We start from the raw sequence: 121896 nt of genomic DNA, 5'->3' as shown, positions 1-121896 counted from the left end.
CATCATCTCTGTGATGCCTCCCCTCAAGAAGCCTGCGGTCTAGCGGAGGAAAGTGATCTACTCAACTAGTCTAGAGGAGAAGCAACCTTAACAAAGGTCTGTATCCTGTGCTCTAAGATCACATGAGAAGAGGAAGTTTCTGCCACCTGAGGGCCTTGGGAAGGTTTTCCAATCTGGTGCTTGAAGAATGCCTTTACCAGGAGATGGAAGGAGGGGAAGGGACCCTCCGGCAGAGGGAACAGCATAAGTAAGTGCTAGGAGGCATGGAGAGGACAGATAGGCCAGAGTACACCATGGACTGATTAGCAGGCCACTCAGCAACCTCCAGGCTTCAGATGAGCAGGGCTGCATCCACCTGGGAGCTTCCAGCCAGGCTGGACACCGACAACGAGGCTAGAAAGCAAATCTCCCCAAGTCCCAGAATTGTGTCCTGGGCAACTACTTTTGAGGAGCAAAGCTATTTTCTCACTCCACTGGGCACAGAACAGAGAGGGCATGACTGCAGCCCATCCAAATGCCCAACTGCAGATGGATTAGTTGGGTGCCCCCACTCCACCCACCCACCCACCCCAGGTGAGGCTGGACGCTGGGTCAGGCCTGGGGCTCTGCTCTTCCCAGAAGCCAAAGAAGCGAGTCCATTTCCTGGCGCGCTCTCTCCCAATAGCCCTCCCTGGGGCTCCCAGACCCTTCTCTGGCGGCTTAAGCCAAAGGGAAGTTGGGCGGAGGGTGAGTGACTCCAGGGTCCTCAGGGTACCGAGAGTAAGTCCGGGAGCGTGTGGGTAGGCTGGGCGCCCCGCAGCACTTCGGGGCGAGGACAGTCTCCCGAGGTAGGGACCCGGTGGGCTGGAGCGCCACACCCGCGAGCAAGACTGGCATTCCCACATAAAGGGACACCTCCACGTCTGTCACCCTGAGGCCTGGCATGGCTTTGGTGACCCCGGTCTCCGGAAAAGTTAGGCGGGGAGAAGTCGACGCGCAGAGAAACCGGGCGGAGGGAGCTTTAGAACGAGCTGGGGCGCCGGGCTCTCTGCCCCGTGCCTCGGGCGCTGGCCAGGGCGGCCGCGGCCGGTCCTCCCCGAAGGCTCCCGGGCGGGTGGGGAGAGGGGCCCCCGGCCGCCGAGGCGCCCCCTCCCGCGCGCCCGGAGGGAGCGGCCGTGCGCGCCGCCCGCTCTCCTCGGCCGCGTCCCTCCCGCCCTGCCTCCCTGCCTCCCTCCCTCCGCTGCCCCCGCCCTCGCTCCCTATTTGGAGCGGAGACACCCCTGACGTCGGAGCCGCTCGCCCGGCCGCTCCCCCGCACCGCGCGCCCGCCCGGGGCCGCAGACGGCGCGCCGCGCAGCCCAGCCGAGCCTCGCGGGGCCGCCGCCCGCCCTGACGGCCGCCTCCCGCGCCTCCCGGGGCCGCCGGGCCTGCCCCCCGCGGGCTCAGACGAGTGCGCGGCGCCCCTCGCCGCCGCCGCCGCGCGCGGTAAGTCCTGTCCGGCCGGCACGCGGGCGCCCGGTTTCCAGACGCGTCGGCTGCGGGCTTCGTACCCGGCCCGGCCGGCGGTCGGGGGCACGGGGACGAGGTGCGCCGCCGAGCCCCTCCGGACGCCGGGGCTGGGGACGTGGGCGCGGCACAGGGTGGCCGGGGGGACCCCGCTGCGCCCCGAGGCCGTCCCCAGACTCTGCCTGGGCTTTCCATTTCTAGGTAGGAGTTTCCGCGGCCGGGAGAGAACGGGAGGGAGGTGCGGGAGGGAGATGCGGGAGGGAGATGCGTGGCGGAGCGAAAAGCGCGGCGGGTCGAGGGCGGGTCGGCCGCGCGCGCTCGGGGCAGCGCCGGGAGCTCGGCCGGGCTCCGCGCTCCGCGTCCCCACGGCTGCGCCCGGGCCTCCCCGCTCCGGCACGTCTCTGCCTCCTTTTTGTCTCCCGCTGTCTCTTCTTGCAGTCTGTCTGTCTGTCTCCCGCTCTGGTTCGCTCCCTTTCTTTCTGTTTCTCCGTTCAGTCTCCCTGGTTTTGTCTCCCCGCCCGGGTGTCTCTCCGTCTCCGCGTCCCGCCCCTCAGTGGGGGTCCCCCTCGTGGGTCTGTGCGTCTCCCTGACCCATCACCCTCAGATTCAGACGATCCCCCAGCCTCGGAGCAGTCGGAATAGTTTCCTAGACCCTGTAAAAGAGACGAAACCCTCCCCCTACCTTCCGCCTGCCCCCGGGGCCCGGCCGGGGTCATCCCCCTGGAATTGAGTCTGGGGCAGGGGGAGCCAGCCTTTCCGGGGGCTCAGAGTTCCACCCCCGCGAGGCGGCCGGGGCCACGGGGCCCCGCTGCCGGCCACCTGCCCGCCTGCTCCCTGGGCGGGGCGATTCTGGTCTTTTACAAGCAGCAGTAAAGGGGCAGCTGGCTGCCTTGGCGAGGCCAGGGGGTTGGCGGGCACCAGGGGGAAGTGCACAGTTTTCAGGCTTTCTGAGGTCCTTGCTGGGCTGGAGGACTTGTAACTGAGGGACCCCCCCCTCCCCCCGGGAAAAACAGAGGTCAGGGCCTGAGGCCCAAGTCTGGGCCCTGGCAGGGGATGGAGGTGAGGAAGCAATTTGTCAAAGGCCCCCCTCATCCTTTGTGCCGTCAAACCACCAGCCTCCTGAAACTCCCCCAGGTGCTGGGGATGTTTGGGTGCGGTTTGCCTTTCCTTGGGGCCAAAGCAAAGGTGGAGCTGGAGCATTTCCTTGGTGACCCCCCACTCCTCTCCCCCCACCCCTGCAAGCTTTCTCCTGGGCCTAGGCGCTCCGCATTGGCCAGGGATATATCATCCTTTTAAAGTGAAGTCTCAGACTGAGTTTAGCCCCTTCCCCCACCCCCAACCCCAAGGGTCGCAGGCTGGGGAGCCCGCAGGGATGCTGGTGAGGTCTGCAGGGGGACTTCTGCTGCGCAGATGTGTAGGCCGGCCCTGCAGCAGCTCATTAGCATAGGTTTTGTTTTGGAGACAGTTTCGGGTCTTCCTGCTGGAGGGTCTGCAGGCAGGAGGGCCACGGCCTAGGTTGGGGGTTTGTAGCCAGGAAGGTGGAGCTGCCTGGCCGAGGCGGGCAGCCTCTTGGGCCTGGGCTTGGCCCTGCGTGCCCATCCCCTGGACAGTTGCTTCGTACTCCGCCAGCGCGCTGACGGAGGGGGAAGGAAGCCACCCTGCGGCGAGACTGGGGTCATGGAATCACAGGGGCTTGAACAAAGCGCAGGAGCCAGATTCCCTGTGAGGAAGTCTGCCAAAGTGGACATTCCCAGGCTGCACCCCCCTATTTTACAGACGCGAGGTTTAGGGAGGCGAAACAAGTGGCCTGTGGCCCAGGCTATAACCATTAGATTACCTGCCCCCAGGCCCACAGTGAGCCAGTGGATGAGTTTGGACTGGAATTAGCCCTCGACCTCAGAGCGGGCCTGGGAAAGCCTGCTGAGTGAGCCGACCAGGGCTGGTGTCTGACGTTGCCCGGCCCCCTCCCAGAGTGACCTTTTCAGTTGCACCACTCAAGGAAGTCCCTGCACTCAGTCCAAGACCTGCAGTGATTGCCGCACCCTTGCTGATCCCTGAGCCCAGGGCCACAAACGCCACACCCTCTGCACCCAGCAGCAAGCACCGCCTGGCAGCCAGGCCCAGCCTGTTTTCTGGAAGTTGGGTTCTAGAGGGGGCTGGTTTCTCTTGCACCCTGGCCTTTAGTCTGTGGCCCAAGAATTCGATTCTGAGTGGGATCTTCCTCTCGGCTCCCACCCTGGCAAGCGAGTGTGTGAGTGGGGCAGGACTGGACAGTTTATAAAACCCTTTTCCAGCCATCCTGTCATTTGCTTGAGTTGCCCCTCAAGGTTTCCCCTGGAGGTTTCCTCTCAATCCAGTTTCACTGTGGCAGGTGCAACCCCGGATTTACGTATTTTCAGGACCACCCAGGATCTGGCGGGAGGGAGTGGGAAGGAGAGGCAGAGGGGCGGGCCTGGGCAGAGTTCAGGGAGAGTGCGTGGGCCAGGGTGATTCCAAGCTAGCACTATTGGTGACATTTACTGAAGACTGATCCCATGACGGCCCTCTCCAGAGGTTTCCATGCACAACTGCCCTGTGGAGTGAGCATTATCACTGCCCCCCCCTTTGCAAAAGAGGAAATTGAAACAAAGAAAGGTTAAAGCAGCTGAGCTCTGATGGGAACTCGGGTCTGTCACAGTTGTGAATGGACCCTGCCCTGTGTGTGTGTGAAGGGGAGGGGCTTAGGGTGAGTGGTTACTTTGTACCCAGAAAATCCTGGTGTGCTTGGCCCTCAGTGACCCTGCATATTCAGATTTACCCCACAAAGGAAGTGGGGAGCGACTGTTCACTTGTTATACAAAATCGACTCTTCGCTCTACAAAGGCCTTCACAGTGGGGGGTGGTGGTGGGCCCAAGGTCTCTCTTGAAACCTGGGCCCCTCCCATGAATTTAAGACTTGACTCCAGGCTCTAGGAGCCAGGCCTTGGGGTGGGGGCCCCTTCCTTGGGGAGCTGGGCTCTGGCTCGCGACCTGGCTAGGCCTCAGGATCGCATGGGAGCCCATACAGATGCTCAGACCTTTGGGGGCAGAATGTCCAGGGCTGGGACAAGCATCTCAGCGAAGAGGGTGGCTCTGGTTGGTGTGGAAACGTAAAGGACCCCAGAGTCCTGACCTGAAGCCTGCATTCTTGCTGCTCCCTGCCCCCAGCCCTTCCCAAGGAAGCTGGGAAGGCTGGTCTCCTGCTGATTCACTGCCCCCTTCCCGGTGTGGGACAGACGGCGGCCCACATTCTTGGTCTGTGCCTCAGTTTCCACAGTGCTGGAATGGGTCAGCCAGGGTCCCCCTGGGGAACTTCCTTTCTGTGTTGTTGGCAGCCTCAGAATGTGTGGAGTGTTTGCGCGAGGCCTCGGAGGATCCGCGGGCTTGGATTTGGGAATGGACCGTGAGGTGGTAAGAAGGCCCCACCCTGGGCTGTGGGGGCCCTCGCTGAAGCTCCCCTCAACTTCGAGGAAGGGCAGTGTCGTACCTTTCCGAGGCTCCGAGGAGCAGGGGTCAGCCGTAGCCATGAGCTCATCTGCAGGGGAGCCAGGAGTGGGCATTGAACCCCGTTTTGAGGGGCTCCCAAGCTTCCCAGCCAGGCGGTGGCTGAGCACCCGAGTGAGACACAGTGGCTGGGCCAGGGGCAGGGACAGGGAGCCCCAGGCCTGATGCCCACTCCAGACCGGCCGCCTTCTCCTTCCTCTCCTGTGCCCTTTTCATCTGCAGAGTAGCTGGTGGTTAGTTACCCTGCTGCTGCCCAGGTTCAAGCCTCAGTTCCCTTTACTACCCACGGGCTCTAACTGCGGGTGAGGCCGAGTTCTAAGCACTTGCACATAGACTCATTTATTCGGTCCTCAGGACTGAGGCACAGAGGGAGCTGTAAATAGTAGATCCCTGTTCACTATTTACTTTTTAGTAAACCTCAAGCAAATCTCAACCTCTCTGTGACCAGTCTTCATCTATAAAACAGGGGAAATAAGAGTCTCTACCGCATAGAGTTGTTGTGAGGACTGAATAAAAGAATTTATGTAAAAGCGCCTAGAGTGGTGCCCAACCCATAGTTAGCTGTGTGGGCTGACATGGATAAATCCCCCCTCCTGGCCTTTGCCCAGGCAGTGCCCTCAGCCAGGAGCCCCCTTTCTGTCCCCACCATTGGTAACTAACAGCGATCCTGGATTAAATCCAGAATTAAGCATCTTTACTTTGCCCCCCACAACACTTTCTCACTGCCCCTACTCTAAACAGCTTCCTCTTAACCCACTTCCCTCCCCCTCTAGGCTTTGAGCTCCTGAGTGGGTAGAGTCTGGGACCCTGGCTCCCCTGCCCATACCCCCGCCATCCTAGAAGTTGCTCAGTAAATGAGTGTGGACTGCAGGGAACCACATGACTCAGGAGAAAGACATTGCTTGGCTTGACTTGCTGGGGGGGCCTTGGGACAAGCGGGGATCCCCCTTCCCACCTGGTATACTGAGGGTCCCGTGACTTGCTGTGTGACTTTCCGGGTGGGGAGGAAGGAATGAGAATCTGTGGGTGAGGCTCTCAAGTCTCAGGAGGGAAGGTCCAGCTGCTGAATAAAAAAAAAGTAGCTGAGTTGTTGCTTAAAAAAAGAAAAATAGGATAAATCAACATTAAACCTAGCGAAGAGCCCACCCCAGTCAGTGTGAGGTGTGTGTGTGTGTGTGTGTTGGGGAGCAGGGGTTCTTGGTTGCTGGGTGTGAGGGCAGGAGGAGGGTGGATGTGTCCTGGGTGTGTCTGTGGGAGAGAGTGGCCTGGCTTCCTCCCTGCCTCCTTCCTGCCCCAGTGCCCAGCTTTGGCTCTGATGCCCGCCCAGGCCTTTCCCATGATCCCCCAGGAGAAGAGAACTGGCCTGAATTGGTGCCTGCTGGATACTGGGTGCTCTCACTGCATCTTCCCAGTTCTCCAAGGATAGTGCTCTGCTCCCCATTCCAGGGTTGACGTAGGTGGGTGCAGAGAGGTGAACTTCATTTCTGAAAGTCACACAGCTCCTAGGTGGGAGGGCCCAGGCTCCTCCCCTGAGGTCCTGGCCAGGGCTTGGGGAGAAGCTGGGTTACTGTGTCCCTTCTGTGGACACAGCTGGCCCTTAGGGTTAACTCTTAGCTGTATACCAGAAAAGGAGGAAGACCAAGGAGGTGGCCTTCTGCCTCAGTTTATCTCATTTTTCTTCAGCTTCTGCACAGCGTGACCCTAATAATCAGTCCCTGTCCTCTGGCCAGCGACTCCCCTAAAACACTCACTGTTATCTCTCAGTAAACCATGTTATTAACCTCAACCCCAATCTCTACTCGTCTTTAGCATCATCCTGGTCCATAGCCTCAGTGTTAACCTCTCTTCATTCCAACTCCAGCTCAGACCCCAGTGCTCATCTCCAGGATTTCATTAAAAATCCCAATCTCAATTCCAAATCCTAAGGAAACCTGAAGTCACTCCCTGTCCGTCGCCACCCTGACCTTCCTGAGGAATTGTGATAGGGTCAGGTATAGGACAGAAGTCCCTGGATTTCTCTGAGGTTTCTAGGGGGCCAGTCCAGCCTGGGGAGGCCCAGGGGCTCTGGCCTTAGGTGGTCTCTGGGCCTCTTCTGATCAGCCATGGTCAGACCCTGACTCAGGCTAATTCCCTGGGGACGGACGAGCACCGTTAGGAAGGAGTGAGGAAGCCTCCTGGACACTAAGCCTGTTGAAAAATTAGCTAGGTTGCCAGTTAGGAACAAGTCCATTCTATTTTGTTAGGATGTGGTTATACTAAAAACAGGGACTTCGCTGTCGATCTTGTGAGCGAGACCGGAAACGTGTGGGTGAGAGCCTGGCCATGACACAGACTCATCTGGGATGGGGGCAGGCTGTCGGGGCTCACCTCCTGCTCTCCCGCCTCCCCTCTGGAGCTGAGGGAACTTGCTGGATGGAGAGAGCCCAGTGCTGTGGAGGAGGTCCCAGCCCTGCAGGCTGGCGGGCCCTGTCTGCAAGCCCAGCTGGTCCCCTTAAGTTTTCACTGCAGGAGCAGGCAAGACCCGCAGCAGGTCCCCCTCCCCAGACACTGTATAAAACACCTGCCACTTTAGGCAGAATGTGGGCTGAGGGATGTTCTGAACCCGATGTCCAGCTCCGAGCCAGCCCAACATTAATGTGGGGGTCTGTGGGACCCATAGACAGTACCTGACCCCTGCTCCTGTTTCAGCCCCACCCAGGCCCCTCTGGGGACTGTCCCAAGACACAGGATCCTAGACTGAGCTGTACTGGTTCCCATGCCTGGCTGCATATCACAACCATCCTGGAGGTTGTTAGAACTGCAGACTCCCACCCATCCTAGAACTTCCACTCCTCAAGTCCCCAGGGAATTCTGAGGATCCACCAGGCTTAGAAACCGGTGGTCTAGGGCACCTCCCTCATCTTTCATGCGGGGACGCTGAGGCCTGAGTGGCCAGGGTCACCCAGCATATGTGGACTCCTGACTGTCCAGCGCCCTTTCTCCTTGTGGGCATTGCCCTCTTTTCTGAATCTCCCCAAAGCCTTCCTCTACATTTTTTGAGGTGAGGCAGTGGGCGAAACCTACAGAAGATGAAGTTGGGGAACAGTGGGAGAGTCCCCTCTGCTTGAAGCCGTGGGACACACTGCCCTGCAGCGCCACCTGCTGGCCAATCCCAGTATTGTTCTAGTGTCTTGAGCATCAATGGCTTGGTTTGGACTGTCGCCTCCTTGTCCCAGGTTAGGATGGAGCTGAGGATAATGCTGGGTGTGTAGACCTAGGGCTCGAGGCTTTGGTGGGACATCCAGAAAAAAGAAATACAGTCTAGTTGGGGGTTAGTGTCTCTACCGGAGGTCCAGCAAGCTAAAGTGGCCCAAGAGCTCACAGGGCCATGAAGTTGGAGGTTAGCTCTCCTGACATCAGAATACTGACAGCTGTAGCAGCGTGTCCAGAGACGTGCTGGATGGCCAGCCCTCCAGGGCGTGCACTGTGTGGGCAGTTTTTTGGGTTTTCCCAGAGGTGCCACAACATCAGAGTTCAACATGTGCTTGGAACTTAGTGTCCTGTTGAGTACTAGCAACAATCCTTCGCTGTACACAGCATTACCATCCCCGTTTTCAGACGAAGAAACAGGCACAGAGGTAAAAGTAATTTGTTCAAAGCTACCTAGTAAGTTATAAAAATAACTAACCCATAGAGTGTGCGTTATCTGCTGAGGGCTTTTCCTGTAGTGCCTCATTTAATCTTTAAAAATTTATTTTAGTTTATTGATTTTTAGAGAGAGAAGAAGGGAGAGAGAGAGAAACATCAGTGTGAGAGCGCAACATCCATCGGCTGCCTCCTGTATGCCCCCTACCTGGGTTGAGCCGGCAACCTCCTGGCACACGGGATGACGCCCAACCGAGCCACACCAGCCAGGGCTGCCTCATTTAATCTTCATGACACCCATCGGATGCACATACTATTACCAGCCCCAGTTTTGAGGTTCATAAGGGAGAAATACCTTGTCCAAGGTTGTGCTTGGCTAGTAAGTGGTAGAGTTAGGATTTGCACCCCGGCAGTGAGATGTCAGAGCTCATGCTTATAACACCACCGTCCACCTCTTTCCAGCCTCCTGAGCCTGGCTGGCCTCACCCGCAGTCTGTGCTCAGTTCTAGGGCTCTGAAGGCCACGGGCATGATGCTTCGGGTTCTGGTGGGGGCTGTCCTCCCCGCCATGCTGCTGGCTGCTCCACCGCCCATCAACAAGCTGGCACTGTTTCCGGACAAGAGTGCCTGGTGCGAGGCCAAGAACATCACCCAGATCGTGGGCCACAGCGGCTGTGAGGCCAAGTCTATCCAGAACAGGTGAGGGCCAGGGGGATGGGTGGAGGGGAGAACAGGGGCCCAGGAGGGAGGAGGGCCGGGCTGCCCATCCCTGTCTCTGCCACAATGACAAGGGCCTGGTGACCTCTCCTCCCACAGAGCGTGCCTAGGACAGTGCTTCAGCTACAGTGTTCCCAACACCTTCCCACAGTCTACAGAGTCCCTGGTGCACTGCGACTCCTGCATGCCAGCCCAGTCCATGTGGGAGATTGTGAGTACCACTGCCCCCCCTGCCCAGCCTGCCCTGCCCCATGAAGCCCGCATGGTCTGGCTCAGCAGTCTTTCTGGCTTCACCTTGCCTCTCTCACCTGCTTCACTTGCTTGACACTTGACACCAGCGCATCTCCTTTCAGTCTCACACCTGCTTTGCTGGTTACCACCACAGGGCCTTTGCACATGTTCTGTACTCAGGTTGGAACATCTTTCTCCTCCTTCTCACCTAGTTAACTTCTATTCATCCTTCTGCTCTTAGCTCAAGCATCATTTTCTCAGGGCCCCTGTCCTGACCCCCTGAGCACTGTGTGCCTCTGCTTTGAGCATCTGTCACATCTCCAGTTTTCCAGCTGCATTTTTGGGTGATTTTGACAAGTCTGTTTCCTACACTAGACTGAGTTCCTTGAGGGACTGTCTTGTGTCCCCATAACTGGCATGGAGTAGGTGCTATGTGGAAGGAAGGAGGGAGAGGGAGGGAGGGAGGGAGGGGAAAAGGAAGGCAACTGCAGAGCAAGACGCTAAAGGGATTCATCCAGGGCAAAGCTCAGCTGGGCTGGTGGTTGCGGGGGGTGGGGAGCTCTTTGAGGAAGTGATGTCAGCTCAGACCCATAGGTTTAGTAGAAGGTAACTGGGCAGTGTTTGGGGCAGGCGGTAGGGGATGGGTGAGGACCTTCCACGCAGAGGGAACAGCATGGGCAAAGTCTCACACACCTCATTCAGCACAGTTGGTGGGCGTGGTGCAAAGGTGGGTGGAGATGTTCACCAGGGGCAGCCTGAAGAGTCCGAGTGTCCTTAGTAAGAAGCCAGGATTTTTCTCCATGTGCTGTGTGGAGCATGGAGGGGAATTTTAGGCAGGGGTAGGCCATCCTGGATTTTGTCTGTCAGGAGGCCCAGGCTTTTGGAAACATCTCTGCTGCCCTCCCCAGGTGACGCTGGAGTGCCCCGGCCACGAGGAGGTGCCCAGGGTGGACAAGCTGGTGGAGAAGATCGTGCACTGCAGCTGCCAGGCGTGCGGCAAGGAGCCGAGTCACGAGGGGCTGAGTGTCTACGTGCAGGGCGAGGATGGCCCGGGCTCCCAGCCGGGTACCCATCCCCACCCCCATCCTCACCCCCACCCTGGCGGGCAGACCCCTGAGCCCGAGGAACCCCCTGGGGCCCCCCACACCGAGGAAGAGGGGGCTGAGGACTGAGGCCCTCGACTCTTCCTCCCCTCTCGTCCCCCGTGGAATGCTGGGGGAAGCGTGTGGGGAGAGGCTGGAGCCCCCCTTTGGCACTGGATGGACTTGGATTCAGACTTGGACTTGGAATGCTTCCCGGTTGCCATGGAGATCTGAAGGGAGGGGTTGGAGCCAAGCTGCACAATTAATATATTCAAAAGTCGGGGGAGGAAGCCGAGGTCTTCAGGGTTCTTTTTTGGAGGGGGGGTTCTATTCCTTTCTGCCTCCTAGAGATGTGCCCTTTGGAGGGGAAGGAAGTTGGCTAAGCTGCTGAGGTAAGGGTGAGGCCATCCAAGATGGCAGGAGCCAGGCCAAGGCCCATGCAGCCTCTGGTGGGGCAGGGCCCCTGGTACAGCGGTAGAGCTGGGCCCTGAGCTGAGGGTGGGCACCTTGCCAGAAGTGGCCCTGAGGGAGGGCTGGGTCCGGGCTAGGAAGACCACTGGCCGAGGCAGGGAGCTCCAGCCCCACAGGCCTCTCCAAAGACTTCCCACCCCATGCCCATGCCCATGCCCATGCCCAGGGCAGCTTCTCCCGGTGGCACTGAAGAGGCCCTCCCTCCATGCTTGGGAGTCAGGCCTGGGCAGGACCCTGCTGACTCATGGCCCTGGAGCCAGGGGCCAGGCTCTTTGGGCCTCTGGCTTTTTGGCTTTCCAGGGAGGGAGGCAAGGAGGAGTCTTCCTAGGCCAGGGGGTGGGAATGAACCCCCCCCACCCCGGACCATCACCTAGAAGAGCCTCCCTCCCTCTTCTCAAATCTTAGTGCCTCCCACTGCCCCCGAAGTTCTAGGCCCCTCAGAAAGCATATGGAGCCAGCCTCACCCTGCTTTGGGAACTCTCTAAATATCTGATGGTGGGGAGGAGTCTCCCTTACTCAGATTCCAAGGAGGGACCTGGGTGGGATGGATTCCACCTGAGCCTCAAGAAAGGAAGAGGTAGTGAAGGCTCCTGTGGGTGGGGTGTTCACTGTGGCTCTCTAGCTGCCCAATCCCACCGGCCTGCCCCCTCCCACTGCACTTTAACCCTAGAGGGGGTGCGGGACCCGGACTGGGGCCCTGGGGCCGGGCAGGTGGGCAGGAAGAACTGCCTGTGTCCACTAGTCTGTGCCCATGGCTTCCAGCACCGCCGGCCCCCTGCCTGGGGGTGCCCCGCCCCTCACGGCTGTTCTGACAAGAGCTTCTGGAGCTTGTAACCAGTAGATTGTCTCCCTGCCGGACCCTGAGTGTTCTCATGAATAAATTCGTTGAAAGCCTGTGTTCTCTTTCTCGCTGGCTGGCTCAGCTGACCCAGGAGCAGCAAGGCCTAGGGGAGGGGTCAGGCTGCACAGTGCACCCTGAGCAGACCCTCCTGCATCATGGTGACCCCTTCACTTTCCTGCCATGTGCACCCCTGGGCCCTGTCTCCCCAGCTCCCACCTCTCCTTGGGTGCCCGTTTCTTGCCTTGCTTGTATCTTCTGTGGGCTTCCCAACTGGGCTTTTCTGGTTTTGCTCCTGGGTCCCTTGGGCCTGCCTCATGCCTTCCCTTTTCACCCTCACAGTGACCCAGCCTCGGTCCTTCCCTGTACCCCAGCCTAGCCTGGCCCAGTAGAAGGGGAAACATAACTGGTACTGTGGTAAAGACTTGACATAAATAACTCTCCTGACCCTCCCCATCCCTGTGATACAAGCATTGCCCTCATTTTGCAGGTGGGGCATCTGAAGTGCAGAGGGATTAAGTCATGTTCCAGGGGCATCCAGTTAAGAAATGTCACCGATAGGACTCAAACGCTGGCAGCCCGGCCTAATCACTCAGCTCTTGGTATGACCTTAGTAGTTGCTAGTTCTCAGTTACCTGCTGTGTGCTGGGCCGGTCCTGACACCTCACAGGGAACCTATATTACCCCCATGCAATTGAGTTTGGGCCCCTCCCAAGTTCTCTGTTGAGACAGGACAGCGTGAGGGCTATGACCTTCCTTCCTCACACACATTGCTGTAACCACCACATACCAGCCAATTTACATATATTATTTCTTGGAAAATGCTCATCTCGTTAATGAGAAAAATGCAGGCCTTCATGCCCTGGGAGTGATTTGCCCATGCTGAGGAGTAGTGGTTCCCCAATTTCTAACCGGGCGCCCTCTAATGAGGACGGCTGTGTACCATAGGTGATTTCCTTAGTGTTCCCAAGCCTTTCCTTCATGGCTGCCCTCTGCACTTCCGTGCATGTTACCTGCATCCCTACTTGAGAATGGCACTTCTTGCAGTTGTGCAGGACACAACTTGCATGGCCATCCATGGTGGCCCTGCATCCCTTGATGCTGAATTGGGTTGGAGAGAAGTATATCTCCTGCGTGTAGACTTCAGTGACTCCCTCAGTCTTGGAGGGACAAGCCCTGGCCATATTAATCTTTCTAGATGGCTGGAGGTGAGCACTCACTGGAGGGTGCAGAGAAAGTCCCGCAGGGCTTCAGAAGACTCCGAGACCAGGTCCAAATGAAAGACTGGGCTGCGGTTTTGGTGCTGGGCCTCTGAGACCTGAGCACTAGAGTCTTGGCAGGATGTATCTTGGTCAGGAGCTGCCTCCATCCTGTGTATGGGACCAGGCAGGGTATAAATTCATAGAAACATAAATTAATAGGCTGCCTGGAAAGAAAGCAGGGGGTGGGTTGGCGGGACTGGTGGCAGGCCTGGAATGCTAGAGTTCAGGCTTCATTCTCTGCAGTGAGAGCCCTGGAAGTGTCTGCGCGCTGAGTCTGAGACTCAGAGAGGCTCGTGGGAGGAGGGGGGGAGGGGGAGACCCGCTGGGAACTGCAGGAGCGCAGGCGGCGGCTGGCAGCCAGAGGTGGGCGGGAGCAGCGCCTGGGGGCGGGGCCCCGCGAGGGAGCCGCTGCTGATTGGATCTGGGAGCAGCGGGTGGGAGGAGCCAGGTTTGAGGGTCTGGAGACGCGCGGCTGGTTGCGGTAGTTTGCCGTCGGGAGTGAAAGGTAAAGCGGGGACTGCGGGTTTTTTCTCTTCGCCAACCTCAAAATGAACCACGACGGCCTAGGGAAAAAAAGTGCAGCTCCCCCCGCGCCACCCCGCCACCTCATCCGCAAGGGATTAAACATCTTTACGGGGGATTGACGCTGGCACGCAGCACGGTCAGCGCAGCCCCCTCCCGATGGGCCGGTAAGTGGCCCCCCTTCCCCGCCTTGTTAGTTTGTATGAAGCCAACAAGCCCCATCTAGTTTTTTGTTTTTTGTTTTTTTCCTTCCAGCTCCAAGCCTCAGGGAAAACCCAGCCTGCCCGGGTTCAAATCCTGCAGGGGCCACTTCTTAGCTGTGCAATCTTGAGCAAGTCACTTAAAATCTCTGAGGCTCAGTTTCCCCATCGGTAAAATGGGGACTAAGGATCACACACCTTCTCTTCGCTCTCAGGGTCGTGGTGAGCTCTACATAAATCACCGTATAGAGCTTGAGACAGTGACTGGCCTATAGTAAGACCTGGGTAAACGTCAGCCACTATTAAAATGACAGAGAATGAATGATTGGCCCATAACTGCTTGTGGTTGGGCTGATAGTCTTGTTCACTCATTCGCTGCACGTATATTTACCGACAGCCTAACATGAGCAGAGGATACAGCAGTGAGCAAAACCAACAGACCCCTCCATCACGGAGTTTACCCAGCTGGTCAATGTCTTCTGTGAGGGCGGCTTTGAGCAGGGCCTCAGTCTCTCCATCTCTGCGATGAGGAGCTCTCTTTGGTCCTCGATGTACTGACGAAAACGGAGGCCTAGGGTAGAGGACTTCCTAAGTCTCAGTTGTCCCTTCTCCTCTAGGGAGAGAGCACCCCGTGGCTAGAAGTAACCAACCAAAGGCTAAGCACCCTGAAAGGTCCCTTTCTACCCTAAAATGTTAAGGAAGTCTGGGACATTATTAATCAATTACAGAAATCATAAATTTAGGAGCATACACACTTAAGAACTTCTGAAAAGTTCTTAAATTCAAGATAATAACAGTGTGGCCACAAGGTGGCACCACCACCCAGGCCCAAGCTTGAAAACATTTTTTTAAATTATAGCAAAGTACAGATCATAATATAACAACCATCTGTGAATCTATCACCCAGTATGAAGAAATGTTAACATTTTTGTTATGTTTTCTTTAGGTCTTTTTTTAAAAAAAATTAAGGCTATCAAACATTACAGCAAAAGTTAAAGCAGAGGGACTAATATTCTACCCCACTATATACCACTAGTTTTTCAAAGCTAAAATTTATCAGGCAGCTCCTCTGTGTGAAATGGTTTAAATACTCATTCTGTTCACATCTTCACCACTCCAGTTTCATAGCAGCATAGAACTTGGCTTTGCCAAGTTCACAGAACACGTAGCAGAATCAGAATTATGAACCCAGGCCACTGGGCTCCAAAGTCTGCTGTACACAGCACCTCTCAGGTTTGCTGTTGGCTGACCAGGAATCCCTGGGCTGAAGGATTTACTGCAGGGCTGAATGCATTCCCATTGTTCAGATGGGAATGCTGAGGCCAACAGCTAGCACTGACACAGCACCATAAAGTTTACAGATTACACCAGGGGCATTTCATCCCCTTGACAACCCTGTGAGGTGGATGCTGTATTACTCTGCTCACTATTGCAGACAAGAACATAGTGACCCAAGGAGATGGAGCCACTGGCCCTAAGTCCACAGAGCTGGAAAGCAGCAGCAATGGGATCCCAAATCTGGTCTTTATGGCATTCACCCCATGCTTGGTATACTATACCCTGTCAGGGTGGTACAGGTGGTATTGAGAGGGACAATAGGCCTCCTCCCCCTGCTGCATAGACCTGTCTGTGGGTAAGAAGTGGGCTCTGAGCTCCAAAGAGTGGCTCATGGGTGGGTGAAGGGTGGTGTAGGGTCTTAAGGTTTCTCTGCTTTGGGTGTTGAGCAGACCCAGGTTTCAGTTCCACTTGTTCACTTGCTGCTGGTGACGTTGCCTCACCCAGCCCCAGTTTAACATCTCTCTCTCGGCATTATTATAGATGTCAGAATAATATAATAAAGCCTTTGGAACATAGCAGGACTCTCATATGTGGGAGCTGTAGGGGTTCAGAACAAGTCATTGAAAGATGTGCCTCCTTGGTTCAAAGATTCTTTTCAGCTGAAGGCAATGGGGACCCTGTGGGCTCAAGAGAAACTTGGACCTCTCTTAAAGAATTTAAATTTGGGCCCTTGCCCATGGTAAGAGTTATCTCCAGAAATAACCTTTTTTGACTTCTCTGTGGCAGGGTGAACATCGAATTACTGAACACCTGCTGTTCTCCATCTGTGAATGGCCCTCCCTTCTGCAGCCGAAGGCCCTGCCCTCATCCTAGCTCAGGATGTCATGTAGGTCGCGTTCTCTGCATTTCTCTCTCTGAACTTCTCCTGTATGTGGGGCTCCCATATGTACATATGCAATGAAATTTGGTTATTTTCTCTTGTTAATCTGTCTCATGTCAATTTGACCATTAGACCAACTGGAAGAACCTAGAAAGGTAGAGTACAGTTTCTTCTGCCGCACTGGAGGTATTACTTTTCTGTTTCTATGGAGGGAAAAGCCCCCCCCCAATTTACTTTATATTTTCCCCCATTTCCTTTTTTTCTGTGGCAATTGTCACTTTATGACTAAGCATCTATTATGTTTATTGTTTATTGCCTGTCTCCTTCCACTAGAATGTAAATTCCACAAAGCTGGGATCTCTGTTTTGGTTACTGTAGTGCCCCAATTGGTTAGAACAGTGCCTGACACCTACTAGGTGCTCAATAAACGCCTGTTGAGTGAATGAATGGAATTCATAGTATTAATCTGAGTCATAATATTAACCTGTGAAGTCAGATAAAGACTCTTCTTAGCCAGGGGAAGAGATACATAATGGGGCCACACCCTACCCCTCTACCTGCAGCGACTCTACCCTCCACCTGGCCTGGAGTTTCCCAGATCTGTTCCCACTCTGTTAAACTGGCAGTGCCCACAGGGCAGGGGCTTCCTCCTTAGCGCCTGGTGCTGTTGGGGAGAGGGATGGTTTCCGCTGGGAAGACCCGGAGGAAGAGGTAACCTGCTGTTTAAAGCTTTGAAGGAAGTATTATAGAGGTTATTATATATTATCTACGTTATGTATAATACTATATATGTACATATGTGTATACACGTGTGTGTGTGTGTACACATATGGGTGTCAAGCGATCCGCCCAGTATCTCCCAGTGGGCTCCGGCTGCCAGTGCGGTGGCCGGGCTGCGGGCGGGCAGACCCGCATGGGGGGCAGACCCGCACTGGGGGGCAGTCCTTGGTAAAGGCGGGCCACAGCCGCCTCCTCTGAGTTCCTCCTGCGCCGCCACCACGTGTGGGTTGGGGAGGGGTATGCGGGGCTGTGAGGCTGCCACAGCTGGGGAGGCGACCTGCTGCAGCTGGGGCACTCGGATCGTCTCTCCAAAGGCCTGGGGTACCAGGGGCCCCGCGCGCCTGCGAGGTGGGGGCTCGGCTCTCCCCGCCCACCGCCAGGAGGGGCGCAGCCTCCCGGGCGCGGGGACCACGCGCGCCCGGTAGCACCGCGGGTTCCTCCGCGCTCGCCGGCCGCTCGCCGCGCCTCCGGGCTCCCTGGGCGCCTGCCCGGCGGGCGGCCGCTTCCTCCCCTCGCGGCCCCCGGCGCCTGCCGCAGTCGCCGGCGGCGGATCAGCGCTGAGCGCCCCAGGTACCGAGCGCGGGCAGCGGCGGGGCCCGTGACCCCGCTGCCGGCTGGGGAGGGGGCGGAGGCGCGGCCAGCCGGCCCAGCACACCAACACCCCTCCTTCCCCACGGGGGGCTTTGCTCTGGCCCGTGGGCCCCCACCCTGCGACCCCAAGCGCTACGGCTCCGGACCGAAAGCCCCCAAACGCCCGCCTGCCTCGGGGGAGCTGGCCCCGGCCTGGGAGCGCCCATCTGCCCTCTGCCCCCACCTCCCCGGCTCCTTGCCCCGGGCAGGCGCCCTTGCCCTGATCTCACCGCCCCTTCTAGGGGGCGCTGCTCCCACCCATTTAACCTCCAAGGGCCCTCTGGCGCCCCCGCCGTCCTGACTTGCCGCCCGCCCCCGTTAAGGCGCTCTGCTCCGCACCCGGGCGCCCTCCCCGAACTTCCTACCCGTTTGATCCCCCCACCCGAGGACGCCCCCGTAACCCCTCCCCTTCCTCGTCGGGTCCTGCCGGTTGGCCCGTCGCCCCCTCCCTCTCTTCCCACCTCGTCCCCTCCCCCCGGGGGCGTCTGTGCTCGGCGACGGCGCCCCTCCAGCCTCCCTGCGCCAGGTCCCTCGCCACCCCCAGGACTCCCCCCGGGCCTCACGCCTCGCCGCCCCTCCCCGGCCCCCATGGTCCCGGAGCCCGGCCCCGCGCACAACAGCACTCCGGACGCGGGGTCGGGGCTGGCGTCGGACCCCGGGGGCAGCGGCTGGGTGGCGGCCGCGCTGTGCGTGGTCATCGCGTTGACCGCGTCGGCCAACTCGCTGCTCATCGCGCTCATCTGCACGCAGCCCGCGCTGCGCAACACGTCCAACTTCTTCCTGGTGTCGCTCTTCACGTCCGACCTGATGGTGGGGCTGGTGGTGATGCCGCCGGCCATGCTGAACGCGCTGTACGGGCGCTGGGTGCTGGCGCGCGGCCTCTGCCCGCTCTGGGCCGCCTTCGACGTGATGTGCTGCAGCGCCTCCATCCTCAACCTCTGCCTCATCAGCCTGGACCGCTACCTGCTCATCCTGTCGCCGCTGCGCTACAAGCTGCGCATGACGCCCGCGCGCGCCCTGGCGCTCGTCCTGGGCGCCTGGACCCTCGCCGCGCTCGCCTCCTTCCTGCCGCTGCTGCTGGGCTGGCACGAGCGGGGCGCCGCGCGGGCCCCCGCCCCGGACCAGTGCCGCCTGCTGGCCAGCCTGCCCTTCGTCCTCGTGGCGTCGGGCCTCACCTTCTTCCTGCCCTCGGGCGCCATCTGCTTCACCTACTGCAGGATCCTGCTGGCCGCGCGCAAGCAGGCCCTGCAGGTGGCCTCCCTCTCCGGCGGCGCGGCGGCGGCGGCGGCGGGCCCGGCCTCGGAGACGCTGCAGGTACCCGGGGTGCGCAGGGAGACCCGGGCTGGCGGGCTGACAGCCGCGAGCAGCCGTTGGGCGCCTACAGGGCACCCACCGCTCGCTTAACACAGACGCTTGCTGGCAACTTCCAAGCGGCCGTTCCCAGCCCCCACCCACCATTCTTCTGAACTCCAGACTCAGTGCCGGACTGTCCAAAGGTAGCTTCATCAGGACGCGAGGCAGGCTTCTGGAAGGTGACAGGTGCGGAGTGGGGTGTCCCAGCTCTCCCACCTGCGCCTCCCGGGGTCTTCCCTTTGATGGCACATGGCACCGTCCTGGCGTCACAGGCAGAAACGGAGGGATAACTTGTTTCCCTCCGCTCGTGGGACTCATTCGCGGGACCTGTGGGTGCTGTCTTTTAAACATGTGCCATCTCCAGTGCCACCTTCCTAATCCAAGCCATCGTCGCTTCTTAGCTGGGAGCCCTTGACAGTCTTCTGCTGGCTCCCCCTGCTTCCACTCCAGACCTACTCCCACCCGTTTTCTGCAGAGGAGTCAGAGTAATTAAGAAAAATGTTCAGGTCATCTCCTTGCCTCAGACCCTTCAGTGGCTCCCCATTGCTGTTAAGATAAAGAGAAGACCCATGTCAGGGCTTGGCCTCGGAATCCCACCCAGCCCACCTCTCCCACTTCACCCGTCCCGTCCCCTGTCCCCCTCACCAGCCACGTGGCTCTTCTGGTGGTTCCTTGAAGGCACCAGCCTGCCTTCCCTGCCAGGGTCTTTGCACTTGCTGTTCTCTCTGGCTGGCATGTTTCCCCTAGATCTTCCCCTGCCTGACTTTTTCAGCTCACTGAGCACTTCTCCCCGAGGCCCTGCGGACCCGTGCAGGCCTACCTGGCTCCCCCACCCGGCTGCTCTCTGGCTGGTCCCCTGGTTTATTTGCTGACTTTGTTCCTTCTCTGTTTCCTCACTGGGATGTAAGCTCATGAGGACCAGGTGTGTCTGGGTTGGTTTGGATCTCCGCTGCACACAGTAGGTGCTTCCTAATTACTTGCGAATGGGGTAGGTGCTCTTAGCTTGAGGCCCTGCTGTGTCTAGAAGTGGAGTACCTGCTTTTGTCACCCAGGCCACACGATGCCCAAGTCCTGTTGTCCACCCGAGGGATGGGGGTTTAGACTGACCAGGCCTGAGCCCCAAAGAATTAGGTCCCAGGCCCCGAGGGAGGCCCTGACTGTGCTCTCCAGGCTCATCTTGGTGTAGCCTCAGGTGGAAAAGGCTCTTGCAGGATGAGGGGGCGGTACCTGGTGGGTCACGGGGTGAATAGGGAATTGGCTGAGGCTGGAAGGCTATCCCCCTGTCAGCAGTCACCTGGAGCAGCTTGTCGGTCCCATCCCAGCAATGAGGCCCAGCTGGCCATCACCAGGAGGGCGGGCAGAAGGACTTGGCTGCAGGCTTGCTCTCTCTCCCCTATCTGTGCTCATTGGAGAACATTCTGGAGTCTCAGGTAGCTCTGGCCCTGGCTTGGTTCTTTAGCTGTAGGAAGACCTGCCATGGGCCAGCCCTACTCTCTGGGTTCTTGTAAAGGAACGTGTCCCAAACTTCAGGCCAAAGGAATCACCTTGGGATCTGTCTTAGTCTCCTCCCCTCCCCCACACTCTTTAAGCACTTCATGTGTACTTAGCATTGTCTTTAAATCACCTCATTTATCTCTTTACTTCCATGAATTTGTTTAGGAAGAAAACTTGTCTCCTCTAGAAATGGAAAATCAATATCTTTGCCATAAATACGAGGTGATCAAACACTGCTTCCACGAGGATGCAGAACCAGCAGCGTCACTGAGTCCAGCTCGGCTGGTCGGAGTGGCTGAGCCGAGGCCGCTTCCCCTTTAAGTGTTAGACGGATGTTAAGTCAAAGTAGCCTCCACACGAGACTGTCTCATGAGTAACCAGAGAGCTAGACGGGGACTGGAAAGGGTTAGTGTTCCCACTTTGTGATTCGGTTATTTTACAGGGTGTCCGCTTACCACGTAAAGTCCCAGCCCACCCCACACTGTGGGAGGCTCTGCGCTAGTGACCAAGGACGGAAGAAGTGGGCTGGTCGTGGTGAGGTTGGGGCGGGAGAGGTCTGGATTCTTGGCTCCAGCAGGGGCCAGATTTTCTTTCCATGAAGCTAACTGGCTGGTACCAGGATTGCACCTGAGCCTGTGGCCTCAGAACCTGGGCAGGAGTCCCTAGGTGCTGATAGCTGCAGCCCCACAGTTCTTGAGCGCTCACTATGTGCCAGGCATGGAGCTGAGTGAATCCCCGCACCGCCGATGGGGAAGGTGCTATCACCACCCCTGTTTGACAGATAGGAAACTGAGGTTCAGGGAGCGGGGAGGGGACTTGCTCAAGGTCACACAGCTGGTTAGGGAGGTTCAAGGTCTCAGTGTGAACGCTGGGCTGCCTCTGGGCGATGACGCTCTCATAAAACACTGCTCAGGGACACTACCTCGTGTCCCCCTGCTTTACTGCTGTGCCTTCCAGTCTCCTCTGTTGGATTCGCAGCCACCAGCCACGACATCTCTGGGCCTCCAGCCTCGCTCGTTTTCCACATTCACTCCCTGGTGAGCTCATCTTGCCTGCGTTTGGGCATTTGCTTCTGGGATGCTGTCTCTTTTCGGGCCTCCTGGCTCATGACCCCTTTCCTCCCACTCACTGGCCTGTGCAAGAGACCAGCAGCATCCAGCCTGGGGGTGGAGGCTCTCTCGATGCCCAGACCTAAAAGAACTGATGAGAATGAACAGAACTTGGGGCACATCGGGCCCCTTTCCTCCTGTTTTCAGCCCCATTTAGCCCTTGGCCCTCTTCCCCAGTCCAGCCTCTAGCTTCCCACAGAAGGAAGGGGGTTGGGCACAGGCCCCCGAAGTCCCAGCACCTCTGGGTTGAGCGCTTCCTCTCTCCCCACCCTCCACTTCAGCCTCTTTACGTGAATGGGCTGTTTAAAAGCCACCGGTGGCTCACTGGTTTCAGCCAGGTCTTCCCGGCCCCAGGGGCTGTGAGAAAGGGGGTCATGCTTAGGGCTGAGGCAGGGACTGTGGGTGTGGGAGGTAGTGGTGTCAGTGAGATGCTGCCGGGGGCACGGGGGAGGGAGGAGGGGGGAGAGAGGGGGCGGGAGAGGGAGAGACAGAAGATGTTCCCCTGGGGGAATGGGGCTCATCCTTGGGAGGTTCCAGAGGGACCGGTGAGGGAGCTCAGCCTGGTGGGGAGCAAGCAGCAGGCCCTGCTGGCAGCCTCTGCTGTCTCGGCCCCTCTGTGTCTGCCAGGTTCCTGTGTCTGGCCCATGGCCCTTTCCCCATCGCCTCCCTCTGTACCTCGTCTTTCTCCCTCACTTCTCCCCTGGTCCCATTTCACCCCATTCTCTCCCTCTGCATCCCTCTGTCTTCCTCTATCCATTTCTCTCCCACCAATTTCTTCTCCTTTCCCCCCTGCCCGGCTTTCCCACCCTCCCTCAGCCAACTATGCATCATTCTGTCTCAGCAATCCATTTTCCCTTCCATCTCTGCTCCCTCCTCCTCAGAGGGGGAGGCTGCGATCACAGAAATATCTCAGAGGGGAAGGAGGGGGCCCAACTGGGGAGAGACTGACGGAGGAGCAGTGTCGAGCATGGCAGGCTCGGCTGCTGCTGGGCCCGAGGCGACCTGGTGGAGCCAGGGCTGGGTGCCGGAGCCTGTGTGGCTGGCTGGTCATGGGTTCCAATCCTGCCCCCTTCCCATCACATCCAGATGACTTTGGACAAGACCTTCACCTCCCTCCACCCCAGGGGAAATGCTATTCATCACTTGAGGTTGTTTGAAGAGCCAATGAGATAATATATGTAAACTTGGCATGTAGTAGGTGCTCAACAAATGTTCTCCTTCCCTCTTGTGGTAGAAAGTGGTTCTGGGGAGCTCACCCCTTTTTGAGCCGTCCTAGGGAAAAACAGGATCCCTGTCACCAGCATCATCATTGCTATTATCAAAGAGTTAAACTGGAAACTAATAACAACAGCAATATAGCTAACACGTGGTACATACTGTGTGCCAGGCTCTGTTCGAATAACTTGCTGTATATTACCTTAGTTAATCCTTACTGCAATCGTATGAGGTACATGCTATTATGATTGCCATTTTGCAGATGAGAAAACTGAGGCCCAGAGAGGTGAAGTGCCTCGCTGAAGGTCGCTCAGCTAGTTAATAACAGAGCCACGATTTGAAACCAGGAGGTCTGGTTCCAGAGTCTGCCTTGTAACCTCATACTGTGATTAGATGGCCGTAAAAGTTTGAAATCACACAAGGGAGCGCACAATTCCATTTTAAAATAAAAATTCAAATATAGAGATAAAGTATAAGACCCCCGAGACTTCCATTCAATCACCTTCTACTCCCAGGGACACTGGTTCACTTAGAGTGTTTTTCCAGTCCTTTTTCTGTGTGCTCACGTATTTCTTTATGTGCCTAAAGAAGCTTAGGGTCTTGTGCATTTTTCTTTTAAACAAGTGAAATCATGTTGTATTGTTTTGTAACTTAGTATGAGGTAAGTTAACATAGATAATCTCCGATTATCTATAACACCATCTCTGGAGCTTTCTCCCTTGATGATTGCCCCCAGGGTATCTCCCTCAATTCCCCATTCCCAAGCTCCAACAAGATCAAGGTTCTCTCTTGCCTGTCTCCTGCCCCAGGTCACCAGGTCTCCGAAGAGGTGACCATGTGAGTGGGGCCTCCTGGAGACAGTGGCTCCTCCTCCCCTATTGTCTGTCCCCTTTGATGGCAGCAATTCAAAGGCAGGGCAGATCTTAGGAGATTCTTTGGGGAAGCGGGAGCCTCTCCTCCAGGCTGACCACGGTGGGTCCACAAAGGCCATATGGAGACACTCTGCAGGAGAGAACATGAGAAGAGGAAAGAGAAAAGCAGATCCCCCTCCCCCAGCGTGGTGAGTCAGAGCATTTGTCCTGACGCCTGGGCTGCTTTGGGGAGCCATAGCTGCTGGCAGAAGGACCAGACTCCCGAGGGGGCTGACATTTCTCCAACCTCACACACAAACCACTGAGCCCACATCAGGGCTGCCACGCGTGTGCATTTACTACCCACAGCCTCACGGTGACTCCGTAAGCTGAGCATTGTTTCTCCCACTTTACAGATGTGGAAACGGAGACTCTCAAGGTCACGGAGTGAGTGGGTGGTAGAGGCACAATGTGCAGCCCCATCACTTGTCTTCAAAGCCCGGCTCTTGCCTCTGCCCGGTGCTGCCCGACCGAGGGCCTCTCCTTGGCTGCTCTTTGTGAATTTGCCCTTGATACTCGTATAACCAGACGTCGCCTGGACAAACACGTTGAGGGGTGGGAGTTCCTGGGAGCTTCATCTCTCCCCTCCTGTCCGCTGCCCTTTCCGAATTAGACCCCTGATTCTACGGGGAGAGACTGCGGAGCAGGCGTTTCAGCACCATGGACAAGAACAGCCTGGCTGCTCGGAGGAGGCGGGAGGGGAAGGGAGGCTGCGAGAGGCCAGTCCCTGGGAGCTGGGGCCTGGGCCCGGGGCTTGACTTTCGTGCTAATGCTACGTACGGGGCTGACACATCTTGGCTTTATCTCTTCCGCCCCCTTTCCATCTGGGAAGGTTGCCTGGGAACCTGGTTCCCTCCCTGCCTCCTTTTGACTCTACTCTTCTCTGTACCCAAACTATTACTGCCTCATGGACTAAGCTGGGCTCTCATGCAATTTAGGAAATGTTGGGGGGAATTCCTGGCTTTCAAAGCCCAGGAAGCACACACACCCTTTGCATAGCTCAATGAAGTGTGCCCACCCCTTGAACACTGATATTTACTTAAATTGTGGATATACGTGGGTTCTCACTTTGTGTAAGTCTTACGTGTGAAAATCCAAATAGTTTACAACATGTGGTTTAGAGGAAGACTTTGTGGATCCGTAGGGGTTCATAGGTGGACTTTAAGATGGTCACAGGACCCCCTGGAGTGTGGGAATGCTTTTTGTGTGTGTGTAAAAACGGATAAGCTTTCAGTTTTCTGGGGTGTCGTGTAGATTTTATTAGATTCTCAGTGGGCTCATGAGGTTGAAACAGTTATGGGAACTGCTGGGCTAAAAGATCGTCCGGTTCAGGCAGACATTTCATGCTTTGGGACTGTGAGTCCCCGGTTTGCAAAGTCAAATTCTAACCTCCTCGTGCCGGGTTCCCCGTCGATGGCTGCTGTGGAGCAGCTCCTTTCCCTGCTCCCTCCCCACACTCCCGCTCTTGGTCTATTCTGGGGAACGGAGACACCACCAGTCCACACATCATTTGAGTTGTAAAATGCCAGGGTCGCATGTACCCTTAGTAGTTTATAATCGATTTCATTGTAAACAGTTGCTCTGTGCATATGTGTTCAAAACAGCACTTTATTCTGTGGAGCATGAGAGTAACAGTGCAAGAAAGCATTACTCCAAACCCATGTACAAAGAGATTGCCAAGCCCTGGACAGCAGCAGGCCTCTTGTCAAATACTGTTCAGTTGGGCGGTGCTGGGGCTCACGGTCGTGTGTTGGCCCGAGTTGTGCTTTGCGTGGAGGGTGGGCCTTCTGAACAGATTTGTGTTTGGGGCAGAGTTGCTCTGTCTCACTGCATTTCCCAGGGTTCCTTGTGAAGTGCCGGGCCGGGATCAGGGCTCACTCTATGGTAGGCTTCAGGGATCAGTCTGGGGCCGTGCTCAGGGATGGTTTATTGCTCATGTCCTGGCTTTGTCTGGGCTCAGGATAAGGCTGCAGTTTAGCTCTACAGTTGGGGCTGAGTCAAGGATTAGGACTCAGTTTATTGCTGGTATAGGATTGAGGCTCAGTCCGTGGATGGGGTCAGGGTCTGACGGGGGCTGTTTCTCGGCTAACTCACGTGGCCTTCCTTCCCACAGGTGCCCAGGACCCCGCGCCCAGGGGTGGAGTCAGCTGACAGCAGGCGTCTGGCCACCAAGCACAGCAGGAAGGCGTTGAAGGCCAGTCTGACCCTGGGCATCTTGCTGGGCATGTTCTTTGTGACCTGGCTGCCCTTCTTTGTGACCAACATAGCCCAGGTAATACCACTGCAAGGGGCAGGTGAGTCCAGGCCTTTCTGGGGGGTCCCCAGGCCCCACCCCAGCCCAGGCATGGAGAGGGAGGAAGCGGGCTACCTCTCACGGTGTGTGTGTGTCTGTCCCGGCCTGCTGTGTGGGGTGGTTTGTGTTCCTGCCCTGGGACCAGGCGTGACGCACCCGCTCCCTCTAGGCCGTGTGCGACTGCGTGTCCCCAGGCCTCTTTGATGTCCTCACGTGGCTGGGTTACTGCAACAGCACCATGAACCCCATCATCTACCCGCTCTTCATGCGGGACTTCAAGCGGGCCCTGGGCAGGCTGCTGCCGTGTCCCCACTACCCCCGGGAGCACCGGGCCAGCGTGGCCTCACCCTCCATGCGAACCTCCCACAGTGGTGCCCGGCCGGGCCTGAGCCTGCAGCACGTGCAGCCCCTGCCCCTGCCCCCGGACTCGGACTCGGACCCTGACTCAGGCTCAGGAGGCTGCTCAGGCCTCCAGCTCACGGCCCAGCTGCTGCTGCCGGGAGAGGCTACCCAGGACCCCCTGCCGCCCGCCAGGACTTCTGCCACCGTCAACTTCTTCAACATCGATCCTTTGGAGCCCAAGCTGCGGCTGCATCCGCTCGGTGCCCCCACGAACTGATCTGGGCTTGTAGTTGGTCGGCAGGGACCTGGACTGGAAGGAACCAAGTCCCCGAGGCCTTGGGCCAGCTCTTAGCTGAGGCCAGGAGGCTGCTGGTCTCTTGGGAACCCTCTGAACTCCAGTGGGATGCACTGAATCAGCCCCCACTCTCCACTCCAGGTCCTCCACCTGGGGGTAATAGCTGGCTTCATAATTTTCCCCAGGTGCTGCATCGCTGGGTGTAGCTTGTGGCTGTGTGTAGAGAATGGTTGGAGGGCTCTGGGAAGGGGAAAGGGCCTCTTGGTTCAGATTAGGATGGAGACAAGCCCTTTGACATTGTCAGATCGCAGGGATGGGTTGGTGCAGGGCCGAGTCCCTTGCTCCTCTAAGTGGTTCATGCGCCCTCAGATCCTCATGACCTCCTGGGAGTTGTTTGAAAACGAACACCTCTGCCCCCACCCCTGGCCTGCTGGGTGTGACTGCGTGCGAGCAGGGCCTCCAGTGACTCGTGCGCATGGTTTGAGGTGTTCTGTGCTGGCTTAGTTCATCTCCAGCCCTGAGGATGGCTTGCTGGACAGTTTTTGGACCAGTCAGCCCCTCAGATGTATGTGGCCTCAGAAAAGCCCTGAGCCTGGGAGGCAGGCAGGCCTACATTTGAACCTCTGCTCACTGCTTCCTAGCTCTGGCACAGGCCACTTAACCTCCCTGCGCCTGTCACTCCACGTGCAACATGGGGCAATGCTGCCGGCCTCGTCGGGTGTGGTGAGAACCAGGACCGCGTGCACCCGGCAGGTGGCCAGTCGGTGGTGTCCACTGTTACTACTCCCGGCTGTTCAGCCCCTGGCCTCTGCTGGGGGCCAGGAAGGGCCACTGGTTCCCACTGGGTTTCCCATCCTCCTCTTCGGCCCCATCCCAGCTCCCAGGCCACCGCGCTGTTCTCCTGTGGCGAAGGCGTGGCTGGTGGTTTCTCGCTCACCATCTGGGATGGGTGTTCCTCTGCCCTGGGCTTCCTTGGACCTAGAAGGGAACCAGCTGATGGGGACAGAGCCATCCCCTTGCCCTACCTCCTTCTGGCCTTTCTTGGGCCAGTGAGGGAAGCGGGAGTGGTGGCTATTGAGGTCAGTAGAGTTGAAGAGGGGCTGTCCCTGGTGTGGGTGGGGGCCTCGGGCAGGCAGGTGAACCCTGGGTCAGGGGCCTGTGTGTGTGTTTTTGAGGGAGGACTCAGTTCCTACACTTTACCTGCTGTAGGTTCCTTTTCTTCTCCCCACACCTGCACCAAATTCCATCAACCCAAACTCCCAGGGGTGCTCCGCTGGTGGCCTGGGCTCTCCCTGGTGCTGATTAGGCTCAGCTCTGGCCCTGGCTGCTGGCTGCTGGCTGGAGAGGGACCATGGTGCTTGTTGGGGCTTCCCCTCTGCCCCAGGCCTGCTGAGTGGACTCTCAGTAAATACTAGCTGACAGCAGTGACTGGATTCTTTTGGCGAGGTGGGAGGGTCACTCCGGCTGGAGAAGCTGCTGGTGATGTGGGAAGAGACCCTGGGCACAGGTGTCCTGGGTTCTGGCCCAGACTCTGCCCCTAATTTGCTTCGGGACCTCAGCAAAGTCATTTACCTTCTCGGGGCCTCAGTTTCCCATGGATGACATGAGCTGTTTGGATGAATAGCAGCAAGAGTTCTGTAAATATTTGTTACATGAATGAACAAATACACACGCCTCTAAGGACCAGTTCAGCTCCATCACTCTAATTCCTCCTGTTCCTCCTCCCCCTGCCTGCTCCAGAGCCTGTCAGTACTTTATCTGCTTGGCTCTTTATTTCTGCATCTGCACAAGGGTAGGGGGATTGTCTCTGGCCCTGTCATTCATGGACAGTGGGAGGAACAGAGGGGAAGGTTCTCGGAGGTGCAGGTACAGTGGCTAAGAGCTGGGCTCCGGAGGCCTACTGATGAGTTTGAGACTGACCAGCTGTGTGACCTTGAGCAGGTTACCTGACCTCTCTGGGCATCAGTATCTGCAGGTGTAAAATGAAGATAACAGTAGATACCTCATGGGGTTGTTGTGGGGTCAATTGAGACAACATAAGCCCTCTGCACGTGGTAAGTACTCACGGGGTGCTAGCCATCCTTTATTTTTACAATCATCATCACCTCTGCTCCCGCTCCAGGAAATCCTTGCCCTGTAGAATCCACTCCTGCTCCCAGGCCCAGCTCCCACCCGTACCGCCTGAGGATTCAGCATTTCCTCGCTGTGCTGTTCCAATGACTCCCAGGGCCACCATGCAGCACAATTTTGAGGGGCGCCCTCCACATCACGTCCATGTGATTGATGCCCCTGTCGCCGTGCAGTGCACAGCCCACGAGGCCGTATATGGCAGGTCTGATCAGAGCTCCCACAAGCAGAGTGAGCGGCCTGCTCCCTGCCGGCGCCTGCTCTCTAGGTGCATCAGAGGTGCCTGTGGGCTGGTGCGCAGCCCTGGAGTGGATGGGAGAGCCGGCAGACACCGGGCTGGACTGAGGCGGGGGAGAGTGGTGGGTGGGAGCCTCAGGCCCCAGAGAGCCCCCCAGACCTCCTGATGGAGAGCCAGACCCCATGGCTGTGCCCTAAAGTACCGGAGGCCCACGGCTGGCAGTCCCAGGGCTCTCGGCTGTGCTTGGTTGGCTCTGCAGGGTTCTGGCCTTGCTTTCCCAGGGGGTCGTCTCCCTACAACCCCCTACCTTTCAATTCCTTGCTTTTCGACCCCAAAGCCTTCAATCTGGGAAAGGCACTGGTGGGAACTGTTCAGAGCTCCTGCGGGGAGCCTGCTGGAGGGCGTAAAAGAGCCCCGCATGTGGAGATCTGGGAAGATGACTTGAGTCCTGTTGGGGTCAGTGCAGCCCTGGGCAGGGCCCCTGGGTCTCGCTGGCACAGCTGGGGCAGCCCAGTGGGTTGGGGCCCAGGCCATGGCTGCAGATCTGGCGGTTCTCGGCAGGGCTGGCAGCAGCAGGAAGGGAGGCCCCTTCGGACTGGTCCAGCCCCATTGGCACCTGGGCTCGGCTGGGGTCAGCAGGTGTGGACGCTTTGGAGGTGTCTCTGGGGGCGGGACCCTGGGTTTGCCCATCCTGGTCGGTGGTCTTGTCTGATGAGGCGGCAGCTGCTGTCTGGCGAGGCTCCTCCTGAGGCAGGCTGCCTGGGGCCAGCAAAAGCCCCTTTTCGTCCCAGCCCGGCTTGGTGTGGATGCCCACGGCCTTCAGGATGACGTCCATCTGCTTGGCATAGTCCAAGTGGCCGCTAACCTGCAGGAGGACAGTGAGTGAGGACCATGGTGGGTGGGCTAAGCTCCTGGGCCTCACCCTCTCCCTCAATCGCCAATGCCCTGTCTCCAGCTCTCCATGGCTCTGAAATCCAGAGTGGGGTGGGAAGCCGCCAGGCTCAAGGCTGCTCTAGAACTCATTAAGTAAAGATGAAGGAAGTTTCTCTACAAAATCTGGGGCCTCAGGGGCAGGAAGGAATCTCCTGATAGTCCAAGTGGAGGTTCTCAACTCCTCTGCAGCTTTAGGTTCCAGCAGGAGGGCTCTGCTGCTCACCGCTCTGGGGCCTTGGGCAAGCCCCTTTATCCTCTGACCGCCACTTGCCTCAGCTGTAAAATGGGCACAATAAGCGTAGCTATATCAGAGGGTTGCTGTGAGGTTTCTGTAAAGCCCTCAACCTGAAAATAGAGCAATGGCACAGACTGCAAGGTACCGTCTACAACTCACTCTCCCCTTGTCCCTTAGTCCTAAGAACTTCAACTTATAGCTGGCACCTTCCTCTCTTGAGGCTGAGTGCAGCACTGCGACAAGCTCTGGCTAATGAGATGAAGTGGTGGTGTTATGTGGTGCTCCCTGGAGGTCTCTTTAAAAGGAGGAGTGCTCTTTCCCCCCATTTCCTCTTTCCTGCTGGCTGGAATTCAGACATGAAGTCCTTAATCCAATGCAGAAAATGAACTTACTGGATTTGCAGAAAATGAACTTATTGGATTTACTCCTCGATGGGTGTTGGCTGCTAATTATAGATGAAGAAATTGAGCCACAGAGAAGTAAAGTGACTTGTCCCCAGTCATACAGCTAGAAAGTGTCAGAGCTGAACTTTGAATCAGGTCTGTTCTCTTCACAGAAAATCAGCAAGAGGAAATTTAAAAAATCATTCGCATTTTACAGATGAGTGGAACCCAGAGAGGGGCGGTGGTTTGCTTAATGACACACAGCATGTGAAGAGCAAAGCCACATGCTGTGTATGAGATGCTGCACGCAGAAGCTGCTGAGCTCAGCCCTGCTCCTGGCAGCCGAGCCTCGGGCTTTGCCAGCCAGTCCAGGGGGCCTGCGTCAGAGTCAAAGGTGAGCCCCAGACAGAGCTTCCCTTTCAGGCTGAAGAGGAAGGTTTTTGCTTACAAAGAAGACAGGAAGACACGGGGGAGGCAAGTGTGGGGAATCTTAGGAAACAACGCATCTGCATTTCCATTTGAATCACAAACCACACTGGGCTATGCAAAAGATTTTTCAAAAATGCAAAAAGGTAGTTCCCGGTACAGTGTTGTTATTTTTTCATAACCAGAACCTGCCTACATCGTTCTTTCCTTTAAAAAAAAAAAAAATCTGTATTGATTTCAGAGAGAGGAAGGGAGAGGGAGAGAGAGAGAAACATCAGTGATGGGAGAGTCATTGATCAGCTGCCTCCTGCATGCCCTTGACTGGGGATCGAGCCCGCAACCCGGGCATGTGCCCTGACCGGGAATCGAACCCCGATCTCCTGGATCCTAGGTCGATGCTCAACCGCTGAGCCACCCTGGCTGGGCTTTCCCAACGCTTTTGAATCGTGTTCAGTGACAACACACACATATAAGGGGCTTTTCAGATCCCTGGGTTCAGGGTGGAGGTCAAGGAGGGGCAGCTGCTTCCACAAACAGTAGACATGAGCAGCTGCACGGCACTAGAAAGAACCTAAGTTTGGGATCTGAGAAGGGGCTCCAGCCTTGGCTCTGTCTCTTACCAGTAACTGGCTGAGTCCTTACACTGTCCAGAACCCCAGCTTCCCCACCTGTCAAATGAGGATCACAACACCTCCCTTGAATGTCTGCTACAAGAGTTCAAGGGCCTGGAACTTTGCAGGGACTCAGTATGTTCTACCTCTTAGTATTACGTTCTAGTTACTATCATAGACCCAAAATAGTTCTATGGAGACATCACCCAATTAATGATACTCACCTCATGGTGTTGGTGGGAAGAAATAATACAAAGAAACGGCAGTGCCTAGCACACAGTAGGTGCTCCATAAATATAAGCTCCCTTACTTTAGTTTCCTTGGAAAGGGAGGGTGGAGTTTGCTAGGCTGACCCATTTGGGAACCTAAGGTGGCTGCCAAGCTCCAGCCATCATATCTGAATTCCAGCCAGCACAAACCTGGACCCGCATGACAAACAAGAACTGCCTCCCTTTTTAATGCTGGTGAAGGGTGGTGGGGGGCTGGGTGGAGGCAGGCAGGACAGGGCGGGAGGGAGGTATGGGTGGCCACTGCAGGTCTCCGTCCTGGGCACGAGGCAGCCGGTGCTTCCCCCAACAGCAGTAATAAAACTCTTTTGCCAGCAACCTCTCCTCCAGCAAGAATTTTCAAGGAAAACAGGAGGGCGGCACCAAGGCGATGCCAATTACTCTAATTACCCCAAAGAGGAAAGCGCTGCTTTCTGTGATGTTCTCCTAATGTGATAAAGAGCTATTATTAGGCAGGAGCTGGGAAGCTGCCACGAAGGCAGTCCAAGGGGGGAGATGCCTCTGAAGCTGCTGGGCCAAAGGGCAGAACTGAAGGCGGTGGCAGAGGCAAGAGGAGGGAGCTAGTATTAAATGAGGGCCTACTATGCGCCAAGCATCTCACACGCGCTGCCCTGGAAGGTAGGTGATTTGCCCCATTTCACAGATGAGGAAACAGGTACAGGGAGGTTCAGTAACTGGCCCAAGGTCACACAGCCAGTGTACCAGTGTACCAGTGGCCGAGCTGGGATTCCAGGCCAGGCCTTGGTGCCGAAGGCTGTGCTTCCTAATATATCCTATTCAGTGGCTTCGTGGGACCGAAATTGGATCTTGTGAGGGCCTGTGGCATTTAAAGGGGATTTCCATTTAAAAGGAACTTTTGGCTGCTCCTCCTGGCAGAGGGAGACTCTTGGGTGGCGAGGCACAAAATCACGTCTCCTCTTGCCCCTTCAGGGTACAGGGACCCTTAAATAGGACAGAGGCGCCCGGCCACGAGTCAGGAGGCATCGCTCTGAGTCCCGTGGTTACTGGTCTTGTCGCCCAGGCCACCTCACTCCCACAGGGCGGTGGACAGCTCAGGCTCCGGACTGGGTTTCAGGGCCCAGACCTACGACTCCTGGGCTACGTGAATTCACTCTCTCACGCATGACTTGGGAAGCCTAACACCCCTTCCCAAGCGAATGCTACGCTCTCCCTCCCCCGGGGTGGAATGGGCCAGGGCTAGTGTCTCTGGTTAATGAAGTGCCCCCACTTCAGGGCAAACGCAGAGCCCTAGGAGGGCCGGGCAGTGCTACTCACCACAGAGGACAGGTCCACGTTCTCCACCCTCCTGTCCTGCAGCTCCACAGGCTGCAGGCCGGCCACGCGGAGCTGCACCGAGGACGTGCGGTACACGAAGCTCAGCAGCCAGTCCCCCCTGTGGGCACAGAAGGGGTGAACATCAGCCTCGGGGGAGCCCCAGGACAGGGAGGGGCCCCAGCCGGCCCAGGGGAGTCTGGTGGGACTGGTGCTTCTGTGGGAGACCAGGGCCCTGATTGCACCCGTGGGGTGTGCCAGTGGGAGCAGCGGGGGACCCCTGGGAGTGCTCCCCGGGGCATGGGAGCCCCACGGAGGTGTCTGCTTTGTTCCCTGCCGGGTCCCCAGAGTGAGGACAGCGCCTGGCATGCAGTAGATGGCTATCCACTGAATGAATGAATGAATGAATGAATGAGAGAACTGGATGTTCGCCACGGGTCAGCACGTGGAGCGAGAGCTGCTCTCAGCTCAGAGGAGTTCCCAGTTTCCCGGGGAGGCTGGTCCAGGGCGCCCTGGGAAAGAGCGAAAGGCAGCAGGGTCCTCCTGGCAGGGAAGACCACTGGGGACCTGGGGGCCACCATGCTCGGCGGGGGGAGCTCTGGGTCTTGTCCCCAATTTGTCTGTCAGCAGAAGGGAGCAGCTCTGCCTGAGTCAGGCTAATGCAGCCTGCAGGTCTCCCTGCCCTCAGAGGAGGCGAGGATGGCCACCCAGGCAGGTCGCAGCCCTGGGAACACTCTTCTACTACCATGGGTGCTGTGAACCTCATTCCCTGCACCCCCCACCCCAAACACCCCCCCTACACCATCGAGAGAAAATAACCCCGACCCTCTGCTGCCTGTGTCTTCAGGCGCAGTGAGCACTGTCTGCGGAGGACATGGTCTGATGTCTACCAGACAAGCCTTCCTTCTCGAACCCTGAACTCGCCCTGGCATTAAGCTGGGCCAGCCACGAGCCGTGCACTTGGACCTCGCACTCCGCAGGCCCATGCACATGAACACTTCTGTCCTTCCTTTGCGTCCAGGACTTGCGTCCAGGACTTACGTCCAACTGAGCACAGCTGGGTGTCTTTATTGCGACCAGGGCCAACTCTGGTTTGCGTGGCAACTCGAGTTGCTTGTTTTGTGTGCTTGTTTGAAAGAAGGGGGGTCCCTCACCGCAGGGAGGGGGAGATGGCTGACAGGAGGCCGCCCTGCCTATGAGACCTGCTGTGTTCCCCTTGCCGCCCCCCCCCCTCCGCTGTCTGGCGCCCAGGGTGTGGGGGGCTCTCCAGGCTCCCTCTGCGGTCTCTGCCCACATGGGGGCCTGTGTGGTCATCACCCAGGGAGCCCCTAGAAGGATCGGCCCAGAGTTGAGGGGCACTCTGCAGGCCCTGCTGTGTCCCCAGCTCAGCTCATCAGCCAGACTCTCTCCACTATCACTGCCCTGTCCCTCAAGCAGAAACCAGCAAAGCAACATCTTAGGGACCCCTTTCCCCTGCGGCCAACTTACCAGAGTCTTGACGATTCTTACTACCCCTCCCAGCCCTTCTGCTCCAGCCCTGAAATCAGGCACCCCAACAATCCATGGACCAACGCAACGGCCTCCTCCTTGCTCCCCCTGCTCTGGCCTCCCCTCTCCTGAGCCACCACGGCCGTCCTTAAACACTCAGCTGACCATAATCCCCACGGCCTACATGCTTTCTTGTCTAGAAAATTCCTTAGCTATCTCCAGAGAGTAACGCTTGCACATCCCAGTGATAATATCGAGGCCCCAAAGCACTGTCTCTAAGAGCAGGTGGCTAAGGGGAGATGGAGAGAGGTTAATGCAAATAGTTTTACTGAACTAATCATAAGACTCATGTGCATCAAATGCTGGGTATTTGAGTGGCCCGTAGATATTTCTGATATTGACAGTTATAAATAAGCAAAGTCTGAATCATTCCTTCCAAAGTATTTGTCTTAATTATGACAACACTCTACTTAAAATGTAAATTGCACTCACACACACTTAGGGACAGAACAGAAACATGTGTAGGAATGTTCCATATCCTGTAAGCTGAGCAGACCACAGGGCCTTCACTGGCATTCAAAACGCTTCATCTGCTGGAGTGGGCCACAGGGGGCCAGGTTCAAGTCCCGCCCTGTCAGTTACTAGCTTTGTGACCTTGAACAAGCTGCTTGGCCCCCCTGAGCCTCAGCCTCCTCTCGAGTGGGCAGGAGCGTGCACGAGGTGGCAGGTGGTATGCACAGTGCCCACACGCGAGCACTCAGGAAGCACCGGGTGCACTGAACCTCCCGCCCCCGGCCTGCGTGGGCCGTGTGGCCTCTCCTGCTTGGCCTGCTCCTCTAGTGTCTGATGGGCTCCTATCCATCCTTTAAAAATTCAGCTTGGATGCCACCTTCCCGGGGAGTGCCCCTGAGCCCCTCCAGCTGACTCCTTTGCCCCTCTTGTGCCCGGTACTGCTCCTTTAGTGACGTTTGTGCCACGTCCTCCGTGCGTCGTCCTGGCTCTTTAGGACTGTGCCTTAGTCCCGCCTCCTGTACCCTGAGCTGAATTGGGAGCTCCCTGGGGTGCGGCCCAGCAAGCCTTGCCTCAGTGGCCCTCCAGGTGACGCTGATGCACGAATCTGATTGGCCGTCACGTGGCCGCTGAAGGGCGCTCCTTGGCTACTCGCAGGCCTGGAGCCACTTGTGGGCAGGAGCCCTCCCTGTCCCTCCTCTCCTGTCATCTCCCGCCACACGGTGCCTGGAGCAGAGCCCGCAGGGATCCCTCTGGGGGGCTCAGGATGAAAGCCTCCCCTCGTGGACTGAGATGGGCCCGCCTGAGTTCACGTCGGGGCTGTGCTGTGTGATCCTGGTGAGGCACTTGGCCCTCTCTGAGCTCCGGTTTCCTCAGGGTTCCGCAGGAGCAGTGCCACTTGCCCGGCTACCTTCCAGGGGGTTCGCGAAGGCCCAGGTAAGTGGGGGGCTTGCATGGAGCTTTAGTGACGTCCATTATACATTTCTAAGTGTATATAGTCTGGTAGTGTTGGCCTGAAGCTGCCCCCACCCCCTCACTCCACGTTTAAGTAGATTCATGGCAACTGACATGCCTTCGGGAGCCAAGAATATAAATTTCTGATTGGGGGTTAATTTACCAAGAAACTACAGTCACTGTTGTGGCCTGTACGCTCCTTGCCTCCTCTCTCCCTCCTCCTCTCCTCCTCTCTCTGGAGACAGGGCCCAGGATTTCACAAAATAATTGAAACGCAAGCTTATTAGCCTCGGGCTCTCAATAGGACAGATGGGTTTAATAAGATTCTGTTGATCTCATATTGCACACATGCGATTTCAATTCTTTCCCTTGCTGTTTGTGAACAGCACCAAAAAGTCGTGTGCCAAGTGAGTACACCAGCAGTTCTGACTGCTGTCGCTTCCTGGGCACCTACTAAGTGCCAGCCCTCTCTAATGCTCCTAGGACCCCACTTAATTTTCCTAGAACCCCATTTAGTGCAGGAGGGACTGTTATTCCCATGTCAAAGGTGGGTAAATGGTGGAGCCAGAATTTTAACCGGCGGTGGTCTGACATCAAACGTTGGTCTGCCCTTTTTCTTTTACTGTTTTTAAAACTATCCTTACTTTAAAAAATCAAATTAAAGTCCCTTTCATGCCCTGCTTCCGGTGCCTGTCCATGCCTTAGGGGTGGCCACCGTTATCAGTTTCTTGGGGCCCTTCTGGAACCTTCCTGTGCACTGACAGGCACGCAGGTGCATGTGCACACCTGCAGACCGTTTTCCCTCGTGGGTGGGATTGCAGTGGGATTTGTGGTGCTCAGGTCTTCTCGGTTTAACTAGTCCCTTATTTATGGCCATTTAGGTTTTCATTTTTAAATTATAAATGAAGCTGCAACTGTCCACTTTTTACAGCCCTCTCTGTGTGCACGTGTGTATCTAGTATATCAGGATCATAGAAGTCAAAATTCTGGGGGGGGGGGGTGTCAGAAAATTGGCACATTAAAAATTTTGATAGATATTGCCACTTGTCTTCCAAAAAGGATTTACTAAATTCAGCTGCCACCAATGGTGTATGAATGACAGTGCTCATTTCTCCACATCTTCATCAACACGAAATGTTACTCGTTTGCAAGTGTTTGATAACCTCATGGGTGATAAACAGTATCTTACTGATATTAATCTGGCTTTATTTCATTAATGATGAAGTTGGGCATCTTTACAAAAGTTTACTGAGTATTTGTATTTATTCTGTGAGTTTATGTGTAGATATCCTTTGGCAGTTTTCTTCTTATACGGATTTTTTCTTATTGATTTGCATGAGCTCTTTATATATTATGGCTCTTTGTCTTTTGTTTCTTTGTTCTTTTTACCATATCCTGATTCTAAAAACTCAGCTTAGAGCGTGTGTGATAGAGACAAAGTGATGGGCTGAACTCCCGAGTCCTGATTAATGCCGTCTATCAATGGCTAAAAACCATCTTTATCTTTGGCTCTGAAGTACAGAGCTAGCTAGTCCTGTCAACTAAAATAAAAATAATAAGGGCTTTCAAATCTGTTCTAGTTTTGGGTCCTACTTCAGGATGGTTGAACTTAGATAAAAATTAAAGTTAACTGGCCTTTTGACTTAACCTCTCTGAGCCTCAGTTTCCTCACTTGTAAAATGGGATTCATAATACTAATACCACGGGGTTTGGGGAGGATTAAAGGAGATAATTATAACAATGTTTGGCAGGTGATAAGAGTCTAATACTTGTTATACCTCCTCCCTCCCCATTGCTTCAAGATTTATTTTTAGGTTTTAAAAAAAGTAATTGTCTATTGCCACGTGTCCCACTAGAGTGAGCGTCTCCCGTCGCGCCCATCTATGCACGCCCGCCCCCACACAGGGTCTCGGGCACAGTGTGCTGGATGATTCTGAGTTGCCCTTGACCTCAGGCTGGCGTCTCTTGGTCCTCCCACCCTGAAATATATTCCTGCTTGGGAATCCAGCCTTTCCTCTCTCTCCCTGCTTTGCCTTTCAAATGATCTCACCTGTCCCTCTGGCTTTAGCTGACACCGATGATCCCACTGCTCCTGGCTGCGCTTCTAACTCCTCTGAGATCTAGCGCTGCGTTTCCAGCCACCTTCTGGAAACTTTCCCAACAAGTCCTACCTCCTTTTTTATTCTTTGCTATTTTTAAAGTTGTGTTAACGGAGCCAGTCACCTCTCGCCAACACTCCAGGGTCATTTTTCCTACCTGCTCCTGTTTGCCCTCTACAACCCATCCCCCAACCTTACTGCTCCCTAAAAACTTCAGACGCGCCCATTGGACCTGGGCTTGGGACGTCTGCCTCTCTCGAGATGCGGTCAGCACTCCATGCTTTCAGGCAGTGACCCCAAAATATGGGTCCCCCGTCCCAAATCTTCAGGGGCCTCTTGACTGCAGAGTTCAGGAGAATGTTTTAGATCTTAGGAAGGTAATCTGGCTTGTCGCGTGTGTATAACAGCACCCCTGCAGGGACGGGGGTGGCGCCCCCACAGCACTCAGCGCCCAGCCCAGTGGGAGAAAGAAGCAAAGCCTAGAACTTGCTCTATCAGCTCAGGATGAGGGGGGTCACGGAATGTTTGCACCATCCCTGGGGAACAGCCTCTGGTCCCGGGGCACCTGGATTTTGGTGTCCCGACAAGCTTCTTGTCTGACTGGGGCTGATTTGTCTGACAGGGGCTGCCTGCTCCTGTTTTCCCCGCCAGGCGCCAGGTTCCGTGGGGCCGGGGCTTGTTCCTGCTGTGGCCCGGCACGGTGCCCGGCACCAGGCTGGCGCTCCCTCAAAGTCTGTTCAATGAACCTCCCAGGTGGCTGGTGCTGCTGCTGCTGATCAATATTAACAGCATCTGCACGCACTTTAACACCATAACTCCATAGATTGTTTAGCCATCCTGAGGGAGACACTAGTGCCACCCCTCCCTTACTGACGGAGAAACTGAGGCCCCCATGGGGACCCAGATCTGTGTGACTAGAAACTGTGAGCTCTTACACACTGCTGCCCTGTCCCGCTTCATTTGGCGGCTGATGGGCCCCGGCATCTTCTCAGGCGCATCTCCTGAGGTCTCAGCAGTGGACGCCCTCTCTTCTTCCCCAAAGCCTGGGGCACGGTCTTGGCCGAAACCCCTCGAGTCTTCCTCGCAAACCCCAAGCCAGATACCTCCTTCCCAGCCCACAGCTATCAGCTGTGGCAGGCCCCCCGCCTCTTGCCAGAGGTCTGTCGCATGGCGTGGGTTCCAGCTCCCCCATCGCTGCCAGCTTCCTGTACTATCACCCTGCCCTGCCCCGAAGCCATGCTCTGAGACCTCAGCCTCTCCCCCGCCCCCTTCCCGCACTGCCAAATGACACACGCATGAGCTCCTAGTGGGCACTGAGGCCTAATCTTTGTTTTTCAAGCTATGTCCCACTCACCCAGCTCCCCTTTCCCCCAGATCATGGTGACAAGCCTGGTCTCGGGCCTGACACTGAGACTGTTTTCAGGATCTTCATCTTAGGGAGATGGAGGCTTCTTGGTTCGGAACACTAACAGGGCCAGGCCTCAAACATCTGTGTCCCCAGCACAGGGCCTGGGTACACTAGGTGCTAAGTACGTGTCACCTCCCCACTGGCTGGGGCTTGGACAGACCTGCAATAGCCATTGATGATCCTGCCAGACACCACTTTCCGGAAGGGCTCCCAGTGCTTGGCTTCTCCTTCCACGGGCGCACCCAACAGGACAACATCCTCGATGATCCCCTGGCAATCTGGTGAGAGAGCCGGAAAAGGCTGTTAGTGTCCCTGGCCACAGCGGGTCCTTGGAGGGACTCTCCAACAGTGGTGGAGGAGATGGATGCCACACACACATGTGTGCACACACACATGTGCACACACACTCAGGCACATACATGTGCAAACACATGCACTCACATATATATGGAAAAACATTTATGCATACACATGCATGCACACACACATGCACACACATGCACACAGTAATGGGGGTTTCCACATTCTGAGTCCCAGGCCCTGGGTCAAGCCCCTCGTGTGCCTGAGCTATTCCTGGGAAGCACCATCATTCCCATGTTAGAGTTAAGGACATTTTTAAGATCACACAGCTAGTAAGTGACAAAGCCTGAGGTGGGACCCAGGTCTGTTTCCACCATTCACGAAACTCACAACTGGCCATGAACTTGGATAGGACGCTTTCCTGTAGAAGGAACAGACAGGCCCTCCATCATCGCACATGCCAGCGGGGAGACACCACAGCCTTCCTCGGCGACAGTTCCCTGGGGCAGTGTGGCAGGAAGGTGGGAGTGAAGGAGACAGGGCAGTGGGTCTCAGGGCGGCTGGGCCCCTGGACAGGGAGTACACTCATCAGCAGCACTGACTTTTTGTTCGTGGCAAAATTACGCTCAGAGACCGAGATTGTCTTTGCCAATAATTTATTTAACACAGGTTCACTGTGGGGGATTATAATTTATAATAGTATTTCACAAGCCAATAGCATACAGGATCATGTCTTTTAATAAGCCAATAAAGAAATAACATTCTCCAAAGCAATGATAGATTGATCCCACTGTTGTTCCAGGCAAAGGGGAGACGAAAGAAAAGTCCAGATTTCATTGAGTTGCAGCTTTCTATTGGCTGGCTCTCGGAAGAGTTGGTTTAGCCGGCTGCCAGCGCTCATTCAAAGTCCCTGATGCTAGAGCACGAAGCTTGGGGCCGAGGGTGAGGGGCTGGTGGGTGAGACTGTCTCCTGCAGGGCCTGCTGGCTTCACCACTGCCGGCAAAGGGCAGCCTTGCCCCCGCTGAGCGAATGTCCTTATGTTTTCAGAGAGTATTCAGATCAGCAGAGTAGCCTCACCTGCACCGAACACTCTCGGTAAGTCCCACAGACTCTTGGTATTTCAAGTTTCAATGTCATTACGTGACAGTCGCTCTTCCGTACAGTCCTATCAGTAAACTCTCGGTAGCACAACAGTTTGCAGACAGCACCCTGACATGGCCTCCCCAGTGCAAACAAACTCATCCTTAGATCAAAACAACTTCACTTCAGTTATAAACGCGTGGATCCGAAATCATAACAAAGCAACCCACGACACTGACCTAATGGTTTAGAGGTGTTTTAGGCCAGGGCTGCTCCATGAGTATTTGCCTGTAGAAACAGGGAAGAAGCATTGCCTTTACCTTATTGCAGGCTGGAAACCGACAGCTCGCACAGATGGGTGTGCACACGCCATACTTGGAGAAGCACCACGTGGTCTTGACTAATGAGAGGTGCACACCCACCCCCCACTTCGTCACTCTCCATCCCTTGACTCCGCTGCGTTTTTCTTCTGGTCACAAATCACTTGGTTATGTCTGTCTCTGCCTCTGCCATCTAGGTCCAATGAGGGCAGGCGTTCTCGCTGCCTTACAGCTGTGTGGGCTTAGAACAGTGCTCGGTGTGAACTTGGTGCTGAATACAGGTTTGAATACATGACTGAGTGAATGAACTGCCGTCCCTCAGGAAAGCCAGTATATGTACTTTGCAATTGCAAAGCCCTGGGTTCAAATGGTCGTTCCCCACACGTGGCACTTTAAGATTCTGAGTTCCTGCAGGTCTCAGGAAGCTGCATGCTCAGTGTCACTGCTGGAGGTGGTTCCAGGAGGGGACAGATCCACCCAGCTTTGCCACTCTCCTGCTAAATGACACTGGACAGCTGGCTTCCTCTCTCTGGGCTCTAGTTTCTAACCAGAGTGCAGCTAACTGTTTTCTGCTCGGGCTTCCATGTCAGAGTTTGTCTGAGTAAAGGGTTCCAGGCTGACAGAAGTTTGAGAACCCTGTAGTACCAAGTTCTGTGAGCCTCCTCTGGCTCTGATGTTGAAAGATGCTGGGGCACAGAATGCTGAGTTCGCTCCTTTTGCTCCCAGGGAGATGATCATCTGGCGGAGGGTGTAAAACCTTAGTAAGCTGGCGGTTTGTGCTGACAGCAAGGCTGACTCAGACACCCCTTGATGTCAGGGCTATTTCAGGTGCTAAGGCTGCTGGCAAAGCTGGAGAGGACAGGGTTTTATTCCAACCCCTCCCCCTGGCAGATGAGGAGACTGAGTCTCAGAGGGGATGGGGGGCAGGCCTGAGGTCACACAAGCAGTGGGAACAAAGCTGGGACCAGAACCCCGGCTGCACAGAGAGCCACCGGCTCCCTGGAGCCATGCTGTCTGCTGTTTGCAGCAAGGACACAAAGCACAGCGACCAAATGTGGGTTATCGTTGCTCCCACAGCGCCAAATGGTTGTTGACCCAGGGCCAAAGACTGAGCTCAGTCGCTCTCTCCGGGGGCGGGCCCACTCAAGGCACCCGCTGTCCCCACAGAATCTCACTGAAGAGCTGGGACCACATTCCAACCCTGGGTGCTGACAGCTGGGGGGCTGGGACCCCTCGTGGCCAGAAGTGGTAACGCAGAGCTCCCGACTGAGTTGCCCAGAGCGGCTGCTAGGACCCTGGAAGTGGCTGTTTCAAAAAGAAAGAAAGAAAGAAAGAAAGAAAAGATGCCTGTGACCTTGAGCTGAGGCAGGGAGTTAAACCTCAGCCTCATTAGACAGCCCCAGGCACAGCCAAATCAAGTGAGGGTGGGCGGCGAGCTGGGATCCCATTTACCCGTCTCCGAAGCGGGCTGGCAACTCTCACTTTGTCCCCAGACCCTTGCCACACTCAGACGTCAGCAAGAATCACTTTAGACACCCAGGGTGGAGTTCTGTGGGGAGCTCAGAGCCATCACCGCCTGACTGTTCCCGTAGCGGGCCAGTCCAGGAGGGGAAACCCGGGCTAGGAAAAGGGAGATGCTGGCCACTGCAGCAGATGCTGGAAATGAAAAAATGTCAAAATCCACTGCTTGGTCCAAAACCTTGATCCAGAAGATTTCAGCCCTGCAGGCAAAATGCAGAAAATCCTCACTCAGGTCCCACCTTTACTACGAAGCGGGCCCCTTCCACGGGTACAGGTGATCCTTTGCATTATGTTGAGAATTTGGTGGCGATGCCCCCGCTTTTCAAGACCAACAAAAGAAACCGGAATTTAACATTTTCATAACTAACATGAGACCTCATGGCCTTTTGCTGCAGGAACAATGAATGTTTGCCGAAACGTGTTTAGATTTATGACTATTGCCACTGTCAACCTTTCTCCTTGTGAATTTTTAATGTATTGATAGTCCTAGAGCTTACTTTTACCTGTGAGGATTTAGATAAATCAGTTTCCATCTTGTCAAGTGCCCTGTGCTTTCAGCGGCTCCCACTGGAATCCTGATAGGACACTTTCACCGTGTGGCACTTCTCAGTCCGGAGATCGTCTTAGCTTTTCAACAAAAATTAAGAGCTGAGAACGGACAGAGTCTTTGCAACAGCAAATTTCCATCTACACTGTAGCCTTGGTCTTAAAAATAGTTGATCAATTGAGTTTTTATAAAACTAAACATTCTTGAAATGTACCAAGCGGGGCCCGCGCTTTCTAAGAGCCCACGGGGAGTCCTTTTGTACAGTGAAGGGGGCCTGTCTCTGGGAATAGCCGCTCCTAGCTTTCCCTTGGTCCGTCTGTCTTTCCCGTACAGCGGGCTCTCTTAAGCCAGGCAGGCCCGCCTAGAGCTTTCCCGGCATCTCCGAACAGCCTTCTCTAGGACGTACACAGAAATCTCATCAAACGGCCGGGAAGGCGACACTCCCGCATGCCCGTCACGTTGCCAGTAATGAGATTTCTCCTGGGCTGCGAAGACCAAAGGAGCTCAAGTTTGAGAAGCAAAAGAGCCGGATTTGCTCCCTCCTGGCGGGGGGTCGTGTGTGCAGCGAGCGATAAGTGGCAAACCCAGGAGGAAATTATCTCCTGGCTGCCGGTCCAGGAAACAGGCCTTGAAGAAAATGTGAATCGCATCTAACAAACAAGACCCATTCCACAGCCCCCCCCCCCCCCATGGGCATGACAAGAGCACAGACAGAAGCTGCCAGACAGGGGGGGCGGGGGGGGGGGACAGGCAGAGAGGGAGACAGAGCTAAAGGCAACGGGAAGCTTTGCCCGGCTCCCCCTCGCCTCCCCACCTCTGCCCCCGGAAAAAGGTTCACACTGGACAGAGCTGCTTAAAGAAGGCGGTTTAGATATAAGGATTTGGGGTGAATTCTTTAGGGGACGAGTAAGCCTCCATCTCCCCCTTCTGGTCCCCATCTCTTTAGCTTGGCCATGCAAGGTGCCAAGGCTGTTTCCAGCATCCCGCCCCCCGGGGAATGAATCTGCACGCCTGACCCCTCCCCGCTCCCCCCGGGGGACTAAGGCTGGGTGTGCTGAAGGACAGAGCGACGGGTGGGGGGGTCCCACGGGAGGGGACTGAAGCGCATCAGATGCGGAGTCGGCTGTCATGCAGATGAAAGAGCTGCTGACCCAGGACGGCCTGTTCGCATCTCAGCTGGCACCTAGCTACAGCTTGGCTCGGAGCAGTCTTTAGCCACGTGGCAGTTTAGGGACGCAAGGGTCAGGGTGTGGAAACGGTCTGTGTGACCTTAACGACAAACACTTTGCCTTGGTTTTATCTTGCAAACCTCACGGGCCTTAATGCCGGTGGAAATTCGAAACTCGTAGGGGCTAGGAATGACATTGGAGAGAGGTCTTGCTGCAAAGGCTTTTTTATTTAACAACAATAACAACAAAGTTCTGGAATTCTGTTTTTTTCTTTTTTAAGTTGTTGTTCTTTTGTTTTTTCAATTTCCATCTATCGATGGGGGGGCGGGGGGGGGTTTGACCTGCCGCCCCACTCGTTCTTGCACTCACTGGCTGCCTCCTGCATGTGCCCTGACCGGAGACTGAACCCACAACCTTGGTGCACGGGGACGATGCTCCAACAACTGAGCCACCCGGCCAGGGCTGGAATCCTATTTCTTAATCCTTCATCATCATCATCATCATCATCATCATTAAGCTTGCTTCAGAAGAGGCTAAGCGCTTTATACATATATTATTATTATTTTTTGATTGATTTGAGAGAGAGGGAGAGGGAAAGAGAGAGGGAGAAACACCCATCTGCCGCTCCAGTTATTTACGCATTCACATTTTCCTGTTTTTATACTGCCACGTTCTTTCCGCTCATTTTCAACGTTTTAGTTTATGTATTTAATAACTGCAAACATGCTTTTTTTGAGGGGATCCCTTCAGACTGTTCTACTGAGGACTGAGGGTCTAATCTTGACGTTCGCTGTTTCTGTGACTTTCCCGCGGGGCAGTTTTCCCCTGTGCGTGTTTTAAAGTCAGTCTAGATTACGAGCTCACCTTTCAAGCTGCTCATGTTTTCATATGTGGGAATCCAGGTAGCCTGGGTTGAGGATCTATTTTCTCCACAGGAATCTGCGGTCCGTTTTTTGACTTGGATCACGCGGGTAGTATAAACTTGAACCCTGATCCAGTGAGGAACGGCCCTGCGAGTCTGAATTCCCCAAGGAGACATTTCCCCTGCTCCAGCCAGGGTGCGCGCTTATTGCTCTGGTTCCTGTTCCCTCCTTGTTTCTCACCTCTGCTAACTGCCTCGCTTCTTGGGAGCTCAGCTAAGCACTTAAAGGGACATTTGCTAGAGCTTACCTAGCATTTCTGGAGTATTTGTAATGGAAGAATTTTTAGGCAAATTAGTCCATGCTTTTGCCACTGCAGAAGCTGCTAGTATTGCTCCAGGGTTCAGGTCCCAGGCTCAGATCTTTTGGCAGGTGACAGCACTCCATTAGATCTTAGTAGCGATGTTTTATTTTCAATGTATTCTTATAATTATTTTCATTTATGACAATACTGAATTTCCATTTGAGATGCTTCCTTGTAAAAGAAATATATGTACGTAAAGATTAGGAGTTGATATAAAAATATTAACACCCGTGGTGAATAGAGATCATGAAGCTGTGTGAGAGTGACCATGCTTGGGACACCTGGCTGTAGATCCGCGGCGGTTACTGTCATCTTGCTAATGGTCGCAGCTTCCTGGTGTCCACGGCACTGGTCAGAGTGTAGCAAGTCTGAGTCCAGTTAACGTCTGATGTTCTCCGGACTACAATGTCAGGCTTGCTTTCTGACAGTACAGCTATTTTAAAGGTGGTCATGTTTCAACTGGCAATTGACTTAACTTGACTGGATGTAGGTACAAAAATAAGATTTCCCTGTGGTTGCTTCCTCTTACCCCCTCCTAAAGCTTTACAACTGTTCATTCCATCTCTGAAACAGATGGCCCAGCGACTTCGGGTAGGAACTGTCAGGGTGGAGAGCACTGATAAAGCTGCTGGGAATAGAAAGTCTTTATGATAAATTCACCACCTCCTGGCATGAACAGCCCTGCCACACTGTGGAGCCCTGACTGTGGAGCAGCCGGGCAGCAGCCTACGTCCTTGGATGTCCCTGTGAGCATACGTGTGTGTCCATGGACCACCTTGACCGGGAAGCCAGGTCCCCAGTAGGGTAACTGGCCTCAGGACCATGAACTTGATCACTGATTTCCCTCCTCTCTGCCACTGATTTCTCCATCTGGACCTGCCACACAATAGGGGCCTCCCAGTGACTGCTGGGACGCTGTAAAATTCTCACAAATAACCTCATCTGAGTTCCCTTCCACCTTAAAAAAAAAAAAAAAAAAAGCCACATGGCCCAGTTTCTTAGTGTTTTGGTCGTTTGAAAACAAGGTGACTTGTCACTAATGGGATCCGATTTTAATTTTTTGTCTTGTCTTACAAGAAATTTTTGGACAGATCATTTCCTCCCAATTTTCATTGAGGGAAAAAAAGGTCACTAAAACAACAGCACATGTTGGGCAGCTGCTGCCTGCAGGTCCAGTCATGCTTTGATGGGCAGAGCTTTTGCCCTGATAATACATGCCCAGCACCAGCCCTCCGCTCGCTCCCTGGCCGTGGGAGCGGGCCCAGAGTGCACCTGTCCCTTTCCTTGCCCGGAAAATGGCCCGAGAACCCCTGACTTCCAGGGCTGTTGGGAAGGTTCCCTGGGATGATTCCTAGAAACACCTGTCACAGCAGGTGCCTGATAAATATTAGCTCTTCCCCCTCTTTGTATTTTTGATGCCTAATAAATCTAAACCGACAGGATAGAAGTGGATGGCACAGAAATTCCTCAGGAAGCAGGAACAGCTGCTTAGTTTTGCACAAGCCCCCAATGGAAGGCCCTCAGCAGGCTGACCCGGTCAGCACGTGTCACAAACCCACCTGGCGCTGGGCTTGGAGGAGCCCCTTCTCCTGTGAAGCATGTGCCCCCCCAGAGTCACCACAAGGTGGTGCTGTGGCGACCACAAAAGCTCCCAGGGTCTCTGGCCAGATCTGGGAGCCTCCTGGAGTGCCATTCTAGTTAGGGCAAGGGCGCCTTGCCAAGGGCGGGGCTGACCATGCCCCAGAGCGCCTGCTGCTCCCTGGGGCCTCTGAGGTGAGCCACGAAACCAGGACTCTGAATCTGGTGGCCCTGCCTTTAACTAGCTGTGCAGCCTGGGCAAGCTGGGTAACCACTTAGCTATACATTTTTTTAAAAATGTCTTTATTGATTTGAGAGAGAGGGAGGCAGAGGGAGAGAGAGAGAGAGATAGAAACATCAATGATGAGAGTCATTGATCTGCTGCCTCCTGCACGCCCCTTACTGGGGATCGAGCTGGCAACCTGGGCGTGTGCCCTGACCGGGAATCAAACTGTGATCTCCTGGATCCTAGCCTGATGCTCAATCGCTGAGCCACGCTGTCCATGCTCAGTTATAGAATTAAATGGTTCCCATGGGGCAGGGTAGTTGTTGCTTTTGTGGCTGTATTTCCTGCCAATCCTTTGAGGAAGGAGATGGGGCTTTGCATAAATAAATAAATGGAAGTGAATAAATGAATGAACAAAAGATGGAGAAAATCAAGAATAAAGAATATACTAGAAACCTAAAAGGTCAGAGTCCACATGGGGACATCCTGTCCTGCGGCAGCAGAGACAGGGGCCCCTACACTGAGGCCCTGTCATTAAAACACTGACGCCCAGGCAGGCATGCTTTTATCTTCTGTTCTGCACAAAAGGCCTGGCAATTCTCTAAGATGCCAGTTTTGACAATACTGGCTAAGCAGGCTTGATGCTCACAGACATCCTAGATACGAGGAAAAGAAACCCCCGTTTCCATTACAGACCTCCATGAACTGAGCCGGTTAGTTAATATATAAATCTACGAGACTCGGGGTGTTTTCTTCCCCTGTTTGGAACCCCTGGAATGCTCCTTCTCTGCAGGCAGTCGGATTCCTGTTATTCTTGACTAAGGCTCATGCACAGGACTTGCTTATGCAAAATTCTGAATGAGGGGGCAGACCAGGAGGGAAGGACACAGAGAATGGTCCCTGGAGACGGGTCTGTCCGTGAGACGGGGACGTGCTGTGTCCCCAGGAGCGTGGGCAGCGAGCACAGACATCTGCTCCATCTGCTGGGTGGCCATTACTGGTGGACCTAAAAGAATCAGCATTCAGTTTCCAACACAATCTCTTGTGAGTCTGCATAATGGGGATCTAATCAGCTCTGGGATAAAATGTTTCTGAAAAGCCCGGGACCAGACCTGGGGGCATGCGGGCCACCCAGGTACTGCAGCCCCCGGGGCTCCCTCAAGGTGCCGGCAGCCTCCCTAGCCAACATCAAGGGCATCTGTATCCCCAAGGGGAAGCAAGTGCCTTCAAAGGCATTTGGCATAATCCCAGGCCAAGCTTCCTGGAGACACCCCATTAATTTAGATGAAAGCAGCAAATAAGTTCTGAATTCTGTTAACTCGTTTCTCCCCGGGAGTGCCAGTTGTCTAAAGACGGTACTGTTTTTAGTGAGCTCCGACGCTGTGAGTGCTGCAGCTTTGGGTAAATCCATCTGGATAAAGTAATGGAGAGAGGAAGGAAGGAGCCCTATTTGACGAGGGTCTACCACGTGCCAAGCACTGTGCTGTCACTTCCTCTATATTGAAGGGCCGGCTGTGCAGTCCACCGCATGTACATCATGGTGCCAAGTCCCATACCAGGTGCTGGTGACATAGGGGACCCTCGAAGTCTTCGTTGGTTAAAGAGGAATATCGATACCTACATCTTAGGGCTCTTTGTACATTGAAGGAGAGAAAATACGCAAAGGGCCTAGTTTAGCATAGTGCCTGGTACACAGCTAGTGTTCAATAAATGGCAGTTATTAAGTCCCAGAACACTCCCGAAGCCTCAGCATCCCATCCTACCCACTAGCCTGAAGCTCGGAGGTGAGGTGACTGGCCCAAGGGCACCCAGACAGTAACTAGCAGAGTCTAGACTTGAACTCAGGCTTCTAGACTCTAGACCCAGCGTTTCTTCTTTCAGCTCATCATTCTCAAATGGTTGCCTCTGTCCCTCGCATCTTGAAGACACAGGGAGAAGTGATTCGATGGAGGCAGCATACAGGTGGAGAAGGGGCGGGGGAGCCAGGATTGACTTAATTAATGGGCTCCGGTGCCCAGGGTTTAGCGGCCCTGCAGGCTTTTATTTGCTGAGTGAAGACTCTGCCAGGCAAGCTGGCTCATCTCGTGATGCCTCTCCCCCTGCGCGGACAGGGCCACCGGGCAGAGACAATACGCAGCGCCCCTAATTAATTCCCTGCGCAGCCCCTGGGAACGAACGGAATGAATGCATAAGTAAGCCGGGGCCGAACCGATTCCCTGGTTCACGTGGCCATTTCCTGGCTTAGCCGGCGACCACGAGTCAGTCTGAATTAAGCTCACTTTCCAACTATTAAATTTTGAAACCTTTGTAAAGCAAATTCATAGAAAAATGAACAATCCACTGTGCTCTGGGGCCTAGAGTCTCTCAGTGAGCACCTGGATAGTGGCTCTTGTTGGCATCAGGCCCCGCCAGCCCTGCCCTCGCCACCTGCTGGGGCCAGAAATACCCTTGGTCACAGGGTCAGTCACTCCCAAAGCAAATCCATCCTGGTGGCTGGCAGGTGGACCATTGTCAGAGCGGCTCGGTCATCTCTGGGGATTCTGGCTACGTTCATTTCCTGCCCAAAGGCACACACATAGGACAGGTGTGCTTTTGTCTTGGTTTTGAGTGGGCAGGATCATTGCTGCGCGTGTGCTGACCGATCATGCCTGCTGGGCATCCTGGAAGTGGAGTGGCCCAGGTGCCCTGGGTCACTAGGAGGTGGGGCAACAGGCCAACCAGCTGGCCCACTCGTCGGGGGCTGTGAGCTCGACTTTGCTGAGGCAGTGCAGGCCTTTTACCACCCAAAGTCCTTGGCATTATCTTCTGCAGGTGGCATTCAGGACAAACATTATGGCTGTTCTCATGTCCCTCATTAATGAGTCAACTACTAACAGGTATTGGGTGTCTCCTAGGTGCCCAGGCCTGGGCCAAAGGTGAATCAAAACACAGTGCCTGTCCCGAAGCTGAGCGCCCTCTGGTAGGGGAGAGACCTGGAAACGAGTGCCCATAACTGCGGCCGAAACAGACAGCGGGGCCAAGGGTGAGGGAGGGGGCAGGAGGCGGCTGGACGGGATAGAAGGACCCAGACTCTATATCTGTCTGAAGAGAGGAGTCCTCAGCCACCCCAAGCATCCAAATACTCATCCAGAAGGCAGGGGATTCCCACTGGGAGCCAGCCCTTTCCACAGTCTGGGTGCATCTAAATACGCGGCAAGGCTGCGCCGAGAGCGGGAGCAGCAGACAGAGAGAGCTGGGCAGAGGCCGCGCACATCTCCAGGACGAGGCGCGGGGGGGTGGGCCAGCCCCGCCGCGCCTCTGCAAACCCAGGCCACCCGCCTGGAGACGGGGGGGGGGGGAGCAGAGCCAGCCTGGCGGCCTTGCCGGGCATCTGCCCACTCATCTGTAAAATGGGCGTGATAATAGTATCAGCCTCATGGAGGTGTTGGGGGGGTGACGAGATAACATACGTGAAGAGTTTGGGACTGTGACCGGCACGTGGAAACGCGGCGCGAGTTACAGAAGCGGGTGCCACTGCCATTCTACTGCTGCTATTTTTATTAATATTATTATTGGAATCTGTTGTTATTAATAACCTATTGGAATCTATTATTATTGGAGGGAAAGCTTCCAAAGTGAGAAATGAGTAGGAGTTACTTAGAAAAGATGGAAAGAAAGAACGTGGCCTGTTTGGAATCTGACCGTGGTCCGCCGGAGCCAGTGCGAGGTGGAGAGTGGTGGGCAGAGGGCTGGAGGGCAGCTCGTGAGTCATGGTGGGAAGTCTGAACTTGATCTAGAGAATAGTGGGGGTGTCGGAGGCCCCTGGGCTCGGCTGAGCTGCTGCTGTGTGTATCTGGTTGTGTGTGTGAGAGAGTGAGTGCATCTCCCTCCACGGGACCTGCCCAACTACTCATCTACGGCTTGATTCAGGGACCAGCGTGTGACCAGTCAGACTCCTTAGCCAGGCATTTGAGACCTTGTACCAGGCTCCCGTCCTGACCATTTCCCACCATTGCACCCCCCCGCCCCCCTTTCATAAGCTGCAGAAACACTGGACTTAATGCTCCCAGACACTCCGGAGAAGCCCTCCTTGGCCCTGCTGACCCGACCCTCCGAATACCCTTCCTCTGGGTCCACTGGATGACCCTGCCCACCGTTCAAGGTCCAGGTCCTCTGCAGAGTAGAGCTCGAGGTTAGAAGTGAGGGCTCTGGGGCCAGACGCCCAGGAGTCGAGTCCTGGCTCTGGCACTCAGGATACCCCCAGGGCCACAGTTTCTCACCCGTGAAGCGGGAGAATAGCCCCTAGGGTTGCTGTGAGATTGACCGAGATCCTGCATGGAGGTGCTTAGTACACAGCCTGGCATGTGGTGAATTTGAACCTGACTCCTGAGCACATCAGCACATGCTCGATGCCTTCACCAAGGTCAAGTACCTTCATCTTCCTGAGCACTCAAAATGTGCCAGGCATCGGGGAGATGGGGAGCGGGGCACAGGCAGATCCCGCCTACATAGAATTCATGGTCTAACACGGGGGCTGGAAAGTGGACACAAAATGACAAGCCCCTCTACTTACATGATACTCCCCAGAGTTCCCTGTGCATAGTAGGTCCTCAGACTAGAGTTTAGAGGAAGAAATGTTTACTGAGTGTACCCAAATCGGGGCAGGGACTTTCATACTGATCGTCTCATTTTAATCTCCCGATGAGCCTTTGAGGTAAATATTCTAAGCCCTATTTTCAGAAGAGGAAGCTGAGGCTGAGAGAGATTAAATAATATGCCCAAGGTCCAAAGTTAGTCGGTGACAAAGTCAGGACCCAAATCCAGGTCCACCCAATACCAAAGCCCCAATTCCTTTCAGTGGGCCACGAAGATCCGGGGGAGGGAGCAGCGACCAGGAAAGAGGCAGGAAGGCAGCTGCCTTGGGAACCATCCCCCAAAAGGCTGAGCTGCAGGGACACCTCAGTGTCTCACGAACCAGCCCTGCCACCCAGAGGCCACCTGCCTCCCTCCGGCCAGTTTCCAGCCTCACTTCCGATTGCCACAGCCAAATGGAAAATGGTAATTAATTCAACTTGATCGGTAGGGGAACTGAGGATTTGGCTTGCATTAACGATCTGAAGTTAACATGTAATTTATGCTAATTGCAGCCAAAGACATGCCTTTCTCCTCTAAATTGAGAATCGGTCTTATTAATAAGATCACATCGCTCTCGGTAATGAGGAGCCTGGCAGATGGTCGGCTGCATGGGTTGGGGGAACGAAGACTAGGGAGGGAGTAAAATGATGACAGCACAGAGAATGACAACTTTTCAAGAGCCTGGGGGGGGGCTTTAGAGAGCAAGGGGAGTATGCGGCCACCCCTTGGACCTGCAGGGACCTCAGCCTGCAGGTTGTTGGAGGATGTGTTGACCAGGACCCAGCACTGGACTGGCTGCCTGACCTCCATGCTCTCCGGCCTTTGCCACTGCCCAGAGGTGACGCCCAGCTCTTGTTGCAGGTGGAGGGATGGATGTCCAGGGAGGCTGCGTCCTTGCCTAACCCAGGCCACCCGGCTGAGCAGAGGCAGGACTCAGAACCAGGTCTCAGCTGAGGGCAAAGCCCGTGCTTTCCTTTCTCCCAGCAGGAGAATCAGGGTTACCGGCGGAGCCCCGATTACTGCCCGGCAGCTCTTCACTCCCCGCGCCGCCCACTGACCTAGTGCCGGGCATCGCTCGCGTTGGCAAGCGGAATGCGTGGAAGATTAAAAATCACCAAAAATTCTTTGCCCCTTCTCCCTGCCAGAGGAGGATCTACTTCTCTCTTTGCCCCGTTGAATCAGGTCAGGCCCGCGACTTGTTTTAACAACAGGACGTGGCAGAGGTGATGCATTCTGGAATCTTGGCCTTAAGAGGCCTTGCAGGTTTCACTCTTGCTATTTTTTCTCACCCGAGGGTATTTTTTCCATTGATTTTTAGAGAAAGTGGAAGAAAGAGAAAAACACTGACATGAGAGAGAACATCAATTGGCTGCCTGCCATGCACACCCTTGAGGGACACATCAATTGGTTGCCTTCCGCAGGCGCCCTCGACTGGGAATCAAACCTGCGACCCTTTGGTCGGGGGGCCGACACTCTAACCACTAAGCCAACCCGGCCAAAGCACACTCTTGCCATCTTGAAACATCTTGCCATGTCTGCCCCGAGAACACCACACAAGGAAGTCAGGAAGGTGAGAGGTCTGGGGAGGGACTGAGGCACCCTGGGCGACTGCCAGCACCAACGGCCAGACAGTGGGTGAGGTCGCCTTGGAAGTTCCAAGCATTCCAGCCCTGCTGGCACCTGCACAAGTGAGACGAGAGGAACTTCCTAGTCAGTTCGTAGAATTGCGACAAATAATCAGTTATTGCTGTTTTGAGCCACTATGTCTGGAACAGTTGTTCGCAGTAATAAATAACTGATTCAGAATGTTAGTACATACGACATAAGCAGAGGTCTTAAATGTGCATGCGTGGTTTGGCTTGGCTCTGGCACTCTAGCGATGGACCAGAAGAAGAGCTGGTCGCCGGCCCTGGTGGCTGCTGCCCCTTCAACCTCACTAGGACAAATGCATGTGGAGCAGATCCGAGAGCAGCCCAGAGCATGGGGCCAACCCTATGCAACTTACAGCCAGAAACAGAAGCTATTCTAGAGCAACCGAACCAGAGACAACCTGTAGATCCTGGGCATGAAAATATCTGGTGCTGTAACCCTCTGAGTTTGGGGGTGGTTTGTTATGTGGCATCACTGCAGCACTAGCTGACTCATACACCCACCCTGCCTCTCTATAACCACGTATTTTTATAGCAGAGACTGGGCTCTGGGTGACAGCTAGTCCCTTATTTTTCCTGAGAGAGATTCCGACGGTATCGTTATCATTTGCACAGAGTTGCAGGAACACAGAACACGGCAGTATGCAGTAGGTGCGTCAATGGTGTTGCTGTAGCTCAACAAAGCCATTTACTGGAAAGGATGAAGAGCTGGGGATGGGGAGATGTTGCTGGGTACCCAGGGGGTTCCTCCCAGCAGGCCATAAGGTCCCAGGTGGATTATCTGTGGCAGGGAGGGCAGGAAAGGCAGGTAAGGGATGCCTTTTTGACTTGCTCTGTCTCTGCTGATACCGGGGAGGGGGAAGCGTGTATATAGAAAGGGAAGGCACAGTGCTCTCCGCGTAGGAGTGGAAGCCCACCTTTACCAGAGCTCCAGGTTCAGCCCTCGCCTTCTCAGTGGTTTCTACCTGACCTCTGACCCCAGGCTGGATTTTCCTACAGAAAACAGCTCAGGGCTGGCTTCCCAGGCCCTCCTGCAAGGTGGTCCTGGGTTACCCACAGCTACTGGAAATAGGACGGAGGTGCCCCTCCATTGCTTAGTGATGTGGGCAATGCAGGTGAAAAGGAGGCTGCTGAAAGCTACAGGGGGCTTTGGGGGCCTCCAAAACGGCACAGAGGGGAGGGTGAGGCCCACCGCAGGGCTCACACAGGCTGGCCCTGCCACAGTGAATGGCCAGGATGGCACGTCCACCTTGCCTTTGTAACCAAGAAAACAGCTCTGATCCTCAGTCCATTTTAGCAAAAGATAAAGAACAGGAATGAATCATTTTCCTGAGCTCCAGGGTCTCTCCCATGCCCACTGGTGACGCCAACACTGAAAATAACACCAGCCAGCCCTGACTCATCGGGCTGCCTCAGGTCCAGCCAACGGGGGACGTCCCCACCCCTCCTGGCCTGCTGGCAACTGGTCAGCAATCAGATCGCACGCTGGGGATGACCACGGAGAGTGGCCAGGGGCCCACCTTCAGGCAGAGCCTTAGGTTTGGCAGATACTCTGAAGAGCTGATGCTGAAAACTGGGGTCCTTGAGCTGAATTTGGTCAAGGATGGGTTTTACAATTTGTAAAGTACTATACATACATGGGGCACCTGGCTTGCTCCTCAAGGCAAGTACGTGGCATGGGAATTATTAGCTCTATTTTATCAGTGGGGAAGCTCAGGCTGAGAGGTATTCAAGGACGTCCCGAGGGAGACTGCTGGGTACAGCTCCAGCCCCTCTCCCAACCACCTTCTGCTCTCAGGACAAGGACTCCTTGTCTCAGTCCCTTCTCTTGCCTTTAGGGTCCTGCTGCTAAGCCTCACCAGGAGAGAGGTTAGGCTGGGTCACACAAGCAGTGGACCACTCCCAAGTGCCCCAAGCTCTGCACCTCAGTCCCCAGCCCCCTCCTACAGCAGCCTCCACTGACAGATCTGTCCCCAACCAACATCCTGTCCTGGAGACCTCACCCACTGAGGCCAGGAGCAGTGGCACTCAAGCTTTCCATAGAAAGGATGCCGCTGGAGGGCATGACACAATCCCAGAGGTATCCGTTAGCAGGTTGAATGTGCCCCCCCCAAAAGGCATGCCCACCTGGAACCTGTGAACGAGACCTCATTTGGAAGAGGTGTCTTTGCTGATATAATTAAACAATGCAAATGTAATTAGTTAAGGATCCTGAGGCAAGATCATCCTGGACTTGGTGGGCCCTAAATCCAAGGCCACTGTCCTTAGCAGAGGAGACAGAAAGGTGAAGGCTGAGGCAGAGGTCAGAGTGATGCACCTAAAAGCCGAGGAAAGCTGGCAGCCCCCACAAGCTGGAAGAGACAAGGAAGGACCCTCCCCGAGAGCCTTCAGAGGGAATGCGGCTCCGGAGACAGCTAGATTTTGAACTTTTTGTCCCTCCCTTTTCCCTCCCAGCCAAGAACAAGCACCAGAACGCCAAGGCCAATGTCATTACTCTAGGACTGTCTCTCACCCACTCTAATTTATGTACAGAAAGAATAATAAATTTTCCAAGTGACTTAACTATTTTGTCTATTTTCAAGCTGTTTCAAACTGTGAGCTGTTATTTCTAAAAGCTGAGAACATACAGGCTCACAACTCCAGGTCTCGAACCTCTGAACTAGGGGTAAACCTGGGGAGGGTTTTTTCCCCCTGTGACAACAAGCCAGACTCACCTTTCTCCTGAGCCATCTCTTGCAGGCAGAAGTAGATGACTCTGGCTCCCAGGCTGAAGCCAATCAAAGTGACAGGTCGCCGGCCCTGGGGGAAAAAGCACGCAGGTGTCTGGGAGGGGACACAGCCAGTTCTAGCAAAACATGGGCCCTGATGAGGGTGGCCCTTGCACATGTCTTTAGGGCTGATGTCTGTGCAGTCAGCTCCCCTATTTCCCTCCTGGGCCCTCACCCACAGCCATTCCCAGGTACCTGCTGCCGGGAGAGCAGGACATGGGCCAGGTGCTTGCCAACCTCTGCTGATCGATGGAGGCACACACCCCAGGGGTTGTCGATGATGTTGGCGACAGTGAGGAGTGAAGCAGGCCAGGTCAGGGCAGCCGCAATGCCTGGGGAGGTGAAATGTCAGTGATGAAGGCAGTGGGGTTCTTGTCGGGAGTGGTTGGCCGACTACTGGATGCCCGAGTGAGTACATGCAGAGTCTCTACCTTGGAACCCATAAGTTCTAGTGTCAGCAAACTCTAAATAGCAAAGAAGAACTTGAAGCGCATGCATTTCTGACACATGGACTAGATCCCTTCTGTTCAGGTGTCTGTCATGTGTGAGATTCCAAAGATGGCCCCAATTTGTCACTCGGCCCGGTACCCTCCTACTTAGCCCTGTAACTCTGCAGTGTCCCCGCCCCTGCCCTGCCCATCCATTGTGGGCACAGCCATGTGACTTTCTTTGGCCGATGGGATGTTACTAGATGTGAGACTTCATTCAAATGGACTTGTGCACGGAGGCCAGCCTCTCATGTACTCTACTACTGGTGTGAGCTAGCCTGCTGACCCTACGAGGAGGAGAGACAAACTAAGCAGAGCCGAGTTGCCCTGGTTACCCCAGACAAGGTTGCCTAGATCCATGGACAGCGGGCTGACCCACAGATGCAACAGCAGGTTCAGCAGAGATTAGCCAAATGAAGCCTCATCACTCCGGAGCTATTATGATACATAATTGTTATTTTAAGCCACTGAGTTTTGGGGGGCTTCTTATGCAGCAATAACTAACTGATACATAATGTGATTGGCAGTTTACCTGTCTCCTCCCCTCAAAGACCCTACAGACAGGAATCAGTCTTAACCTCTCTGTGTTCCTAGGGTCCAGCACAGTGCCTGGCTCACGGGGGCCTCAGGTATGCAGAGGTATGGTACCCGTGAGGGCTGGGAGCAGTGGGCATGCTGCTGGCAGTGGGGACAGGACTTACCAGACAACACTGTGTACTTTAGGGCCTCCTGGGCCACCATGTTTGCAAGCCCACTGAGGATGGTCTCCAGGGCGTTGCCGAGTTCCATCAGGTACTTGGCCTCCCAGGCCAGGCAGTACTGCTCGCAGCTGCGTGCCAGGGAAGCCCAGGGAGCGCTGAAGGTGCCTGGGGTGGACATAGGTAGGTGGGGTCTCTCCTGTCTGTGCTAGAGGATGCTCCACCCCACTTTTCCAGACAGGGGACCACTCACCCTCAGGGGGAGACAAGAGGCCCACCCCTGCCAAGGGGCACCTAGATGGAGCACTGCGCCATCCATGAGTCTGCAGGCTGGGGTTCGAGTCCCAGCTCCTGCATTCATTAATAGATGGGTGAGCTGGGCACATTACTCTACCACCTTGAGCAGCTCAGCCAATGTCAACCCCCCCTTTACATTCCCTCCACTCTGGTCCTCACGGTATTTGCCAGACGCCAGCCATCCCGTGATGGCGATGGTGATGTGCAGCTGCCTGCCTTCCGTCAGAGGCAGAAATGTGAACTCCTCAATGGCCCCGACACGCTTCTTCATCTTGTATCCTAAAGACCCAGGTGCAAAAATGAGAATGGAAGTGACCAGGGACCCCAGGGAATGTTAGAGTGGCTCTCTGTGCTCACAACTCACACAGCACTGACCATGTGCCCTGCCTTGGACAAATGTCTCATTTTTCAGCTCATTAAGGTAGGTGCCATTATTGTCCCCAATTATAGATGAGGGTAAGAGGCTTCCAAAAGCTGGCCAGCCCCTGAGTGGCAGAGCTGCAGTCGGAACTCAGAGCCCAGGCTCATAACTACCACTCTGTCCTGACTCAGTTGGTTCTGTGTTATTTTTCCTGCCCACAAACTTCACGGGTACAACATACCCCTTTTAGTAAAAGTGAATCAAACTGACCAAGATTCTCAACATAGGAACCAACACCCCACTTGAGGAGTGGAACAGGAATCCGGGGGCTTCTGGTACACGTGATTTGGGAAAACTCCGCCAAGAGATGCTGGTACATGAAGGGCAGCCATGTGCTCTCTTACACAAGGAAGCCCAAGTATCTCCGAGGAGGCCTGTCTAGAAACTTCCTAAATGGTGACAAGCAGGTCCAATGAGACCCTTCTCAGCAAGTCTACACAGGGTGCAGTTTCTCAAACTCAGCGCTTACACCGACCCATGCTGAGCTGTCGCCCAGTTCTCTGAAGCCCACTGCAAGTTCTGGCAGGGCTGGGACCCAGCATGAGGAAAGCCACGTGCTTCTCCTCCACCTCCTGGGAAGCCACCACTGGAGAGAATCTGGGTGTGTCCTTTAGGAGTTGGGCCACCCTGGCTGAAAACCCCTCACTGCCCACACTCCTCTTGAACCTTACCGGTCAGGCTGGCTCCAGCTGCACCAAACAGCGAGGTCATGACAGCTATGCCTGCCACCGAGCCCAGAGCCGCCGCTCCGGCACTGCCAATGATTGTTGCGGCCCCGGCGGCAACAAGAGGGGCAGCTAGGCCCCCGGTCACCCCTGCAAAGAAAGCAGGAAGCAGGGGAAAGGTGGGCGTGAGGACGTGGCCTGCTGGCTTTTCTCCCATCCGCTGCCCACTGCCTTCCAGGGAGGCTTCAACAATCCTAATGAAAGGACTGTGACAGAGCACCCACACCGTGTCTGGGGACACCTGCCCGCCGATCTCCCGCCCTCTCCACTCCGTCACTCTGGGCTGCACTGACCCATGTGCCACCATCTCTCCCTGAGCTGGTCTTACCGATCACTGTCCCGCCTCCCACGGTCGCCAGGCCTATCAGGAGATAGCGCTTCCATTTCCTCCGGTTTTCTTTCTTTTTCCTGGACGCCTCGGCCGTTCTGGGGGACAAGAGGTGGGTCCTTAGGGTCGGCTGTGCTTGGAACCCCTTGAGACCCCTCCGCCTCACCAACCCCCAAACTGGGGTCAGTGCTGGGTACTGTCATTCAGAGCAAGGTCCCAAAGTCACCCTGGGCCCATCGATGCTTTTAATGAGCTGAAAACATTCTAAAACCCAGCTGGGGAATCCCAGTGTGTGGGATGCGCTACTTACCCAAAGGATCCATCCTAACAGGGTTGCAATTTGGAATGATGAAAAGACAAAAACATGACAATAATAGTAAAAGGAGCACAGAAATATCTTTTAACAGATGGACCCAGATGAGTACCAAATAGAACCACAGACTCCTCACCTCCCTCCTTCCTTCCCTTCCCCTCAATCCTGAGCTCGCCTCCCTCTGGGATATTTGGAAAGCAACTTCCTTCAGAATAATCATTTCAACGATGGGTCAGAGAAATGTCTGCCCTGGAGACCTGGGCCATGGGGCAAGAGCCAGAATGCTTCAGACTTGAAATGCACCAGCGATAAGATGCAGCAGGAGGGGCGCATTTAGAGTGAATGGGGCGAGGTGAGTCCTGAGAACAGCCGCTGGGAGTGCCCGGCCGCGTCCCTCAGCCCTGCTTTCCTGTCGGACACCCGGTCCTCCATGCTTTGGGACAATAAGGAGCGGGACCGAGCCTCAGTTTCCTCTTTTGTAAAACGGGGACAATAACATCTCTCTTTTAAGGTAGCTGGTTTGTAAAGATCAAATTCATTCCTCCTTCACCCATTCAATCAATACACTTTGACAGAGGGCACTACGTGGGGGCCCTTCTGGGTGCCACGATCGGCAGTCCCAACCAATACCTGCTTCCTTCCCATCTCTTTCCTCACGAACCGCGCAAGATGGTGAGAAATAGTCCATCCTCAGTCATGAAAAACAAATGGGATCTGAGCAGGGCATTCGGGGGTCTGCTAATGCTTTTTGGTGTTCTGCCAGCTCCCCTCCCCTCGCCCAACTTTTGTCCTAAGCAGCTGCTGGGCGTACAGCACAGCACCTCTCGGATGCCTCACTCCAGGGCAGCATGAAGCGAGGATCACAAGCTCTGTGCCGATCACAGGTGCCGGTGCTCCCCGACTGAAATTCATCAGAGGTGTGGGACAAGGCTGAACTGCACACATTAGCAACATGGCAGGAGGGTGGCCCGTGACAGCCTGGGTTCTGAGGTCAGGATGCCCATAAGCGCAGGGTGCTCGTGTATCACCAGCCGCCAAATCCTCAGGTAGCCCTCTGGGCTAACCCTGGTCCTACCCAGGAAAGATTCCACATCCTGCCCTGCTGAACCGAATGGTCCCATGACCTGCTTTAGTCAATGGAAAGTAGATGGGAAGGGTGTGTGTCACTTTCGGCGAAGTCTTTAAGAGTCAGTGCAAGAGACTGATAAGATTCCCTTTGCTCTGCTCTAAGACAGGCAATGTTCCAGACAGAGGTCACTCTGTCAGCCTGGGAACCAGAACCAAGACAGCGTGGACTGAAGCCATAGCCAATCTGCAGTGGATGTGTCATATGAACGAGAAATGCACCTGTGTGGCTGTGCGTCACTGAGATTTGGAGGTCATCTGTTCCTGCAGCAAATGACCATCCTGATGGGTAGAGTCACATACTAACTTGGTGACTGTGCACACAGTACCGGTCCTGCCTGAGCTCCCTCATCCAACAAGCAGGGATCATAGCTGTACTTAATTCCAGGGGTATGTGAGAGCTCCGGGCAATACTCCACATACAACACTGGAATGTTGGAACCTGTCTGATGTGTTTGTTGCTATTATCATTGCTCTCCTTATTACAATCATTTCCTCCTAAATGCAGGAGATATACTTTGGCCCTTAATTGCTAGCACTGCTCAATGCAAACAGGAAGGTTGCAAACTAGTGGCCTGGGTCAGAGTTCAAGGCCTGAGGAAAAGTTTCAGTTGCTGAGGATGTACAATGGGAACATGCAAGAGACCTACGAGGGGCCAAGCAGCTGGCTCTGTGAGTCAGCATCCTCTCATTCAGCAAACAGTGCCTGGGAAAGCCTGGGAGTTTGGGGCAGGGGTATCTGAGCCCGGTTCTGCCAAGACCTCACTGGCTCACCCACTTTTTCTGAGCCTCAGTTTTCTCACCTGGGGAGTATCAACGGAAGGGTGATGATAGCATCACCACAGCGACCGAGGTCAAGCTCCTTCTTCCTCCCTCCCTCCCGCCCCTCCCTCTGCCCTGGGAATAGTGTCACCTCTCTAGCATGACGCTCAGGCCCTCCGTGACTTGCATGCCTCCTTGGGACTCTCCTTTTGTCACTTAAAAAATATATCATTTTTTAACTCAAGTATAGTTGGTATATAATCTGATACTGGTTATATTAGTTTTAGGTGTACCGCAGAGTGATGTGACATTTTTATAGCTTACCATGTGATCACCCCACTAGTTCTAGTAACCATCTGTCACTGCGCAGACTGACGACATTACTGACTGTACCCCTTTCTCCTTCACACCTATGCCCTCACCCCCTCCTTCCTGGTAGCCATCCCCCTGGTCTCTGTTTCTATGAGTTTTTGTGTTGTTTTATTGCTCATCACTTCTTTTTTTTTTTTTCCCCTCACCCGAGGATATTTTTTCCATTGCTTTTTCAGTGAGGGTGGAAGGGAGAGAGAGAGAAACATCGATGTGAGAGAGACACATCGACTGGTTGCCTCCCTTTCACGCACCAACTGGGGCCAAGTCTGCAACCGAGGTGCGTGCCCTTGGCTGGAATTGAACCCAGGACCCTTCAGTCCTCGGGCAGATGGTCTAACCACTGAGCCAAACCGGCCAGGGCTAAATATAGTTCTTGAGGCTGTTTAATTTCAAAGTATGAATGCCAGTGTATCAAATCCACTTTACAAAGATTAGATGGACCACATACTCTAATCTCTAGTATTCTGCTTCGTATTATCATTTAAATGTTTATAAACATTTGCTGAATCAAAAAGAATGCAATATTTTTCCTAAATTATTTAGCTAAGGTTCTCCCTCTCTCAACGTTCACCTGAACTGCCAATCTATTTCCTTATTTATGTAAGTATTTGAACGATCTTAATAACTGTTTTGTACATAAAACAAAGCGCCTTGCCAGTCATTAATCATCACAGCTTTTTATTCTTGCTATTACTCTGATTGTCTGAATGTCAGCATCTAAAGACAAGAGGAGACATTCGCTCTGTAACACCGACCTTGTGTCTGTCCTGTATTTGGAAGTGAGTGTTCAGAGCAGGAATCCCAATTCAGAGGGCGCCCTGTCCCTGTCATTGACTGTGCCCGCTGGTCGGATACCATGGCAGTCTGCGCCACCCTGCTCACTGGCCACAGTCATGCTCTGGAACGCCAGAGACGAGCCCGAGTTGGTTTCCATGTCAGCCTTCCAAATACAGAGGCAGGAGCCTAAAGGCAGATCTGGGCCCAATCGCAGGCTGAAGCCACAGCCACCTAGCAAAGAGCAAGAGGCCACCCTGCCCATGTCGCTAGTCAGCAAATCGGTTTCCCTCCCTGCCGTCTTATCTCCCTGGGAGGATGCTCCTTACCCTATCGCCCCCAGCGCACCATCTTCTTTATTTTAGTCACCTTTTCCAGTTGATAGGGAGGGCTTATCTCTGGGCCATCTAGAGACACTTTCCTAGTAAAAGCTCAGAAAGCCCCATAAATGAACTATCTTTACAGCTTTCTCCAGAATTAAGGAGGGAACCTGGACTGGTAAACCAAGCCTTGAGGGATGCGGGCAGTGACGTTCGCAGCCTGGATATGGTGGTTGAGTCAGATGGTACTCTGACCAGCTGGGTGGCCTTGGGAGAGCCAGGTCCCTCCTCTGACTTCCTGTTTCTTCCCCTGTGAATCCCTCAGGAGACTGTCATGAACACCCAATGAGGGGATATCTTGTGTCTACATCTAGTAGATGCTCGATAAAAGTTAAATGTTGACAATGTTGTTCTAACTTTCAACCTCCAGTGTCAACCTCCAGCGTCAACCCCTAGCAGGGCTTTACCTAACATTCACTGAGACCTACTATGTGCCGGGAACTGTTCCAAGCTTTTGATATGTATTCATTAATTCAATCCTCTTAACTGCCTAATGATGGAGATACTAGCCCTATCCCCATGTCAGAGGTGAAGAAACTGAGGCACAGAGGAGTGAAGTTGTCAAACAAGTGAGGGAAGCTTGGGTGGCTTCAGGGCTCAGATGGGGACCCAAGAACAGAAAGGAGGTATGTCACACCCTGAACCGCAGCTGCAAAGGATCGCCTTGGGGCACCGAGTGATAAGCTCACCTTGCAGAAACTGAAAACCTTAGAGTTAAAAGAAACCTACACATAATTCGATCCTCTGCTTGTATAGGTGAAAAAACGGGTGCTGCTCCCCAGAGAGGGAAAGCAACGTGTTCAGGGCCACACAGAGACTTGGCAGCAGAATCAAACTGAGAACCAGGCTGAACACTCGCTATGCTTTTCCTGGGTCTCCGATCCTTCCAGAGACCACAGATAGAACCTGAGAGGTCTCCCAAGTCCCTAACATTGAATTAAAAAATTCCACAAGTGGAGTATTTTTCTGAGGAAGGGGCTCATACATAGTAATAACAGCAATGATAACAGATACTAGAGCAAATAATGATATTTACCAGCTAGTTACTCTGTACAAGACCTGCTTGAAGCATTTTACATGTATGAGCTCATTTGAGCCCCATGGGAACCCTGTGAGCAGGATGCTACCATTATCCCCATTTTGCAGATGAGGAAACTGAGGCTCAGAGAGGTGAACTAACTTGTCCAAGGTCACACGGCTGGTAAGTGGCAGAGCTGGGCTGTGTTAGAACTTGTTTCTACATACTCCAGGATCTGACTACTGGTATTATCAGAATAAATCCTCTGGGTAGTAATGTTTCTTTCTGACAATAAGCTTTGCAAACAATAGCTGAGAGTCTCCTTCATTTCAAGGCTCATAAGATACTACAAACATCTAAAACATCCCCAGAATCTGGGCCGCCCTTGTGATGGTGTTGAGACCTGGGTCTAGGTGCTTCTGTATTGACACGGCTCCGGGAGTCAAAACAAGTCTGTTTCCAGGTTATTTTGACAGACCAAGCTTCCTCCTTCCCCAAAGAAACACCTTTCCCTTTGCCCTTCAAACCCTGGCAGGAGGGCGGCTCCGGTTCTGAACTAAATTCCCAGCTGGGCTGAGCTGGCACAACCTGGCTGCTCAGAGACAGTCACAGTGGCCGGCCGACCAAGACCCAAGGCTGGGAGACGTGCCTGGTGCGCGGAGCCCGCAATTAGGCTGTGACTGGATCGATTGATTGCGCTGGGAGCAGATGTGGTGTAAGGTGTTTAGCAAACAGCTGAGCCTTGGCCAAGTTGCTGGGATAATTTCCCTCTACCCGCTCCTGACGATGCACAGAGAGCAAACCCGCTCCACGGCGGCGAGGCCCAGGGGCCAGGGGAAGGGAAGGACTCCTACCTACTGACCACTTGCGCGCCAGCCCTGGCTGAGCACCTTATAACACGGTCACGTTCTTTTCTCACAACCACCCTGGGAGGACGCTTTCTTATTCCCATTTTACAGATAAGGATATTGTAGTTGCCCAAGGTCAAAGGAGTGGATAGATGTCAGAGGTGGGATCTGAACCCAGGCCACTCCGGCCCATGGACAAGAACCTGATGGGAAGTGGGGTGTTGGGGCCACAGAATGTTGAAGTTACAAGCCCTTAGCAATCACCCATTCACTCTCCTCTTCCTAGAAATGAGGACTCAGGCCCAGAGAGGGGCAGTGACTTGCTAAAGCCACACAGTGAGTCTGGGCTGCCCCTGGGACTCTCTGTGCACCGTCTCTTAATGCAGGGAGGGGACAGATGAGATTGTCATCTGAAAAGTGCACCCCAGTGGTAGGTCTCGATTCCTGGCAGATGGGCCGGGGTCTCAGGCTCGCTTACTCGGATTCCTCCTCTTTGGTTTCCTTCAGGCTCTCCAGGAACGTCTCTTCAAGGAGATCCAGCTCCCCTAAGGGTACTCCCAGGAGGGCGGTCATGTGGCAAATCAGGACTCGGGCCCGCGCATCGTATCGCCCTCCAAAGAGAGAAACAACACAGGCAGCGAGTCAGTTTGCCTTTAAAAACAGATGGCAACAGCCGAGTAACTGATAAAACCCGCACCCTGGAAATGTCCTAAACACACAACCCCACGAGAACCAGTCAGTTAGTCAGAATAGGTGCAACTATTACAAATATTAATCAAAAGCAAGGTAGTATTTTTTCACCAAATTAGCAAAGATCAGGGTTTTTTTTTTATCCCAAAGCTGTTGAGGAGGCAATGGACATGGTGCTCAGGTGGCAGTGTGCACTGATATAAACTCTCTGGATGGCATTCTGACGATATTCATATCAAAAACCTTAAAAATGTACATCTCCCCCCGGCCTGCCAAATCACAGGACCAGAAAGTAGGATGGTGGCTACTAGGGGGTATGGGAAGGCGGGATGGCTCACAACAGTGTGAATGTACCTAATGCCACTGACCTGTGCACTTAAAAACGGGGAAGATGCTAAACTTTATGTTATATGTATTTTAGCACAATTTTAAAAAGTGGGGAAAAGATGTACATCCCCTTTGGCCCAGGAACTCCGTGTTGAAAGTTCAAATCTTTAGAAAACCACCCTAAATATAGAAAATATTTAGTAAATAACGGTCTTACTGCTGGATTTATAACCTTCCTCCTCTCCCCCACTGCTACTCCGGGGAGGAGTGTGGCTTATACAACTGGGTCCCCTCTGAGAGTCTCTCTTCTCCCCAGGCGTGAGCTGTCCTCAGCTAGGTTCCCTCGGGTGGGACAGTCAGCACATTCAACCAGCCAAACTGCCGCCCGTCATCAGCTGACACTGGAGCTCCATCTCCCTCGCTCCTTTGAAATCTCTCAACTGGTTCCAAACTGGTGGGGACAAGAGGACCCAATGAGTGCCACCTCCAGGAGACTGACTCAGTAGGTCTGGGATGGGACCCGGGAATCCATCTCTGAACATGCACAGCCAAGTCTGAGAACCACTGGTCTGGGGGAAGAGAACTGTCACTCCTGGTTTTCCTCTGGGTCTCTCTCCCTCCGTGGTTCCAACTCTCCCGCCTTGGTTCCCCCCCAACCCCAGAAACATTTCCACGCCTGGAGATGGGGCTCCAGTCAGGGCTCCTGGCACTGCTCTCTTCTTTCCTTGGAGATAATGTAGACCTGAAATCTGTCATGACTAGAACCAAATCCAAACCCTACCATGACCTATAGGTAGGTCGACCCCTGGCCAACTCCCTGACCGTCCCTTCTAGAATGTTCCTTCCGTGGAGCACTTGCTATTTCCACTACCTGGAAGGCTCATTCCCCAGATCTTCATGTGAGACTCCTCTCCCTCATTCAAGTCACTGTTCAACATCTCCTACTCAGAGGGCCTTCTGACCACCCCCATTAGTCTCCAGTCCTTCTCACTGCATTTCATTTCTCATAAAACTCACCACTCTCTATCATAGTCATTTATTTGTTTGTCTCTCCCTCTGAAATATAAACTTTACAAGGGTAGGCTTTTTCACTGCTCTATCCCTAGTCCTTAAAACAGCGCCTGGCACAAAGAATGAATGTTCCAATGAGCTGACAAATCGGGGTAGGAAATCTCTTTGTACGTCTAACCTCGGGCAAATGGCTTCTCCTCGCTCAGGTGGAAAATGGAAATACAGAGTCATGGCACAAAGTTTTGAAGAGAGGACTCCTAGTCTATGACTGGCCCCAATGAATGTTACCGAGTTGGTCTCCTCTGCTGGGTGTCTGCAGCACTGGGCAACAATTTTATACTGAAGTAGCAGTGGCTAGCCTTCAACATGATGCAGCCTCCCAAGTCCCGAAGTCTGAGGTTTCAGTTTCTGTGAAATAAACCAGCTCCTTCCTTGAACCAGGGTCCTCAGAGTGAGCCGCGGTCTGGCAGCATTTGCCTAGCTGCCCTTGGCTGCCTCCCTAGATGTGGAACTGTTTACGTGCCGGGGAACAGACAACTGCATGTTGTGTCTTGGGATCATTACGTCAATTAAAGCTCCAAAGAAAGGAGCTTGCTGCGCCCTCACAGGATCATAGACTATTGTACCCAGGTGATAATCGAGCCGTGGACATTTACCAAGCCTTGGCCATAGCAATTAATTGGTGGCAATTATAATTAGTCACTAATTTGTATACCATTTGTCAAGGCTGCAGTGATAGAGGCTGCCAGGTGCACAGGTGTCCTCCCAAGGTATTCTCAGGCATGGGGCCCTAGTGTGCCAGCCTCATGTAAGGGTCATTTCAAGGACCTTGGTGGCCAGGCTGCTGGACTTGGAGCTGACGTGCCAGGGTTGCTGAGGGGTTTAAAAGAATTAGTATAAAGCACGTAGCTGAGGGCTAGCACACAGGAGGCACTCAGTAAGTATCAGCTACGGTTAGAATTGCTCCCAGGGCCCAGCACAGGGCCTGGCACATGCAATGGGTGCTTAGCTCTTGTTTGCTGAATGGATGAACCAGCCAGGTTTTGTTGTTTTTTTTTACCCCTCACCTGAGGATATTTTTTCCATTGCTTTTAGATAGAGTGGAAGGGAGGGGGGAGAGGGAGAGAGAGAAACATTGATGTGAGAGAGACACATCAATTGGTTGCTTCCTGCATGTGCCACACCAGGGGCCGAGGAATGAACCTGCAACCCAGGTACGTGCCCTTGGCCAGGAATCGAACCGTGACCCTTCGGTGGGCAGGCTGACGCTCTAACCACTGACCGACACGGGCCAGGGCTGAACCAGCCAGTTTTAATGCTGATAACAAGTTGTATGGATCTCTAGGATGCTGATGGAGCACCCAGCAACCAGGTGACAATGTTTGCATTTCACCACGACCATAGGCCAGTACCTCAGCCCCTTCTGATTCATTAGGGAGGCAGGGTTCGCGATCAGTAATAAACCCAGGTGAGAAAGGAGAGCCAAGTCTGCGGTAAGACTGCTCCGTCCTACGCAGCGTGCACCTCCGCGGGCCCCACAGCCTCGAGCTGGTGCTATCTTTGGCTTCAGAGTACAGAGGGCAAAAATTATTGAGTCTAAGCTTCCCGGGCACTGATGCAGAGTTCAAAAGGAGGCACACTTTGCCTTAAACGGCATTTTGAAACTTTGAAATGCCGTCCTGGGCTACTTACTTAACCTACCGAGCCTCATTTCCTTCTGCCAGCGGGGATAACAGGACCTACCTCATGCTAAGCAACACTTCACAAGCGATGTACGGGACCAAGATGGGCAACGAGAATAACTTCTAAGGATTACCAACTACAAATAAACAAGCCCCGCCTGAGATGGCCAAATTTTGGGTCCTAGAGCACTGGTTCTCAACCAGGGCTGTTTCTGCCCCCAGAGGACATGTGACAATGTATGGAGACATTTCGTTGTTGTCACAACTCAGGAAGTGCTTCTGGCACCTAGTGATGAGAGGCCAGGGATGCAGCTAAATATCCTACAATGCACAGGACGGCTCCAAGACAGATGTCCCCAAACATCAACAGTGCCAAGGGTGCAAGGCCCGGTTTAGAGTTAGCTCAGATTCAGGCTTATCTTCAATACACAAAAGTCGTATTGTTTCAATCGCGTGGGCAGAGAGCTCCGTGGGTTGTTACAGGATGGGGAGAAGAAAGTGATTAACACACGCAAAAAATTCCACACAGCTGCCCAAATGGCATCGTTTTGTGACTCAGATCCCAATGCTGTCGGTAAAGGTCGACCTTCCAGGAAGTTCTGGGAAATGCAGCTCTTCATGTTGATTTCCTGGGCTGATTTCATGACTAACCACCTCGCCTCACACCAGAGAGAAATCCAGCAGCACAGAGAGTCTCCTCCTCCGCTGTGTGCCCCACCTCATCAGTCTCTGTAGCAGAGGACAGTTTAACCTTCAAGTTCACACAGACCACCTGCTAGCATGCAAGCTCGTTCTGTAAAGAAAGGTCATCCATCCATCATCCACCCACCCATCCATCCATCTATCTATCATCTATCCATGCATCATCTATCCATCCATCATCCATCCATCTATCATCCATCCATGAATCCATCATCCATCCATGAATCCATCACCCATCCACCCATCCATCCATCCATCCATTATCCACCCATCCATCCATCATCCACCCATTCCATCCATCCATCCATCCATCCATCCATCCATCCATTATCCACCCATCCATCCATCATCCACCCATTCCATCCATCCATCCACCCATCCATCCATCATCCATCCATGAATCCATCATCCATCTATCATTCATCCATGTGTCATCCGTCCATCATCCATCCATCATCCACCCATCATCATCCATGAATCCATCATTCATCCATCTATCATCCACCCAACATCCATCCATGCATCTAATACTAAATGCCCACCATGTGCCCATCAGCGTGTAGATGCTGAGATACGACGATATACAATCCAGACAAGAGCCTGCCCTCATGGAGCTTGTGGGGAGTGGCCCAACTATGACACTGACCTTCTCTGCTCCGTCCTAAGGCCCCCATGCTTCAAACTGTGGATAGTACTGAACTCCATAGATGTCACGCTTTTTCCTTTACATATACACCTATGCTACAGTTTAATTTATAAATTAAGCACAGTAAGAGATTAACAATAACTAATAATAAAATAGAACAATTATAACAGTATACTATAGTAAAAGTTATGTGAGTGTGGTCTCTCTCTCTCTCTCTGTTAAGTGATTTGATAACTGAGATGGCTATTAGGTAAGTAATGGGAGGGTGGCATATATGGCATAGATACGCTGGACAAAGGGATAATTCATATCTCAGGCCAGACAGAGCAGGACTTCAAGATTTCATCACATTACTCAGAACGGCGTGCAATTTAAAACTTATGAATTGTTTATTTCTGGAATTTCCCATTTAATATTTTCCAACTGTGGTGGACCACGTGTAAGGCAAACCATGGAAAGCGAAACTGCAGATAAGGGAGGGAGGGCTCGTGTAATTAAGTTAAAGATCTCAATATGCAGTCACCCTGCACAATGTCCTTATAAGAGACATGCAGAGGAGAGGAGAGGGAGGAGGCGAGAGCCCTGGAAGATGGAGGCAGAGAATGGAGTGATGTGGCCACAAGCCAAGGACCGCCAGGAGCTGCCAGCAGCTAAAAGAGGCACGAAGGATTCTCGCCAACAGACTTCAGAGGGAGCAGGACCCTGCCCACACCTTGCTTTCAGACTTTTGACCTCCAGAACTGTGAGAGAATAAATTTCTGTCGTTTTAAGCCATCCATCTATGGTAATTGGTTACAACAGCCGGAGGAAATGAATGTAGTGAAATCCTGTACTGCCGCTTACCGGGCAATTGTGGGTAAATTGCTTAACCTCTCTGAGCCGACTTCCTCATACATAAAACGGAACATCAGGATCCATCTCATTAATTCATTCAACAGATGTTTGCTGAGTGCTCACTATGTGCAGGTGCTGGGAGTACGTGGAGAAGAAAACCGAGCGTGGTTCTGCCCCGTGGAGCTTACGGTCCGCAGGGGAAGCCAGTTACCAGGCAAAGAAACAGGCAGCCAGGTGCTCAGCGCACCCTTGGCTGACACGGTCCCGAGGCGTGCCAGGGCCTTCCCCGGGAAGTGATGGCTGCGTGGAGGGATGCGGGAGAGGTAAAGAGCACCTGGGCAAGAGAGGCAGGGCGCTCTCCAGCCGGGGGGGGGGGGGGGCACGGGCAAAGACTCCTGGTGCCGGGAGCAGGGAGCACTCAGGGAGGCCTGGGTGGGGAGAGGGGAGGGGTGCGTTGGAAGAGATGAGCTGGGGAGGGGCCAGCCCACCAGGAGGGCCGTCTTTTTCCTGAGTGCAGCCGGAGTGGTTGTGGGTATGGAGCCAGGAGGGTCATTTGAGCTGCAGGGTGCAGAACAAACTGCTGGCCAGAGTGGTGGCAGGAAGACCTCGTGAAGAGTCCCCTGCTGATATCCAGGAGGGGGCTGATGGCGGCTCAGACCAGGGTGGTGGGTGGAGACAGGGAAGGGGCCAGATTCAAGAGCTACTTAGAAGGTAAAACCACAGGGCACTGCGAGGAGTAAGTGAAATAACCACCAAGAAGTACCACACAGTCTTGGTACGAGTGAAATGCTCCCCGGCTCCCCGGCTCTATGGGGTTCCCTTTCCTTCCTTGCACCGAAAAGACCACGGGGAACCAGGCCACAGGTGTGAACACCTGTCACCAGCTTTACTAGCTGAGGTGAAGATGAGCGCCCGCAATTTACAGAACTTAGAAAATCAACTCACCATCCTTGAGTGAGAAGCTCAGCAGGTCCTGGATGGGAAAGTAACAGGAATTGGCAATAAGTTGATATGTAATCAGCCTGCTCATTTGACAAATATTTACTGACTCTTACTAAGTGGGAGGACAAGACAGACACTATCTCTGCCTTAAACTAGTGGGGAGCCGGACAAACAAGTAAGCAAATAAATAAATGTGCGAGAACTTCAGGGAGTGAAGTGAAGGAGAGGAAGGGCTGTTTTAAACCTGCTCACGTGACCCACCAACAGCCCGCGCTACAAGCTGCCTGCTTTAACCACACACAGAGCAGGTGAGCGACATGCCCAAGGGCACAGAGCAAAGCTGCTGCTTCTGAAAAAGGCACCACAGCTTGGCATGCAGGAGCAGGGGCTCTGGAGTCAGAGTGCCAAGGTTCAAATCTGGGCTCAGCCACCTGCCGGCTGCATGACCTTGAACAAGTTACTTAACCTCCCTATGCCTCAGTTATCTCATCTGCAAAATGGGAATGCTCACACTACCAACCTCATAAAGTCGCTTTGGGAATTAAATGAGTTAAAATTTGTAAAGGCACTACTAGCACATACTAAGCACTATTTAAATAATCAATTAGATCAACAGTAAATATTCACTAATGACCATTTATCGTTAGCTATGAAATAATATTTTCTCTTTCAACTACCACACCCCACTAGGAGCGATTTTCAGACTGACTGAGGCAATCATCTGTTCTGGTTTCCCCGGCAGCCACCACCCGGGTGGGGGGTGTACCTGAGTGATCACCAACGGGTCGTCCTTCAAGATGGGGTCCTTCATTAGAATCTGAGCGAACGTGTCAGCTCCTTCACCTCCCAGGCCGCTGGCAAAAGCAGTCATGGTTGGCAAGACGGCTTCGGACAACTCCAGCCACTTTGTCAGGCCCGTCACAAACTCTGTGCAGAAGGAGCTGAAAGACAGACACGACTCAGAGCCCAGAGCTTCCAGACGGCGCCTCCCAAGGCCGCTGGGAGTTTAGATTAGACGCGTTCACACATGTCAACAGCCAACACACAAAAAAGCATGGTGACTGCGGTCCATGGCATACAGAGGAGCCAAAACCCACTTTCAGGTGGTAGGGATTTTAGCTTCTTCCCCCACCAAACCTTTGAGCAAAGAGGCTGATAAACCACAGGTGCAAGGTCAGCAATCTATCAAATAACAGCCAGCACTTTAGAATGGCAGGGCCTCGGGAACTGTTTCTAAAGTGGTTGATGGTCTTGTCCAGATACATGAAAATCAACAGCAAAATGACAACCAATGACAATCACAGAGCAAATGTCCCTCAGTCCCTGTGCTAAGTGCTGTTTGCTTCCTGTTTACTCCTAATCACATCCCCATGAAGGGGGAAGGTACTACTTTTACCCCCTATTCTAGATATAAGGGCACCTAGACCCGGAGGGGTTATGTGACACCTCCAGGGTTCAAGGCCACAACTGTCCGTCACCCACTGCAGAGGATGCCCCCCTCCCGAGGTTACAGCCCTGGCACTCCATGTGCCCAATGCTGGCTGAGCAGGTGTGTCACACATTCCCTTTCATCCCCACCGCATCTTGTAGGAGGAGCCCGGGGACCAGGGACCTCAGAGATTAAATGCCTTATCAGGGTCCCACTGATGGGAAGGGCAGAGCTGCACTTGGAGCTTGTGGAGGGGAGCTCCTCCTATTCACCAGGGGCCCAAAGACCACCCAGGCGGCCACATCTGGCCAGCAGCCAGCTCCTGCAGATTAAGTTTTATTGGAACAGTCACATCCATTCCTTTACAGACTGTCTTGGGCTGCTTTTAGGCTACAACAGCAAAGCCAAGGGACTGGGGCAGAGATCACATGGCCCGCAAACGAAAATATCCTCTACAGAAAATGTTTGCCAACCCCGCTCTACCTACTCATATCTCTGTGTTTAATACACAGAGTTAATCGTAGGAAACGGCGTCTGTGACGTTTACAGCATGGGTAAGAAATAAGTATTTTAACGGCTTGCTTTGATGTTCATGTGGACAAAAACGGCCACAGCGTTTTTTCTTAAGATTATTGAAACCAACAGCGTATCCGGGCTGTAAAAGGATTGAGGCTATCTTTAAAATGTGTTTTGGGCCCAGGAAAACCAAGATCAGCCAGGTGGAAAGAGCTGGCATATGGAATCCCAAACTCTCAGGAAGGAATGCCCCAAGGCAAATGCTTCCTGAGCAGTTGTATGCTTAGAGCACATGGGGGTGGGGAGCACAGGACAATAACCTACTTGCCTGTGTGCCCTCCTAGGTGGTGCCCAGTGCAGGCCTGGCACACTGTCCAGGTTCATAAATATTTATGTGAACAAAGTACACAAAACTCTTCCCCACCTGTGTATCAGCTTATCTGGTAGGGGTTTATCAGGTCATGGGAAGCTTCTGGAAAGATGGAGGCTTCCCAAGTATGACACAGGCTGGAGCAGGGAGCGAGCCGGACCCTTGTGTTGATGGCCCTGCAGAGTCTGGCACAGCGACCGCCCAACAAATATTGGATATTCTCATTGTTAATGAGACAGGACTCCGGCTTGCTTGGGAACAGGATATCCCATGAGATATTGTCTAACCTCCAGACAGAGCCTGTGATTTTATTATTAACAATGAGAATATCCAATATTTGTTGGGCAGTCTCTGTGCCAGACTCTGCAGGGCCATCGACACAGTCCCTCCTCGCGAACCCCCTCGATGGATGCTGTTTCTCTGCAGTAGTAATTCCCCAGCCCACTCCTCCTGGCCAGCAGAAGCCACCTCTCATGATGGAAGTTAAAAATGGCAAGTGCCTTGATTTTTCCCCAGCCTCCCTTGCAGGTGAGGCTCGGTTGGGCAAGTGACTGGATCTAGCCAAAAGGGGAAGCCTTCTTGGCATATTCTGGGAAGATTTCCTCCCTGATGAGAGAGACTTGAGGGGAATCCCTGCCCTCCTCCTTTGTGCCTTGGGCCTTTTCCTGTGAGCATATGATGGGTGGAGCAGCAGCAGCCATGCTGCGATCAGGAGGGGAAGGCCAAGAGAACTGCAGTACGCCCAGCACATAGTAGGAGTTCAATAAGTGCATGTCACATGAATGAATAAGTATCTTATCCCCCTATTGGCTTGTGTCCTATCTGAGGGCAGATACTGTCTGCCTTGTTCATCTTATTCATGTGTACCTTCTGTGTACTTCCCGTGGAGCCTGGCACACAGTAGGTGCTCAGAAAATGCTTGGTAAAGGTATGAGTGAGTGAATGCAGAGTGAGATGCCATATTCCCCCACCAGGCTGTGAGCTCCTTAAAGTCAAGGACAATGCCTTCCTCCTTTTTGTAGGGCCCCACAGCACTTGGCAGGCTGCTTGGGCTGTCAACAATGGTCTCCCCGAGGAAGCACGACCTTCCCTCTATGAGACAAAAGCACTCACCTTTGCTCAGGTTCTGGAAATAGCTGGGACAGGGACATGCCACAGAGGGCAGCATAGGCAAAGCGGTTGGCCTCGGACAACTCCCGACCCGTGGGCAGAGGTGGGTCCCCCTCCATGGCTGGCTCAGCCTCCTGATGCAGCCTGCGGCTTGATCTGTCCCATGTGGCCATTTCCAGTCCTGTAGGAAAAAAATCCCAATGAGAAATGCATCCAGGGGGCAGGCAGAGTTTACTTAAATGGGACACAAAAATTATCAACCATGACAGAAAAGAATGATAAATTAGCTTTCATTAAAATTAAGAACTTTATTCATCATCTTTAAGAGAGTAAAAACACATACCAAACACTAGTAGGAGATATTCAATATGTATATCAACAACGGACTTGTATCCATAGTATATAAACAACTCCTATAAGTCATTAGCAAAAAGAAAGGAGGCAAATTTAAATATAGGCAAAATAAGTGCTTTCTAAACAATATCCAATGGCCAATAAGCACATGCAAAGGTGTTCAACATCTTTATTCATTAGCAAAATAGAAATCCCAGCCCCAATGAGATACTGCTACTCACCCATTAGAATGGCTAAAATAAAAGACTGACAATACCAAGTGCTGCTGAAGATAAGGGACAATTAGAACTTCCATACACTCCTGGGGGGAGTATGAATTAGTCGTCAGGGGAATGGAAATTGAAACCCAATGAGATACTACCATTCACCTGTCAGCATGGTTAAAACTAAAAAGACTCACAATGCCAAGTGCTGGTGACAACAAGGAGCAAATGGAACTTTTATACGCTGCTGGCAGGAGTGTAAACCACCATTTGGAAAATGATCCGACATTATCCATTAAAGCTAAATAATATGTCTTCCCTATGTCCAGCAACTCCACTCCTGAGAAATGAGGGTTTATGTCCACTGAAGGACATGTACATGCATGCTCCTAGACGCTTCATTCACAGTAGTTGCAAGCTGCAAACAGCCCACAGGCTCACTCGCAGTGGAATGGATATACTGCACCATAGGCGTACCATGGAATATTACACAGCAATGAAGAAGAAGGAACTCTGGCTACCACCACCACGCGAGTGAACCTCACAGACAAAACGACAAGCAGCAGCCGTTCATGAGAATGCATTCTGCAGGGTTATGTTCCTAAGAACTCGAAGAGCAGGTCAAACCAACCTATGGGGATAGCAGTCAGAAGAGAGGTTACCCGTGGGAGGAACTATGGACTCAGATGGAGCACAGGGAAGCTTCCGGTGATGGAAATGGTCTGTATCTTGACCCACATGGTAATTACATGGGTTTACATATATTTAAAAATTGATTCAGCTGTATCCTTAAGGGTTGTGCACTCTGTGTATGTTATACTTCAATGAAAGGAAGGAAAGAAGGGAAAAAAGGAGAGAGGGAGGGAGGTCCCCTTCCCCCTTTCTCTCTCCCTTTATTCTTTCCTTCCTTCCCAGGGGGAGAAGGGGAGGAAGGAGAGGGGGGGAGAGCAGGAGAGGGGAGGAAACAAACCAAGCCAAGCCCCCCACACCAGACTTGCTCACTGCACTGTAGCCACACTGGCTGTCTTTCTGCCCTTCAAACACCCATGCTGGTCTCCTTCCAGGCCTTTGCATTTGCTGTTCTCCCTGCCTGGGATACTCCTCCCCTGACCTTGACATCACTCTGGCCTCAGCCTGAATGACACCAGGCTAAAGTACTTCCGCCCCTCTGTCCCAGCATCCTGTCCATTTTTATAATACTTAGTCCTACCTTAGGGAACATATTTTAAATTATCCATTTACTTATGTATCCAAATAGAATGAGTATAAGCTTCTTAAGGCAGGCCCGTGCCCCAGCTTTCTGAGCAGGCCCTGGACATTGTAGGCATTGAGTAACTACTTGCTGGATGAATGAAGACAGGTACATGATGTATGATGTCCTTGGGCCTTGGGGCAGATCAGGGGACAAAACTGACAAATTCCCTCCTCTCAAGGGGCTTAGGTTCTGGTGGGACACAGGCAATAATACATCAATACAAAATGATAATAATAACTTAAGTAACTTGCCCAAGATCACAGAGCTAGTAAGTGGTAGAACCAAGATTTGTACTTGGGTGGTCTGCTTGTAGGATCCATGCCCTGGACAGTCCACTAAAAAAATATAGTCAGCATTTGGTCAGGAAGTGATCAAGTGAACAGTCAGGCAGGGAGAGGGGGATATGAAGTGATGGTAGGAGGGAAGTAGCTGTGGTATGCAGAGGACAGGAGCCATGCCAGCACAGGCTGCAGGAAGTAAAGGGGACGGCCCTGTGGATGGGTGGGAGAGTGTCCCAGTAGAAGAAACACAACAGTGGTAGAGATAGACAAGTAAACAGCTGATGACACACCCGCAGAATAAACGCTGTGATGGAGGAAACACAGAGGGATAAAAAGAGTGGGCCTGGAACCCAGAGTTGACTTCCTGGAGAAGGCGATGTCGGACAGGGCTGGGGTGGGGAGAAAGAACATGTTCTGAGCAGAGAGAGGAGAGAGAAGGTGCTTTTTAAGAACCAAAAAGATGCTCAGTGCAGCCAGGGTTTGGACAAGGGGTGGGCGAGGAGGGGTAGGTGAGGTTGGAGGGGATGCTGCCAGGGGCCACACTGCCTGAGGAGTCAGACTTAATTGTAGGGCCACGGCCATTCAGGGAGCTGTGACGGTATGTGGGACCTCTCTGTACTATTTTTACAACTACCTGTAATCTATAATTATTTTAAAATAAAAAGTGAAGAAAAAAAAAGCAGTGGGATATCTCTATAAGCATTTGAAAGACCTTTTCTTAAGATCTAAGTAAACTAAAAATAAAAATTCACCACCTCCCCAAATTAACCAGTTAGTTAATTTAATAAACACGTATTGGCGCCTTTTGTGTGCCAGGCACTGTCCTACATGCTGGGGACACAGTGGTGACCAAGACAAATGGACAACAACCCTCTATCACGGAGCTATATTCTAGTGGGGCAGACAGACACGTGTAAACTTAAAATATTCACAAGACCATTTTAAACAATGATGAGGGGTCTGAAGGGAAAGAAACTTTAAATAATACTTACCCAGATTTCAAAAAACAACTATGGCCTCCCCCTAGGTCTGAAAAGAGTCTGTCAGCTTCTGGATGGTTCTTCTGGGAAATATGCAAATTGCCCTGGAGGTGCAAACCAGAAAAACAGGCCTGCGGTCCATTGGGTGTGGAATCTAGAGGCCGGAGACAGGGATCCGGTTACCCGGGCTCAGGAAGCCTTGCTACTACTTTCCTCTGGGCCTTTGCCCCGCAGATCCCTCTACCTGGGATGCCTTTCTCAGTAGGGCAGCAGGAAGCCCTGGGCTTTGCTTGAACTGTCTGTTCTAAGTCCTGAGCTGTGGTTGCTGTGCCAGCTCCTTGGTTAGCCTGGCAGTAGAGGGCAAGTGCCAGATCTCCTCCATTCTCATGCCTAACCCTTACCTGCCATACACTGAGTGCTCAGAAAATGCCTGTTACGTGAATGAATGAATGAATGAATGAATGAACGAACAAGTTTTTGGGCTTAAGCAAAAGCTAGACTGTCCTGGTTATTTCTCTCCTATTCTTCCCCTCCCACTGAGCATCAGATGAGGAACAGAGATGGGACAAGAGCCAAATGCCTGGATTACTCAGGGAACCCCCAGAGCCCCAAACCCAGGGTCTCCCAAAGCTTCGAATAACCTAAACCTCATCCTAATGGCCCCTTTCCATGCCAAAGAACTAGAATATTACTTTCTGCCTCTTTAAGACTCTGTAGGTTTTAAATAAATTATCAGTCATAACACCATTCTGCTGGATGTTCACCTTCTATGGAGCATGACCTATGGAGCAGGTGCCTGTACCATGCCTACAAATTCAGAGTCAAGTTATGAGTCCAACCAGATTAAAAAGACGCAGAGAAAAAAATGGCCGGAAGAATATCTTCCAAAATTTTTTCTGAAAGGTGAGATGCCAGAGACTTTTCTGGATTCCCCAACTTTCTGCCATAAATATGTGTTTCTTTTGAACTTGGGAGAAAGTTATTTTGTTTATGTCTCTATCCACAGAGAGGGGACCATTAGGACTTACATCACTAAGCTGGGGTAAGGGTTGATTGTGGATTATTTTAATTTTTTCCTTTACATTTCTGTTTCATGAATTTTTAATGAGTATGCACAAATTTTAAGATCAGAAAAAATAGACATGATTTTAAATTATAATATTGTGTGCCGCTACAGGCTTATACTCTGTATTTCAGTGATGCTGGTGGCCTGAAATGAGCCACAGTGGGAGAATTTACACCACAGAAATTGGCAAGTGCTACAAATGAGGGATTTTATTGTCCAGAGAGGTAGTTAATAGCATGCCATTGGTTATGCCATATGATTCCAATTATGTTTTTAAAAAATGTTTCACAGAGCAAGAAGATCACAAAGAAATACATCAAAATGCTAATGATCAGTGTCTCTCAGTGGTGGGGCTGTGGGACTAAAGTAACTGGTTTTTATTCTTTCTATTTTTCTACATTTTTAACATTTTCTGTTATGAGCTTATTGGTACTTTTATAATAGAAAAAATAACTTTAACTAAAAATGACAATTCTGTTCTTGATCCCTAGAAAAGAGGGTGCTTTATCTCAGAAAGTCCTGGCCCTGTGTGGACCAGCCAAGCCTCACAGGGCTGAGGTCACAGTTAGGTCTTATTCCTTCGACCAACAGATCTTGTTATTAACAACGTGGACAAGAGTTGGTATAACAGACAGGAATTTTCAGCCATCCGTTATGGTGAGATGGAGGTGCCCATGGTTCCAACTATCCAGTTGGATGGGCTGGACCCCAAACCATTCCAGTTATGGGAGTGTGGTGGCAGCAGTGGGGTAAGGGAATGTGCCACCTGGACTGTGTATACTGGTCCTCAGGGGCCTCCACCCCTTGGTGGGAGTAGCTTCCAGCTCCCAGGGGTCTCTTGGGGGTCTTGTCCCTGCGTGGGCACTGTAAAGACACCAAGGCCTGTACTTGACCCAGAAGAGCCCCGACTCTCAGGGAAACAACACAGACATAGTGAGAAGAGCAGGGTGAACACTGATCCATAGCTAGACTGCAGAGACCAGCTGTGGGATGGACAGGCATTACTCTGTATAGGACCTTGTTTGGATGCTCTACGATTATGATTTTTGTCTAACCAGTCACATTACCCGTAAGCAAAGAAAACACTGGCTGTTATATTTGTCAGTATCGGGGGTAGACAGTCGTTCCACAAACATCCATCCTCAGTCTGCAAGCACCTGCAGCAGGTGCTCAACTGGTATTTGCTGACTAACGCCATAAACAACACGTGGGGTTTCTTCTCGGGGAGATGAAAAATTCCAAAGTCAGCACAGAGGAGAAAACCAAATGTGGTCAACAAATACGGTCCTTGAAAATCCTTTAAGCCTGGCCGGGCGTGCCTCAGTGGTTGAGCATCAACCTAGGATCCAGGAGATCAGGGTTCGATTCCTGGTCAGGGCACATGCCTGGGTTGCAGGCTCGATCCCCAATCGGGGGTGTGCAGGAGGCAGCCGATCAATGACTCTCTCATCATTGGTGTTTCTGTCTTTCTCTCTCTCTCCCTTCCTCTCTGAAATCAATAAAGATATACTTTAAAAAAAAAAAGAAAGAAAGAAAATCCTTGAAATCACCCTTAAAACCCCCTTACCTGGGCCCTTAGAAGATCACATGCAAGAATAAATTTCTTTTGTTTTTTTTTACATGCCAGCCAGTGGCGGCCTGTTTGTTTTTGTTTTTTCACTTGTAGCAGCCAGTGAAGGCCAAGGTCAAATTTGATGTGCCTCTGTGTGTGTGTGTGTGTGTGTGTGTGTGTGTGTATGAGGTGCTGTTCTCTTTCTCTTTCCCTCTTTCTTGGTTAAGTCCCAGCTGCATTTTTAACGAGTCTGCAGAACAGTAAAATGAGCGTTTCTACTACAGAGATGGCTATAGTGCTGCAAACTAATAGTGCTGGGAACTAATTGTCTAATTATTCTGGGGCCAGGAAAAAGAAAAGCATCTGGCTGAAGAAATCCTTTCTAAGAAATAGAGCCATAGCACTGTTTCTAGGCCAGAAACTCTGAAGACTGTAGATCAAAGTTCACACACACACACACTCACAATCATGAGATGGTCCCAGAAGAGAGGATTCTAGGCAGGCCCAGTTTACTCCCCCCTTCCCCGCTCCAGCAATTTGGGAGAGAAACCCGTTCATTCTATACCTCTATCTGGAAGTTAAGTTGGAAGCCGGTGGTAAATGCAGCATCTCAGTGGTCTCCATGGCAACAGTTCCAACAGAGAAGAGCCCAGAGGGTTTTGGACAATCCCACTACAGACCAGAAGAAAAAAGGGATGTTGGCATGAAAAGTTCCCATTCCACCACACATCGCTGTCTGACATACTATATTATTTACTTGTTTAGGTTTATGGCTTACTGTCTATCCCATTCCACTTCAGCAGTCTGGAGGATGGGCGGGATGCTGCGGAGAGAGGGTGCCATCAGGGTGGGTACCCAGGCTCTATGACTGTGTCCGCATTTATCATTGTGCCTCCCTCCCTGACCCACCCCCTAGGACAAGCTGCCATCATCTCCGGCAGGAGCCTTCTCACCGGTCTCCCACCCCTTTCCGCCCTTGCCCCCAGCTACCCACCACACAGCACCCAGACAGCTCCATTCTAAACTGAAGTCAGATCACGTCCCTTCCCTGCTCCAAATCTCCGACGACTCCCTCCTCACCCGCAGTCACAGTCCTTACCATGGGGACTGGGCCACGTGCAATCTGCCCTCCTCCTGTCCCCTTCACTCATCCTGCTCCAGCCACACCATCCTGGATCCCACCAGGCCTTTGCCTCAAGACCTTTGCCTTGGCTGTTCCCTCTGCTGGGAATACTTTTCCCCAGGTAACCACAAGGCCGACTCCCTTGCTTCCCTCCGATCCTTGCTCAAATCTCACAGCTCACTGAGGCCACCCTGTCCCAGCCTCTCCTCCCAGGTTCTTTCACCTGGCTCCTCTGCTTGGTCCAGACCACACATCGCTGTCTGACATACTATAATATTTACTTGTTTAGGTTTATGCCTTACTGTCTATCTCCCTCTGCCTCTGCACAGTAGGCACTTACAAAGTTGTTGGATGAATAGTGGTTTCCACTTGGGATAATTAAAAAAATAATTGAAGAGGCCAATCTGCCTGGGAAGGAAGGGGAGAAATGGCCGGGTTGTAATAGTTCGTTTGATCTGCTGGTTTTCAAACTGCTCCACAGGCCTCCAGGGACTTATCTTACCCTGGTGAGCAAGAGGAAACACAGTGGGGAGCCCTCAATACCACACCTTCAAATTATAACCATAAACGATCCAGCAACACCACTCCTCAGAAAATTGACAGCGGGGTCTCAAAAAGATATTTTTGAGAACACCCATGTTCACAACAGCATTATTAGCAATAGCTGAAAGGTGGAAGCAACCCAAGTGCCCACCAATGGATGGGTGAATGGATAAACAAAATGCGCTATATATATATATATATATATATATATATATATATATATATATATATATATAAACGGGCTGTTACTCAGCCTTGAAAAAGGAAGGGAATTCTGACATATTACAACATGAATAAAACTTGAGGACATTATGCTAAGTGGAATCAGCCAGTCACAAAAAGACAAATACTCTGATTCAACTTATATGAGGTACTTAGTCAAAATCATAGAGACGGGAAATAGGATGGTGGTTACCACGGGCTGGGGGGGATGGGGAGTTGTTGTTTAATGGGTATGGAGTTTCAGATTTGTAAGTTGAAAGGTCTGAAGATTGGTTGCACAGCAATGTGAGTATACCTAGCACTACTGAATTGTCCACTTAAAAGCAGTTAAGATAGTGAGTATATTTTATTCACAATTACATTTTTAAAATGAAAAATCATAACAGCAAATGCTTGGTAAATGTTAGTCACGTGCCCCTTCTTTCCACATATCATCTCATTTTCTCCCAGTAATCTTACAACATAGGTGCTATCATCTCCATTTTACAGATGGAGACAGACAGGCCCTGAGAAATGAAGGTCAAGGTTGTGGGACAAGTAATGTGGAATTTAAACTTGTGCCTGGGTCTTAGCCCTAAGGCAGTCATCTTAACTATGACGCTACACTGCTTCCCTTTGGTCTAGTTTATACCCTGAAGTGGCCAGGAAGATTTTAAACATAATTTGAAAACCACCAAATTAGATGCATCTCTCTAGCTCCCATCTGGCCACAGGCTACATCTCATTTTTCAATCAGCCTCAAGCATCTCCGGGATGGGCCTAACCTGCCTTTTCACCCTTGTTTTCCTCAACTCCCCTTCTTCCAGCCAGTGGTCAGCCCAATGGAACCATCCACTGCTTTCAGCCCATGCTGGGTTTCCCACTGTGGGCCTCAGTTCAGCTAGTGCTGTTTTTTTCCCATGTGGGTCCTCATGTCCAAATGGTGCCTGTTTTCAACAGCACAGTTTACCAATAAAATCAGTGATTTCCTATGGGCTTACTCTCATGATCCCACTTCAGCCTCACAGCAACCTTATGAGGAAGAGACTCCCATTATCCCCACTTTACAGATGAGAAAACGGAGGCTCATAGAGATGAAGGTCACACAGCTGGCAATTGGCTGTACCAGGGTGTATGCCCCAGGTGTGACTTCAAACCCAGGTTCTTCCTCACTTGACTAAAGGGGCTTAGGGACTGCCACGAGCCTTCGTGGATTTGTCCAGCTAAAGTGGGGCCTGCCACCTCTGAAGCCCCCACCCAGGCTTCGTCTGGGCCACCCCACCTCCTCTCGGGTTTAACTACTGGTTGCTTCTGTGCCTGTCCCTGTGACTAGGAGGGTCAGGCTGGGAGTGGATGATGCTGGGACATCAGTGCTTCCCCGACGCCCCAGCAGAGCTCCCTCAGTATTCATGTGGGTCTAAAACAGCAGCCACCGCCACTGCCCCTCCCACCAGACACTGGCCAATTTTTCTTTATGGCATTTGCCACCACCTGATGATGGATTACAGGGTTGTTGGTGGTCTGCCTCCCTCACCAGGGAAAGCTCCATGAGGACAGTGGCTTTTGTATCATGTCCCCAGATGTATCCTAGAGTAGGTGAAAGAAAGAATCAATAAACTACCCCACACACAACTAAGAAATAACTTCAGCATTATTTTTTTTATGGACAATACAGTTTCATATAAAGCCAGGTCCCTATATTTGTTCAGGAGCTACTCCCAAATGTAGATTTCATTACTGAACACCCCTTTAAGTGAACTTGGACCAGCTCCAGAAGGCCTGGGGGTTACGGTCCAGGTGGTGTACAGGGTACAGGCAGAAATTACTCCCAGTGATGAGTGTATAAATCCACCCAAGCTAAACCTCCCACGGACATACCTGGGATGTCTTGTGGCCTGGGCTTGTCTAGTTTGGGCTCAGATCTGAAGGGTGAGGAGGTGTTAACCTAGGAAAAGTGAGAGGAGGGAGGAGGAGTGGTCTAGAGCATGGGCAAAGGCTCTGGGGAGGGAGCAGTGAGCCTCAAGCACAGAGGGCTATTGATAAAGCGGTCTGAGACAGGCTGGAGGAGTAGGCCCAGCGTAGGTGGGGCCCAGACTATGTAGGGCCTTGTGGTCCGTGTTAAGACTTTTGTTTTTTACCCTAAGAAATATGAAGCCACAGCAGGATTTTATACAGAGGGTGGTACAATCAGATCAGTCTGGCTGCCCGGTGAAGGGTAGCTAAGTGGAAAGTGGGTTGGGCGTGCTCCAGCCTCCTTCCGCCAGCTGTAACACATCCAAGGCAGCGGGGGGGCCCCCAGCTCATCTGTGGCCCCACTTTATAACACACAGCAGTCTCCTGGGTCCCACAGGTACAGGCCCAGGTGGCTGATCCAACTACTGCCTGGTGGAACCAGGGCAGGGAGAGCTGGTTTTAGGCTGATGGGAAATTCTGCAGGCTCTGACCTTGATCGGGTTCACATGCTGAGCTACAGTAACTGTGCCCATCGGCTGTGCCCCCTCTGAGCGCTCCTGGCCTTAGGCCTAAAAAGCAAAAGAGTTCCCAGAGTGGCAGACACTGCACAAGGCTCTTTGTGGCTTCAGCTCCTTTCCTCCTCATGACAACCTGGAGACAGATGTTTTACAAATGAGGACACTGTCCAAGAGGACTCGGTGAGGAAGCCACAGAGCTAGGGCCTGAGCCCACACCTGTCTGATGCTGCGCAGGTGACTGGCTGCCAGGGTTGTAAACACTGACCCGCTGACCGTGGCATGAACGTTCTGTTTCTGGGGCCGGGCAGGGAGCCTCAGTCTCCTAGCCTGGAACTCAGCCACCCCACTGCTGCCTCTCACATTTCTGCACTGAGAGCAGTAACAGGTTATCAGCAGGGTTCCTAGAGCCTCGAAAGAAACACACCCTGGCTTCCACCTGATTTGACAGGGCCTCTGACACTGGCCACACTGTGGATTGTGCGTTACCATTTATGAAGCATTTTGAAATAGCATCATCAACTCTACGAAGTATTATGACCTCCGCTGTACAAGAAAGCAGAGGCCCAGAGGGGTGGAGTGACAAGATCACACAGCTAGGAAGTGGCAGGACCAGGCTTCCAGGCTCTGAGGTTAGGTTAGGACTTGCTTTAGACCACTCCCTACCCATCTAGCCCCCCAGCTCCCCAATCCCTGGGGAGTGGGGTGAAAGCTCAGGCTGGCAGAGATTCTCCAACAAGCAAGGGCCAAAGGCTCAGTGGGCTGGAGGCTGTGAGATTCAGTCTTTCTTTGCCCTCTTTACATACTTCACAGGGTGGGAAGATTCCAGAGGTCTCTCCTCTCTGCCCAGCCCATGCCCCTCACCCCTACCCCACTGAAGGGCACTGTTCTATTCCACTCTCTGGAGTATACTCCTGGAGGGCAGCACTTGTCTTGTTCACTGCTGTATCCTCAGTGCCTAAACAATGCACCCACCAGCACACAGTAGGTGCTCAATACATATTTGTTGAATGAATGAATGAATGAACGGATGACCCTGAAGCTTAAAGGGGTTTCATATTTTCTAAAGTGAAATGAACATTGGGTTAGGGAAAGGGGAACTAATCTGTCCTCTCCTACTGTGTTAGTCAGTAGTCTCTAGGCCAAGACCCCGGCTTTAGCCTGGCTGTGCTCCTGTGTGACCCAGGGCAGGGCAGAGGCGGCCACTGTGAAGGCCTACTCTGCGCCAGGCACTGGGTCAGGCTGTGGGGTGGGGTAACCAGGTTCTCCTTCTTTGCTGTGTGGTCTTGGGGAAGTCACTCCACCTCTCTGAGCCTGTTTACTTGGCTGTGGAATCCACCCTAAGGTTAGTAGCAGTAATTCCTCCCTCCGACAACAGCGTCTGGGTGCGCGTGTGGCCGGCCTGGAGCTCTGGGGGCCGGGGCTTTTCTCCAAGTTATTCCCAACGCCCCTGGGTTTGGGACAAGCAAGGAAAGAGGGGGTGAGGGGTGCGGGAGGCCTTCCTCACCAGTGGGTGGCGGTGCGCGGAGGGGCTGCGTGGGACCGGGGGACGCCCAGCGAGCCCACGTGACCTTGAGCGAGCCCCTGCTCCCGCGGGGCCGAGGCAGCCGCCTGGCTCGTCAGGGGAGGCTGGGTGCCCTCCGAGGGCGCGGAGCTCCAGCTGGAAGGCTCCGCCCCGCCTCAGTTTCCCCGGCCGCCGCCCCGCGAGGTGACTCCGGGCACTTCCGGCCCGGAAAGACACCGGCGCCAACCGGGCGGCCTGTCCCGGGGCGCTCCGGGTGGGGCCGGCGCCCACGAGGGGCCCAGGGCGGCGTGGCGGGCGCTCCGCGTGGGGCCCGGGGGGGGCGGCGCGAGTGGCCGCGGCGGGACCCGGCCCCTTACCTGGAGGCGCAGGCGGCGTTGGCGCGAAGGGGACGGCGGCCCGGCTCCTCCCGCCGGCCCCGCCCCCGGCCCGGCCCCGCCGCCCGGCCGGTCCCGCCGCGCGACCCGCGCAGCCCGCCCCGAGCGCAGCGCGCCCCGCCCCGCCCGGCCCGGCCCGGCGGACGTGCGGCGGGACCTGTGGCTCGCGGGCTGTCGCCACCGGCTCGTCCCGCCGCCGCTCGGCACAGGGGTGCGGCCGCAGGAAGTGACGGGCCCCGGCGCGGAGCTGGGGGAGCGGGAACCGTGCCCCGCGGGGAGCCGCGCGCGGCGGGGCAGGGCCGAGCGGGGCCCACGCTGCGCGAAGTGCTCCGGGGGCGCGCGGGCGGCAGCGGCTTGGATGGAAACCTTCCGGAGTAAATTAGGTAAAAGCAAAGAACCAGCCACAGAAACGCCCTTCCCGCGTGGGCAGGCAGCACTTGGACGCTTACAGAGTGTTGAGCTACCCACGTGCTCCCTGATTGTTCTTTCAGTTTCTCTAACGCTAACTTTGGTTCAGTCTTAGGACCTTTGCCTTTGAGGTGCCCGTGCCTGGCTCTCTGCCCCCAGACCCTCCTCTCCCTGCGTCTGTTTCCGTCTTTCCGTTGCAGCCCCGCATCTTGGAGTCTTCCCTAACCGCCCAGCACACTCAGTCACCGAACAAATGTTTACTGAGCGCCCACTATGTGCCAGGTGCTGTTCTAAGGGCAGGGGAATCACATACCAGGCTTCCAGTCCTGTTCTATTTAATGGTGGTATTTCTCACTCTGTGGGATTATTTTGGTCATTTTCTGTTTGCACTTTATTACCTGCCATCCCCACTAGAATCGAAAAGCCCAGAGAATGGGGGTCTTGGCTGCCTTGCCCTCTGCTGTGTGCCCAGCCGCACGGGCTGTGCCGGGCACTCGGTAGGTGTTCAGAGTCACTTAATGAATGCATGAATGGATCTTATTCCCCTAACTACCTTATGCATTCTAATCATATCCATTCTACAGGACAGGAAAGTGAGGCTCACGTCCAGGCCATGTAGAGGCCATGGAGCTAATGAGTGCCAGAGTGGGAGCGTGAATCGTTGCAGCTACAAGGCTGTCACTCTGTCTCTGGGTGAAGACAGCCCAGTACCTTGAATGGAAAAGGCAATGGGTGGGGTCAGAGAGCAGCTATCAGTTCGGAATCTGTGACTCACACACCTGCCTTCCTTAGAATGCTCTGGGCCTGCATCTGCTCATCTCTCCACCAGCCAATCAGGACCAAAAATAGCTGCTCTGCCTACCCTAGGGCTGTTGTGAAGGTCAATGGGTGAATAGTGTGCACCCTTCCGGGGGCATAGTATCTGAGCACGTGGGCCTTGTCAAGATAAGACATTAGTAACCATATGGGAGTGACTCCAACAGAAAACCTCCAGCCAGCCCTCCTCTCAGTGTCTGGTGGCCACTTCCAGCCAGATTGGCTTTGCGGACAAGGCATCCTTCTGCACGAAGTCTTGGCTTTGCCCTGTCTCTTACTCCGTTTGAGATCCTGTATTGAACACTCTCGACTCTGGACATTGGGTCCTGTTACAGCCATGCCCACTGCCCACCCTGTACCCCAGTCACCCCCTCCGAACAGCACACAGGACCTAACCCATAATCAAGGCTATGGAGGAAAGGTGGGGAAAATAGGTTTATCCCTCTAGTGTACGCCTTTGAAGTTTTTGAGGTTTGGTGTTGGATTTTGAAGAATTTACTTTCCTCATCTGTAAAAGGACGGTCATTATGGCCCCCACAAGGGTTGTCACGAGGATTAAATGACAGCTAAAGTGCTTTGAACAGTGTCTGGCACACAGGACACGCTCAGTAAAAATTAGCTGCTATTATTCTTGGTAAAAGATACTTCTTCTAAGATGTCTCCTATCAGCTCCTCCCAAAGGAATGTGTAGGGGGTTGTGCTAGAAGGAGAAGCCTTTCATAACCATTAACTAATTCAACCAGAATTTATTGAGTAGTGGATGAGATTCTAGGTATGGCAGATAAGCAGGGGAAAGGCTGATGCTTGGACCAAAGTCACCTGGTTTAGCAAATAAAAATATAGGACACCCAGTTACATTTGATTTTCAGATACACAACAAGTTAATACTGTTTTAGTAGAAGTATGTCCTAATATTGCCCAGGACATAGATATACTAAAAAAAATATTCATTGTGTATCTGAAATACAAATGGATGTTCTATATTTTATCTGGCAACCATACTTGGGCCCCACCTCCAGAGATTCTGATTCTGCTGGTCTGGGCTCAGGCCAGGCATAGGTATTGTTTACAGGCTCACCAGGTATTCTGTGTGCCCAGCGTCAGGAACCACCGATGGAGGGCCGTCTATAGATTTTATTCTGCATGAGATGGTGAATTGTGAGGCGGTAAACTGTGGAGGGTTTGGAGCAGCAATATGACATGATCTCATCTTTTTAAGTTTTTATTAAATATGTCTTTTTATTGATTTCAGAGAGAGGAAGGGAGAGGAAGAAAGAGAAATAGAAACATCAATGATGAGAGTCATTGATCGGCTGCCTTCTGCACACCCCCTACTGGGGCTTGAGCCCGAAACCCAGGCATGTGCCCTGACCGGGAATTGAACAGAGATCTCCTGGATCATAGGTCCAGCTCAAGTGCTGAGCCACACCATCTGGGCCATGATCTCATCTTTTAAAAGCATCTCACTGTTTTTCTGTGGAGGTCAGAGGGATAAGAGTAGACTCAGTCAACCAGTTAGAAAGCTGTTGTAGTAGTCCAGGCCAGGAAGGGGCCTGGATTTGTTGAGTGCCTACTATGGACTAGGCACAATAAACACATATAATGGAGGCATAGGTTCTTGGGTCCTGCCCAGACCTACCCAGTTTAGAATTTCTTAGGGGTATGGAAGCCTAGGAATTTATACTTTTAACAAGATCACCTGGTGATTCTGATGAACAGTCAGATTTGGAGCAACTAAATGGTTGGATTCTATTGTTCCAGAAATTATAGAAATAACTGTGAATACTGTTATGGGAGCATTATTCTTGTGGCTGGCTCTACAGGCTTTTCATACATACTTTATATCATTTAATCCTATGCAATTTATGCAATATTAGCCCCATTTCACAGAGGAAGGAATTGAGGCTCAGAGAGGTTATATAACTTGGCCAGGGTCACTGAGCTACAAGACATTAGAGCCAGGATTTGACCCCAGATCTGGCTGATTCTGTTATCCTGCCCTCTCATAGGCTTAAATATCAATACAGGTTCAAAGATATTTATTTGAATTGCAAATAATGGCTCCCCAGCAGGGGATGGCTTCTTAGCTATGTCCCATAGATGTCCATCTTCCCGGGACATAGGTGGGGCCTGGCCTGGCCTGGGTTTTTGTTGAATGGAACTGAATTCTGGGGTGATGTAACTGAAGGCAGCCCCACATCTTTATGATGCCATCATGATGAACTTGATAGTGAATGACTCAGAAGATGGTTTATGGTCACTTCTTTCCTAATGATGCTCAGAAATAGACACTGCTCTCGTGGGGAGGGACTGGACACACCTTTAGAGGAAGGACTGGGTGGAGGGTGTTAGAAATGGTTTTTGGTTACCATGGATATTGTTACATTGCTAAGCAATCTCTTGCTTGTGTTTCCAAGGCATCTTTGACCCAAGGAACTTAATATCTTTTTGTTAATTGGACCATCAACTGGAATTGGCTAAGCCATATGGCAGGGGTTTGGGGTCAAAGCCATTTGGGTTAATATTTTCCCCCATTGTTCCTGTGTGTTAGGTAATAATTTTGTAGCCCTCTATCTTATCTCTTACACAGAGGCTTGGGTGATTACTTATACCTGCTTGTTATCTAAGAATGCTTGACACTTGCCCCCGGTCTGATATTTTCTAATGCATGAGGCCCATATCCCCGGTGGCACACAAGATACCTTTAGCTGGAACGTGAATTTGCATTAAATCACTTTGGGTCGCACATGAGAAAGTTATCCCCTTCAGTTCTTACTCTGTTGAGAACAGTTTGATGCTACTGAATCTTTTGTTTTGAGATCCAGTTTTTTGTTTCTTAGAAACTACTAATCAAGGCCATTAATTAACTCATACTTAAACTATTTTATGTGATTTTCAGGTTCACAAACAGACAAAAAGTATATATACATATTTCTTTTGAAAACAACTTCATTGAGACATTTTGACGTATGAAACTATATATATTTAAGGCGTACAACTTGATGTTTTGGTATGTGTATACCTCGTGAAAAGATTACCCCAATCAAGCTGAATAAGCTACTCCATCCCCTCTATGTGGTTTCCAGTTGTGGGGTGTGTGTGTGTGTGTGTGTGTGTGTGTGTGTGTGTGTGTGTAGATTTGCTTTAAGATCTATCCTCTTAGCAGGTTTCAAGTGTATGATCGAGTATGTTACCTATGGTCACATGCCCTGCATTAGATCTCCAGAACTCGTCTATCTTGCATAACTAAAACTTTGTACCCTTCGACCAATATCTCCTCGTTGCTCCCTCCCCGCTCTCCATTTTACGCTCTCCTTCTATGAGTTTGACTACCTTAGATGCCAGACATGAGTGAGATCATGTGGTATTTGTCTCTCTGTGACTTACTACAGTGTCCTCCAGGTTTGCACATGTCGGTTGTCACAATGGGAAGATTTCCTTCTTTTTAGAGGCTGCATAAAAATCCCTTGTACTCCCCTACAATTTGCTAATAATCCTTTTTAACAAAGGAGGAACAGTCTTCAGCTCAGAGGCTTTGGCCATCTAAAATGTTGAGTTAGGATTTAATAATTCTGTTATTTATTTAATAAACTTTTTATTTTGGGAGGATTTTAGATTGATCGATAGTTGCAAAGATAGTATGGAGTTCTTTTTTTTTTTTACTTTAAATAATTTTTTTATTTTTCAATCACAGTTGACATACAATATTATATTAGTTTCAGGTAGACAACCCAGTGATTAGACGTTATATAATTCGCTAAGTGATAAGTCTACCCATCTGGCACCATACATAGTTATTACAATATTATTGACTGTATTCCCTATATTGTACTTTACAGCCCTGTGACTACTCTGTAACCACCAATTTGTGCTTCCTAATCCCTTCACCTGTTTTCATCCATCCTCCCAGTCCCCTCCCATCTGGCAACTGTCAAAATGTTCTTTGCATCTATGAATGTGTTTCTGTTCTGCTTGTTCATTTATTTTGTTCTTTGAGATTCCACATATAAGTGAAATCATGTGCTATTTCTCTTTCTCTCCCTGACTTCACTCAGCACAATACCCCCAGGTCCATCCATGTTGGTGCAGATGACAAGATTTCATTCTTTTTCGCGGCTGAGTCATGTTCCATTGTACATGTGCACCACTTCTTTGTCCACTCATCTGTTGATGGGCACTTAGGTTGCTCCATAGCAGCGATTTTCAGCTGGTGTGCTGCAAGAATTTTAACACATGCAATACCTGACTGTTTAGTCAGGGGCACTGACCTCTTTTCCCTTAGGTTGTCAGATAAAAATGACAACAGCCAACACAACAATAGCCGTTTGGTGTGAATGAATGAAAATTATACCAATTTTTTTTTGTCAGACCAGCGAAATATATTTTTTGGTGCGCTGCAGAATTTTAGTAATTCGTTTATGTGTGCCATGAGGTGAGAAAGGTTGAAAATCACTGCTCTATATATTAGCTATTATAAATAATGCTGCAATAAACATATGGATGCATATGTCTTTTCAATTTAGTGTTTTGGGTTTCTTTGGATAAATACCCAGAAATGGAGTTGCTGGGTCCTTCTTTGTTTCTTGTTACAGCCTTTGTTTTAAAGTCTATTTTGTCTGGCACAGGTATTGCTATCATAGCTTTTGCTTGTTTATTTGTTACCATTTTCATGAAATATCTTTACTTTCAGTCTGTGTGTGTTTTTTGATTTGAGGTGCATCTCTTGAAGACATCATATGTGACAGTATTGTTTAGTTTTCCATTCAGCCTCTGTATGGCTTTCGATTGGAGCATTTAATCCATTTGCACTTAAAGTAATTGTTGATAGATATGTATTTATTGCCAATTTATTATTCATATTTTTTAACCCCCTGCCCCCCTTCTTCTTAAAGAAGAGCCTTTAACATTTCTTGTAATACTGGTTTGGTGGTGATGAACTCCTTTAGCTTTTTCTTGTCTGGGTAACTCTTTACCTGTCCTTTGATTCTACATGGTAGCTTTGCTGGGTAGAGTAACCTTGGTTGTAGGTCCTTGCTTTTCATCACTTTGAATATTTCTTGCCAGTCTCTTCCTGCCTGCAAAGTTTCTGTAGAGAAATCAGCTGACAGTCTTAAGGTAACTAACTGCTTTGTAGGTAACTAACTGCTTTTCTCTTTGCTGCTTTTAAGATTCTCTCCTTGTCTTTAACCTTTCCCATTTTAATTATGATGTATCTTGGTGTGGGCCTCTTTGGGTTCCTCTTGTTTGGGACACTCTGTGCTTCCTGGACTTCTATGTCTATTTCCTTCACCAGGTTAGGGAAGTTTTCTGTCATTTTTTCACATAGGTTTTCATTTCCTTGCTTTCTCTCTTTTCCTTCTGGCAACCCCATGATGTGAATGTTGGTATGCTTGAAGTTGTCCCAGAGGCTTCTTATATTATTCTCATATTTTTTTTGCTTTTTTCTTTTGGTGTTCTGATTGGGTGTTTTCTGCTTCCTTATTTTCCAAATTGCTGATTTGATTCTCTGCTTCATCTACTCCACTGTTGATTTCCAGTCTTGGTGTGGCTGCCTCTTTATATCCATAGTTGTAGGACTTCTGTTCAGTTAGATTTCAGGTGGTGCTGAATGATGGTTGTTCTGTAGTTTAACTGTAATTTTGATGTGATTGTGGGAGGATTCAAGTACCTCACTTACCTACACTGCCATCTTGAACCCAAGAATCCTTAACAAAGAACCATAGATCCTTCACCCTGTTTCCCCATAACGATGTTGCATTTGTCAAGATTTAGAAACCAATGTTGCTACATTACTATTAAGTAAAGTATAGACTTTATTCACTGGCTTTTCTACTAATGTTCTTTTTTAAAAAAATAAAATGTTTTTATTGTTTACAGAGAGAGGAAGGGAGAGGGAAACAGAGATAGAAACACTGATGAGAGAGAAACATCGATTGGCTGCCTCCTGCACAGCCTCCACCGAGGACCGAGCCCGCAACCCGGGTATGTGCCCTGACCGGGAATTGAACATGTGACCTTTTAGTGCATGGGTCAACGCTCAACCACTGAGCAACACTGGCCAGGTAACACTGTGTTTCTTAAACAGCAGGAATGTATTGACTCACACACTTCTGGTGTCCAGGAATCTATTTCATGCCTCTCTCCTGGTGGCTTACTGGCCACTGCTGGCTTTCCTTGGCTTCTTTTGCATCACCTGGTCTCTGCCTTTATCTTCGCATAGCATCCTCCTTGTGACATAGCATCCTCTCAGTGTGTCTTCATATTGCCTTCCCTCTGTGTGTGTCTGCCTCTGAGTCCAAATTTCCCCTTTTTATAAGGACACCAGTCACATTGTTTTAGGACGCACCCTAATGAATTCATCTTAACTTGATTATCTCTGTAAAAATCCTATTTCCGAATGAGATCACATTCTGAAGTAGTGGGGGTTAGGGCTTCAACCTATCTTCTTTTGGGGAGGGGGACACAATTCAACCCATAACAAGCTCTTTGCACATATTAGTTTTCCTTTCTCATTAAAGTTCCTTATCAAATAATATTAAATACCCTGCTCATTGCTTGGAACAGAGCAGACAATCAATATTTGTTGAATAAATGCATGAATGGACCCAAGATTTCATGGTGTTCTGAATTGTTCAGAGTTCTCTACTGACCCAGGAAATATCCCCCCTTTTAAAATAGTGACCTCAAGATCTCCTGACAAGAATATAAAGTTCCTAAGACTAGCTCCAGGCAGTTTCAAGAGCAGAGATCTGATTTCTCTTTGAATGTGCTCCATGTTGTTCCCATAGCCTGAGAAATTGCAGGAACGTCTTTCATTCCTGGAAAGGCTTTCCTTTGCCACAGACAAAGAATTAATTGTTCTAGCAAAGGCTGGAAAATTCCCTCCAGTCATTTTCAAAGAGGTTCCAACAATGAACAGGGGCTGGAAGGTGAGATGAGAACATGGTGGTGGGTAATGGGACAGGTAGGTGTTCATGACTCTCAGCCCCAGACACCCACTAAGTCAGGAAGCTCTAACCAAAGGGGGAAATGCCATCTCTTCTTAATTCTTCATCCTTCAGGCCAGGGAACCCATGTACCTTGAGCATTGCCATATGTTAGAAATGTTTCTTCTGATACAGCAAAGTGACTCCAAGTCCACACTCTGGAGTTGGACTTCTGCAGTCTAACCTTGGCCCCACCACTGCCTTGCTGTGTGATCTCCAGCAAGTTACTTAACCTCTCTGTGCCTCAGCATCCCTGTTTGTAATTTGGGGGTAATAATTGTACCTACCTTATAACATATGTGATAACATTTATAATATACTTCCCACAGTGTATTCAAATCATGTTAGCAATTATTGTTTTATTATATTTTGCTGAGGACATGGCTAATGCTGAAGCTGATCATGGGGAGGTGAATTCTAGTGGCCAGGTTTTAGTAAACTTCCTTATCAATAAGATTGAATAAAATAACAGGAGCCTGTTCTTACCATTCTTGTTAGGGCTTTCTAGAACTCAACCCATCTCTCTCCTTTTCATTTCTCTGCTTTACCTCCTTAAGATCCTGAGTGCTCAGCCATGAGTTATTTCGTTAATCCCCCCAGCAACCCTATGAAATATAGATTGTAAGTTCTGTCTCATAGGTAAGGAACCTGAGACTCAGACAGGTAAGATGACTTGCAAGTGGTGAAGCTAGAATTCAAGCCAGGTGTGTTTGGCTCCAAGGCCACAGATTAGGGAGATGGTTCTGATGGGGATGAAATTGGTCCCCTGCAATTCTTCATCCTGCAGATCTCCCCTTAGGACCTAAGCGCAAAGGTTTCCACCAGCTTGCCTGTCCTGGACAATGCCCCCAGTTTGGACTGGCTTCTCCACCCCATCATTAAGGCCAGCCCCCTGCTCACTATCACACTGAACAGACCCCAGAAAACCCATTCACCCAACGGGTCAATGATTGATGATAAAGGCCACCTGTTAGGACACAGGATTCTCATCCTGGAGCACTTTGAATCATCATGGAGACCCTGGGAAGTATGTAGTGTCCTCCCCAGCTTTACAGGTGAGCAAGCTAAGGCTCAGAGAAGTTCTGTAACTGGTCGTATGCTGGGTCAGAACTTAGCTTTGAGCCTTGGCCTGCTTCTCTGGTTTCTGCCACTCACAGTCTTTGTCAACACTACCTGTTTCTTCTGCTCCCCTGCATGGCAACCTGGGCTGATATTGGCAACCTGGGCTGATATTGGCCCCTGATACTTTCTCTTCACATACTGCCAGGGATCAGAAGGTCTTTGGGACCAGCTGGGCTTCAAGGAGAGTGGTGACAGCAGTGACAGGACATATTTGCTCAGAGGGACAGAGGTCACACTGGTTGGGGACCATGTGACAACAGAGCTCCCTGCAGGGGAGGCTGGGACTAGGTGGTAAAAGTCTATAGGAAAGCTATCTGATTTACATCACTCTCCTTTCTGACTCTTTTAGCATAGATGACAGGTTCTAGAATTCTCTGGCCTCTCTGAGTACCTGACCACAGGAATTTGGAGGCTCTTGAGCTTAGTCTCCTACTCTCCCTCTCAAGCCTACCAGTGGCAACCAGGTTCCTGGTTGTTTTGGAACTGCACGCAAAGGACACAGCCTAATGGAGCAGAAAGAGCTCTGAAAGGGGCTGGCTGTGCAACTGAGGCAGATGAATTTACCTTTCTGATCCTCAGTCTCCTCATCAGCAGGTGATCTCTACCTGCATAAGCTGCAATAAAGATTCAGCTAGATAATGCATATAAAGCAGTTTTGCAGGGGTTGGCACATAGTAAGCACTCAACAAACATGCACCCACCATTATTATAGTAGAAATGGTGTCATTAACAACTGAAATCTTGGTGAAGGTTTTCTTATTGGTAGAGGGTCCAAGAACTAGATGGAATTGGAGTGGTGGTGTGTGTGGAGAGAATGTTCTTTGCCTATCCTACTGGCACCCATCCCAAAACACACATGCCCAAGGCCATCTCAGGAAATGCCAAACAGTTCTTGTCATTTACTCATCCTGGGGAGACAGGGTGTTCTTCAGGCCCACTTGGTCTTGGCTTAACGGTATGGATAACACACACCCACATCCATTCACATTCTCTTTCAGCACCAGGAGTCAATAAGGCCAGTAGCATGGGTGTCACAGAGCTACCCTGAAGGACCTCATAAGGCAAAAAGAAAGGCACCCAGATTTCGAAATAGCTCTCTGCATCCATACTTATATTTCGACTTTTCTTTGCTCTGATGGCAGAGTTCTTGTCTCCCTCCCTGACAAAGGTATGGTCACTGTAGAGAGTCTCCAGGAGAAGGGGGGGCAGGGCAGGACAATGGATTGTGCTTGGGGAGCCCCTTTGAGGTTTCAAGTCTTCTTTCCAGTTATGGCCTTTGGAAGGAAATAATGTGCCATCTTTCACCCTCCACCCCTCTGTGCCCCACAGGTCCCCCGGCTGAGGTTTGACCTGGGTGACTGTGGAAGGTCATTCCCTCCAGCAGGAGCCTCCTTGATGTTAGGGAGCAGAAATGACTGAGAAAAGACACAAAAGCCTTTCAGATGATGGTGACTGTCAGGCAAGACGGGAAATGTGGGGTTATTGGGGAGGACCACTGCGTTTACGAGGCCTCTTATCTTTATGACAGAGGCTCAAATGGGAAGCAAGATGCAATGATAAAGCAGCACCCATAAGATTCGGTTCTGGAGTGCGGGACAATGCATTGGATGGGCAGCTGGGCCCATGTTGCAGGAAGCCTGTGTAACTGCGAGATTCTCTGTTAAGTCAGGGCCTGATGACACAGAGCTGGGAGATCCTGGTGGGCATGCTGGGGAATTCCCAGACCCACTGCAGCCCCTCCTGCCTCTCCAGCTCTGCCAACTAAATGTGGGGGCTCCCAGGCAGCCTCAGAAGCACCGCTTCGCACAAGTCCTCTCCCTCCATTCTTGGGGGAAGGCGACTCAGTGGAAGACCCAAACCGCTGGGACCTTGGGCAAGGTGGGGTGGGCACGAGATGGCAGGGAGCACAGGGGGACTTCCCATGGGCTGTGACTTCCCAGGAGGGAAAATGTGTAGCAGCCAGAAATATGACCAAACTACCCCAAACACAAAAACCGAATCCCAAACCAAGCAATAAAACAAAACCAGCTACATAAATTGCAAAACAATAAAAGAGTTCTATTTGTTCTTCAATAACATTAATATTGCAGTATTTCCATCAAGGTATAGAAAAAACCTGGAGCACTGGAATAAGAGGAACAGAAGGCCCCCCTTGTAGCATTCAAGTCACCTGTGCCTCCTCCCCACCCCACACACTGTCCCCAGGGCAGGCATAAGTCTGTCGTCCAAACACAGAGTTCTGGACCCAAGACAGCCATTCTTGCTTTCGCTTGCAAGCCTGGCCGGCGTCTGGCCTCCCGCGGGAGCAGTCTTACTTCATAGCCCCTTACCCTGTTCACTGTAGAATCAAGGGCCCGCCGAGGCGGAGATGGAGGCGGAGGCAGAGGCGGAGGGTGCTGTGGGTGCCTGCTTGGGGCACTCAGGCAATGGAGGAGACCTCGCTGTGTTTCTGCCCTCTGCAGAAGAGAGTCCTGGGGGAGTGCCAGCAGCCGCCCTGGCTGCAGGGGTGACAGCAGGAGAGGATGGATATTAGCAGGGCCAGGGCGATGACAAGGGAGAGCGCCCAGTGCATGACGCCGGGGTAGATGAAGGGCAGGATGAGGGCAATGAGTAAGGCCAGGAGGAGCAGGTGTGCCACCAGGCCCCGGGCTGCCACTCGGTTGGCACTTGCCAAGTCCTGTTCATCCTCTCCCACCCAGCTGGGGTGCCCTGCTGTCAAGGTGGCAGGATTCACCAGCTCCTGAGGACAGAGCCACACCTCTGGGCATGACCGGGTGAGCCGCCCCACCACGGCCTCCTGGTCACTCAGGCTGCAGATGAGGCCCCCAGGGACGACGGTGGCCTTGCGGCACAGTGGGCAGGTGATGGTCCAGGTGTCGTTCTGCACGCACAGCAGGAGCTTCAGGCAGACGGCGCAGAAGGAGTGCTGGCAGCCCAGCAGCTTGGGAAGTCGGGCGCAGCTGTAGGGCTCGCGGCACACCAGGCACTCCAGGTCGCCGTCCGCGGAGCCACGATGACCCCCGGCAGGGCCCGCTGTGTCGGTGGTGGCTGTTGCGGAGATGGGCTGGGGCTGGTGTGGAGCTGCCTTCTGCGGGACCTCAGTGCAGGCCATTCCGGGGATGGGAGCCGGCGGGATGTGGCAGCTCAGGGCCTGGGCATGGACGAGGTGCTGGGGGACCTAGATGTAGTCTGACCTGAGGCGGTGTATCAAGCCTCCTTTCCTTCTTGTTAGGTGCCTGGTGACAACAGCCGTCTGGCACCTCTCTCTGTTGTCCCTTCAGTTATTATTATTTCTTTTCTAGAGTTAATCAGTAACTAGCAGCCTGGAGACTTTGAATTACCTGATAGAAGGGCCAGAGTGGGCAGGGCCTATTAGTGAATCAGAACTTTCCTGTTGGGGCCAGGTGCCTCAGGAATGCCCACAGGACAGGGGCTTGTGAGCTTTGGGATCAGGTGCCTCAGGAATGCCCGCAGGACGGGCTTGTGAGCTTTGGGATGCATTAGAATTCCCATCACTGCCACCAGGCCACCCCTGGAGCCTTTTAACAGGCAGATCTCTAGCCCCCAAAACCCAGAGATGGATCCAGCAGGTCTGGATGGGGGATCTGAGAATCTGCACAGTTAACAAGCATTGTCATTCTAACACAGGTGGACTGGGGGACCCCACTTTGAGAAACACTGCCAGAGGCAGTCTCAGACAAAACCTTTGGATGTCAGGATTGGAGAGGGGTGGGGTGGGGGGGTAGTTTGTGCTTTGAACACATTTGCAAGCAGGTGGCTCATGAAAAAGAGAGATGGAAAAGTATTCTGGGAAGGGGAGGGGGGAGGCCAGCTGAACAGTCGATCTATAGTTACTGATTCCCGAGCATCTCACTGGCACCCTCTTCACATACCTACTGATAGGTACCATTAGCTGTGTGCTAGACACATTCCACACCCAGTAGTAATGACAGCTGCCATTTATCTGGCCTACTCCTGTGCCAGGGGTCCTCTCTGCGGTCCCCTGGGATCCTGGAACAGTGCCATAAGGAGACACTGGGGGCCTGGAAGCAAAGGCAGGCTGGGGTCAGGGCAGGCCTACTGACTGCCCCCCAATGGGCCTTCCATGGGGCAGGAATCTAACAGCGTCCGAGGTCAGGTTCCCAGCCTCGAGTGTCCAGGAACTCAATCTCATCAGTTGCTGTGGAGGCGATTAGCTTCCAGTAAGGTGACTCAAGCTAACCGGCCTCCAGTGGGACTGACGGAGACAAGAGGCATGGCAGTTAAGAAACCTTAATCCCTTTACCTTGCCCTGCACGTCAGAGGGTGTGTGGAGTGGCACGTTCCACTCCCTCAAACAATTGCCTCACTCAGGCCACGCCAGATCCAGGACGTGCAGAGCAATCTTTGCTGCTCAGGGCACTTGTTGAGAGCCACATAGAGTCCAGCTCTTCTGACCTAGCTCTTTTCCCACCCCAAGGGGCAGGCGGTACCCTCTTTCTTCACTGTCCCCTGGGCCCTCTGTCTCTGAAATCTAATTCTCCACCCCCACCCCCAGCATGGCATCTCTTCTCCTTAGCCTTCAGTTTGTCAGTTATTTCCTCCCATTCTGTTTCCCGGAGGTCAAGCTGAAGGGCATCTCAGATCAAGCGCTGGGCATCTGTTTCGTCCCTATGTCAAGTATCCTTTTTCCCTTCTATAGTGGGCTGTGTCCCCTTTGGGCAAACACTGCTCCCCACTGTCATTCTGTGTGGTTCCCAGTTCCGTGGAAGGGGGAGGTGGTGTGAGTCAGGGCAGACCAGTCAGCATGTCCCACCCTGCTGGCTGCAGCCATTGGTTCAGACACAGGCATGTGATCTAAGCCAAATCAATAAGATTCTGTTCTGGGATTTTTGTTGGAACCACTAACAAATTTCTCTGCTTGGTTTCTAATCTAGAGGATGGAACTCTGGAGCTGCCAGGACCACTGGGTGCAAAGAAACTGCCTAAGAGTAAGGTCAGCACAAAAAAAAACAAGAGAGAAGAGTCAGAAAAAGGCCTATATTAAGTCGAAAGTGAACAGTTCTTTGAGAAAGTTCCATTCCCTGAGAAACCACCGCTTTTAACAGCCCCATCCTTCATGTTGCTCCCATCCTACCACTTTGTTCCTTGAAGGTGCCTCGGCTTCACTATGACCTGCACTGGCTTTATAGTTGGATACCTGCCTTCTGTCACTTTACTAGCGGGGTGACCTGAGGAGAGTCATTTCCATTTCATTGAGGCTCAGTTTTTTAATTTGATAAAATGGAGACAATAATGCTGTAGGAAATTGTGGGAGATTACTTAACCCCCCCACCCCCCATCCAAACCTGCTCAGGGGAGGCTCAGTAATTTATGCACCTTGCTTTGTAAGTGACCTGGATGTAATTGATCCCTTCCAGGGACAGGAGATAAGACGCTTTGGTGATCTGCTCACCTAGTGCTTCCTAAAGCGCAGTGAATGCGGGTAGGGGTCTGAGCATAGCCTGAAGCAGGTCTATCCCGGGGGAAGTGCACAACGTCTCTGGAGCCTTAAAAAGTTGAATTCATTCAGATGTCTCATTCTCGTCTGTGTTATATTTGTGCTTGCTGTAACATTAGAATTCAAAAACTCAGAGTCCTTCCGAATCTCCAAATAAAACATATTTGTTTTTTAATTGCTGTAGAACGAGGAACTCATTAATTCTCAGTGCAATTTTTCCCCCCTTTTGAAATGCAGTTTCTTTCATCCTGTGACTTCAAATACCCCAGGGGTTATAAGGAGTTTGGAAGCTCAGCGTCAAGCGGGGTTAGAATTTCACACCCAGCTGCAAGTGGGGAAACCGGAGCCAGTTCTCTTGATAGGGACCACTCGGAAATCCTGCTGTGCTGGTAACCACAGACCCGCACCCTACAAAGACACTTTTGATCCGAGTTTTAGGCTCTGCATCAAGTTCATTAGGAAAGGAGTGAGGGAGCAGCAATGTCATGAGGTCAAATGATCGGATCCAGGCCTGGCCTCTGATCTTGGCCAACCCACTCTCACTCCACACTCCAGTGGCCAAAGAGAGCGTGTCCCAGCCAAACGCCCTTCACTCAAGCCCCCACCCCCTGCCACTGGCTGGTGTCCTAGCTCACACTCCTATTGCAGAACTCTCACCCCTGTGCTCCTGAGAACCCAGCTGGCTGCACCTCCACCCCCTCAGCAGCTGTGTGTCTGAGGATGGGTGGGTGGGGGAGACAGAGGAAGGGGATTTGGGGGGGGAGACAGAGGAAGGGGATTTGGGAGGGGAGACAGAGGAAGGGGATTTGGAAGGAAACTGACAACAGGACAATGAAGATGAAGTGTGGAGGGGGCTGGGCAACGGTGCTAAAGAGAAAGTGCCCAGCGGACCAACTGCAGGAAGTTGGACCAACTGTGCTTGTTCCTTTTTCTGGTTTTTAAGAATAATTATGTAAAAAAACAAAAACAAAACCCATGCTTATTGTAAAAACAGAAAAAAGGAATTACTGGTGATCATAAAGAAGAAGACGTCAGTAATCAGCAATCTCACAGCCCACAGAGAGCCAGTTCTAATTCTGACATGTCCCTTTAGACTTCCTTCTTTGCATACTTACGCAAAAATGTTTCCTTTCATTAAAATTGGACCCTGCTGCTTATATTTTGGTAATGTGTATTTTTACTTAGTTTATTATACATCTCTTTTGCACATTAATAAATACACTTCAAATCATTCGTGAAGGTGGTTCTGTCATATGAATGTACATATTTTAGCTAATCAGTTCCCATGAGAGGAATGTTGAGGGTTTTTTTTTTCCATTTTCCACTGTTATTAATAGTCCTGCGACAAGCATCCACTGACATGTGCTTTTCATATCTTGCCCTTTCAAAGTTGCAATATGCATGCTATCTTCTCTATCTGCCTTTTCAGCTCAGAGCATCTGGTGGTTCAGGTCCCAAACTTGGATCTATGCTGAGTTGTTTATGAACCTGCTTTAAGACATGAAGGTTGGGAACTATCGTTGATGAGCAATAAATGGAACCACTTGTGTCCGACTCAGAATTATCAAAGTACATCTACTCCTGAAGTTGCAGAAACCAAATGAGGAGCCCCTCAGTCCACATTTTTTTGAATTCAGAATGATTCTAGTGTCTAGAACCATTTCTCACTGCCACTTCTAAACTGACTTTCCTGTTCCTCCCAGTCCCTCTCTCTTTGGCCAACTCTAGTTCAGACTTCATCTTGGAACTCATCTCTGAACTACTTCTGACTATTTCTTGGGACACATGTAGCATGTCTCTGAGACTGCATTCTCTTAATTGCTCCTTCAACTCCATGCAGCTAAGCCAGTGGGCAAAGGGGACCCCCACCTTTGCACCTGTCCTTGGCTCCTAGGAGAGCACACCTGGCCCCATCTTGGTGGAGATGGAGCAGCTCACAGGTTGTGAGAGGGGCTCGACTTCACCCTCTGAGACCTCTTTCCCGTGTCCTCTACTTGTTTGGACTAAGTATGTGTGAGTCCTGGAAAAGAGGAGTTTGAGGAAGAGGCATTCTTATTTCATCACAAGCATATCAGAAGCCCTGAAGTCTGGTCATGTCAGACACTGTTGCCTAAAACCATCAGATGGCCAACTCTTTCAAACGCCTGGATGAGAGAACTTTTATTTGGAGGAGTTCAGCTCAGCCATTCCTTTAGATCAGCATTTCTCAAACTGTGGTCCATGCATATCAAATGTGGTCTCTAGCTTTCTGTGAGCTTCTAAAAGACACTCCTGGAAAAACCAGGGGTGGATGGAGAGGGGGGTTCCCTCAAACTTGGAGAGTCACGTGACATTAGAATATGAAAAGCTCTTGGAGGTCCTGAAGTTAAAGTGCTATCTTGGTTTTGTTAATTCTGATTTTATCTTGAACCGACCTGCCTGTGCAACCCTTTTCTCTTGGAACAGTTATTAGTGCTGTGTATACCTATGGGGTTTTGAGGGATGCTGTTGAATCAAACTAAACCCTTAGAAACTTGCATTTGACTCTGCTTTCTAGGGGCTCTCAAGAGTTGTATTTTGGGGCTATTTTGTTGGCTTTCTTCAAAGGATACTCTAAGAAATAGGTTTATGAAATGACATAATTGACTCTTTCCCATTTTTGCTTTGGCCACCAGGAAGTTCAATGACAGCCACTGTGAAATAGCGCATTTGGCATGTGGTGCTGCAGTCCATCCCCACCCATTCTCTTAGTCTATACTTCCCGATTCTAGTCTACGGTTCACCTAGACCTTGGTATATATTTTCTGTAGATTATTTTAAAACAGTTGTGGAGAGAGGAGATGTTCAAAAAAAGAAGAAATGAAGAAAAAATAATAGAGGAAGAATTGGTAAATATAGGACAGAAGGCAGAGGTAAGGATCAAGAGTGTGGGCGTGTAGCCTGGCATCCCTCTCTTGAGATTAAACCCGCGGACTCCCGCTTCCTCAGACCCATGCCGTCCTGGGTACTAGAGGTTTGGAGACAGCCTGTGCCTGTCTCAGATCACCTCTTCACTGTCCACTGCGCGCCACATTCCAGGCAGCACAGGGCTTGGATCTGGACCACTGGACCATGTGAAAATTAATCCTCCAAGCACAGCCTGTGACCCATTAAACCACTCTGCAGGTAGTGAGGCCAAGGTCAGGAGGCTGTCAAACCAGCCCCATTTCTCTCACAATGTCTAGCCCTGGCCTTTGCAGAGTCTGCCTGGGAGGAAGACACTGAACTAGAAATAATGGAGGGTCCTGGGCACCTGGGCTTTGAAACAGTGGTGGGAAGGCTGGGTTTGAGTAGACTGGCTGGTCCAACAGAGCTGTGTTCAAATCCTAGCTGTGTGTCCTTGAGCAACCAACTTCATGTCTTTGATTCTTAGTTTCCTCATCTTTCAAATGGAGATCGAAAGAGTGTCTGTGCCAGGAATCTCTGAGTCTTAAGAGTCAGACAACTCAACTCAAGCTTGCATAGCTCACAAATAAAGGACGTTTCTTCGCTTAGGTGTCCAAGAAGTCCAGGGGTGGTCTGGCTTTAGGCAAGTCTTGCCCTTGTGGCTCTCACGAGAGTTAGCATTTGTTGAATGCTTTTTATGGATTAGTCATTTAGTTCCTCCACCACGCCTATGAGGTAGATATTATTCTGCTTCATGATGAGGAAACTAGGTCACAGAGAGGTAAAGTGGCATTACACTGCAAGTAAGTGGTAGCTGGGACATCATCCGAGGGTGTCTGGCTCCTGAACCATCACTCTAACCACTACGCCACACCGGGTGAGATTCCTCCTTTGCTGGCAAGGCATGAATGTGAACATGTATCTTCAGGGACAAAGAGGGAGTCCCAAATACCCAGCTCTCCCTGCTCCCACACTGCCACCGCACCACCACAGTTTGCCTTGAGTCCCAGGACTCATCTCATGAGATGCTTTATCTCAGTGTTGCCAATAACCACCAGGACTCCAGATCCTAGGTCACCCCTCATCTTGAGCTTGCTAATCTTCAAAAGGCTCTATCATGCCTTCTTCTGTCCCTTTTCCACCTCTCCCTGACTCCGACAAACTTCCACTGAGCCCTGTGGATTTCACAGTCAGTTATCAGCAAAAATCCCTATATCTTGACTTCTTTCCTGTTTCAAACTCTCCTTTGAATTAGGCTTGCAGTAAACATGTAAAGAGCATTTGTATAGTGTTTTATAGTTAACAGAAGTATACTTCTGTACTTTCATTTAATATTCTTGACAACCCTGTGAGGTAGAAATTAATATACCCATTGTAGAGACAAGCAAAATGAGACTCACATAAGTGAAGATCTTAAATTTTAGGACATCGGCTCTTTTTATTCATCTTTGTACCCTTGCTCCCTAACATATTCTTTGGCATATAATAATTTCTCTATAAATGATGGCTGAATATCTCCAAATAGAAAAGGCAAGTCTCAAATCCAGAACTATGACTTCATATCTCATGTGTTTTCCCTATTAAATTAAACTTTTAAACATTAATTTTAATTACACAAGTATTGCATGAATATGTATCCATCCTAAAATTTAATGCACTACAGGTGAGTCTAACTTCTTCATGACCACCTTTACCAACCCCTCCATGGCCCCCAATCCCATCCCTCCTACAGGGGTAGCCTCGCTCATCAGTTTGGGGTTCTCCCTCAGTCCTGTTGCTATGCATTTGTGTTTTTCTCTGAATCACACTGTATCCAAGTTCATGGCCACCTTTGACTGACCATCCTGGAACATTACTGTTTTCTCTGGAAAATAACTCCACCTGTAACTGAAACCCAGGTTCGGCTGCCTGCTGTAAAGAGAGCCAAACTCGTGAGACAGGTGCTGGTGAGAAAGGAAAAAGGTTTATTCAAGTGTTGCCATCTGACAAGATGAGGGACTCTTGTTGCAAAGCCCATCTCCCCTCCTCAGTGTAGGCAGAGGTTTTTATAAGGCGGGAGATGGAAAGCAGAACAAAGAAATCAAGGAGGGGGGTTAAAAACTTCTCTACATGCAGGCCAGCACAGTCTATTCTGATAAGGACCTTGAAACTGGTCAAATGATGATCTGATGTGCATCCTCCTGGTTTCATTTGAAGATCAGCAAATCTTCCAGAGCTGAAATGCCTGAAAGTCGGAGTCTGTATCTTCTGAAGTTAGTCCCTAGGATTCTTATACAAACATGCTGTTTAATCTACAAGCTACATATTAGTCAGAGTCAGCATTTACAGAAACAATGTCAAAAGCATGGTGGGGTGGGTTACAATTCTCCACTGTTACACACCTGCTTCCTCCCTCTCTTTTCTCTGTCGACCTTGATTTTCTGTCTCTCTTTTTATAAAAACAGCATAGTCATCTCACCAGCAATCGAACCACCCTCCTCTGCACAGAGGCCTCAAGAAGATTTATTTCCATCTCAGAATGGTTTGTAGCCTTGCCCCAGCCTTGTCCCTATGTCACAGGAAAAATCACCAGGATTGTTTGGCTATTCCCCGATAGTGGCCTTGTCCCCTAAAAGAAACAGCTATGACCCCCAAAAAGGAGGAAGGAGAAACAGAACATTTTCCAAATGTAAGAGTATGAGGATGAGGTTGTGCAAGGGTGAAAAGTGGGCTTGGAATATTTTTCTTTCTTTGTTCACCTTCTGTGGTGACTCTTCACCCTACGGAGTCAGCAGTGCCCATTTATCTTCAAAAAAACAACTAAGCCAGCAACTAGGGAGACCTTACTCCAGTTTGTATTGGGACTGAGGTCAAAGCACGTGGTTGGCAGTGTAAGTTTGCTGGCAAAAAAAATGGATCTCTTATTAAAAATAAAATGGAACTCAATCAAAGAAATTCACCTGAAATCAGATTTTGTTTAAGGAGTGTGAAGAACATATTACTTGTGTATATGTGATCATTTACAGAGATAAATCTGTATTTTTGTCCTCATAATGGTGGATAGTTTCTCCTCCTTCATCCCAGGAACGTAGTCAGAAGCAGAAGTTTCCAGGCCCTCTTATAGCAGAGCCTCCCCCAGCCCCAGGACTTGAGTTGGGAGAGGCAACCTTTAGGGAAGGGACAGAGGAGAAATTTGAGAGAGCTTCCCCAGAGAACAAGAACTGTAGGACAGAAAAATTTTATGAGTTCCAGAAAAAGGGAGCAGGCAGGACCTCTGATGGGAATAATTATGGGCTGAGCAGAGGGAGTTCTGACCCCAGACACAGAGACTCTGGGCCTGAACAAGGATCTCCTGTGTTCATGCTTGGCTTGAAGGCAGCAGAAATGCCACCTTCAGGGCAGGCTGGGATGGTGGATCTGGCAAGTCCAGCTTGGGCTGACAATTGGTGGGTCTCTCCCAGAATGTTCTAGATTGCAAAAGTCCTCAGGACTTTTGCACAATCCTAGAGAGAGGAGGGCTTCAAAAATGTGAATGAGATGGAATTTTCCTGCAGCAAGGCAAGCATTAGATTTAGAGACTGAGCATTTCCTTATGCCAGATTATTAGGGAGTTCAATGAACACCCATTAAATAAATGCTGACTTTGACCCAAATAATTTTTATACTTCTTTTACTTTCAGTTTTTATCTCCATAGGTGTATTCCATTAAATATTTTACGAGATTCCAATAAAGCTCTGTCACATACAAAAATCTCATTTTATCCTCACATTGCACTTTGATGGTGAATAAGGCAGGTATTGTCTAATTTGCTGAAAACCAGAGAGAAATCTGATCCATAAAGGAGTCTTTCATGACTCTTTTCTGTGTCCTGGGAGGCCTACATTGGGCCCCATGCTGTTCCACTTAACCTTGAGACTGGCTACCAGCACTTCCAGTCTTGTGGCTTCTACCAGTCTTTGAATTAGCCAACATTTTGCTTCTCTAATTTTCATTCCTTTGATATGCCTTGACCTATGCACATGAGACTACCCTACGGCCTGTTTCTGTCCCCCATCAGTACTCCATGCCTGGCTGTTATCCCCATCAATTCTAATCTTGTTAACATGGGGACACTTCTGTTTCTTTGCTTCAACCACTGGTTCAGATCTAACAGACATTTAGTGAGCACCTCCTATGTGTCAGGCATTGTGTGAGGCATTCTCATATGGTCCTTCATTTACTCTTATGTGGGAGGTATAACTGGCCCTGATTTTCAAATGTGGCATCTAAGGTTCAGAAACATTAAGGGCTATGCCAAGGTCACCCAGCTAGGAAGCGGTAGAACAAGGAGTCACATCTTCCTATTCTGGGTCTGAGTCTCTGTCCTGTGTTTAACCCCACTTGGTTGCCTTACACAGTTCCCAGGCTCTCCATCCATTTCCAAATAGAAAATAAGATAAATATTAAAAGGAAATCTATGCTGTATTTCTCTGAATCCCAATGGAATGTTAGTACCTGCCCTGTTTTAAAGTCATCCCAGGAGTAAGAACTCAGTTTTGACTAATATCTTAGACACTCCACTATAATGGCAGCCCTGGATCTTACAGCTCAGTGTCCCAAAGTGAGTCTCATGGAGCAGCCATTGGATGGGATGTTTTGCAAACAAGGGATTCCACTGTCAAACAAGCTTGAGAAATGGGGCGTTAGGTAAAGCTAAACAGGATTTGACTCTGCACATTTTCTTACACAAACATGTGCAGCATTTGAATTGCCAAGGGGTGATGGGTACATATTGTATATTGCAATGTTTCCCAAACTTATTTGATCATGGAACCTCCTCTTCCCTTTTAGATAGAACATCTCCCAGGACTGGGATTCGGCAGAGCAGGGGTTCAGAAACTCTGCTGCAGCTTCATTCAACTGAGGACATTTCAGCTTTTCCACATGTGCCCCTACAACCACCAAAGTGATCCTGGTCTCTAAAAACAGCCAATGGGAAAACTGAGCTGATGTGGCTTCCCTAGCAGGAAAAGTCCCTTTGTTCATATATAAAGATGATGGAGTTGACAGGTCACCAGTGGACACTACTGCTTCAGACAGGGTCCTAAATGATGATCAGAGCAACCCTCATCCTTCAGAAGGGGACACTGAGCGCAGAGAGAGAAACCACCTTGTCCTAGGTCACCCAGATGAGACCACAATCCCATTGTCCAACACTGGGGGATAAACCTCACTGAGTGCCACTTTACATACTTTATTTACTTTGCTTAACTTTTATGAATGATATGTGTACAGAATTTATATACTCTTCATAGTAACTGTCTATAAAGGTAGGGTTGTCTGATAAAATTTAGAACAGCCAGTTGAGTTTGAATTTCAGATAAACAACAATTAATATTATAATGAAAAACTGTTCATTACTTACTTGTATTTTTATTTGCTAAGTCTTACACTCTTGCGGCTCCTTTGGTGGAATTTCAGCCAGTGTGAGATGTCAATATAGGAGATCTATTTGGGGGCAGGGATACCGTTCCAAAGCTACCCAAACTCATGCAATTGAGGCAGCACTTTTCTTGTCCTGGAAGAGGCCTTTCCAAAGGGTGGGCCTCAGTGACAAATCATTCTTCAAACTTCATTCTAAGGTGGAGAGAGGGATCCTTGGAAGCTCCCTTGATGGAACTTGACCTTAGTACCACTTTGAAGAAATGAGAAGAAAATAACAACTGAAAGAACATGACACTTGCCCCACTATTAGCCATCTAGGTGGTGGAGCAGGTTTTTCCAGGTGTGTCCAAGTTGCCATGTCAACAGGCACATCAGCCTGTACCCCCTCTGTAGTTTTCAGAGAAACCCTCTCCTCTTCCTGGTATCCTTTGCTCTGGGGATCAGCTTCCTCAGATGACCCTGAGTGAGTCTGCACCCCAGGGAAGCCCTTGGTTCCCTCTCTGTCTCTCAGAATCTAGAAACACGTCTGTAAGCAGGGACGGACAGGCGACAAAAAAATCACCAACTTGAGTGTCAAACCAAAGGTCTGCTGCTTCCTGACTAGGTGGCCATGGCAAATGTTTTAACCTCCCCAGGCCTCAGAAAGTGAGAATAATGATAGAATCTTTATTAGAGAGTTGGGTGAGAATTAAATAAAATAGTGCATGAACATGCTTTAGGACAGTGGTGAATGGTCAATTAATAACTTGAGTGGTTATTAATGCTCTGAAAATTCAAGATATGGGATCATCCAGTCCTTAGGGACACTCATAGATCTGGCATGCACCTGTCTCCCACTGTCCTCTCCCTTATGGCCCAGAGTCTACTTTGCACATTTCTTAGAAAAGAAGTGGTTTTCTGCATGAGGTAAAGTCCCCCACTGCAGGAGGAAATTCAGGGGGGTGGAACAGACTGGGTGTTGTATTCTGATCTCTTTTATGACTCACCTGCTTTGACTTAGAAACTGCCTTTGAAAATGAAGACAATAAAACATTTCCCCTTTTACTGCCCTATCCTTATTTCCCAATTTATGAGGCTAGCAGGAGCTATGATTAGCTTGTAAACTCTCTGATCTTCCTTGCAAAATAGCATTGGACCGAAGTGATGAGGACAGCTGCAGCTTACTGGTATGAAGATTTGTTCAACCCTTCCCGATGCCTGGAACTGAAGACTGTTCTAATTGGACTCCGCAGGTATAGACGGACGTAGTATGTAGCTCAATCTTGAGAACCAATAGTCCTAAGATTGGTATTTGTGCCTGAATCCATGTGTCTAGAAACATTTGTTGACATCAAATAGGCAGCGGAAAGATTGAGCTGAACCTTTGGCAACCTCTCAGAGGTAGAGGAACTGAAGTAGGATTTTTGAAATTCTGTGCAGGGTAGTGATCTTGGTAAACCATTTCCATTTTTAGCTGAGGCTCAAAAGGTCTATGGCCTAGGAAAAAGGGTAAAATGGAAGTAAACCAGCTATAGCACCTACTGTAGCCAGTCTTTGAACCACCAGAGTGGCCTTCTAACCTCAATCTTTGAACTTGATTAATTGTTGTAGACAGATAGTACCCTCAGGGGTTTGATAGACAATAAGGAAAATCTTCTTTGGAAGAACATAACATCATCTTAGGCCTCAAATTATTTTAACAAATAGGTTTAAAAATACAATATCCAAGAAGTAATTAAAGATAACCAGCACACCGAATGACAAGACACCACGAACAAGAGTAAACAGAAACAACAGACAACAGAAACAGACCCATGGGAACTACTGTTGTTAGAATGATCAGAAACCAACAATAAAGCAACTGTACTTATTATGTTCAAGGAGATACAAACTAAGCTGAAAAATTTTGTCAGGAAACAGGAAGTGATAAAAAATTACATGGCAGATTAAAAAGAAAACCAAATACAAAATCTAGAACTGAAAATTATTAGAAGTAAAGTGGAGAATGCAATGCATCAGATTAGATACAGCTAAAGAAAGGATTAACAGCAGTGAATTGTAAGACAAGTCAAAAGAAAATCTCCAGAGAAAAGGACAGGGAGTCTAAAAGGTGTGAGCTACAGAAGAGAATAAATGACATAGAATGCCTAATTTAGGATTAATTAGAGTCCCAGAAGGAGAAAACCGAATGGAGACAAGCTATCAATCACGTCATAGTTGACAGTGAGCAAATAGGAGTTGATGAGCAAAAGGGAGGCCAGGCCCATTTGTCAAATTCCTACTATGTGCCATTTGCTGTCCTAGGAGCTTTATATTCATTATCTCATTTTAAAGTGAATGAAAACATAAGGCATGCAGTTCTCTTCTTCCCTCTTAGATGCCTGAGAACTAAAAGCCTTGCAGGGATCTCCTCATAGAAGAACAGTCCTGGAGGAAGGAGAAAGAGAAAAGATGTTTTATGTTCCAGGGAAGGCCTTGATTTTCAAGCTCCACTGCAAACTCTGAGCTCAAGGAGGAGGGCGATCACTTAGTTGAGCAAGATTCTCTCCTGCTATATCCCCAGGCAATTAAAACATTTTTAGTAACACAAGTTCTGCAAGGTCCTAAGGACCTAATTGTTCTCTTCCTATAGTCACAAACCTTCCAAGAAATAAATGTCCAGTACAGTAAAAACCATCCCCTTCTGGAAAGGTGAGAAGGGGAAAAGGGTTAAAATTTCATGAGACTGATTAAATTAGATTCAAAACGCTGTACTCGGTTATGCTCAGCCAGCAACCACTATGAGTATGCAATGCATAGCACATTCAATATTTACAACACTTTAAGCTTGTATTAGTCGGTATAATAATGCTAGGTGTTATAACAAATATACCCTAACATTTCAGAAGTTAAACATAATCAAAGTTTGTTTTCCTCTCACTTAACAGTCCAGTGAGGGCATTCCTGGCAAAGGGGTGGTTTTTCTCCATATTGTGACTCAGGGACCCAGGCCTGGAAGTGATATGCATCACTTCTGTTCACATCTCAGTGGTAAAAAATTGTGCTTGGCCACATCTGGGTGCAAGAGGGACTGGAAAATGGAATCCATGGTTGGGCAGCTGCCTTTTACCAACAGCTTCACACTACAGAAGAGGAAGCATGGATTTTTGATGGGCAGCAAGCCATCTCTTCTGTAAAAGTATTATTATCAACGTCATCATCATCACAATTATCATTCCCGATCTTGGATGGGGAAACTGAGCCTCCAGTGCTTAAGTAACTTCCCCAAGGTCTGTAGCTGGTAAATGATGGAGGCAGGATTTGAACCTAGGTAGTCCATTTGCAAATTTCAAGTGCTTGCCACTGTAACCTGCTAGCTAACAGTGATGGATAAGATATAGCTCTCACTGTCAGGAGAAAGGTGATGTCAGGTGTGTCCTTGAAAATGAGATTTCAAGGACAAAGCACTTGAAATAAGCTAAATAAGCACTTGAAAAGAAGTACTTTCACAGTCCGTCAAAGTCAGAACTCAAATGCTGCATTCTCCGAGGGGTCTTCCTTGCTCCCCTTATCTTCCAACCACCCTGCACCCCCAGGTACTCTATTTCCTGTAATTTTGTGTTTTCTTCATAGCGCCATTACCATCTAAAACCAGGCACATATTGGTTTCCTTGTGGATTGACTAGCTTCCCTGCTAAAATATAAGCTCCCTGAAAGCAGGGAGCTTGTCTGTCTTGCTCACTTTATATCCCAGTGCTCATAAAAGAGCCTGGCACACAGTAAATCCTCAATACATTTTTGTGAAATGCATGAGTAAGCATATCTACAAAGTGCTGTCAGAGCAGATGGATTAATTTATTCACTCTCACATATGATTCATTTACTTACATATTCATTCATTCATTCATTCATTCATTCATTCATTCATTCATAGACTCTTTCTCAAATGCCAGGGCCTGATCTGAGTATAGATGATAGTCTTTGGTCTAAGGGTAACTTGGGAAACCCTGAAGGCTTCCTGTAGGTGGTAATGTTAGAGCTGGAGCAAATGTTTAATTGTGAGTTGGGAAAGGGGATGTCATATTATTTCTTTTCACACTTTTACCTCTTCATTTGATCTGTTACCAAATGCACTGCTCCCCCAGCTTTGTAAACTACTGTTGTTCAGCAAGGAGACCAGCCTGGCAATCACTTTATGACTGCAAAGTTCCTGAACCATATAGACAATAAAAAGGCAGAGTATATACTCACAATGGGTCAAGGTGGGCTTGTCCTTTCTTTCTCACTTAGAGGGGACCAAGGACAGGTTCTGAGTGCACAGCAAAGGGTTAGCAGCTTTCTTTAGCCTATAAATAAAATCACCCAGCCATCTACCTGATGGCCAGACTATCTCAAATTCCTCATGCACAGCAAAGCTAATGTCACAGCTGTAAGCATGAATGTCCACAGGGAGGTTTTTTAAAAAAAATATGTGTTCATAGTCTACAATATTCTTTTTGGCCAATCCAAGACAATGGGTATGGCAGCTACTCCATTCCTGACACTAACGAATACGCTTAGATAATCACAAGTGACATGCCTGGCACGAATCAAAGTTAGGATTTGCTGCTGACGAAATGGGGTATTTGCCCTTTGCCTTAACAGGCCGCTCCAGCCCTGGCATTGTGAGCGCTGGCGCCGAGGGAACTGGATTAGAGCGAAGACCCAGGTGTTCGCATCTCATAATTCGCAAGAACTATTCACATCTTTTGGGGGACTTCTTTTTATAACCATTGCAATAAAATTTTAACGTCTGAGACTTAAAAAAATACAGACATGCAACAATGCAAACAAAAAAAATAAAAGTCACTTCCATTTCCAAGAGCCCAGAGGTAATCCACTGAGCATTCTGATACCTATTCTTTCATTCTTTCTCTGAGCATGTGTCTTTTTTACAGAAAAGGGATCCTCACCTCTTTGCAAACTGTTTGTTTTTTTTTCCGCCTCGTAACACACTGTATACATTATTCCATTCCATTTCATTCGACCAATCATTTTCTGCCAGGCTGTTTGCAATGGCTACAGATTATTATGCTATGGTACCGGTGGCATCTAGTTTATTTGAAAAACCCTGCTCTTGATGCACATTTAGGCTGTTTAGTACTTGCCGTGATAACAAATGCTGTAATGATTATTTTTGAGATTAGGCATCAGACAGTGCACACACCTTTGAAGCATGACCAATTAAAAAGAATTAAAGTATAGTTGACATACAATATTATCTTAGTTTCAGGTGTTCAGCACAGTAATTCGACATCTGTATACCTTACGAAGTGATCACCATGACAACTCTAGTAACCTCCTGTCACCTTACGAAACGTGACATGTTTCACCAGCAAAATGGAGCAATCCCGGTGGCTCTAGCTGCGTTAGTGAAAACAAAGGCTAATTTAAATAAAGCGTGTATGTGTGTGATATTACGATTAACTGCAAATACAAAAATGAAATACTTATTGTTTTGAATAGATCTACCCCAAATGGGTATTTTTAACTCCAATTCCTTTTTCTTCTACCTGAATGAGAGGAAGAGGGGGAGAGAGAGAGAAGAGAGAGGGAGAGGGAGAGAGGGGGTAGAGGGGGGCAGGGGAGGAAGAGGGGGGAGAGAGAAGAAGTGGGGGAGGAGAGGGAGAGGGAGAGAGGGGAGAGAGGGGGAGGGGGAGGGAAGGGGAGGGGGAGAGATGCCTGCCACGTCTGCTGGGCAGTAGCCGGGGCAGTGGAACCGCCAGACTTGACCTCCTCTCAGGACGCTTTTGAGCTCGTGCCTTGCACCTGGAGGCCCGCAGGCGCCTGAAACATTCCCCTTCCTTTGAGAGCTCCCATCTCCAGGCCTGTCTCCCGGCACAGGCCCTTGAGTCCCCCCATCTTCTCAAAGAAGAGGAGTGGTCACAGAAGCCCAGGCAGTTCCCTGGGACGCCAGCAGCGTGCCTTCTTCAAAGGACAGTGATGTCTCTGAAAGGGCTAACAGTGGCCTCCAGCTGCTGGACAGGAAGGGACAGTGGTCCCGGCCAGATGCAGGGACTTTGTCGCTGAGCTTCACTCTCGCTCGGGGCCATGTGCGTCCAGCTGTGCAGCCTAGGTGGCTCCCTGGCGGGCCAGCTTGCTGGTGGCAGTGGCTCGCCTTGGTGAATGGCCCCAGGCGGCTTCCCCAGCAGCTTGCAGGATGGCCCTTGGTGTCTCCAGTTTGAAGAGAGAAATGGAAGGGCCTAGCTTCCTCACCCAGGATCGCAGGGTCAGGAAGGGGTAGAGCTGGGAATCGAACCCCCTCTGTCTGATCCCAGGGCCCTAGACTCTTGCCAGCTTGCCTCATTGCCACCGTGGCTGAGTGGTAGCCTGTGTTTTGCAGCTCAGTTTACAGGTGCATTTTAAACTCCTCAGGGCCAGGAAGATTTTGATTACTAAAGCAATTTTTTTGATTGTCTGTGTTTTAAGGCTTCAGCAATGCCATTTCCTACCCATCATAAATGTTAATGGTCTGAAAAACTTGGAGATAAATATAATTAAAGAATCCTAAGAACATGGAAATGCTTTTATCTGAGAATGTGGGCTTTTGGTGGCTATGGTGAAAGGGATCGACTCATCTTTGAGGACTGGGCTTAGGATAGTTTAGACGCTTTCCCCAGGCTCTTGCCCCACCCCCACAGTTCTGGATGGGGTACTCTAGCCCCCTAAGTCTGGCACTGGAGAGGTGACGTGATAATTCAGTGTCCATCTTTGATAGTTGCTTCTCCCAGGCACGAGAACCTTCTTATCACCGGCACCTTGGGTACCCAACAGAGGAGCCTGGGCCTGGCTCTCTAGCTCAGTGGTTCTCACTCTGTCACTTCCTGCATCTGTCCGGCCCACTCGATGCCCGTTTCTGGAGCCTCTCAGCCACAGATGACAAAGACAGAGTCCACTAAGTCTAGTGGAGAAAGGCAGATAGCCACTGTGAGTATTTAATAACAAAAAGCTGAACACAAATAAACAAAAGCTGCATGCAGCCACATGGATACATATTTAAAAATACAATGTTTTGTAAGCAATAAAGTCACAGAATGATCTATCCACCTTGGTGTCATTTATGGAAAGAATGCTAAACTATCCTGCATTCTGTGTGGTGACACACGATGAACAGCACGTTTATGAGACTGGTTACCTCAAGGATAAAGGGGGGGGTGACTGTTGGGGAAGGGCGTCCACGGGGCGTCAGTTGTGTGTGTGACCTTTTATTTCCCAAGGAAACTACTGCACATACTGGTGTACATCACATTACTCTATGTGTGTGATCATTATTTTATTTAAAAGGCAGCCTTTAAAGATAGCACACATACACACCTATCTCAATTTTGTATTTAAAAATACGTTTATGTTTGTTGTAGCAAAAAGGTGGGAGGAAATATTACGTTAAATCACATGAAATTATCACTTTTGCAGGTTAAAAACAGTCGAATATCAGCAATCTCATGCGGTTCAACCCAATACACCAAGATGGCAATAATCACTATCTCTGAGAGTGAGGTTATGGATGTTTTTTCCTTTTATTATTCTTTAATGTCTTTTTCATTTTTCTACCATGAACTTATTATATTTTTCATACCAGAAAGGTTTCCATGCGGGTGTTTGAGAGGGAAGAGAGAAAGCTGTCTTTCTGCCGCCCCCTTGTGTGCCCTGCAGCACAGGGCTCCCCTTCCAGCCGCATGCCAAGCTGGCTAACCGGTGCCAGAGGGTGGGGCCCTGGCACAGGTGCTGAGGATGCAGAACCAGGTAGTTTACGCGAACAGCTGATTTAACAACAGACACCAAACAGAGAAATTGTCATGGAGCTGTAAAGATAAATCCTGCGGCTCAGGGGGAATTTTTAATCTCCAGTAGTTATTTCCAGAAGTCAGTGTCATTGGAGTGAGGCCACTCATGAGCAACAAGGAGGCAGTCAGGACATGACTCTTAGGCAGTTTTCTTGTCTGGGAACTTTATTAAGCCACCTAAAGTTCTGGCTGAATAAGTCTAGTTTGTCATTTTAACTCATTGAGTGATCACGATCTTGGTGGTTGTAGAGTTTCTGGGACAGATCCGAGTAAGCAACAGCATAAAAAGTTTAAACGTAAGCACATAGAGCAAAATTCCAAAAACAATCATTGATAATGTTGGAAGTCCTGCCTATACCTGATGGAAGCCAACTCAAAATATCTACAGGGAACCAGAAGGTGTCATTAAAAGACATGAACTGGAGATGCCCTGTGCTACTTTTCTAATTTTCTCAAGTTGGAATTCAATTTCATCAGTCACAAGTATCGACCCAGGAACAGTAGGAGGTGGCACAAATGGTGCTTTGTTCTTCAAGAAGACAACCAAACATTGTCTGATTATCTAACGCAACCCCTGCTAGAGAATCCAGGGATCCTGGTTGTTGAGCCGAGGCCTGAGCAGTGGAGTTTGCTAATGCAGCTACGGTTAGGGATAAATTCTTTGTCAATAGGTCATTATGGATTGCACCAATCCAAGGAACAAAGCTTTCGGAAATGGTAATCAATGGAGATGGGGTGTAAAAAGCGGGTTAGACCCATGAGACAGTGGTTTTTTGATTTTTTTTGTTTTTTTTTAAAAGACTTGAAATGGACTGTTATGGTAGACCAAAAGACATTGTCCTACCATACACCAACTCTCTAGGCATTCATATATCTGGGGTTCCCCTTTGTAATCACATGTAATAGCAAAAGTGTAACCAAAAGGGGCACATAGTACATGGCCAAGAGTATATCAGGGAATGGACTTAGGAATACATTCCAGCCAAGGACCAGTGTGGTCATTGCAGTTCACCAAAGGGCCAGCTGGTAACCATCTGGACCCTGTGTGACGAAAAGCTTGACAAACACAGTTGAGGTTACACCTCTTACAGTTTTGGGTCAGCAATTTGTCTGATGCTGGAGGCAAAGGAAAGAGTGAGGGTGTATACAGTTAGTTGGACTGTTAGATGAATGAATCTTTAGAGAATGGTTTTTTTGGGGGGACACCTAATCAAATAGTCTTACTCTGTAGGCAGTTTTAAGGGTTGGACTTGAAGCCTACTGCAGCATTGGGGACCAAGGAGAAATTGGTGGTGGGTATAACTAGCGGGGATCTTTAGATCTGGATGATCATGGTCTTTGGAGACACACAAGCATTCAAAGAGATTTTTCCCAGTTGCTATATTTTGGGGATAATTCACTAGAACATTATTTTTCCATTTGCCAACAGAAGTGCCCTCAGAGGAGGAAAAGACTCTGGCTAAGATTAAACTGATTTTTACAAAGCACTAGTCACCATTTTGGATATAACACAGGAAGTCACTAAGGGATATTCCCAAACCACCAGCTAATTAACTGGACCTTCTTTAGCAAGGCGATCAGCATAAAAAGAGCAATTAACCATAACATTCCAAAAGCCTCAGGGACATTAGGCATATCAATCTTGGTAATTAGGAAATTGTGAAGAATGTTGAATTATTAGGTATCTAAAAGGCTCAATAAATTTATCAGCATGATCTTGATAGAGCAGGTCTGCTGTGACGAGGATCAGTTATAAGGTCAGAGTAGGGCACAGGGTCCAGAATCTTGGGAAAGCTGTCAACTCCGATGTTATCTGCTTGACTACCTACTTTTCATCTGAACTCTCCAGTCAGCTCCAAGGTCCAGTTGGGCATTGGAGCCTTCATTAAATGAGAAACATAAATCCAAGAATCAATGCCTTTAAGTTTTGTGACACAAGGATTAGATAAGAGTGCCCGATGTGGTCCTTTCCCTCGAGGTTGCAAAGATTCTTTGTGCAGTTGTTTTCCCAGCAGACAAAAATCACCTGGTATAGACTGCGATGTTTGTTGCCTTATCTCCTGGGAGCACATTGTGGAAAGGTTGTTCTACCGAGGGATGGTTTTTACCTAAGACTCTGATTATTCCTTTGCAATATTGAGCAGGTCTCTTTTTTTTTTTTTAAATATATCTTTATTGATTTCAGAGAGAGGAGGAAGAGGGAGAGAGAGAGATAGAAACATCAATGAGGAGAGTCATTGATCGGCTGCCTCCTGCACGCCCCTGACTGGGGATGGGGCCCGCAACCTGGGCATGTGGCCTGACTTGGAATCGAACTGGAGACCTAGGTCGATGCTCAACCACTGAGCCACATCCTGCCAGGCAAGCAAGTCTCCTTTAATTAGTTGAATACAAAAACAGGGGGTGCCAAATGCATGGGTCGACTCGTAATTATTTCAAATAGGGACCGTTGGTGTTTCCCAAAGGGAGCAGCTCTCAGGTTGGAAAGGACCTGAAGAAGTGCTTTAGGCCAAGCTCATTTTAAGGCCTCCACAGATCTGCCAATTGAGTTTTAATAAGGCCATTCGCCCTATCAGTCTAGAGGACTGAGGGTGATAAACACAATGAAGATGCTGTAGAATGGACCAGGCCTCACAGACTTGTTTCATCAGATGCCCATAAAACACTGGGGTGGGCAAAAGTAGGTTCGTAATAATAATGAACGCTACAAACATTAATAAAATAGTAATACAAGAATAAGCTCTGTTTCACATACTCACAACTGTAAACCTACTTTTACCCACCCCTGCACGTTCCGCAGTCACTATGTAGTTCTGAGGGTATGTCCCGGGTGGGTATGATCTTTTCTAAGAATATTTTTGCAACTGCCCAAAGCAGTGGCTTGTCAGCAAGGGAATGCTTCAACCCAATGAGAAAACATGCAAACCACAGCAAGAAGAAACTGGCAAGCTTGGGAAGGAGACAGTTGGATACAATCCATCTGGCATGCTTTGAAAGGTCCTGTAGGCAACTCAGAACGCCCAGGAGCTGCATGGGTAGTCTTTTCTGGATTGTACTTAGGACGTAAGGTACAAGTCAGTTGTGTCTCTTTGGTGGCCCTTGAGCTATCTCCCCACCAGTATTGGTCTGTCACACTTGTAAGTTTATCAGCTGCCCAGGGGATCATCTGATGAGTCATTTCTATCAAGGGTCTTTTCATGGGCTCTGGCAGGGTAGGTTTCTTGGTTGGGCCATCCTGTAAATCTGTCAGTGGACTGAAGCTACAACTACTCAGTAAAGTAAAGTTTTTCCTTGTAGGGTGCCCCAGATTGAGCACCCTTAATAATGAATTTTAGATTTTCCTTTGGGAGGTAAGTAATGTTGGCTGCAAGGGCCTTGGTTCTGATGGATTTTGGCCTTGGTTCTGATGGATTTTGGCCTTGGTTCTGATGGATTTTAAGGCGGCAGTCCTCACTACCCGATCAGCCAAATTACTGCCTTTAGCTTCTTCTGAGTCTAATTTTGAATGCCCAGGAGCTTTCATAATGGTCAAGGAATACAGAAGTTGGACTGAGACGATAATTTGTTAACAAAGAATCCTTTCTGAATTCGAGATCCTCCAGAGGTTAGAAATCCTCTCTGTTTCCAGGTCATACCAAAATCATAAATGGCCCCAAAGGTGTAAGGACTGTTTCTGTAAATATTCACAGCTTTACCATTGGCTGAAGTGCAAGCTCCAGTCAAGATGTCGAGTTCAGCCTGCTGAGCTCAAGTGGCTGTCGG

General features: G+C 51.1%; 4 protein-coding genes and 1 long non-coding RNA gene across 18 annotated transcripts; 3 read left to right on the top strand and 2 right to left on the bottom strand.

Annotated features, from left to right (window-relative positions):
* The first annotated feature begins 1310 nt into the window (after positions 1 to 1310).
* LOC308561345 (neuroblastoma suppressor of tumorigenicity 1) lies at positions 1311 to 12025 on the top strand. The gene is made up of 4 exons (XM_081146279.1): positions 1311 to 1464; positions 9135 to 9329; positions 9447 to 9558; positions 10487 to 12025. Exons 2-4 carry the CDS (start codon positions 9160 to 9162, stop codon positions 10748 to 10750), a joined length of 546 nt encoding a protein of 181 aa, XP_081002405.1. The 5' UTR covers positions 1311 to 1464; positions 9135 to 9159; the 3' UTR covers positions 10751 to 12025.
* A 6084-nt stretch (positions 12026 to 18109) lies between these two features.
* Positions 18110 to 26526, top strand: HTR6 (5-hydroxytryptamine receptor 6; the record flags this gene model as incomplete). The annotated part of the gene is made up of 3 exons (XM_081144618.1): positions 18110 to 18835; positions 25717 to 25875; positions 26066 to 26526. The coding sequence occupies 3 exons, from the start codon at positions 18110 to 18112 to the stop codon at positions 26513 to 26515; spliced, it is 1335 nt and encodes a 444-aa protein (XP_081000744.1). The 3' UTR covers positions 26516 to 26526.
* Positions 26527 to 28588: 2062 nt separating this feature from the next.
* On the bottom strand, positions 28589 to 87296 carry TMCO4 (transmembrane and coiled-coil domains 4). Of its 14 annotated transcripts, none has more exons than XM_081144596.1 (17): positions 87217 to 87296; positions 81566 to 81672; positions 78395 to 78536; positions 75313 to 75490; positions 72651 to 72825; positions 71888 to 71915; positions 65529 to 65661; positions 59459 to 59556; positions 59077 to 59220; positions 58144 to 58263; positions 57691 to 57855; positions 56697 to 56833; positions 56448 to 56532; positions 40195 to 40225; positions 39665 to 39782; positions 33049 to 33166; positions 28589 to 29763 (listed from the first exon to the last, which is right to left on the bottom strand). In XM_081144596.1, the coding sequence occupies exons 4-17, from the start codon at positions 75480 to 75482 to the stop codon at positions 29759 to 29761; spliced, it is 1527 nt and encodes a 508-aa protein (XP_081000722.1). In that variant the 5' UTR covers positions 75483 to 75490; positions 78395 to 78536; positions 81566 to 81672; positions 87217 to 87296; the 3' UTR covers positions 28589 to 29758. The 14 variants fall into 14 exon arrangements, with proteins under 14 accessions (XP_081000722.1, XP_081000723.1, XP_081000712.1 ...); XM_081144597.1 differs by having other exon boundaries at positions 78395 to 78486; XM_081144586.1 differs by lacking the exon at positions 40195 to 40225.
* Positions 87297 to 87423: 127 nt separating this feature from the next.
* LOC308560853 lies at positions 87424 to 111421 on the top strand. The gene is made up of 3 exons (XR_013999394.1): positions 87424 to 87617; positions 101483 to 101541; positions 109760 to 111421. It is a non-coding gene; the product is annotated as an uncharacterized lncRNA (long non-coding RNA).
* On the bottom strand, positions 98986 to 99678 carry RNF186 (ring finger protein 186; the record flags this gene model as incomplete). The annotated part of the gene is made up of 1 exon (XM_081143725.1): positions 98986 to 99678. The coding sequence occupies one exon, from the start codon at positions 99676 to 99678 to the stop codon at positions 98986 to 98988; it is 693 nt and encodes a 230-aa protein (XP_080999851.1).
* Positions 111422 to 121896: the final 10475 nt, after the last annotated feature.

Source organism: Miniopterus schreibersii, assembly GCF_964146895.1.
Source record: "Miniopterus schreibersii genome assembly, chromosome: 8".
Taxonomy (NCBI): Eukaryota; Metazoa; Chordata; class Mammalia; order Chiroptera; family Miniopteridae; genus Miniopterus; species Miniopterus schreibersii.
Note: the sequence above shows the minus strand (reverse complement) of the source record. Positions and strands in the feature narration are given on the sequence as shown.

Excerpts from the sequence above, each read along its gene's own strand:
- LOC308561345 (XM_081146279.1), top strand. The coding sequence starts at position 9,160 with ATGATGCTTCGGGTTCTGGTGGGGGCTGTCCTCCCCGCCATGCTGCTG. Across the intron at positions 9,330-9,446 it reads GCCAAGTCTATCCAGAACAG|AGCGTGCCTAGGACAGTGCT; the intron begins GTGAGGGCCAGG and ends CTCCTCCCACAG. Across the intron at positions 9,559-10,486 it reads CCCAGTCCATGTGGGAGATT|GTGACGCTGGAGTGCCCCGG; the intron begins GTGAGTACCACT and ends TGCCCTCCCCAG.
- TMCO4 (XM_081144586.1), bottom strand. The coding sequence starts at position 75,482 with ATGGCCACATGGGACAGATCAAGCCGCAGGCTGCATCAGGAGGCTGAG. Across the intron at positions 71,916-72,650 it reads ACCCGTTGGTGATCACTCAG|GACCTGCTGAGCTTCTCACT; the intron begins GTACACCCCCCA and ends TTTCCCATCCAG. Across the intron at positions 65,662-71,887 it reads GAGCTTCTCACTCAAGGATG|GGCGATACGATGCGCGGGCC; the intron begins GTGAGTTGATTT and ends CTCTCTTTGGAG.